We start from the raw sequence: 139,574 nt of genomic DNA on the forward strand, positions 1-139,574 counted from the left end.
AGCGAAGGACCAGCCGCCGAATTGCTGCCGAAGACTGAAACGGTGGCAGTAGAGTTGATCACGATCGTGGCTTTTATTTTTTTTTCCTTCCTGCTTGGGGCGGCGAAAACCCTGGAGCCGTCCCTGTATATTGAAATTGGAAAAGGTTCAGAAAAGGGCAGTAAAAATGATTAGGGGTATGGAACAGCTTCCATAAGAGGAGAGATTAATGAGACTGGGACTTCTCAGCTTGGAAAAGAGACAACTAATAGGGGATATGATAGAGGTCTATGAAATCATGACCGGTGTGGAGAAAGTAAATAGGGAAGTGTTATTTACTCCTTCTCATAACACAAGAACTAGGGGTCACCAACTGAAATTAAGAAGCAGCAGGTTTAAAACGAACAAAAGGAAGTATTTCTTCACACAACACACAGTCAACCTGTGGAACTCTTTGCCAGAGGATGTTGTGAAAGCCAAGAAACTAACAGGGTTCAAAAACGAACTAGATAAGTTCATGGAGAATAGGTCCATCAATGGCTATTAGCCAGGCTGGGCAGGGATGGTGGCCCTACCCTCTGTTTACCAGAAGATGGGAATGGGTGACAGGGGATGGATCACGTGATGATTCCCTGTTCTGTTCATTCCCTCTGGGGCACCTGCCATTGGCCACTGTCGGTAGACAGGATACTGGGCTAGATAGACATTTGGTCTGACCCAGTCTGGCCACTCTTATGTTCTAACCAACTCTGATCTCTCTGCCTGCTATTTATAATCCTTCACAATCGATCTTTCTGATAATAAATCAAGGTTATATTTCACCAAGCACAGTGGGGTTTTGGTTGACTCTGAGCTCAGGTTAACAGGGGCTGATGCCTGTTCACTACCCTTTGTCGAAGCGGTGAACTGATGAATGGGTTTGCACTGTCCAAGGGGCCCTTAAGCAGAGGAAGACGGTGCAGTTCTGGGGAGCTAGGCTGGCGGCTGAGTGAGGGGCTGGTGATTCGTGCGAAGCTCAAGGCGCGTGCGGTGTAGCTGGGTGTGGGGCTCCCCATGCTGGCGGTGACACTGATCACAGGCTGGGGTTGCTGTTTGTCGCTGGCAAGGCTCTGTGAGAGACAGCCAGGCTGGCGAGCTGGGCCAGGGGCTCAGCGGTCAGTCCCGGGCTGTACTGGGGGATCCCATCACACCCTCCACACAGGGCAGGCTGGGGGAGCAATTCAGCCACCACAGCCCCGGCTTAGCCAGCAGCTGCCACTGACCCCCCAGCTCCTGGGGCTGGGACCATCACTTACCCGGCCGCTTGGGGGGTGGAGGTGGGGTCTGAGGCCTGTGGGGAGGAGACACAACAGGAGCCCCATGAGCCTCCCTGCTCCATCCCTACTGTGCCCACATCACCCCCACCCCGCATAGCCCCCCATGACCACATCACCCCACTGCACCACCACCCCAAGTCACCCCCACCCCACATAGCCCCCCATGACATCATCCCACTGCTCCTCCCGTCACCCCACCCCGCATAGCCCCCATGCTGACATCATCCCAATGCCCCCTACATCACCCCCACCCCGCATAGCCCCCATGCCCACATCACCCCTCTGCCCCTCATTACCCCCACCCCGCATAGCCCCCCCATGCCATCACCTCACTGTCCTGACCCCACATCTCCTCCTGCCTGCATAGACCCCCATGCCCCCACAGCCCCACCCATGTGACCCCACCCCCATATAGCCCCCATGCCCACATCACCCCACTGCCCTGCCTCCCCACATCACCCCCACCCCCACATAGGCCCCTGTGCCGTTATTGACATAAACTGTGACCGTATAGATCATTGTTGCAACCACTGTTATGTATTTGCAGCAAATATTGTACAAATGTTGTCGTGTGAGGTGTCTATGGAAAGGTTATGATTTGCTGATTATGATTATGCTGTCTGTATGGGTGTATCATGTTTGTAGTTGACGTTATGAATATTGGCTATGTACTTGTATCTCAATGTGTTTTGATTCTAAGTAGCCTCAGTGAAGCATTTGGTCAGCTTCTTGAGAAAGGACTATTCTCAGAAAGTGCCCAGCAAGAAACACTGAACTGACAATAGACTTTGGGAGACGCCAACCCACATCTGAGCTTTCCTGGGAATGTTCAAACTAACATGTAAACAATGGCGTCAGCCTGTAAAGAACTGAGTCATGCATGGACATGTGACTTCCCATGTGACTCCAAACTCCATCTTGCTGCTGTAATTTCCACAGTAAGAATAAAGGGGTGTCCTTCCACATTTCAGAGGATATAAAAGGCTGCTGCATCTCCTCCATCTTGTCTTCAATCCTGCTTCTTGTCTCTGGAGGAACTTTGCTACAAACTGAAGCTCTGAACAAAGGACTGATTGACCCATCCCAGCTGGGGATGTTCCAGAGACCTGATTTGAACCTGCAGTTTATTCCATCACAGCTACAAGCCTGAACCAAGAACTTTGCCATTACTGTATGGAATTGATTCCATTTAACCAATTCTAGCTCTCATCTATATTTTTTTCCTTTTATGAATAAACTTTTAGATTTTAGATTCTAAGGATTGGCAGCAGTGTGATTTGTGGGTAAGAGCTGATTTGTATATTGACCTGGGTCTGGGGCTTGGTCCTTTGGGATCAAGAGAACTTTTTTTTTTTTTTTTCCTTTTACTGAGGTATTGGTTTTCATAACCATTCATCCCCATGACGAGTGGCACTGGTGGTGATACTGGGGAACTGGAGTGTCTGAGGGAATTGCTTGTGTGACTTGTGGTTAGCCAGTGGGGTAAAAGCGGAGTCCTCTCTGGCTGGCTGGTTTGGTGCCTTGGTGTGCAAAGGACCCCAGCCTGGGGCTGTGACTGCCCTGTGTGACGAACTGGGACTGTTCTTAATGTGGTCTTTGAATGCTGAGTGGGGCGTGTTGGCCTGGGAGGACGGTCTGCATTGGGGGATGGGAGACTGGCCTGGAGGAAGGATACCTGAGCATGTAACGTGAGAACCCAGGAAGGGGTTAGAGGCCAGGTGACACCTCTGCCCAGGAAACTGAACAAAGGCTGGGGGAGGAGACGCTGGGGGAGAAAGGGTTTCAGGAGCTGGCTGGGGTAATGGAGGGATTCCCCAATGGGATTCTGATTCTCCAATGGGGCTGTGGTGCCCCTGGAACCCCAAGATGGACCTAACTGGGGAGGATCCTGTTGTCTGTGCCTGCAAGGCCTGTCTTGGACTGTGTTCCTGTCATCTAAATAAACCTTCTGCTTTACTGGCTGGCTGAGAGTCATGGTGAATTGCAGGAAGCCAGGGGGGGCAGGGCCTTGTGTCCCCCCACACTCTGTGACATCCTGCTCTAAGCAATCTGTCCTGAATTGACACTCAGAAGTGTCCCACTGAGGGCAGCATCGTTACAGCCCTCCATGCCCATATCACCCCACAGTGCCCCCATCATCCCCATCCCCGCACAGCCCCTGAGCCATCATCCCACTGCCCTGCCCCCACATCACCCCCAAATAGCCCCCCCATGCCATCACCACCACCCTGCACAGCCCCCCCTGGCCCACATCACCCCCCCACAGTCCCCCATGCTCACTGCACCCCACAGTTCCCCATCACCCCATGCCCACATCACCCCAGCCCCCACCTAGCCCCCCAAGCCATCACCCCACTGCCTTGCCCCCACATCACCCCTAAATAGCCCCCCCATGCCATCACCACCACCCTGCACAGCCCGCCCGGCCCACATCACCCCCATGCAGCCCCCAGGCCCACATCACCCCCACCCCCACATAGCCCCCTCATGCCATCACCCCCTGCCCGCACATTTTGCCTGCACCCTCCCTGCCTAGGCTGACCAGACAGGAAGTGTGAAAACTCAGGACATTTTCTGGGCGGGGTGTGGGGGGGAGGGGATAGTTGCATGTATAAGACAAAGCCCCTAGTCTGGTCACCAGATCCCAGCCCCCCACGTGCCTGTCCCGCCCCCAGGGACTGATCCCCCAGCAGGGGCAGGGATGGGCCCAGAGGGGGCAAAGGGCTGGTGCTCCCTGGGCTGCCCCTCGCCCGGATCAGCTGGGGCTGCTACTCACGGGCTGCGGCTCCTCCCGAAGATGTTCTGCAAGGAAGCCAGAGTGGGGTCAGGGCAGGAGGGGGGCAGTGGGTAGTCTTTCCCTGAACCAGCCCCCAGCATCCCCCTCTTCCCCCCCATGGCACCCCCACTCCCCATGGCGCCCCCCACCCACTACGGCATCCCTTGCTGGATCTAGGAGCCAGCCCTGTCTCCCTCGCCCCCAAGGTGGAACCGTTCAGCCTGGGGGTGAGGCCGGGGCTGCAGGAGACTCAAGCTGATGTTATCACTATGGGGAAGCGAAAACGTAACAACAGCTGGGAGCTTTCCCAGGAGATCCCCAGGGTTGGGGTATCAGTGGCTGTGGGTCAGGAGTGAGGGGCACTGGCCGAGGTAGGGGGAGCCCAGGGCTGGGGTAGCAGGGGGCTGTGGGTCAGGAGTGGGGGGCACTAGTAGAGCTGTGGGGGGAACCCAGGGCAGGGATCCCGAAGATGCTCACACCCCTAAGCCATCCCTGCATGGAGCTGCCCGCCTGCAGGCCCTGCTCTCTGACCCCCAGATCCCCCAGCGCTCCCTGGACTCACCATTCTGGGAGACACGGACCAGCCCTGCCAGCCCAGCAGCAGCACTGATGCAAATGGCCCAAAGGGCACAAACCCGCATTGTGCTGGGGATTTGCATGAGCAATGGGCGGGGGGAACAAGACAGGGATGGCTCAGTGGTTTGAGCATTGGCCTGTTAAATCCAGGGTGGCGAGCTCAATCCTTGAGGGGGCCATTTGGGGATTTAGTTGGGGTTGGTCCTGCTTTGAGCAGGGGAGGACTTCAATAACTCAGACATAGGCTAAGGGTTTGCTACAGGAGTGGATGGGTGAGATTCTGTGACCTGCTTTGTGCAGGTCAGACTAGATGACCATAATGGTCCCTTCTGACCTTAAAGTCTATGAGATACCTCCTGAGGTCCCTTCCAACCCTGATATTCTATGAGACAGGAAGGAGCAGAATCTGCCCGTCCCTTTCCTCCTGCCCCCTCCCGACCCCCAGGATGTGGGCTGGGGCAATGAGGTGGTGGAGGGGTCCAGGGGACCTTGGGAGGCTGGTTTCTGCTCCCTGACAAGGTCCACAGGGGATCTGATGTCTTGCCAGCAGCCCAGGTGGGGTGGCAGGGCTGAGCCCCCAGGAAGGAACCCGCAAACAATCAGCCGAGCCCCTTCTACTAACCAGAGTTTATTTCACCTTCATGTCACAGGGCAGGGGGAAGATCAGAGACCCCAGCAGCTTCCAGAGCCGGGGGAGGGGCAGAGAGGGGGCACCAGAGGCAGGGGAGGGGCGGGATGCTGGGTGGAGCAGGCACAGCTACAAATGGGTGAGGACAGAAATATCCCTGATGGCAGAGCCTGAGTCTGGGGGCAAATACTCCTGCCCTAGGGGAGGCAGCAAATGGGGGGTGGCAGCTGAGGCCCCCTGTCCAGGTTCAGGCTGGGGGAGCCCCTTTATCCAGCCGCTGGGCTCCAGGCAGCCTGTGAAGGGGCCGAGGTCAGGGGGGCAGGGCCCATCCAGCCCCAGGTGTTTGACGTGCGCTGAGTTGTTGGCACCCGCAGGTGGGTTCCTGGCACAGCTGGGGGCGGGCGCCCCTAGGTCCGGCAGCTGGGCCCCTCACAGGCCTGCAGCTTGATCAGCCGCTGGTTCAAAGCCTCCAGCAGGGTGGGGTCCACGCTCCGGGCCACGTTGTGGAGCTGGTGGGGGTCGGCGGTCAGGTTGTACAGCTCCACGAAGGCCTGCAGGAGCCGCACCAGTCAGTGGGGAGCAGGGCGGGGCCTGGGGAGCCCCCACCCCACCAGCCCCGCTTACAGCACCTGGCAAACCAGGGGGCTCAACGAGCCAACAGCCTCCCTGGGGGCAGGAACCAGGACAGCCTTGGAGCCCCGGATTCCCCGGCAGCCCCAGTACAGGCCCAGCACTGCCCGGCTCCCCCCCTCACCTCAACAGGGAGCAGAACCAGCCCTGCCCAGCTCCTCGTCCCAGGGGACAGGCCCAACCCTGCCCGGCTCCCCATCCAGAGGATTCGGGGGCCTGGGGTCTTCGGCGGCGGGGGGCCCCCACTGCTGAATTGCCACTGAAGACCCGGCACTTCAGCAGCGGGTCCCGGGGCAGAAGAACCCCCAGCCGCCGAATTGCTGCCGAAGACCTGGAGAGGAAGATGCTCCGGGGCCCCCAGAGTGAGTGAAGGACCCCGCTCCAGGGGCCCTGAAAAACCACACTTTAAAAAAATTGCCCCACTTGCCCCCTCTCTGGGCGGCCCTGTTCCCGCCCCGGGGGACAGGCCCAGGCCCCATGCGGCCTAGGGGGCTGTGGCCGGGGGCACAGGGCTGGCTGCAGCGTCGGGTGCCCGGCTCACCTGGCGGTCGGCGAACTCGCAGTACTGCAGGCTGTGGGGGTGCAGGGCTCGGACGCAGGCGTAGGTGTTGTTGAAGGCGTCTTCGCACACGCAGTCGGGAAAGCATTGCTGGGGGCCGGGGGTCAGTCAGTGCGTTACAGCCTATCCTGCCCCCGCTGACCCCTTCACCACAGACCCACCCACCGCCGATATCCCATCCCCCGGCCTTCTGACCACCACTCCACGGTGGGGGGCCCAGCCCCTCCGGGCTGAGCTGTGACAGGCTGTCCTTATGGGGTGCAAGCCCTGCCCCCAGTGCCCTGCAGCCAGCCCAGTCCATGTATTAGGGGCTGGGAGCCAGCTCTGGGCACAAGGGACTGGAGAGCCCTGGGGAAGGAGGGGGGAGGGAAGGTGCCAGAGGAAGCATCCTGGGCGCTGGGGTTCTGTGCAGGGCCTGGCAGGGTGCCTACAGGTGGGGCGGGGTGGGGGGGGTTGTAAATGACATTGTGTGGAAATCAGCTGCTTTGCATGGCACCACAGGCGGGGGGAGGGGAGGCCTGGCCCTGACTGCTCCCCCGCGGGCCCTGGCAGTGACGGGCTCAGCCTGCACGGACTCACCGATACCCCTGGGCCCAGGGCTGGGCAGGCTGGGTCCGCGGTCGGGTACCCCTCTCCTGTGTACTGCACCAGGAAATCCGCCCGCCACGTGCTGGGTTGTGCCGGCGTCACCTGGGGCCAAGCACACAGTGGTTAGACCAGCCCCCCTGCAAGGAGCCCCCCCCAGCCAGCGGCTGCCCCGCTCCCCACAGCGCCCCTGCTGGGAGGCTGGGAGCTCCCAAGCCAGCGGCTGCCCCGCTCCCCACAGCGCCCCCTGCTGGGGTTGCCAGGAGCTCCCCCCCAAGCCAGCAGCTGCCCCGCTCCCGACAGCGCCCCCTGCTGGGGTTGCCGGGAGCTCCCCCCCAAGCCAGCAGCTGCCCCGCTCCCCACAGCACCCCCTGCTGGAGTTGCTGGGAGCTCCCCCCCAAAGCCAGCGGCTGCCCCGCTCCTCACAGCACCCCCTGTTGGGAGAGGCTGGGAGCTCCCCCCCAGCTAGTGCTCCAGCCCCACTCCCCACAGCGCCCCCTGCTGGGGTTGCCGGGAGCTCCCCCAAAGCCAGCGGCTGCCCTGTTCCCCACAGCGCCCCCTGCTGGGAGAGGCTGGGGTCGCCGGGAGCTCCCCCCACAGGTTCGCCCCAGCCCCGCACCCGCCCGGCACCCTGAGCAGCATCACCAGCAGCGGCAGGAAGGACTGCCCATCCATGGCGGTCTGCGAGACGTTGAGGCCGGCGATGTCCAGGAACGTGGGACCCAGGTCAATATTGAGGATCGGCTCCTGGGCAGGAGAGAGGGGCACAAATCACCATGAGTCCTGGGGCTGGTGAGGGAGGGCGGGCCCTGGCCTGGTCCCTGCTCTGGCTCCAGCACGTCCGCCTGCCCAGCTCCCACCCAGCCCAGCTCCGGCTGGCCTTGATGAGCAGGGACTAACCCTGAGCATGGCCGACAGGACCCAGGCGTCCTGGTTCCTGAGGAGGGCAGGGCCGTGGGGACAGGGAGGGGACTCTGCAACTCCCTGGGCACATAAAGGACCCCCGAGAGGCACAGGAACCCGGATTTCCCATGAGCCTCGGTGGCAGCATTGCCCCCTGGGAGGGGGGCACCTACCAGTCGGGTCTGGTTCGCTTTGATGCCCGGCCCCCGCACCAGCAGCGGCACCCGGATGTCGAACTCGTACAGCTGGCGTTTATCGATGGGCAGCGAGAACTGGCCTGTGGGGAGGGCAGTGGTCAGCACCAGCCCCCACCCAGGCAGCCCCCTCCTGCACTGCCTGCAGGGACCCCCTGGGGGGACCCCACCCACCAGGACCAAGGGCTCAGCTGCCCTGGCACTGGTGTGACGCTGGGCTCCGGGGATGGAACCAGCGACCCCTAAAACCGGAACCCCCCCTGCTGAGCCCACAGGCCCAGCTCCAGGGAGCCCAGGTGCTGCCCTGCAGAAGGGTGGCCGGGGGCTCACCTGCATGGTAGCCATTGTCCGAGGTGTAGAAGACATAGGTGCTGGCCAGCAGGTCCAGGGCCTTTAGCCGGCCCACCACTCTCTCCACCAGGTCGTCCACCGAGAGCAGAGTCTGCCACCTGCGGGCACACGGGGGTTATTGGCCCCAGCCCCCAGCCAGGGACCTGTTCCCACATGGGCTGCTGCACCCCAGGCCGGGACCCCTCTCCCTCCAGCCGCCAGCCAGCACTGCCCCCCCGGGGCAAAACCACCACCATGGGTCCCTCAGCCCTTAGAGCCACCAATCTCTGACCAGACCAGATCCGTGTCCCCCCGCCAGATATCCCAGCCCTGCCCATCTCAGCCCCCTAGGCCCCCCCCCCCGGCTGGTACCCCCCCAACCTGTCCCAGATCAGACTAATGCAGTCTCTTCCATACATCCTCAACCCCCCCTCCCCCCTGCCGCCAGCCAGGCAGGGTCACCCATCCCTCCCCATCCCTGGGCAGAAACCTGGGCCATCTCCTGACCCCCACCCAGGCCCTCTATAACCCTCCCAGTCCCCTCCCCCAATGAGTCTCCCCACCCTGCCCCCTCCCAGCCAGCTCAGCTGCCTCTGGCTCTGACCTGTGCTGCACTGGGCTCCCTTTGACCCCCCTGTGGGGTGCAGCCCCCTCACCTCTCCCTGTAGGCCTTGTCCAGGAACTCGATGGACGTGTTGGCCATGGGACTCCTGGCCTGTCTCACCAGCCAGTGCTTGTCCTGCAATCGGAAGGGGGGGTCATGGGGGGAGTATCTCCGACTCCCCAGCCCAGGGCGCAGCCTGGGAATGAGGCTAAGTCCCCGCAGGGCCAGCTCAGCCCTCCCTCCCCCCATGACCTCATCTGCCCCGAGGGGGCATCACAGCACAGAGGACTGCATGGCTGCAGTGCTGGGGACAGGGCTGGAGAAGAGAGCGTGGGCTCCTGGTGCCCAGCCCCATGATCACACCACTAGCCCACGGCCCCCCATGACAGCAGCTATTTGCCTGATGGGGCATCAGCCACGCCAGGGGAGAGACCCCACCCCCACCCCGGCCCAGCATGGGACCGGCAGGGCTGCGGGGTGCTGGCACGGTGCATGGCGGGCACCTCGTCCTCACTCACCTTGCCGTGGACGTTGAAACTGCCATTGCGGGGCGCCTTGGTGGTGCTGTAGGCCGTGGCGTAGCCTGGCGCCGCGGTCCATGGGGAGTGGGCGGCAGGCGGGGCCAACACCATCAGGAAGGGTGGGTGGGACCACTTCTGCAGGAACTCCAGGCTCCGGTTGGTCTGCAGGCAGGAGGGCAGAGACCTCTCTTGGGGGGAGGGAGGACAACACCCTGGGGGCCAGACAGATGGACCCACCCAGGGAGGGGATGGAGGTGGAGAGCTGTGGACTAGTGGGGGCGGGGCGGAGCTGTGGGGGGAGGCTTGTGTCACCCCACAGCACCTGCTCCAGCCAGGGATCAATGGGGTTCTGAGGAGGCCTCCCCCGCCCCTACTGGGCAGCCATGAGAGGCGGGTGGGGTGGGGCAGGGCTGGGAGAGACAATGGGGTGGGGAAGGGGGCTCAGGGCTGCAAGGGGCAGAGGTGGGGAAGGGGGTGGGAGGAGTGCGGGGGACGGGGCGTTCCTAGGAAATGTCAAGTTTCGTCAAAAAGCTGAAATGGGGAATATTGCCCACGGGCGATGCCACTGCGGTACCTCCTGGGAGCTACAGTTGAGGCACCTATCCTCCCCATGGGCTGGGCTCCCCGATCGGACTACATCTCCCATGATGCACCACAGCCTCCTGGACCCTCGCCCGTTTACCCCCATGTGGCCCTGTGCCCGTGCCCCACGCTGGCAGTCTCCCCCGAGGTGTTCACAGCCCCCAGCTCTCCAGATCCCCCTGCTAAGTTTGGCTCCTTACAGCCCTTCTCTGGGATTCACGGTACCGGGATGGGGGTGGGGCGACCAGACCGGGACACTGACTGCAGACAGCCCTAGCTGGCCTCCTGCACGCCGGGATCTCCTGTGCCGTTTTCATGCCCCCTCACCTCGGCGACTCGGTCATCCCCTGGTCGGCCCCACGCCCAGCTGAGGAGCCCCAGTTTGAAGCAGAAATCCTGGGTGGGAATGACAGGCCCCCGACCAGGCCCAGCTCCGAGCCCCTGCCGAGGTCAGTGTGAGAGCTTGGCTGGGCTGCCAAGCGGGTGCCGGGCAGAGACTCACAATGAGATCCGTGAGGTAGTCGTCCTGGTAGCTCTGCCCGTGCTGCTCCTCTCGCCCGTTCGCCGACAGGGTGTAGTTATAATAGCGGGAATTCCCTACCTGCAGGGCAGTCCAAGGGGTCAGCCGCACCCAGCCTACCCGCAGACCCCACTCCTTCGCCCACTCGCGCACGCACCCTGGGGTGGGGAGACTGGCTGTTACACAGAGGGGCTCACCCCGCCCCATGCAACCACAGTGCGGCCACTTCTGGGGTGACGCATGGCAGCTGGTCTGACAGTGAGCACAGGGATGCTGCAGCAGGGCAGGAAGGAGAATCCTGATGGGGGAGGGAGACACCAGAGAGGCACTTGCTCCTCCTCTCCTCACCCTCCGCCCCCCAGCCCCCTGGGTTCCGCCCACATCTTGTCACGCAGGCTGGGAGCTCTTCGGGGCAGAGAACAGATCTGGGCTAAGCCTCCGCAGCCCGTCACCTTGGCTCCTGGCCGGGGCTCAGTCCTGGGTCCCCCCAACCCCGAGGTTACAGACTGGGTTGACTGGGGGCCACCATCCACCTCCCCAGACTCGGAGCAGGAGCCCTGCCCAGGGTCCCCAGCAATTCCCAGGCCTCCCTAGGTCAGAGCAATCCGCTAGCCGCAGCCCGAAGGCTGCCGGGGACAGAGCTGACACTCACCAGGCCATTCCAGTAGGTCCAGCCCAGGGGCACATGCTGGACGCCCCCAGCCGCGGGGTGTCCGTACTGCAAAGGGGGAGAGGCCCTGGTTACACACGCTCACTGCTCAGAGGACAAAGGAAACCAAGCAAGCTCCTGTCTCTGCGGCCCCCGCCCCCGCCCAGCAATGGAGGAGCCCCAGCAGCCAAGCACAGCCCGGGGCCATTGGCCTGCTGGTTCAATGCACAGGGAGTCCACCCAGACACCTCTATGGCCCCATCCACACAGCGTCCCTCAGCCTCCCAAAGGTGGATCCATTTACCCTCATGGCTCAGCTCCTGAGGCAGGGCTGGGTCACTAGCCTCATGTTTCACGGGGGAAACTGAGGCAGAGATGCCTGTGCTATGTGCAATCTCGCACATGCGGTCAGCGGCAGAGCTGGGAGTAGAACCCAGGCGTCCTGACGCCCCCTGCTCTAAACATTAGCCTGGCATGGAACCCAGGAGTCCTGGCTCCCAGCCCCCAGGCTCCTCGCCACTAAAGAGCCCTTAGGAGGCAACCCTGGTCCAGCGCCCAGCCCTGGGCTCATCCCTCTTGCTGCACAGCTCTCTCAATTCGGCCTCCACCCAGCCCCCCAGTCCCGTGAGACAGTCAGCTCAGAAGCCCCTGGCTGGCTCTCGCGGGGGCTGGCTGGGGCCGTATACTGCGCCTGGACGATGGGAGGTGCCGGGGAGCTTCTGGCTGCTCCCTCTGCCCCAAATAGCAATATCCTGTTGGTACCAGGCCAGATCCTGAACACACTGAAATCAGTGGCAAAAATCCCATTGGCTCAGCGGCTGCAAGTCCCAGGGTGTTCAAACCGGAAAGTGGCCCCTGCCTTCCCCTGGAGCTGGGCCCTGGGATCCCCTGCCAGCCGCCCGGGCTGCAGTGGGGAGGTGTTCCCAGGGCATGGCCAGCCACAGCCCCTGCCGAGCCAGCCCCACCCGTAACAGAGGCGGCAGGCGGCAAACTCCCCACACCCCAAGGACTCTCCATCTCAAGCAGGCTCAGTCTAGGGTCTTCCAGCCCCCCTGCTCTAACCATTAGACTCCACTCCCCTCCCAGAGCTGGGGATAGAACCCAGGCATCCTGGCTCCCAGCCTCCCTGCTCTGACCACTAGCCCCACTCCCTGCCCAGGTAGAGCACTCTGGCCCTGGCCTGCCCTATGTCACTCAGCGAGGTCTCTCGGCCCCAGCAGGGGGTGCCCCGTTACCTGGTTGAGGTATTTGCCAGCGTAGAAGGTCTGGTAGCCCTGCCTCTGCAGGTAGCTGGGGAAGGCCAGTGGCTCCTGGCTCTTCTGCCAGGCCGGGCTGCTGCAGTTGCCCTCCAGGGAGTTGTTCCTCACCAGGTGGTTGTGGGGGTAGCGCCCGCTCAGGAGGCTGCTGCGGCTGGGGCAGCACAGGGGCGTGACTGTGAACTGGGCAAGAGACGAACGTTCAGCCCTGGCCCCCAGCGGCATCCCCAACCCCGGGGTCTTCAGGCGCATCTCCCGGCCCAGGAGGGGCAGCCTGTCCCCCGCTCTCCTTCCTGGCATCAGTGCCAGGCAGTGTAGGGCAAAGGCTGCTGTCCCAGACATGTGGCTGAGGGCTGGCAGGGCCCCCCCGGGTGCAGGCAGTGCAGAGGGCTCTGGTCATGCAGCCAGGACACTCCTGGGCCTCTGAAAACGGGGGTGGGGGGTTCCCTCTGGGACATACCAGGCCTTTGGGTCATAAGACCTCGAGTGGGTGCTTGGCTGGGGGCACCCCCAGCCATGCGGCCACAGGGGAAACCCCTCTCAGAGCCCCCCAGTGGCTCTGACCTCCAGTGCCAGGGAGCCCGTCTGCCCCCCTAGCGCTGTCTGGGCTCCCGCTTCCTGTGGTCTCCGCTCCTGGGGCAGCTCTCTGGCTCTGTCCCCATCCCCGGCCAGTCCCCCTGCCCCGAATGGACAGGAGAGCAGAGGAAGAGCCATGCGTGGCCCGGCCGTGGCACATGCAGTGTGGCCCACAAGGGGGCCAGTTTGCCCAGTCTCCGGTGTGCATGTCCCAGGCCAGTCCCCACAGCGCCATGGCACTCACCGCATTGGGGAAGGAGACACCCGCCTGGCCGATCAGGACTTGCGTCTTCTTCATCGGAGTCTGTAAGGAGACACAGAACCCAACGTGGCAGGGACAGAACAAAGCCTGCCCCTTCAGGGAGATAGGGAACATATGGACCAGTCCGTACGGAGGCGAGAGAGGCATATAAAATAGTGGAAAGACTAGAGAAGGGGAATCAGATGCTCCCATCCCCCTCTTCCATAATAGCAGCACAGTTCATGAATCTATGAAATAGCCATAGATAGCCACTAACTGCCAGGGCTCATAGAATCACAGAACTGGAAGGGACCTCAAGAGGTATCTAGTCTGCTCCCTGGCACTTATGGCAGGACTGAGTATTATCTAGACTAGACCATCCCTGACAGGTGTTTGTCCAGCCTGCTCTTAAAAATCACTAATGATGGAGATTCCACAACCTCCCTGGGCAGTTTATTCCAGGGCTTAACCACCCTGACAGTTTGGAAATTTTTCCTAATGTCCAACGTAAACCTCCCTTGCTGCAGTTTAAGCCCATTGCTTCTTGTCCTGTCCTCAGAGGTTAAGAACAATTTTTCTCCCTCCTCCTTGTAACAACCTTTTAGGTACTTGAAAACTGTTATCATGTCCCCTCTCGGTCTTCTTTTCTCCAGACTTAACAAACCCAATTTTGTCAATCTTCCCTCATAAGTCACGTTTTCTAGACTTTTAATAATTTGTGTTGCTCTTCTCTGGACTTTCTCTAATTTGTCCACATCTTTCCTGGAATGTGGCACCCAGAACTGGACACAATGCTCCAGCTGAGGCCTAGTCAGCGTGGAGTAGAGCAGAATTGCTTCTCGTGTCTTGCTTACAACATTCCTGCTAATCCAGCCTAGAATGATATTCGCTTTTTTTGCAGCAGCATTACACTGTTGACTCATATTTAGCTTGTGATCTGCTATGACCTCTAGATCCCTTTCTGCAGGACTCCTTCCTAGGCAGTCATTGCCCATTTTGTGTGTGTGCGCAACTGGTTGTTCCTTCCTAAGCGGAGCACTTCGCATTTGTCCTTATTGAATTTCATCCTAGTTACTTCAGACCATTTCTCCAGTTTGTCCAGATCATTTTGAATTTTTATCCTGTCCCCCAAAGCCCTGGCAACCCCGCCCAGCTTGGTCAGGAAGGAATTTACTCTACAAGTGGCTCCTTGAAGCTAGGCCAGATGGACCCTGGTCTGATTCACTGGAGTGATTCCTCTGGAGCTACCCTTTGCTCTGGAAAGTGTCACTTTGACTGTCAGTTGCTTAGGAACCTGGCATCACCCTCCCCCCACCGCATGGTGCTGTATAAAGAACAACTCACAATAGAACATGGCAATTAGGGTTAGCAATAAATGTGGAATCGTTAAAGGAGAAAGACCTTAAACCTGAGAGCTCTGAGACACCCCTGGGTATTTTGGAATGCTCAGGCTTTCCCTAGGCATCTCTGTCTGTTACACTCTGCCCCAGAGCTGGCTGCATTTCAGAGACGCTTGGTGTATATCATTTGTGCTTTAGGAACCCTCATGATCTGTAGAGTTTAAGGCCAGACTTGGCTGGGCCCCTTGGTCACAGGCCAGACAACCTTGCCCTGAGCCCCAAAACCTCTGTCTGACTAAAGCACATGTGGCTGCCAGGTGAGTGCAACTGGGGCTGTTCTGCCCCAGTTGCAGGAGGATAACAACCTACTACTGCTATCAGCTAATTAGCAGCTAGCTCAAAGGGTAGATGCTTTACCACTGAGGGCCTGGGCTTTGACCTCCACTGAAATCCATGGCACAGGGGGGGCTGACATACCAGAGCAGAGAAAGACACATCTGGAAAAGGGAATCTCCCCATGACAAAGTGGGAATTTTTCATATTTTGCATGGATAGTGTATGTGCCTCAGTTTCCTCATGTGCTGCATGGTTACTAGGTGGTGGGAAAAGGTTGTTTGCAGAGATCCAGGCGTGACTGACCCCTGGCTGGCTGGGGCCTAGGCCCATGGAGAGCCCAAAAGGACAATGATCACTCCAATTCCCTGGACATATGGTACTTAGCAACTAAGGCATGGACCGACCCTCCCTCCCCGTTGCAGGAAGTCAGCTGGGTGGGAGCAGCTGGAGAGCAAAGGGCTGCGGAGGGGCCAGGTGGGGGTGTTAAGTACGGAGCCGCGGGAAGCAGGCGTCTCTCCTGGACTGGCACCAAGGAAGGGGCAGGCAGAGGGCTCTGGGCTGACCCTGCTGGACCAGGCTGTCACTTTCTGCTCCCTCTGCTAACCAAGGACTTTCTACCTTGTGTTCCAGACATCTAATAAACCCGACTGCTTCTGCTGCGCTGGCTGAGCGGGACCGCAGTCTAGGGAAGGAGGGGTGCAGTGCTCCCTTTGGGGGTACAAGTCTCCCTCAGGTTCCAACCCAGGGGATTTGACTCGCTGCAGGGAGCTTGTGCTGTGACCCAGGGGTGCTGACGGCTCCGGGGGTCAGTCCCAGGGTGCGGGGAAGTTGAGGAGCTGGCCCCAGTGAGGTTGTGACCCTGCGGGGGCTGACACATGGAGGGGGTCCTGCAGCGACTGTTCCAGAGTCGTGGAGAGCTCCCCTGTGGAGCCGGGACACCGCCAGAGAGCTCGGGGGGAAGATGAGGGCCGGGGCTGATCTCTTGACCCCTCTGCTCAGCCCAGCGTTTGCACAGTGGGAAGGGCAGGGGTTGCACAAGGCTGGCTCTGGAGGCGCGTGATGAGGGCAATACTAAACAGCAGCTCTGAGGGCAGGGCGGGCTCAGAGCCCAGACTGGGCTACATCCAGAGTCACTTCAGATTGACACTGGGATCCAAATCCGACTCCAAAAAAAAGATCCGACTTCGGCCCAGCCACTGTTCCCTGCCTGGTCCTTGGAGTGCAATTCCCTTCCCCCACTGGCTCTGCTCCATTGATTCCCGGGCTGTCACTTGTGATTCACCCCGAGGGCAGTGCACCAGAATCAGACCCTGGCCCCGGGGCTCGAAGCTGGCCTCATCACGCGCCAACCCAGAGGGGCTGAAGGTGAGAGAGGAGGGGGGTGACTGCTGCTCCCCCAAGGCTGCTCTCCCCTGCTCTAACCCCCAGCCCACACACCTGGCACCTCTGGATCGCACCCGGCGCCCACCCAGCAATCGGATCTCCACTAGCCGACCATGCTCTGGCACCGAGCCCCACGCGGCTGCTCAGTGTAGGATCGGGGCCTCGGAGCAAAGTGCGTAAGGTGCCAAGGTGAGAGAATCGCGTACACGCCCCTACATGACCCAGGCGTCACAGCCCCCTAGGACTAGAGATCAGGGGGCAGAGCCTCAGCTGGTGTCACCCAGCACAGCTGCACCCTGCGGCGCCCGGGGCAGGATCGGTCCCTCCCGCACGTCCCCTTGCGCTCTGGCCTCCAGAGATGTAGGCGGTGTTAAGGGGGTGGAGCAGCCAGGCTGGAGCGGCAGTGAGGGCAGGGCAACGCCCGAAGGGTTAATGTTTGATCGCCCGGCGTAGAGGTGACCTGACACACAGCGCCCCGGATCAGCCACACTCCCTGCAGCTCCCAGACGGGCTCTGGCTCAGCTGGACCCGGGGGAAGGCTCCCGTCCCAGAGGGCAGGACACCGGGTGCTTCCCCTCGGAGTTCAGCTAGCTCGGCCCTGGGAGCCCAGGAGCAGAACCAGAAGTGGAAGGAGGAAGCGGCGCGTGTTGTGCTGCCTGGGTCACGAGTGATGGGTGCCACCAACTGAGGGTGTTTACATCCCCCGAGCATATGGGAGTGGGGTCTAGTGCTTAGAGTAGGGGGTTGGGAGCCAGGATGCCTGGGTTCACAGCTCTTTCACTGACTTACTGTACAAGTCCACAGCCCAGTCCCTCTTTGTGCCTCAGTTTCCCTTCTGTAACATGGGGATAACGATACTGACCCACCTTTGAGAGCCCCAGGTGACAGTGTCCGGGTGAGGGGGCCAATGGCTAGGCACAAAGCCGGGGGGGAATTCCAGGTGTCTTTAACTCAGAGGGGCAATTTCCCGCCCTCCAACGCCGCAGAGCGCGAATTCCAGAAGCCTCTGTCGACGCTCCAGTGAACCTGGGAGTGGCTCTGCACTGCTAGCCCCGAACTGCTCACAGACATTTGCTCATGGATTAGCAACCATCAGCTGCCTGCCAAGGGGAAACTGAGGCACATGACGGGGAAGTGACTTGCCCAGGATTGCTCAGTGGCTGGGCTGGGATCAAACACCAGGTCTCTAGGGGGGCTATGAGGTTAACCATGAGACCCGCCATTCCCACCACGACGGTTGGACAGCCCCCTCACTCCATCATGCCGAAGCTCCCAAGCATGCCACTGACGGTCAGTCATCAACCCCACCCAGCTGCAGGATTTCCGTGCCTTCCTGGGGCAGACGGACCCCACCACACGCCCACACGGAGCACCACGCTTTGGAGAGTAATTCAGACCCTGCTTTTCTTCCAAACAGGGGCGACCCCCTGCCCCCTCCCCCCGGATCAGCAGAGCCGCCAGCTCCGAGTTTGAACCGTCAGCTGCTTCGGGGTTAACCACGCGTTAAATAAACCCTGCGCAGCTGCACAGAACGCGCCAAACACCCCAGCTCCTGTCACACACCAGCGACTTGAAACAACTGTCAGGCTGGGACCGGCGCCCTGACTGGGATTAGGACGGACACAGCCCCCCTCTGGGAGACAGCCCCACCCTGAAGAGCTCACAGTCTGAACAGGTGAGAGGGGAAACCGAGCCGGGGCGATGAAGTAACTTGCCCAAAACCACTGGCAGAGGCGGGATTAGAACCCAGCTCTCCTAGCTCCCTGGCTCCTGTCTAGGGGAAGTTTGGCACTATCTGGGTCAGTCCCACTGCGGCAGGGGAAGTAGGCATGGCTGGGCCAGGCAGTCCCACTGTGGCAGGGGTGGGCGGTGTAGCCAGCCGGTGGGCCAGGCAGTAGCATTGTGTTTACTGTGTCCCCAAGGGCCCGTGACACGCCTAAGCCATGGCGTGGCCATGCAGAGGGGCTGGGCCGGTGCTGGGCCCCGATCAGTGCCCCCTGGGCCTGTGACGTGGGTGGAACATGGCTCTATCTAGCAGCATGGATAGAACCGTGTCAGCTGCACCCCCAGTCTTAGCTCATAAGAGGGGTCCCACCAGCTCTCACAGGGGTCTGGAAGCCACTGATCCTTTGCAAAGGGGGGCAACTATGAGACCATGCCATGGCTGAGTGATCAGTGCAACAGGGGCCGTGAGACGGGGAGCACACGAGTGGCTCCGGCAGCATGGACGGGACCGTGGCATGTGTGACCATGTTACAGGGCCCATGACACGGGGAGCACACGGGTGGCTCTGGCAGCATGGATGGGACCGTGGCATGTGTGACCATGTTACAGGGCCCGTGACATGGGGAGTACACGGGTGACTCTGGCAGCATGGATGGGACCGCGGCATGTGTGACCGTGTTACAGGGCCCGTGACACGGGGAGCACATGGGTGGCTCTGGCAGCATGGACGGGACCGCGGCATGTGTGACCGTGTTACAGGGCCCATGACACGGGGAGCACATGGGTGGCTCTGGCAGCGAGGCCTGGGTAACGGTGCCCGCTCCCTATGGCTGGGGAGGGGCTGGCGGCCCCGGGCACTTACCATGCCACCGATCTCCGTGTCCTGGTCATCGGTCAGGATCAGCACGATGTTGTGAGGGCTCCGCCGGCCCCCTCCTGCTGCGCCCCCCAGCACCAGCTGCCAGGCTGCGCTCAGCACCAGCAGGGCAGCCCAGCTCGCCGGGTGCCCCATGGCTGGGCTGCGCCCCGCTGGCTGCACGGCCCCGAGCCCTCTGCCCCCTGCCCAGCCCTCAGCGCACTTTCAGGAAGCGCAACTTTGCCGGTCATATGAGAGTTGCAATTGCACAAATCACCACATGCCCCGGCCCCGCCCCCTGGCAAGCCCCGCCCCAGGCCCCGCCCCTGACGGGGGGAGGGGCGCAGGGGAAGCAGCGGCCCGGGCTCGCACCTGGCACCCTATATTTGCATACGGGGCGTGGCTTCGCCCGTCCCTGACCCACGTGGGGCGGGGGCTTTTCCGCTTCAAGCTCACGCGGCGCTTCTGAGCTGGGGAAGTTTGGCCGGGGGAGGGGCAGACAGGACCCCGTCCCCTCCCATTGCCCCAGCCCACTCCTCCCCATATAGCCCCCAGCCCCTGCTCCAGCCCCCCATAAACCCCCATGCAATCCCCTTCCCCCAGAGCTCCCCTTATAACCCCCCCAGCCCCATAACCCACCTGTTCCCCACAGCCCCGGCCTGCCTCTGCCCTACTCCCTGACCGTGCTGAGCTTCCGGGGGGCCCTGCTGTGACACTGTCACTGACACCCCCCCTCGTGTCCCCCCAGCTCCCTGCCTGGCCGGCCCGGGGTCCCGCTGGCCATGGCCCTGGTGCCCCTGAAGAGGAGGCGAAGGGCCCCATCCCCATCGAACGGGCCCCCGGGCGCTGGGCGCTTCCCCACCGTGGTGCTGTGCCTGGTGGAGAAGCGGATGGGGGCCAGCCGCCGGGCCTTCCTCACCCAGCTGGCCCGGGCCAAGGGCTTCCGCGTGGACGGGGCCTACAGGTGAGAGGGATCAGCCGCCCCGGGCCGAGGGGGAGATGGGGCAACGCCCATAGACCCCAGGGCTGTTGCCAGCCCCCCACAGCCTCACCTTGTTGACCCCTTGCAGCCCCCCAGCCCTCTGTAGCCCAGGGAGAGCAGCTGGGCAGGACAAGGCACCTGTGACTCCAAGGCCTGGTAAAGCCCATACGGGCCGGGTGGCCCCGGCTGTGCCCCTTGTCCCGCTCACTCATTGGTATCATCCATCATCCCCCTCCCCCAACCCAGGGTTGCTGGGGCCCAGAGCGGAGGGGCACCCTGATGGCACCAGGCTTGGCCGGCGCCACCCCTGGCCTGATCTGCCCCGGGCTGAATGGGGTGACACGGGAGGGGGATGTGGCTTGGTTGGGACACCAGGTCTGGTGTGGCACCTAATGGATCCAACTGAGTCTGGGCAAGGCGCTGATGGGTCCAGGTGGGTTGGATCCCCCTCATCTGGTACTGAGAGGTGTTTGGAAAAACCTACTGGGTCTCTTCCTTCCCCATGAGATCCCAAGGCTGGGACAGCAGGGGCTGCGGGTCGGGAGTGAGGGGCACCGGCAGAGCTGTGGGGAGCCCAGGGCTGGGGTAAGTGGAGCCATGCTCTGTCCTATTCTGAGCCCCCCAGACTCGCATCGCTCCCCCGTTCCCTCCTGGGGTCCCAGCCTGACACCCCCTTTCTCCCCCGCCCGGTGGCGGCTCCCCAGCGCCGCGGTGACCCATGTGGTGTCGGAGCAGAACTCGGGGGACGAGGTGGCCCGGTGGCTGGAGCAGCAGCGGGAGGAGTGCGGTGCCGGGGGGGACCCCGCCCTGCTGGACATCAGCTGGTTCACGGAGAGTATGGGGGCCGGGCGGCCCGTGGAGATCGAGTCCCGGCACCGCCTCAGGGTGAGCTGGGCCGGGGGGAGCCAGGGAATGGGGTGGGGGGATCCCATAGTGAGGGCACAGACAAGAGTAGCCCAGCAGGGGGCACTGTGGGGAGCAGTGCGGGGGCTGGGTATGAGGCGCTCCTGGCCCCTGAGCAGGAAGGGGAGATGGGAAATGCTGGGTGTTGGGCAGGGTGAGGGTCTCCTGGGTTCCTGGCACTGATCCCTCCCCCCCTGGCTCCCCTCCCCAGGTGACCACGCTGGCTCCGCTCGGGCAGCAGATGGCACCGTATGCCTGCCAGCGCCGGACCCCGCTTCTCCACAGCAACCAGCTGCTGACGGTACAGGCTGCCGGCCGGGGAGGGGCTGGGACCCCAGGACTCCTGGGCGGTTGAGGGGGCATGTTCTGGAGGTGGGAGCTGGGGCAGTACAGGCAGGGGAGGCGGGAGTTGAAGCTGGGGGAGGGGATTGGTCCTGGGGGCGCTCAGAGGCACTTGGGGTTCCCCTGACTGCCCAGGGGCTGAGCTCCAGTTCCTGGTGCCCAACGGGACGTGACTCTGCTCTGTCCCAGGAGGCACTGGAGACCCTGGCGGAGGAGGCGGGTTTCAGCGGCAGTGAGGGGCGCAGCCTGGCGTTCACCAGGGCAGCCTCGGTGCTGAAGGCCCTGCCCGGCCGGCTCAGCGCCCTGAAGGAGCTGGGGCCTCTCCCTGGCATTGGGGAGCACTCCCGGCGGGTCATCCAGGTAAACCCCCCCCCACAGACTAGTCCCTGAGGGCCCCCGGGAGCCAGGCCTGGGGGGTGGCCTGATCTGGGGATACTGAACCTGAGAGAGCCAGAGAGACCCTGCCATCCCTGCTCCTCCCAGCTCTGCCAGTGCCCCTCACCCCAACTCATAGCCCCTGCCATCCCAGCTGGCCCCCCAGCTCTGCCAGTGCCCCTCACCCCCGACCCACAGCCCCCTGCCATCCCAGCTGGCCCCCCAGCTCTGCCAGTGCCCCTCACCCCCGACCCACAGCCCCCTGCCATCTTAGACCCTCCCCCCAGCTTTGTCAGTGCCCCTCACCCCCAACCTGCAGCCCCCTGCTGTCTCAGGTCAGAGTTGACACCAGGGTGTCATGTCCTGCAGCGAGGGGCTGGGCTGAGGGCACCGCTCAGGCCCCATGGGAGGGGGCAGGTGCTGGGCTCAGGGCTGTCTCTCTCGGGCAGGATGTGCTGGAAGATGGCGTCTCAGTGGAGGTGGAGAGAGTGAAGCTGTCGGAGAGGTACCGGACTATGAAGGTACCAGAGCCGGGTGGGGCTCGTGGGATGTTGGGCCGGGCGCTGTTGTGGGGTGGCCTGGGGCCCCGGCACGGAGGCCTGGCTGCTGCCCCCTGCTGCTGGGAATGAGTGTCTGACGCCCCACGCTGCTCGCGCTTGGTGGGTGGGGCAGGGAAGGTGGGTTCTGTCCCAGGGGGCTGTGGTGCCAGCCTGCACCGCGGGGCTGGAGCTGGGGACTGGCTCGGACTCTGCAGCCCTCAGAGAGATATTGGAGTCCGACTCTCCCGGCTCCATCACGTTGCTTGCCCCCTGGGAGCCTCCCCCGGCATCTCTATCACTCTCTCTAGGCTCTGTCGCCCTCCCTAGCCCCGAGCCGCCTCATCCGCCTGTGTGGAGCTTCGTTCCACCCCGTTGGCACTGCTCTGCCGGCTCTGCCAACCCCGTCTGCCCGCACGGGCTCCCTCTGAGCTCTCACACCTCTGGCCCCGGGAACTCTGGCTGGTCCAGCGGGGGCTGGGCTAGGCGATCTCTGGAGGCCCCAGCCCGGGGCAGCTGGGGCTCTGGTTCCCCTTTGATCTTGAGCTCCGAGTGCAGGGGGTTGAGCTGGGGGCCGGCGTGGGGCACACACTGGGCTGGGCACACGCTGAGCCTGGCTTCAGATGTGGTGGTCACTGAGATGGGGATTCGGCGGCTGCTCCCCGCTGCCCTCTGGTGGCTGCTTTAACCACCTGCCGGCTCCAGTGGATTTATGGGCCTTGGCCATGGTGTTGAAAAGGCTTAGACGGGCTCCCTCCTGATGGGACTGGGGGTCAGCCATGACTAGACCTCATGGTGTGTCTTTTTCAGCCTCTCGGTGAGGGACTTTCCCGGTACAGGCTGGAGCTATAAGGTGTTTGATTGACAAGTTAATTATATGGTAGAGATGCCAGCTGAGCTGAAGTGGGATCCCCGTTAGCAGTACAGGGCCCAGGACACACACCTGAGCAATTACTAGATACGTGAAATGCTGCTGGGGAGCTGGCACTAGCACCCAGATCTCCCAGCTCCTCTGACTCGGTTTCCTGAGCTAACGGAGCGCTCCCACGGCTGCCACTGGTAGAAGCTGCTTTATCCTGGCTGCGAGTGCAGCCACTAGGGGGTGACATTGCACCGGTTCACACACAGCCAGCACCACCTGGAACCGTCTGGCTCCTGTCTCCTCAGCTGTTCACTAAGATCTTTGGGGTTGGGGTGAGGACGGCCAGCCGGTGGTACCAGGAGGGGCTCCGGACGCTCGGGGACCTGCAGGAGCGAAACACCAAACTGACCAGGCAGCAGCAGGCAGGTAAGGAACTGCAGGAGAAGCACCAGGACGGGCTGTGACGTATCAAACGGGGGCTCTGCCCAGAGGCTGCTGGACACGGACACGGACACATGCTGTGGGTCCCTCAGGCTTGTTCCCGGCCTGCACTGCCTGGCGTTGTCACATGGGCCCTCTGCGCCCTGGCCTGGACTCTGCAGATGTGGGAGGGACGAGTCCCCTGGGGCAGGGAGACATGAGCCGGGCTGGACCTGGGGTGTGGCTAGTTGAGTATTTTGGGCCCCCAGTAGCTTTCCGTGGTGGCCGTTAGCTCCTGACACGAGTCACTGACTCCGGCAGCCTCACAGCCAGAGCTGGAGCGGCCCATGCAGCGGGGCTCAGGGCAGACCGAAGGGAAGAGAAACTTGCAGCCGTCTCCCGGCCGGTGTCTCGTGCCCTGGGATCCTGAGCGACGGCCCCGGCGGTTCTCCTGCAGGGCTGCGGCACTATGAGGACCTCAACACCCCGGTGGAGCGTGGCGAGGCGGAGTCCATCGGCCAGATGGTGCAGCAGGCTGTGCAGCGATTTCTGCCCGGAGCCTCGGTGACGCTGGCTGGCGGGTTCAGACGGTAACGGGCTGGGGGCCTGCTGCCTCCCAAGTGGAAACAGCAAAGAAAGAACCAACGTCAGGTCTCACTGGGAGCATGTGCGTGTGTGCGGCCATGCTCTCGTCAGCGTGCACGGCCTGTGCGAGGGGGGGATCCCAGCCCCAAACCAGACAGGCCCCCGCCTCTTAAACCCCCTGGGCACGGGAGATCCCTGCTGGCCCTGGGACATATGGGGCCCCTGCTGGAGCTGACCTGGCTGCTGCTGGGCTGGGCTCTATGTGCTGCTGAGCGACCTTCCGTTTCTCCCCCGCAGGGGGAAGCCGCACGGCCACGATGTCGACCTGCTCCTCACGCACCCCGAGGCCGGCAGAGAGGCGGGGCTGCTGACCCGCGTCGTCAGCTGGCTGGACAGCCAGGTGGGGGAAGGGCAGGATGTGGGGGTTCAGATGGGGGGGAGCGATCCCAGCTCTGGGAGGGGAGTGGGGGCTGGTGGTTAGAGGAGGGGAGGCTGGGATCCAGGATGCCTGGGTTCTCTCCCGGGCCCTAGGAGGAGAGTGGGGGCTGGTGGTTTGGGGTCAGCACTAGGCGGGTGGTGTGGGCGGCCCTGGAAATACCACGTGTGCCCCACGCAGCTGAGCTGCTGTCTGTCTGTCTCTCTCCCCACCAGGGTTTGATACTCTATCAGCACAGCCAGGAGAACAGCTTCACGCTCCACGAGGGCCCCGAGGCACCCGGGGGCAGGGACGTACTGGACCGATTTGAGAGGTGCTTCTCCATATTCCGCCTGGAGGTGCAGGGGGGCCCGGGTGCTGCCCGAGGCTGGAAGGCCGTCAGGGTGGACCTGGTCGTGGCTCCAGTCAGTCAGTTCCCGTTCGCTCTTCTCGGCTGGACCGGCTCCCAGGTAGGTGACTGCCCAGGGCAGGGGGAGCTGAGAGACGTGGGCGAGGGCTGGACCTCCGGATCCAGGCGTGGCCGGTGCCAGAGATGAGCCAGCTCCTACAGGGGAAGCTTTGGGTTCTAGATCCTAGCTCCGCTCCGGGGTGGTTCTAGATTTGAGCCAGTCCCACCCTGCGGCAGGGTCCTGGGGAGGGGGTTAGATCCCTGCCCTGCCCATGCTGAGCTCTGAATCCGGATCCAAGCAGTCCTTTCCAATGGGCCAAACACCCCCTGAGTCCAGACGCCCCACGTGCAGGGGAGCCGAGATCTGAACCTGGGTCAGCACTTCCCAGCTGGGTCTGAACCAGACACTTGGGGCCCTGAACTCAGGCTCCGAGTCCCTCGGCCTGCCGGAGTGACCGGCGCTAACTCCGTGCTCTGCGCCCTTCTCCCCAGCACTTCGAGCGCGAGCTCCGGCGCTTTGCCGGCCATGAGAGGAGGATGGTCCTGAACAGCCACACCCTGTACGACACCAGGCAGGTAGGACTCTGCACGTGGATGGGGACGTGGGGCTGAATGGACGGGGGTCCGGGGAAGCCTTGTCTGGGGTTTGATCCTGCCCCCTGGTGGTGACGTGCCTGCAGAGACCTGGCCCCCACAGGAGCCCTCCCCAAGGCAGGCGGTTGCACCCTTTGCTCTGCAGGAGGGCTCCCCAGGCCCTTGCTACCCCTCCTGAGGGGCACCAAGGTGCTGGGCCCTACCTACGACCCCTGCATACCCTGGCACTGTCCTCTCCCAGACGTCCGCTCCCTGCTGTGCCTGGCATGAACCAACTCCCCAGGTGCGGGCAGCCCAGCGATTGACAGGTCTGGATGGAGGGTCCCCGATCTCGGGGGGGCAGCGGAACCCAAGGTCCCTCTCGCCCGGCCCAAGGCGGCAGCAGCCCCGGTACGCCCAGGGTAGCCCCAGCGCGGCTGAACTGACAGCGCAGGAAGCACTAGCCCCAGGAAAGCGCGGGGTGCGTGTGGTTTGTGGATCATCTGAAGGTTGGGGACCCCCCAGCATGTGGAGTGGGAGAGTTTTGTGTGGCTGGTGCTGTGTGGCTTACAGCGCGAGGGGGGTGACGGTGGCCATGGCCGGTGCTCGCCGGGACAGACACAGATTCTGGCCCCCCCAGCTGCTCCCTACCCCTGATGTTCCCATTCATTAACTCTATCCCCCTCCTCCGCAGAATGATGCCAGCTGTTCCCCTCCCCCTGCCAAACTACTCCTATAGCTTGCAGAGCTCTGCCTGCCTCCTGTAACCATCCTGATTGGCTGCCCTTCCCCAGAAGGTGGGGCAGTGGGGAAGGCAGCCAATCAGAGTGGCTTTCCCTGCACAGTGCTGAACTCCCCTGGCACAGCCCCAGCGGCAATGAGGCACGGGGAGCGGGCGGCACATGGTGGCTCCGGGGCGGGATGTCGGTGTGGTGGGCTGAGCAGTGCGGTGGCAGGGTCTGCATTAGCCCGGCTCCAGCTGCCGTGTAAGGACCCCCCCGCGTCTGCCCTGTGAGCTGTGATCACCCCGGGGAGCTGCTCTCAGCTCGGGCGCTGGTTTCTTTCCTTCCAGAACCTCTTTTTACCTGCTGCGTCCGAAGAAGAAATCTTCCAGCTCCTGGGCCTGGAGTACGTGCCCCCCGCGCAGAGAAACGCCTGAGTCCGGGGCTTGGGGTACTTGCCCCCTCAGAGACCCCTCACTGCACAGGAATCTCCTCTCCAGCCCTGGAATCCCGCCCTGCTGCCACCCGTGCTGGCTGGCTCGTGTGTTCCCCGAGTGACCCAAGGGCTGATCAATAAACCCCTGGCCCACGTTCCCTGCACTCCTGGCTGGCTGGTTGCTTGGTTCGGCGGAGGGGGGCACCAGCAGCTCTGCAGGTTGCGGTTCCTATCTGCCCCCCACCTACCCCCGCCAGCAGGGCTCTGTCTCCCTCTGCAGCAACAGCAGAAGGATGGGGTCCTGTGGGCATAAGGCCAGGCGGCTGGGTGAGAGGGGAGTCCAGGGGGCGGTCTGGGGGAACGGGGGGGTTGCTGTGTGCTGTGCCCCGGGGGTGCGTACAGCCGGGGCACAGCACACAGCTGGCTCCCATGGTGCAGGACAAGGGCCTGCAGTGGTGCTATGGGGGTGCCCAGTCCCCCTTGCTGAGGAGTTGGACAGGCGGACTGTGCCATGTTGCGTGCCAAGGCCCGGGAAGCTACGCTGGCATCTCGGTCTCTCCTGCCAGGGCCTAGCTGGCTGGGCTCTGTGCCAGGCATCCAGCAGGGCTATGAATATTTCATGGTGGTTCCCGCCATGACCCCACCACAAACGGCCCCCCCATCACACTCAAGCCTTTCCGCTGGGGGCCTGTCTGCCCCCCAGGGTCGCTGCTGGGGACAGCCAGGGTTCAGTGCCTCCTGCCAGCGCCGCTCTGCGGGGGAGGGGGGGTTGGCGGGTCCCTGGGGCCTTCACCCCACTGGAGGTGAGGGTGCAACCGCACGGTCACCACCCATGTCTTCAGGGTGTGAGAAGCTGGGTGGGAGTCAGGACAAGACGGTTACTCACCTCTGCTGCCACTGCCATGCACTTTGTAACACCCGTCGGTCGTGTGAAGTCAGAAGGTAACACGCGAACTGGTAGTAGTCTTTGTTGACTAGAAAGAACGAGGCGCTGTGAGGGGGTAAATTGCGACATGGAAGTAAAGTCCTTCATGTCGAGGGGGACAAACCAATCTCCCGGATCCAGAGAGGATCCTGGGTTCCAGCCCTTGGAAGGGGTATGGGCTGGGCGTGCGGAACGGGGCTTCTGTCCCAACTCTGGGGGGGAGTGGGGTCCAGGGGTGAGATTGCACATCCGTCCACTGCCCTGCACCCCCTTGGGGCCTCTGACAGGCCCATGAGTCACTGGGCCTCGACCCCCAGCTGTGCAGGGGAGTGAGCCAGGTGATCAGCGTGATCTACATGTGCCTTAGTTTCCCTGCCTGACACTGCTGAGGTGGGGGAGGGGCTCAGCCCCATGTAGCTGGGTAAGCAGCTGGCTGCCCCTCCACCCCCCTCTGCGCCAGAAATGGCAGATAACGAAGTGTGAAAAGCATCACTTGTGAGCTGGCCTGGAAGCTGCTCCCCTGCTTGACTGACGAGGTGGGGGGGGGTCCCAGCCAGCTCCTGGTACGTTTCCATTAGCGGGGTACAGGGCCCAGGCAGCAGCAGGAGCTCAGCAGAGAGGCAGTGAGCTGCAGGGGCCAGGCTGGGTGCAATCCGAGGGCAGCTGGCACATAGCGGGGCCTGGGGGTAACTGCAGGGTGGGGGTTGGGCTCGCTGGGGAAGGCTGTAATTCCTGCAGGGGGGTGATCAGCAATGGGCAGGGAGCTGCCTGTCTCACTCCTGTCTGGGCCGGGCCCACCCCGGCTGTGCCAGGCCGGCCTTCCCCACTCAGTCAGGGATCGGCAGAGCAGGGCCACATCTAGGAGTTTCCCAGGTTGGGGAGGGGGCTCAGGAGCCCAGTTCTGGTGGGGGCTGGCACCCCGTACACCCAGCCCCCCCTCCATGGGCAATCTCAGCCCCCTTCCTGCCCCAGATGCTGAATGAATGGAACCCCCCCGGGGGAGGGGGGTCCTGCTGTTTATGGGTGTGGGCCCCAAGTCCTTAGGAAAGGGCTGGCACCTGGGCTGGGCACTTGCAGCCGGACTCAGGCAGTGTTGTGCCTAACCCCTAGAAGTGCTGGCACCCAGGGGACCCCTGAGCTGGGTGCCCAGGCTGCCCCCTTTGCGTGGGGAGAGCTGGCACCTGGGCCAGAAAACCAGCTGCCTCCGCCAGCCAGGAGTGAAATGCGTGGGGGAGGGGGGGTAGGCCCTTCCCCTCAGAGGTTTTTAGTTCTTGCTGGTCTGGGCCTCCAGGCATCGGTCAGGCTGAGGGCGGTGCCCATCTCTCCCCAGAGTTCTCAGCCAGAGCGAGCGACGCGCCATGTTGCAGCCAGGGCATCTGCTGGGATGTCAGCTGGGTTTGCAGCCCCGATCTGGGGCAAGGACTTGATCCCACATGCCCCATGAGTGCCCAGTTCCCGGGCTGTGGGCTCTGTGGGGTGGCGATGCTCTGGAACTGCTCCCCACCAAGCCAGTCAGGACTTTGGGGAACCTCCTTTCCCTTGGAGCAGACTGTCTTCAGGGCAAGAAGCTCACACGGCTTCACCTCCTGGGTCTCTCCTTGAAGCATTCAGTATAAGCCCCTCCATGCACTTCCCACAGCGAGTCCACCCAGGCGGGGTCCTGGGGAAGCCACCGGGTCCTGCACCCCCACTTCACAGTCAGACGTGACTCTTAGCCAGCCAGTAAAACAGAGGTTTATTAGATGACAGGAACACGTCTAAAACAGAGCTTGTAGGTACAGAGAACAGGACCCCTCAGCCAAGTCCATTCTGGGGGGCAATGAGGCAGACACCCAGGTCTGCCCTCACTCCTAGTCCCCAGCCAGCTCCAAACTGAAACCTCCTCCAGCCTCTCCTTTCTGGCCTTTGTCTCTTTCCCGGGCCAGGAGGTCACCTGACCTATTTGTTCTCCCACATCTTTAGCATCCTCTTGTAGGGGGGAAGGGCTGGACCATTAGTTGCCAGGCAACAGAGGGTCGACCAGAAACTCAGGCACCCACACAGTATTCAGAGGAAACATTAAGAACAGTCCCACTTCCTCACAGGGTGCCCGGGCTCCCAGCAGCTCCTTGGCTGTGGAGCAGCCCCAGAACTCAGGCTCCTTTGCACATGCCGGCCAGCGGAGAGGTGGCACCTGGAGGGTCAGGTGCCAGCTGGGCAGGGGGTTGTCAGTGCCAATGGCGGATGCCCCTCGGCACCGTTGTGGGCCTGTCCCTGCCCCCCAGAGGGGCGATGCCACTAGCTGCAGCTTGGCAGGCCTGGGTCACATCCTGCTCCAAACAGGCCCCCGGCGTGGCCCTGGTCTGTTGCCAAGCCCAGCTCCTGTCCCCTCCCGGCATGGCCCCTGCAGGAGGGGCTGTGGGGACACTGGGGATCAGAGGTGCGGGTGGGGGGGCAGACAAACAAGCTTGCACCGCCTTGGCCCTGGGGTCAGTAACCCCTGGAGTGAGGCCCCTGGATGGCTCTGGGGGGATTCAGCCCAAGCTCTCTGCATGACTGAGCGACTGGGAAGCGCTGGTGGTTCTGGCCCTAGAGGGGGTCAAAGAGCCGGCCTGGACCTCCAACGTGCTCCCAGGAGCCAGGAAGCTGAGCCACGAGCAGGCCTGGAGCCTGACATCCCACCCGGGCCGCCTGCTCCCCTGGGGTCTCCTGCAGCTGGGCTGGGCTCCAACTGGCTGCTTCCCAGCTCATGCAAGCAAGAAGGCAGTGCTGGGATGGGGATATGGGACAGAGCTCAGCAGGTGTGGGGCTGTGCATGCTGTCCCCTGCCTGCCTGTGCCCCGGGGGGACTGACAGAGCCCCGCTGCCCCATTCAGCCCTGGATGGCGCCAGGGGGAGTGAAAACATGTCCAATGGCTGCTGGTTTCTGGGGGGCTTCAGGAGCTATGGATGATTCTCCACCCCCTTGTCAGAGCAGCTGCCAACGTGGAGGGGGCCGTGCTCTCGGAGTGTATCCATGCTGGGGGCTGGGGTTCCCTCGCGGCTGCTCCCAGGAAATGGACCCATGGGTGCAGGGCAGCGTGGACGCGTGAGGGGCTGAGAGTGGGCACTGCTGCAGGAGAGCTGGGCCGGAGGCCTGCTTGAGGAGAGCAGCAGGGAAAGGGGCAGAAGGTGGGCTTGGGGGCAGAAGGCTTATGGGTCCAGGGTGGGAGGAGAGCTGAGCTGGCTGGGTGAGCTCCTCGGGGCAGCGCCCAGCCCCCATCTCATTCAGAGCCGCTACTGCAGCAGGCCAAGGGACTGAGCTGGAACTCGGGGGGAGCCCCCCAAATGGGCAGGAGTGGGGGAGGGGAGGCAGCAGACTGCAAAGGGAGGAGGAAAGTGGGCGGGGAATGAAGGGGGAGGGGCACTGCAGAGATTCTCTCAGCCTGACACTAATTTTTGAAGCCTCCCTTAATTATTTAGCACCGGCTGCCCCTGGGGAGGGCGAGGGGGAGGTCAGTGGGTTGTGAACTCTGGGTGAACCTGAGCTACTGAATCTGTGTAATTATGTCACACACACCCATGGGGGGGGGGAAGAGCTGTCACATTTAAAGGGAAAGTGTCCTGCTTTGGTGGACGGGTAGGATGGGCTGGCGGCAGGGGGTGGGGGGTGGTGTTTGGGCCCATTTGCAATGCTCGGGCCAGACTCCATGGGTGGGTGGCCATGTCTAAGGCCCCTGAGGCTCAGGAGAGGGGCCAAGGATGAACTCAGCCCCCTCCCCACCCCACACACTCACCACAGGACAGACCACACCTGGGCTCTGGGGCTGGCACCCTCTGACCCTCGGCCTGGACTTTGCATCCCTGCATTAAAATCTTGTGGTTACAGCACAGAACTGGGAGCCGGGACGCCTGGGTTCCATCCCCAGCACTGGGAGGGGAATGGGGGCTAGTGGTTGGGGGGGAGCTGGGAGCCAGGATGCCTGGGTTCTCTCCCTGGCTCTGGGAGTGGAGTGGGGGCTAGGATGCCTGGGTTCTATGCCCAGCACTGGGAGGGGAGTGGGGGATTGTGGTTGGGGGGGCTGGGAGCCAGGACTTCTGGGCCCCAGCTCTGACTTGCTGTGTGCTTTGGAGTAAGCAGCTATTCCTGCTGGCGAGGGGGCCCATGTGGGGCTCTGTGTGTGGCAAGGGCGGGGCTGGGCACGGACCATGCCAGGCGAGGGTACCCTGGGCTGGGAAAAGAGGGCACTCCAGGGGTGGGGCTGGGGCAGTACCCCCCCCTCCTCCACGGCTCCCCATGCAGCATGGGGGGCGGGGCCAGGGCGGTCCAGGGGCGGGGCCAGGGCGGTTCGGGGGCGGGGCCGGCAGGTTACAAAGACGCTGGCCCCGGCTCCCCAGAGCAGCGTGGACTCCCGGGCTGCAGGAGCCGTCCCGCGGACGGGACGGGGGGTCCCAGCGGCGGGTCCCTCCCAAGGGTCTGCTCGGCGGTGTCGCTTCGCGCCCGGACCAGCCCGTGAGTTGCAGCCCCCGGCCGGATCCCGCCCCCACCCCGGTCCAGTTCCAAGCTGCTGCTTCCCCTGGGCTGGGATCCAGCTCAGACGGAGTGAGAGACACCCAGGGCAGTTGGGGAAACTGAGGCAGGGTCAGCTGGAAGCGAGGGCGCCGCAGTGTGGGCGGCCCGAACACGTGTTCGCAGGTGGCGGGTCCCCAGGGCAGCGCCGGGACATCCCGGGGGGAGCCCCCGTGTGAAAACCCGCTCGGGAACTGGGTGGGCCCTGGGGCGGGGAGGGACGGATATGGGGAAGGGGTGACTCGGGGGGCGGGGGCTGTAACCCATTTGCATTCGCTCCGGGGGGTCTGGCTCAGGCTGCCCGGGGCAGGCGGTGTTAGGTCACCTGCCCCCGCCCCGCCCTCTCCCTGTGGCCGGGACCGCCCCGGGCCTGGGCGGGTGCTTTTAACCCTCGCCTCGCCGGGCGGGCTCAGAGGACGGGGGGTCCCGGGAGTGCGGGGGCTGGTGCTGCTGGGGGCCGATCGCCGCGTCTCTTTAAACCAACGAGGGGCCTAGACCCATAGACCCGACCCCGCTCCCAGCACAAGCCGGGGCCGTGTCGCTCCCCCAGCGCCATGGGGGATTTCTCCTCCTGGCTCCCAGCCCGGCCGGGAACTCCGCCCGCCCCCCCAGGTGAGAGACCTGCCGGCTCCCTGGCTGGCACCTCGCCCCCTGCTCACCCCCCACGGGGGGGCACCTTCCCCGGGAAAGCGGCGCCAGGCTGGGGGGCCCGGAGCAGGAGCGAGGGGGAGGACAGGCTCCGGTCCAGGTGCCATCCTGGAGGAGGGAGCGCAGATGGGGGCCGGGTCCTTGGTACGGGGCTGGCTCCCTGGTATGACGCCAGCCGGGGTCATTGGCACTGGGTGCCCCCCAGGAAAGATGCGCTGGGGCTCGAGCCGGTCCCGGCGTACCCGGGCTAGGAACTGCTGGGCTCAGGGGTGCCAGGCTCTGCCCAGACACGCCAGGGCACAAATTCAGCCCTGGTGCCCCTTCCTTGGCGGACAGTTAAGAGCTGGGCCCGTGGCTGGGTCCCTGGGGCGCTACAGCCACGTGGGGCCCCGCGGGCTGGGGCTCAATCTCCCCCATCCCTATAGTGAGGCGTTTGTCCCTTTAAACGCCCTCCCCGACCGCGGTGACTGTCTGCGCTGCGCTGCCCCCCCTTCCCCACTAATTAGCATCCGCCAGGAAGTGGGGATCGTCCCGCGGGGCCGCCTCATTAGAGCAAGACACGTCACCGAGCCAAACAGCCTCCCCCCGAGAGACGGGCAGGCCCAGACCCCAGCCCCCCAGCGGCGTCACTAGCCCCAGGGGGAGCTGAGAGGGGGAGACCCAGCCAAGACCGCGCAGTTCCTTAACTGTAGAGCTAGGGAGAGAACCCAGGAGTCCTGGCTCCCAGACCCACCCCCCCAACCACCACTCCCATCCCTGAGCCGGGGATAGAACCCAGGAGTCCTGGCTCCCAGCCCCCCCCACCCAGAGCCGGCGCGATCACAGTGGCTCGGTCTGTGCCCGCGGCCGATGCCGGGTCTGTCTGGGCCCGGGCCGTTCCCACCAGGGTTCCCGGCGCCATACCCGCTGCCCCCACTGCCCAGCCAGGCTCCCCGAGCCGGGAACGCGCCCCCCTCCCGGGCGGCAGCTGGAACCCTCCCCCGCAGCACAGGGTGCTGGGAGCGGCACCGCCCGCCTCGGTTTCCCCTCGGCCTGGGGAGCGGAGTTTGCTGGGGCTCAGCAGCCCCCACCTCCCCGCGCGGTGTCCATGGCGACACACCTGCCCCCCGGGGGGGCTGGGACACGGGGCTCGACGCTCGGTGACGCCAGCCAGGCTCCCGGGGGCTCGGTTAGGGCGTCAGGCGGGCGGGGGAAGTGCGTCGCCTGGGGTCCCTCGTGGCCCGGAGCAGCAGCTCCTGTGGGGCGGGGCTGGCTGGGCACGTGGGGGTGTTTGTGTCGGGGGGGAGGGCAGGCTGATTGCTGCTAGCGGGGTGAGAAGAACCCCGCCCCCCACAGATTGGCATGGGGAGTCACTGCCTGTTTAAACTGGTGTAAATGGGAGTCTGGAACGTGGAGTCTTTAAATGCAGCTTGGAGGAGCTGCGTGACCCCGCCGGAGGGGTGCAGGGGGGGGGCTGGGCCTGTGCGGGGTAACATGGCTGAGGCGGTGGGGCTGGGGCACATGTGCGCTGCGAGGCCCTAGGAGATGCCTGCCCCGGGGGCTATTTCATGCTGGTGGGTGCTGCTCCGGCTGGGGATCAGGGGGGAGCCGTTAGCCTGAATCCACCAGAACACCAAGATGTCCGGTGACACTTTAACGATGAACCGATTTCTTTGGGCATCAGCTTTTGTGGGCTAAAACCCCCTTCTTCAGCTGCATGGAGTAAAAATTACAGATATGTCTGTACCAGTATCTGTAATTTTTACTCCATGCAGCTGAAGAAGGGGGTTTTAGCCTCCAAAAGCTGATACCGATTTCTTTGGGCTAGTTGTTCAGCTGTGACCAGACTCCTGTGCTGTTGTTTTTATGCTGGGGGTGGGCGCTGGGACACATTTTCCAAAGCTCCTGGGGGAGATCCCAGTGGGGTCCCGGCCCAGGGAAGATTTTCCATGGGGCCAAGGCTCTCCCCTTGCTCAGCCAGCAGGCTGGTGCCCTCCTGCACCGGGACAGCAGTGCTGCAGCTCAAAGCTCTGCCCCCACTGCCCTGAGATTAGTCCCGCTGCTGGGGTGGGGAAAAGAGAGGCAGAGAGGGAACGGGACCTGCCTGGGGTTGCAGTGTGAGTTAGTGGCAGAGGTGAGAACAGAACCCAGGTCCCTCAAGGCCCATGCCACCTAATCTCCTAGCTCTGGGCTCAGCTTGTCCAGAACCTGGGGGGATTAGTCTGTACTGGCCCCTTCCCAGGGCTGCTCCCCAGGCCAGGAAGAGACGGTTACTCACTGTAGTAACTGTTGTTCTTCGAGATGTGTTGCTCCTATCCATTCCAGTCAGGTGTGCGCGCCGCGCGTGCACGGCTCTTCAGAACACTTTTACCCTAGCAACTCCGGCGGGCCGGCTGGCGCCCCCTGGAGTGGCGCCGCTATGGCGCCTGTTATATACCTCAGGCGGCCCGTCCGCTCCTCAGTTCCTTCTTGCTGGCTACTCCGACAGTGGGGAAGGAGGGCGGGTCTGGAATGGATAGGAGCAACACATCTCGAAGAACAACAGTTACTACGGTGAGTAACCGTCTCTTCTTCTTCGAGTGATTGCTCCTATGCATTCCAGTCAGGTGATTCCCAAGCCTTACCTAGGCGGCGGGGTCAGAGTGAGACGTGGCGGAGTGTAATACCGCGGAGCCGAAGGCTGCGTCGTCTCGAGACTGCTACACCAACGCGTAGTGGGAAGCGAAGGTGTGTACAGAAGACCAGGTGGCCGCTCTACAGATGTCCTGGATGGGGACATGGGCCAGGAAGGTGGCCGACGAGGCTTGCGCTCTCGTGGAGTGGAGTGGAGTGAGCGGTGAGGCGGCATGGTGGCACGCAAGCAAGCTCGTAGCAGGTCCGGATACATGCTGTGACCCAGGAGGAAATCCGTTGGGAGGAGATCGGCTCGCCTTTCATGCGGTCAGCAACCGCTACGAACAGCTGGGGCGAACGCCGGAAGGGCTTCGTCCGCTCGATGTAAAAAGCGAGCACCCTGCGGACGTCGAGGGTGTGAAGCTGTTGCTCCCGAGGCGAGGCATGCGGCTTCGGGAAGAAGACCGGGAGGAAGATCTCCCGGTTGAGGTGGAAGGCCGACACCACCTTAGGGAGGAAGGCCGGATGTGGTCGAAGCTGTACCTTGTCCCCGTGGAAGACTGTGTATGGTGGACCCACCGTTAGAGCACGGAGCTCAGAGACTCGTCTCACTGATGTAATGGCAACGAGGAAGGCTGTCTTCCAGGAGAGGTAGAGCAGGGAGCATGTGGCCAAGGGCTCGAAGGGGGGACCCATCAGCTTGGCCAGCACGAGGTTCAAATCCCAGGTCGGAGCCGGACGCCGCACCGGCGGGTACAAGCGGTCCAGGCCTTTAAGGAAGCGGGAAACCATCTGGTTGGAGAAGATGGACCGACCTTCCACAGATGGACGAAAGGCGGACACTGCTGCCAGGTGAACTCTCAAGGAGGAGACCGCAAGACCTTGCTCCTTAAGGTACCAGAGGTAGTCAGGATGGTAGGGACAGGGACTACAAAGGGATTGAGGCCTCGTTGGTCACACCAGAGCGCGAACTGCTTCCATTTCGCCAGATAGGTGGAGCGAGTGGAAGGCTTTCTGCTCTCTAGCAGGACGTGCTGAACTGCCGCTGAACAGTCCCTCTCTGTGCGGGTCAACCACGCAGGTACCAAGCTGTAAGATGGAAGGACTGCAGGTTCGGATGGCGGAGTCTGCCAAAGTCCTGTGTGATGAGGTCCGGCCACAACGGAAGGGGGACGGGATCCCGAACGGAGAGCTCTAGCAGCAGGGTGTACCAATGCTGCCTCGGCCAGGCCGGAGCTACGAGTATGACATGGGCTCTGTCCCTCCACAGCTTCTGTAGCACTCAGTGTACGAGCGGGAACGGAGGGAAGGCGTAGAGGAGGTGATCCTTCCAGGAGTAAAGGAAGGCGTCCGATAGGGAGCCCGGCGAGTGACCCCGGAACGAGCAAAACAGGTGGTACTTCCTGTTCTCTTTGGACGCGAATAGGTCTACTTGGGGAAACCCCCACCTCTGGAAGATTGTGTGCACGACATCGGGACGGAGAGACCACTCGTGGGAGAGGAACGACCTGCTGAGATGGTCGGCCAGCGTGTTCTGCACTCCCGGAAGAAAGGACGCTTCCAGGTGAATGGAGGGGGTCACGCAGAAGTCCCACAGGAGCAGCGCTTCCTTGCAGAGGAGGGAGGAGCGGGCTCTGCCCTGCTTGTTCACGTAGAACATTGCCGTGGTGTTGTCCGTGAACACTGTCACACAGTGGCCTTGCAGACGGGTGCGGAAGGTGTGACACGCCAAACGGATCGCTCGCAGCTCGTGGATATTGATGTGCAGAGCGAGCTCTTGGGGCAACCAAAGGCCTTGGGTGTGAAGGTCGCCCAGGTGAGCTCCCCAACCGAGCGCTGAGGCATCCGTGGTCAGAGTGGCGGATGGACGAGGAGGGTGGAACGGGACTCCCGCACACACGACCTCTGGGTCGAGCCACCAGCGGAGGGACTCGAGGGTAGTCTTGGTGATCGTGACCACCATGTCGATGGGATCTCGATGTGGCCGGTACACCGACACGAGCCAAGACTGGGACGGGCGGAGGTGGAGCCACGCGTACGCGATGACATACGTACACGATGCATGTGGCCCAGGAGGCAGAGGCAGGATCGCACCGTCGTGGTTGGGAAGGTGACGAGGTCCCGGATGATGGAGACCATCGTCTGGTGCCGAGATTGTGGTAGGCAGGTGCGGGCCAACGAGGAGTCGAGGACCGCTCCAATGAACTCCACCCGCTGCGACGGAATCAAGGTGGACTTCTCGGCATTGATGAGAAGACCGAGTCGCTGAAAGAGGGACAGGATTTCTGTCATCTGGTCCATTACCAGGCGCTGAGACGTTCCGCGAACCAGCCAATCGTCGAGATACGGGTAGACGTGTATCTGACGACGGCGGAGGGCTGCGGCAACCACTGCCATGCACTTGGTAAACACCCTCGGTGCGGTGGATAGGCCGAATGGCAACACTGCGAACTGGTAGTGTGCATTGTTCACCACGAAACGCAGGTAGCGTCGATGGGGAGGGTAGATCGCGACATGGAAGTAGGCGTCCTTCATGTCGAGGGCGGCAAACCAGTCTCCCGGATCCAGAGAGGGAATGATAGTCCCCAGGGTGACCATGAGAAACTTGGGCTTGAGCAGATATTTGTTCAGCTCGCGAAGGTCCAGGATAGGACGTAGCCCTCCTTTTGCTTTGGGGATGAGAAAATAACGGGAATAGAATCCCCTGCCCCGCCTGTCTTGAGGCACTGCCTCTATGGCACCCACGCTCAACAGAGTCTGGACCTCTTGTAAGAGGAATTGCTCGTGAGAGGGGTCCCTGAAGAGGGACAGGGAGGGTGGGTGGGAAGGGGGGGGGCGATACAAACTGAAGGCGGTATCCCGACTGGATTGTTTGGAGCACCCAGTTGTCCGTAGTTATATGGGACCACGCCGAAAAGAAATGGGAGAGGCGGTTGCGAAACAAAAGGGTAGGATCCGGTGGAGAGACTGATGGGCCGTCCTCGGGCGTCCCATCAAAAGGCCTGCTTGGAACCTTGCGGGGCCTTGGAAGGGGCCTGGCCCTGGTTGCACTTGTTGCCGGATGGACGACGGCGATTCTGGCCTGGTCGCCTGCTGTTGTACGGGCGGTACCGCTGTTGAGGGAAAGACCGGGAGGGTTGTTGCCGGAAGTACCTGCGCTGCGCAGCCGGTGTGTGCATCCCGAGGGTGCGGATGGCGATGCGACCGTCCTTCAGGGTCTGGATCCGGGAATCAGTTTTCTCGGAGAAAAGACCCTGGGTGTCAAAGGGCAGGTCCTGTAATGTATACTGCACCTCCGGTGGCAGGGTGGAGGACTGCAGCCAGGATATGCGCCACATCGTCACCCCTGAGGCCAAAGTCCGAGCTCCCGAGTCCGCAGAGTCAAGGGCGGCCTGGATGGAGGACCTGGACGATTTCTTCCCCTCCTCCAACAATGCGGAGAACTCCTGGCGGGAGGCTGTTGGTAGGAGCTCTGTAAATTTCGCCAGGGACGCCATGATGTCATACACGTACCTGGCGAGGGGGACCATCTGGTTGGCGATGCGAAGTTGCAGGCCGCCAGCCGAGTAGACCTTGCGGCCTAACAGGTCCATTCGCCGCGCGTCCTTTGACTTTGGCGCAGGGGCAGGTTGACCATGCCTCTCCCTGTTGTTGACCGACTGAACGACCAACGAGTCCGGGGTCGGGTGAGTATGCAGATACTCGTAGCCCGTGGGGGGGGACTGAGTACTTGCGCTCAACCCCACGGACCGTAGGAGGGATGGACGCAGGCGTCTGCCAGAGTGTGGTGGCGTTCTTTTGTATCGTCCGAACGAACGGTAAAGCCACGCGCACTGGAGCCTCCACTCCAATGACATTTGTTATGGGGTCCTCGTCCTCCTGGACCTCCGCCACGGGGAGAGCCATGGCCGTCGCCACGCGGCGAAGCAGGTCTTGGTGCGCCCTTAGGTCTATCGGCGGAGGATCCTTAGCAGATGCTCCGGCCACCGCCTTGTCAGGTGAGGACGACGAGGACAAGCCCTGGACGGCAGCCTCCGTCAATGGACCTGCTGACTGCTCGTCGGCTGGGTCGGGTTGCGTGTGCCTCTGGGGGTCAGGTGGTATGGAAACCGCGCCCGGTGGCGAAGGTGCCGGTCGGCTGACGGTCGCCTCTGGTACCCTGCGCTCGGAGGCAGGGGCTCTTGGAGGGAACGGCACCCCCCGAGTCTCATACTGGGCCCAGGGAACCCAGAAGCCCCACTGCTGTGCCCCCTGAGGTTGGCCTTGTGGGGTAGGTGGCAGGTGCCCGTTACTGTCTGCCCCGGAAGCAACTGACGCGGGGCGGGATGGCCATGGAGGTGCCGAGGCGCTGTCGGATTGCGCCGTCGAATGAGGCAGTCTGTCCCCGGACGGTGCCGAGGATCGGTGCCGGTCTGCATGGTACCGGGATGGTGACCGAGACCAACGTCCGCTGCGGTGCGGGGAGCTCGACCAGGATCTGGACCTGGAGCGACGCCGGGAGTGCGACCGGTACCGTGATGTCGAACGGTACCGGGACTGCGACCGGCATCGGAACGGCAACCGGTACCGCGATGGCGAGCGGTGCCGAGATCTCGAGCGACGGGACGGTGACCTGCAGCGGGACCGGGAACGTGACCGGGACCGGGAGCGTCGTCTGTGCAGTCTGTCCGGAGAGGGCGGCCGTATCATCATTGCCGGCTTTCCCGCCGAAACGATAGCCCGCACCGGCGGGGCCGGAGGCTCGATGCCTCTGTGAGCTCTATGAGCTCACGCGCTGTGGAAAAAGTCTCTGGCGTCGATGGCAGCCGGAGCTCAACCGCGGTCGGTGCCGGGGAGCATGGCGGTGCCGGACTCGACGGCCCTTGCGGCGCCGGAGTCAATGGCCCGGTGCACGTCCTGTGCACAGCCACAGCGGGGACCGCAGGTGGCGCAATTGTCTTGGCTACTGGGCCCTCAGCGTGGGACTTGGCCCCCACTTTCGCCGGCTTGCGCTTCCTTGATGGCGACAGGGAGCGGTGCCAGGCCTGCGGTGCCGGTGGCTGAGGCCGCGGAGTCTCGGTGCCGGAACGGCCCGGGGCCGGCGGTGCGCTCCGTACCGATGAAGCCTTCGGCGCCGGCGCGGACGGTGCCGGGGGCTGGAGCGAAGCCTCCATGAGGAGCTGCTTTAATCTTATGTCCCGCTCCTTACGCGTCCGGGGTTTGAAAGAGGAACAGATAGGGCACTTATCTGTCCTGTGACTCTCACCGAGGCAACGGAGGCAGGCGTCGTGCGGATCCCCTACTGGCATAGGCCGCTGGCAAGATGCACAGGGCTTAAAGCACGGTGCCTTGGGCATGAGCCCGCACCGGGGGAGGAAAGGGAGGGGAAACCCCCCTTAACCTTATCCTAAAAACTATCTATACTAATCACTAAACGAACTATATACACGAAAAAGTAGCGAGAGCTAGGGTTGTGGAGGACAGAGAGCACTCCACAGTTCCAACTGGCCGTCACGGGCGGTAAGAAGGAACTGAGGAGCGGACGGGCCGGCTGAGGTATATAACAGGCGCCATAGCAGCGCCACTCCAGGGGGCGCCAGCCAGCCCGCCGGAGTTGCTAGGGTAAAAGTGTTCCGAAGAGCTGTGCACGCGCGGCACGCACACCTGACTGGAATGCATAGGAGCAATCACTCGAAGAAGAACAGGAGGGCACAATTCTTCATGCCCACACATCTGTGTCCGTGTCTACCCACCCCTGCCTCTGCTCAGCCAGTGCAGCCCAGGCCCCCTGGTGCAGTCACAGCTTGTGACATCTCCTACCTGCCCTGCCTGTGGACAAGGGCCTGAGGCCTATGCCTTCCAGCCAGGGATGGGGAACAACCTGGGGGTGGGGGCTGCCGCATCCCGGAGAGCCTGGGAACCCGTCTGCACAGCAGCAACTTTCCAGGGCTGGAGTGAAAGTCCCCTGAACTCGGGAGTGGGGCCCTTCCTTCACGGCTCCCTGCAATACATGAATGGTTGGCATTGAGTGGCCACTAGAGGGCAGGCATTGGCTTGCAGTGTCCTTCATGGGGCAGGAAGCAGCTGGGTTGGGGGCTCTGGCCTGGGCCCCAGGCCAGCCCAGCTGATCATGAGGGGCTGGGGAGCAGGGCCTAGTAGAACAGAAATCCACCCCCGCCCCCATCTCAGCTCCTTCTCACGCCCCTGCCCAGGATGGGCACCTGGGGCCCATAAGAGAGGGAGCCCGCCCCATCACACTGGCCCCACTGGTCTGAGCTGCTCCAGCTGATTCCCCGTTTCTCCCCTTCCTCCCGCAGGTGGCCACCAGCCCCGGGCTGCACCAGGCATTGAGGAGCCGGATACTCAAACAAGGGGCCCAGGAGCAGAGCTGCGGCAGGAAGCCGACCGGGGCCGTAGTGCTCCGCTGCCCCTCTGAGTGGAGATAGTGCCAGGGAAGGGGCTCTGCCAGCCCGGAGCAGGGTGGGACCCCACTGGGGGCAAGGGAGGGGAGCCCCTGGAGTTAACCCTGGTCATGGAAGGGGGTTGGGTGTGAGCTGAGCAGCCTCTAGTCTACGCAGCAGACCCTCAGCTCCTACCAAGAGCCCAGTCTACTTGTGCCCATCTATCCTGGACAAGGGCAGCCATGGCCTGCTGGTGGGCCGGCTGGCTGCTCCTGCTGGTGGAGGCTTGGGGGGCCCACCTGGCACAGGGGACACTGGAGCCCTGGGCCCAGGTGGCTCCGTGGCTGGGAAACACATCCACGTTCCAGGCCAGCAGCCTGCAGCGCCACCTGCCCCAGGGAATTATCATCGGGGTGCGGAAGGGGGGGACGCGGGCCCTGTTGGAGATGCTGGCGCTGCACCCCCAGGTGGCCGCTGCCCGTGCCGAGGTGCACTTCTTCAACCGGGAGGAGAACTACCAGCGGGGGCTGGGCTGGTACCGCCAACAGATGCCCCTGTCAGGCCCCAGCCAGCTCACCGTGGAGAAGACCCCAGGCTACTTCTCCTCCCTAGAGGCCCCTGAGCGCATCCGCGCAATGGACCCTGCCATGCGGCTGCTGCTCATTGTGCGGGACCCGGTGGAGCGGCTGGTGTCAGACTACACCCAGATCCTGTACAACCGCCAGGCACGGTACAAGCCCTACCCGCCCCTGGAGCGGCTCCTGCTGCGGGGGGACCGGGGCCTCAACACCCGCTACAAGGCCATCCAACGCAGCCTCTATGCCCTGCACCTGGCCCGCTGGCTGGCTGCTTTCCCCCTGGCCCACATCCATGTGGTGGATGGGGGTGGCCTGATCCGCGAGCCCCTGCCTGAGCTGCGCCGCGTGGAGCAGTTCCTGGGCCTAGCACCCAGCCTGGGCCCTGATAACTTCTACTTCAACCAGACCAAGGGCTTCTACTGCCTGCGGGTCGGGGCCCACCAGCACTGCCTGGACAAGTCAAAGGGGCGGCCCCACCCACCCATCACTGAGCAGCTGCTGGAGCAGCTCTGCACCTACTTCAGCGCCCACAATGAGCACTTCTTCAGGCTGGTGGGGCGCACATTCAACTGGTGCTGAGCTGGGCGGGGCTTGTGGGGACAGACACCCCCCCCATGTGATGAGCCCTGCAGGGACAGATCCCTCCCGCCCCAGGGCAGAGGCTGTGAAATGGGGGGGTATGGAAATTGGCACCACAACAGGCTGGGCAGCTCTTCCCACCCTCCCAGCTCAAAGGACTTAGGTGCTCAGAGCAGGCTGTGAGGGGGCTCCTGCTGGGGCTGTATCCCCTGTACATGGGACAGAAAGGGGGTGGGAGAAACCAATCAGGGCAGGAGTGGGGGGCTCCCCCTACCCCACAGAGACAAGGCAGAGGCCCACAGCTGCCCCAGAAGCACACTCCTAAATGGGTCCAGAAAGAAACCTTTGCCCCGCAGAGCTGTGGGGCAAGGCAGGTGGGATGAAGGGACAGGGGGCTTCTACAATTCAGGGCATCTGCCCCCTCAGGCTGCCAACTCCCCATCCATCACCTCCTGGGGGGGGGGTAGGAGACCCACCTCTCCCAACAGAGGCTGCCTGTTTTCCTGCCCACTCAATTCCCCAGGCAGCCTACAGTGCCTTCTCTGCAGGCTATATGCAGCATTACAGGCCCAGCTCTTCCTAAGCAAACCCCAGCTTAAGGCAAAAACCCAACAGAGCTCACATTAAACCCCTCCCTTGGTTTAGGGGTTTGTCTTTTGCAGCCCAGGGGTGTCAGGCTCACTCTGGCTGGGGCAGGCTGGCAGCTGAAGCCAGGTGCCCACTTATCCTGGCTTTTGGCTGACTCCTGCCTGGAGGAGAGCACAGTGTGTTGTGTCAGTGCAAGCCATTCAGGCTGCAGCCCACAAGACTTCCTGCTCCCCCCACCCCACTGGGTTGGAAGCCCAGGCCACACCAAGCCCAGCTGCTCCATCTCCGCTGCCCCCTGGTCACCTATGGCCATTGCAGGTTGGTGCCTGTGGAGCAGCTGGCCCATTTCCCGCCCCCCCAGGCAGCCAGCTGCCAGGCCAGCTCCTCCCTCAGGGAGAGCACTCAGGCCTTGCACCTTTGCCTGCAGAGATGTAACAGCAGCTTAGTGCAAGGTGGTTATTGCCCTCTCGTGTCTGGCTCTGGGAACTACAGGTACCTGTTACCACTGTAACCCAGTTGCATCATTAAAAATGGCAGTGGGGTGTGGTTTTGGTGCTGGAGTCACTCAGAGCCCATGGGTGGACACATTTCACACCCCTTCCCCCCCCCCCCTTGTTACATAAACTCAGAACACAGCCTCATAACTCTAGTACTGAAGTATGCTCTGCCAGCAGGCCTAGCACGAGTGTTAACAGTGCCAGTTCTGTCCTGCATGGGGTTTGAACCATCAAAGCCCCAACTGCCTTGGCCTGGCAGCCAAGGAAATAGGGATGAACTCCCTCAGCTATAGCACTAGGTAGAAGCACACAGAGAAGCCCCAGAACAGCCCATGGGGGTCACATGGCTATGCACACAACCTCACACCCAGCCTGTACCTTAGTTCAGCTCCTGGGGTCCCCTCCCACAGGGTAACAAAGGTGACTGTCTTTTCATTCCTGTATCCCACTGAATGTCAGTGCTCTAACTCTTTGACAAAACCTTTGCGATGGGTCTGCAGCACATGTCAGGGAGACCCAGCTGAGCGGAGGCAGTGGCAGTTAGTGCTGGCACTGAGGATGGCTGCTGCCAGCTGAACATGGATTAAGTTCAATGAGATTTTTTTTTTAATTGGGTACAACCACCACTAGGGAAATGGTGTCTACATTGTTGGGGTGGTTTGTTCCCCCAACCAGTTCACGGTAATGAGGCACAGAATTGAGTCCTGAGCAAAAGTCCCAGGGTCAAATTCCAATTTAGGTCTTTGCTCTGTAATAGAAAAGAGGAAAGTTCTTCCCATCCATCCAAAGCTTTGAAATAAGAAAACTTTCCCTCTAAAAAAAAAAATATAGATTTTTGAATGGAAAATGTAGTTAAAATTCTTCCACTGATGGGGTTAGATCCAATACATGCCACTGGCAGGAGTGTGAGGATTTGCCACCCTGCCTGCTGCCCCAAACATCCTGTTACGTTAACTGCCAGACCAGACATGAGACTGGAGATGGTTATTCCCAGACTGACCATTTCCAATGTCAATTTCCAGGTCTGACCTGAATGGCCATTACCATGCCGAGTACCTTCCCCGGGAACCTGTAAGAGCTCCTCGCACTGAGGGCTAAGAGGATAGGCCACTTGGAGGCAGCCATAAAGAGCCCTCTATCAAGTCTCCCTTTCCTATGTATGTATTTTAGATTATGTTCAAGTCACTCCTTAACCCTCTCTTTGAAGAGTTATATATCTCAGTCTCCTGGAGTCCCTCACTATAAGGCATGTTTTCCAACACTTTAATGGTTGTCATGTCTCTCTTCTCAACCCTCTAATTTTTCAGCACCTTTTGTTAACTGTGGACACCGGAGCTGAACACAGTATTCTAGAAGCAACCCCAGTGCCAAATAATTTCACAGTTTAGCTGTTTGATGCAAGAGCCTCATTTTCACTGTTCTGATCTCAGCAGCACTGTTTCAGAGATTTAGAAAGCCAAACCATATAGATAGTTCCCTCCCCTCCTCTAAGTCCTGGTATGTAGCATTTTCTGTTTATATAAGCATGGCAGACATAGGACCTTTAGAGTTCTTCAGATTCAAAGCTTTGAAAAAAGGCCAATTCTAGAGCAGGCTGAAAATAGTTAAACCAGTCTGATCAGCATTACAAGATACGCTAGTCTGCACATTTCACCACACCAAGCTATTTTGCCACAGTCCTTGCTGCTTTCATATTCAAACACAAAAAAGTCTCTCCTCAGATCTGACAGTGCTTGGTGCAGTGATAGTTCTCATAAGTGAAACTCATTCTCATGGGGAATGACTGGTAGATAAGTTGGTGGGTAAAAAAAATAAAACCTCTTTCTGAATTGAGAACTTATTTATGAATGCACAGATCCGTAATATTTTTGCTGTTGTTACAAAAAGTGATGGACTCAGAATTGTGCCAACATTAACAACATCCACCAGGTTGGACTTGTGCTATTAAAAAAAAATCTGAAAGACAGAATCAGATGCTTTCAAGTAGCCATAAGGGGATGGAAATCAGAAGCTAGTTAAATGACAGTTTACACTGTCAAAAAAATTTGCTCATTTAATCTCTGAAGTAGTAGGCAGAAGCAACAGATTTCAGCCCCATTTTCACCTCAGCATTTGCTCAGAAAGGCTTTTGAGGCAAGATCGTACTTGCTGTTAAAACGGTCTCCCTAACCAGAAGCTTTTGTTAACAGCAAGCACCTCCTGAACTACAGTACTCTTACCAGAACTAATGATTGCAGGTGAAGTGTCTTAAATGATGCTCAGAAGACCTAGCTTGAAACAAGTTAAGCACCAAGAGTTGAGCACTTGAACTATGTCACTTATTTCAAAGGTGCTGAGCACATCTCACTCCCATTGCCTTGCATGAGAACTGCAGGTGATCAACACCTTTGGGGGGGGGGGGGAAATCTGGCTACATTCTCTCCCACTCCTCACCCCTTCTGAATAGGGTCTGATCAACCTGCACTTTTGGCTAAAGAAAATGGGAGCTCTAGATAACACCTGTGAAAATCAAGGCATTGTGTTTCAATATCTAATCTACATTTGTTTAACTTTGGGTACCCAAATTCCAGACTGAAGATTTTACTCGGGAACGGCCTTGAGGCTTAGAAGGGAAGTGATGCAAACACCCATTTGATTATCCACTGCACACTGGAAAGTAACTTGCAATGCTGCCAACTCTACTCTTTCTATTCTGACAGCTGAAATCACTTGTGGGTCAGGGAAGAATCCCCACTACACGATAAGCTGTTCTTCGTGGCTAAGAAAATAACTACGTTTTTGCAAAAGAAATATGAAGAGTTATCACAGGTCTCTAGGGCAGTGTGTTAATCCAGACACATACTGCACATTTTAAATGAATAGAAAACGTATCTGTGATCCTTACTAGTGACAACTTAGTGACATTTAACAACGGAAAATGCATTCTAACTGATGTAGTCAGCCCCTCCATTTACCTGTCAGCAGCAGTGATAGCAGAGCTGCTATCAGAAACACAAGTCAAATAGTTTCTTTCTGTAGATACTTGTGGTGTCCTCAGCTCTTGCAATGCAACCGGAACCCTGAATTCAGATCTTGGCACGTAAGAGAATGATTTTTCAGCAACATTTAGTAAGTTAAAATTTAAGTAGCAAATCAATTTTGTCACTACTTTAACAGTGATAGCATTTATCTTTAAACAGATTCCTATACTATAGGCCAATTCCTTTTTTTTGCACCATTAAAAGTTTACTCATTTGCTACCAAGATTGCCCATGCCATTCAATAGGTTATATTACAAACAATCCAAGTGAAGTAGTCATGGACGCGGCTGATCTAAAGAGGGAAAGAGCTTTTGCCTGTATACCTAGTCCAGTGGAGTCTGAGGGAGCCAGCTTCACAGAGATGATGTGAAGTCTCTACCACATGATTTTTGCACCTGAACACCACATGAGAGCAAATTTTGTAAAAAATGGTTTATCAGTTCCATTTTTGTATAAAACACACGGGAGAAACCTAGCCAATCAACACACGAATTGCTGCCACATGACAAGATACTTTTTGTCAAACTTTGAATCTAAAGAACATACAAATGTTTTCTCATGTCTACAGTCAATTGTCTATGCTCTTCCATTTAACTATTTCTTAAAAAATTCCACATATCCCCATATTTCTTCTGTCCCAGTTACAGTACAATGACAGGGAGGAAGAGGGTTGGTTAAAACTCCTCTCTATGCAGTTTTCTGCTGTCCCTTCTTTCCAATCAGAGACTTATGGATGTGAGGAATTACACCTGCAAAGAGAACAATGGATTAGAATAGTGGTGCACAAGACATTTTTCAACAGAGTAAGTTCTGTTAGTTCAAAGGTTTGTTCATTGCCTGAATAGCTAGAAAGCTTTCAGTGTTCTGTTCTCTAAGTTTTCACCTTTTCTTGTTCAACTATCCTAGAACTCCCCGATAATAATGTATGTTCTCCAGTTGTAATTTCATCCCACCCCAATGGATCCCACCTTATCATTTCAATCATACGTTTGTTGATCCAACAGCCCATTTCTAAGCTGTAAAGCTAAAATGGAAGTTGTAAGGGTGCATAAAACAGACATAATTAAGTTGCCCTATACTTACTCCTAAGGTTGATTACGGCGATGTCTGCAGGTAGAGCAGGGTGTAGACCACAGACACTGCACACTCAGCTAGCACAGGCATAATGGCAGTGTAGATAGGGAGGCACTGCTTAGGCAAGTGGAGTACAGATATGCCAGAACCTAAGAGTATGTACCCAACACGGCTCTCTACGTGCCCAAGTAGTGCCTCCCACATCTACACTGCTATTTTTCTGCAGCATACTGTCCTGCTGCCAGAGCCTTTCCCCATCGCAGTGAAAAGTTCAGGTAGCAAGGAAAGGTTCTGGCAGCTCCCCAAGCAGAGCCTTTTACTGCTGTGGGTAGTTACAAGGGGCAGAGTGGACGCAGCCTGCTTTTCACTGCAGCACGTAGCTACATGTACCCTGCATGCCACCTGGCATATCCCAATATTCCACTTATCTCAACGGAACATCCACAAAGGAAAGCACAAAGGCATGGATGCAGCAATAGAAGAGTTAAGTAGAACCATTCGAGTCTCTCAAATTACTGCAGGCTATTTTGTACAGTATAGAATTACAATGAACAAAACATTGTTATTACACAATATATGAAGAGCACGTCTGTGAAGCTTAGTCCTCTTCCTATCTAAACTACCTCATACAGCCCAGTTCTATCTGTAAGGAAAGTTCCAGTAAAGTAAGGGTTATAAAGAGGGAGGGTGGACAGAGAAGCTGCAATCCTAGGATCTTTAATAAAAGTGAAACAAATCCAGATTTCCCTCAATTTACAATTACTTTAAATTTAATGCTCATGGAAGGTGCTGAGTGGATTATCCACAGAGTATGCATTACAAGGAGAAGAGTAATTCAGTGGCCCATCCAGTCCTCTTTCTCTGAGGCTGCCAAATTTCAATTGCTATGATGTTTTAGATGGAAACAGATACAAATCTGGCCAGAACGTCTGCCATTATTGAGCTATGTGAAGTAGTGTGACAGAAGAAATTAAAGTAACGTTAACTTATTGTCTGTTACAAAAGTGTATGGCCAGCTGCAAGGAAGGTATCAACCCAGTCAGTTATGAAGCCCAGCTATACATACCTCCACCAGCAATGGTAGCTTTAATAAGGGAATCCAACTCTTCATCCCCACGAATAGCAAGCTGCAAGTGACGAGGAGTGATACGCTTTACTTTGAGATCCTTTGAGGCATTACCTGCCAACTCCAGCACCTGACAAATTAGGAGGCTATTTTAGTAAGAGTTAGACCTGTTAAAGTTTACAGAAAGGAAAATGTGGTGTCAGCTGGAACATGAAATCATGAACAACTCTCAGTTAGGTACCTACATGATGCGCATTACTGCAGTATGCAAGTGCCTCAATATCTAATGTATTTATCTTCATAACACCCCTGTGCAGTAGGGCAGTGTTACTATCCTCATTTTACAGACGGGAAAGTGAGGCACAGAGACACTAACCAATTTGACCACGGTCACAAAGGGAGTTTGTGGTAGAGCAGGGAATCGAATCCAGGTCTCCCAAGTCCTAAGCTAGCACTGTAGCCACTGGACCTTCCTTCCTCTAACCATTCATTGGTCCCTTTTGGCCTTGGAATCAATGTGATTACTTAAAATTTTACACCTTATTTCCAGTCTGAATTTGTCTAGCTTCAACTTCCAGCCATTGGCCTGTGTTGTCTGCTAGACTGAGGAGCCCATTATGAAATATTGTTTCTCATGTAGGTACTTACAGGCTGCAATCAATTCAACCCTTAACCTTCTTTGTTAAACTAAATAGTTTGAGCTCAAGTGTCACTATAAAGCATGTTTTCTAATCCTTTAATCATTCTCATAGGTCTTATCTGAACCCTCCCTTAGGCCTGGTCTACACTAAGGGGGGGGGGGGGGTGTCGAACTAAGGTACACGACTTCAGCTATGCGAATAGCGTAGCTGAAGTCGTAGTACCTTAGTTCGGGCTACTCACCCGTCCAGACGCCGCGGGAACGAAGTCCGCGGCTCCCCCGTCGACTCCGCCACTGCCGTTCGCGGTGGTGGAGTTCCGGAGTCGACGGGAGTGCGTCCGGAGTTCGAACTATCACGTCTAGATTAGACACGATAGTTCGAACTCCGAGAAGTCGAACGCCGCCCGTCGACCCAGCAGGTAAGTGTAGACCTACCCTTATTTATCAACATATTCCTGGACACAGTATTCCAGCTGCAGTAGCACCAGTGCCAAGTGCAGAGGTAAAAGAATCTCTATTCCTACTTGAGATTCCCTCGTTTATGGATTGCTTTAGCCCTTTTGGCCACAGCGTTACACTGGAAGCTCATATTCAAGTCCACCGTGACCCCCAAATCTTTTTCCAGTGTCACTGCTTCCCAGGATAGAGTCCCCCATCTTGCAAATATGGCCTACATTCTTTGTTCATGGCACCCACTCACTATTAAGTTACAATCAAAAGCCTATTCTGGACAAAAGGTATACCTAGGATGGCTTGCCTTTAATATAAGTGGCCTTCATCCATTAGTTATAGATTTAAAGGTCCACTTGTCTTTTACCCAGTTATCCAGTATATTTTTTGCAGCTGATATAGCTTATGGAGAATCAGATTGATCTGCTTAGTCAGTTTCACTTTTGAGCTCTTGTACAGCATCACAAAGCTGCACAAACAGGGGGATGCAAGTTCAAAAAATCACAGTGTTGAAATGAAGTTGATTAGGTTTTTACAAAATAAGAAGCTGAAGTTTGTGGGCCTAAACAGATTTTCCAATAGTTTCATCAACTCTTTGCATCTACAGAGTAATGCATTAGCTATCACCCAGCATAACCAACTGGAGGGAAAAAAAAAACCAACTATTGTCATTTAGATTTTAATATTGCCATGCTGCTTGGTTTCTACCACATACATTTGGAAGAATATTTTAGAGAGAAACTATTTGCTGCAATTTGTTTAATTTATTAGGATAAATCAAGTTAAAACTTTAACAAAGAGGAAAACTGAACGCAATGAAGGTCTAAACCAGGGGTCTCAAACTCAAATGACCACAAGGCCACATGAGGGCTAGTTCATTGGCCCAACGGCCACACCACTCCACCCCTTCCATGAGGCCCTGCCTCTTCCCACCCCTACTCTGCCCCCTCCCTGCCTCCAGAGGGTGCATGAGGGGTGTGGCGGGGGCTCAGGGCAGGGAGCTGAGGTGCAGCAGGGGGGTGGGGTGCAGCAGGGGGCATCAGGGAACAGGGTTGGGGTGCAGCAGGGGGCTCAGAGCAGGGAGTTGGGGTGCAGGACGGTTTCGGGCTCCAGGGTGGCAGCGGCACACACCGGGGCCAGGGCCGCTCCAGGAAGTAGCTGGAGCCATGTCCCTGCAGCCCCTGGGGGAGGGGGACGCAAGGCTCTGCACACTGCTTGCCGTGCCTCCAGGTACCTCCCCCGAAGCTCCCATTGGCCGTGGTTCCCCGTTCCTGGCCAATGGGAGCTGCGGGGGGGACGAGGGTGGGGGACAGTGCCTGGAAGCCAGGGCAACATATGGACAGAGCCCTCTGCTTCCCCCACCCCGGCCGCAGGGACGTGATGCCAGATGCTTCAGGGAGCGGCGCGGGGCTCAAGGGGGGCAATCCTGCAGCTGTAGTTTGCCCACCCCGGCCTGGAGGTAGGCTGGGCGGGGGAGAGGTGCGGGCCGCAGGAAATAGCCCCGCGGGCCGTGTGTTTGAGACCCCTGGTCTAAATGCTATGTGCTCTGCAAAACAAAAGCTGGGTTAATCATTCCTATCACATTTACAACAAACAGAATTACAAATATCTTTCTTTTGGTATCCAAACAATGCTGCAGTTCGGTGTCAGCCGCTTCCAATACTTACATCCCACTTGTCTTCAACATATTTATTTGGGTAGCTATTCAGAGCTACCAAGAATATATTTAGTTTCTTGTAATATCGGGCAAATTTAATTGCAGACACTTCTCCAATCTTTCTGCCCATCTGACTGGACGTTTGTTCTCCATAGGTTTGGAAACATGAGCATGCAAAATAAGGACTATAGACATACAGAAATATATCCACCTACCTATCTCTCTATTCTGTTATGTACAATGTGGTTTTGACAGTGGTTACTTCAAAACCTACCTCAGCAGTGAGATACTCAAGAATTGCAGCACTGTACACTGCAGCAGTAGCACCAACTCGCCCATGACTCGTAGTGCGAGTCTTCAAGTGTCTGTGGATACGACCCACTGGGAACTGAAGTAGAAACATTTGTTAGGCACTTGAGATCAAAGTCTATGCTAAAGAACTAAATTCTTGCCTAATGTTGATTAATGTCTATAATAATCTGGTGTAAGAAATGTAAATGGAGTAAAAACTTACTGAAGTAGAATACTGGATTAACCCCCACAGTGAATACAAATAAATGGCGAGCTTATTTTCAATGGGGCTGGCGAGTTTTACATCTCTAAATTTTCCTCAACAGGGACACCTCTGAAAAGTATGTTAGTTTAAAGTCAGGATTAAGTTACACGGCCTTTACATACTAGTCAGTCAAGTGTCAAATCACATACAGGGTTTGTGTTGTAAGAAGCCAAAACTTTTTAAGAAGCATAACTGTAGTACTAAAGAGATTACACTGTGTACTGTCAAATCAGCAGAATAATTTACATAAACCATGCGACAGAAGAGTGTTCATTGACTACTGCCAGAACTGCCTGAATTCACTCTACAACCAAGGAAGTTCCAATACAGAAAGTTACATTTTACAACTAAGTTTTTGGTCACATGGTGGGAGTGAACTTTAAATGGTCCTATGCAGGCATAGGAACTTATTGAATGGGCACAGACGACTGTTTGGACTTATATTTAGTGCTGTGTTTCCAAAGCACTCTGGAAGAATCCAAGTTAATCCCCACAACCCTGAAAGGCTGGTAAGTAACAACAAACATTAATATGATAGCCAAGAATTGACACAAGTACTATTTGGGGGCAAATAACACATTCAAGGCTTTTAAAGAAGTCCAATCAATCATTGCATTTAGTTACAAATTGTGATAAATACCAAAAAAATTCGAAGTAATAGGAATTGAAAAATTTAACTCATGTTAGAGGGTCAGAGTAGCAGGAAAAAGCATGTCTGTAGGAGCCAGAAGAAACCTTAGCATTTGATTTTGTAGTTATAAGTAGTCATGCAAAATTTCACAATAAAGCTAGAAGTGCATTTCCATTTTCCTTCCACCTCCCCTCCCCCAAACCTGCTCCACAAAAGTGAAAGTTTTACTTAACAAGATTAAATTATTGCATTCAAATTGTAAACACTAAAGCAATACACGATTTAGCACCACTTTACCTGCAGTCCTGCTCTTTGTGAGCGAGAAACTGCCTTCGCCTTGGCCTTTCCACTGTCCTTTCCAGCCTTGCCACCAGCCTGAATAAGAGAGCAATATTAAGAATTAAGAAAGCAAGCCCATGCACAGAGAAGAAAAATCTGCACTGCTTCACCTTACCTCCACCACCACACTTAAGAATCCAGAAGTCTTACTTCTTCTGCTCAAACTTGGAAAATTTATCCCAAAAAAGAATAAGGAACATCTCTCAGTGGTTTAAGCATTGGCCTGCTAAACCCAGGGTTGTGAGTTCAATCCCTGAGGGGGCCATTTAGGGATCTGAGACAAAAAAAAAAAATCTGTCTAGGGATTGGTCCTGCTTTGAGCAGGGGGTTGGACTAGATGACCTCCCGAGGTCCCTTCCAACCCTGATATTCTAGGATTCTTTAAAACAAGTCACTTTTGTATACAACAGTTGGATATACAATGTCTCGAGAGAAACTCCCAAATATACTTCACTGCAAACTTTCCTCAAGCATCAAGAGTTCTCTATATTAAAATACATGAGCATGAAAGCTTGACTACTTAGTTGCACCTAACTTTTCAGGTCTGCAGCTGCTTAAAAATGTTTACATAAGAAGCTGTAACCAAACCCACCAAATACATATATTCCTTTCACGCCAGTTTTCTTAAGATCTCATGACTGCTTCATGCTAGAGCCAGAAAAAAATTGAGAACACAGCCATGCTTTTCAAAAGTCAGTACTTGTGCTGATATAACAGTTTGTTAGCAGACCAGAATCTTAAGCAATTCTATTTCAATTCTATTCTATTCCAGTTGTAATTTTCCACAATTAATTTTCATGAATTAGCTGATCTCCTAATGGATATTCTTACCTGAACTATTTTATTCGTCTGAATAGGTGAATTTATCTGACAATCCCAAGAAATCTAGACACTAACCCCACCCCCGCCGGTTTTTGTTACACCAAACTGCAAGGCTCACCATGCAATTATGTTGATAAATTACCTAAAGCGCAGAAGCTGGGGAGAGGGTGAAAATTCATAGATTCCAAGGCCACAAGGGACCACTGTGATCATTTAGTCTGAGCTCCTATTAACAGGTTGTAGAACTTCCTCAAAAATTCCTAGAGCATAGACACTCTCCATGGGTTATGCAAACCCGACTTATGGAAATCCAGACTTACGGAAAAAGTTCCGTAAGTTTTGTAAGCTCCCCCCCGGCACGTAACTGTCGGAGATGCGTTCCCGACTTATGCAAAATTCGACTTACGCAAGGCATTCCAAAACGGATTGCTTGCATAAGTCGGGGAGCTTCTGCATCTTAATTTAAAAATAGTTTGTGATGGACAATCCATCACAACCCTTGGTAAGTTGTTCCAATGATTAATTGCGCTCAGTTAAAAATTTACGCCTTATTTCCAATCTGTATTTGTCTAGCTTCAACTTCCAGCCATTGGATCATGTTAGACCTTTCTCTGCTACACTGAAGAGCCTGTTATCAAATATTTGTTTCCCATGTAGGTACTTACAGACTAATCAAGTCACACCTTAACCTTCTCTTTGTAAACTAAGAAGATTGAGCTCCTTGAGTCTATCACTATGAAGCATGTTTTCTAATCCTTTAATCATTCTCATGGCTCTTCTCTGACCGCTCTCCAATTTATCTCCTTGAATTGTGCACATCAAAGCTGAATAAAGTATACCATCAGTATAACCTCTCTACTCCTACTTGAGATTCCCCGGATTAGCCTTTTTGGTCACAGCATAGGACTGGAAGTGGATTATCCACCACAAATCCTAAATCTTTTTCACAGATACTACTTCCTATGGTAGAGTCCCCCTACTTAAAAGTATGGCCTATATCTTTTGTTCCCAGATGTATACATTTAGATATTAAAACACCCATTGTTTGCTTGTGCCCATCTTACAGAATTGTCTGGATCACTTGGTATCTTCATTGTTTACCACTCTCCCAAACTGTGTCATCTGAAAGCTTTATCAGGGATGATGATTTTTTGTTTTCTTCCATGTCATTAATAAAAAACGTTAATAGCATAGGGCCAAGAACTGATACCTGCAGGATCCTACTAGAACAGTGATTCTCAAACTTTTGTACTGGTGACCCCTTTCACATAGAAAGTCTCTGAGTGCGACCCCCCCTTATAAATTAAGAACACCTTTAAATATATTTAACACCATTATAAATGCTGGAGGCAAAGCGGGGTTTGGGATGGAGGATGACAGCTCGCGACCCCCCACATAATAACCTCACGACCCCGAGGGGTCCTGACCCCCCCCAGTTTGAGAACCCCTGCACTAGAAACACACCCATTCAGTGATGAATACCCATTTGAGAGAAGGTGCATCTCCCACCCCTGCACACACATGTGGCCAGATGTTAACCTTTGGCCCTGTCAACACTGGTTCTCCACTTGTGAGGTAACTCCCTTCTCTTCATGTGTCACTACATAATGCCTGCATCTGTAATTTTCACTCCATGCATCTGAAGAAGTGAAGTTTTTTACCCACAAAAGTTTATGCCCAAATAAATCTGGTAGTCTTTAAGATGCCACCGGACTCCTTGTTCTTTTTAGCAGAGTCATCCAACCCCATTAAAATAATGCTTTCTTCTGCCAATGCTGTGAACTAGATTCACTTGTAGTGAGGATGCAGTGCGGCCTACTGGATAGAGAACTGGACTGGGACTCCAGACAGGAGACAAGGTTCTATTTCTGCTCTGCCACTGGCCTAGTGGGTGACTATGGGCAAGTAACTTCACCTCTGTGCCTGAGTTTTGCCATCTGTAAAATGGAGATGATCTTTACCTCTTTTATAAAGTGCTTTGAGATCGACTGATAAAGATAATGTATTATTGTGCTGAAAGAGTAGTTTTGATATTTCTGGATCTTTTGGAAAAGAATGAACATGCAGCTTTCAATTCACCTACTATTTCCCTACTCCTCAATTAAGCCAGTTTTCAAAACGGGAACATTGTTTCCACTTAAAGAAAAATATCTACCTCCACACTAAGGAAACCCCCTACCTAACCATCTTTAGCTTTCAACAGCAGCTAAGATAAATGAAGGCATTAAACAATGTATATCCTCAAATTTAGTGTAATCCTCTCAAAAACAGACTTGCCTATTAGTGTAAAGTGTCATCCTATCAACTTGCACATGCCTGGCAGACTGCCTGATAACTGTCTAAAATTTCAGCCACTTCTTTTGCTCCCAACACTGAATTACAAAATACAATAGTACTTATTACCTGCCAGGGAAAACTACTGTCTTGACATAGTCCCACCTCTCTCAGACCCAATTATGAGGTATGGGGTGCAACATTTCCTTCCCTTTAATATATTTGGGCAGTTTAGCAATTTATTTCAATGAGACATCACTAACCCGAAATCTAAGCAAGCTGTAAGTATCTGAACCCTATATCTGCCCCCAACTTTCCTTGCCAATTTACATTAAAAAAAAAATAAAAATCATTTCCCCTACTGTTCACAGTCTTCACAAAATGTTGTCAAATGCATACAAGTAAATAGATGGAAAAAGGATCTCTTTCCCTTGTGTGTCCTCACCCACCCCGTTTTTCAGCTACAATCTCCAATACTACTTGTAACATTAGTAGGTAAAAAGATTTCAAACAGAAGTATGATTTTTAAGTTGTGTCCCTTTAAGACTAGTCCACCTACTTTTATTTCCTTATAAAATGCTTGATACATTTTTATTTCCTGTTGCCACCCAACAGTTCCATTATTTTTCAGAAGGTGGAAACGTTTAAAAAATGCAGGGCAGGGTTTGTGCATAATAAACTACTTGCACAGCTGCAGTTTAGAAGACTATATCAGCTTTATCTACTCAAAGGGGGAAAAAGTGGGGGAAGGGGGAAAAAAAGAATCACACAGGTGACTTTGTATGCTGATGTATTAATCCTCAAGTCCCAATTGCTACTATCAGAAAAATGAGTAACAGAACAGAAAGTTCTTTCAGAGAGTTTTATAGGAAAGGTACAAGTGAATTTGCTATTTGGGACTACTGATTGCAAGGATTACCCTTCGCCACCCTAACATAGTAAAGTTAGGGTTAGGGAAACTGGGGAACCCCCCTAAACCAGGCTTTTAATAGAAACATCCCTGAAACTTTACCATGCAATGAATACCACTGCCCCATAATTAGTGTAATTTCCCTTTGATCTCATCTCTTCATATACATACACATTACATTTGTCATTACATATATGAAAAAGAAAACTAAATTAAGACTTCCACACACATGGACTCAAGTAGCAATGTAAGTAATTGTGGAGTCAGTTAATAACTGAAGATAGGACTGGAGAGAATGTTTCCTGACTAGGAATTGCTAAGGACCAACCAGCCAAAAACAAAGCCATTCAGAAATATTAAGTTCCGCTAAAACTGGGAAGATTGCAGCTGGCCCAGAGTTTCCATTGGCACTGTACCATATTACCACAGAGGGGAAACAGCTTCACAATGAATTAAAGAAGAGAACAGGGACATTATGAAACATATTATTGTACTGGGGGTAATAGTAGCTATCTGAAAGTGGCACTCAAGTCAGAGCACCTTCCACTTCACAGTACGGCTTGAAGGTTCTGATTAGGCTACTTCTCAAAGAGGATTAAGGAATACAGATGGAGTTAAAAAACTGGATGACATTTTCCATTCAACACTCCACATCCACAGAGGGAAAGAGAGCTCCCTGACCAAGATAGAGCTTAAAGTTTAAAAAGCTAATGTCTATATTAAAGGGTCATTACCAACTTGAAATCTAGCCTATTTAAGAAATTGTTAGAAGTCCCCCCACACACTAATTTTTGATACTTAAAAATATTTTTCTCACACACAGTAACAGGAAAGACAAAAAACCCTACATAAACAAGGGAAAAGGAAACAAAGGAAAATAGTAAAAGTGACTAGAGCACAAAACTCAGACAAATGTGGTGGTGGTGGGGTTTTTTTTTTTTAACTGATGTTATCTGGGTACTTATATGGCCCAATTATCTCTGTAAGCCTCACAACTGTTAATGTATTTATGAGGTAGCGAAGTACTATTCTCCCCATTTTACAGATTGGGAATAATGGCACAGAGAGACTAAGTGACTGTCAGAGGTCACACAGGAAGCCTCTGGTAGAGCTGGGAACTGAACCATGGTCTCCAGAGACCTAAACTAGTGTCCTAACTAGTGGGCTAATCCGTCTCTACCCTTAAAGAATTGTATCCTGCTCAAGCAGAGATCTCTTGGAGACAAAACATAATCAACACAACAATGGCTTACATTAAACATGCATACTATTTTAGTGATTAACATGTGAAAAGCACCACTGTTTAAGCAAGTGCAAAGTCTTCACACCTGTGTATAGTAATTTGGTAGTTTAACATTTAAATACTGTACCTGCTCCAGCTGTTACAGTGTTACTCCAGTTAAGCTAGTTCAAAGACTGAAACGGTTAAGAAGAGAAGCTGTTTTTGGAAACTCATATTTGAGCCACTGTTGCCACACACACGCATTGTATGTTAGGCCAGGTCTATGCTACCAGCGCTTTGGTGATATAGCTATACCACCAAAGCACTCCTAACATGTATGCTGCTTAAGAACATAAGAATGACTATTCTTGGTCAGACCAATGGTCCATCAAGCCCGGTATCCAGTCTTCCGAGGACAATTATCGAGTAATCCATCCTGTCATCCACTCCCAGCTTCTGGCCATCACTGGTTTAGAGACACACGGAGCATGGGGTTGCGTCCTATCTTAGCTAATAGTCACTGATGGACCTACCCTCCTTGAACTTATTGAATTCTTTTTTGAACCCAAGTTATATTTCGGTCTTCAAAACATCCTCTGGCAAAGAGTTCCACAAATTGTGCATTGTGAGAAGGACTTCCTTATGTTTGTTGTAAACCTGTTGCCTATTAATTTCATTGGATGACACCTGGTTCTTGTGTTATGTGAGGGGGTAAATAACACTTCCTTATTCACTTTCTCCACACCATTCATGATTTTATAGACTTCTATTGTATCCCTTCCCCCCTTAGTTGTTTCTTTTCTAAGCTGAACAGTCCCAGTTTTCCTTAACTCTCCTTGTATGGATGCTGTTCCATACCCCTAATTATTTTTGTTGACCTTCTCTGTACCTTTTCCAATTCTAATACAACTTTTTTGAGATGAGGGCCCAGATATGCATACAGTATTCAAGTATGAATGGACCATGGATTTATTTGGTGGCATTATGATATTTCTCTATCCCTTTCCTAATGGTTGCTAATATTGTTAGCTTTTTTGACTGCCACTGCACACTGAGCAGGTGTTTTCAGAGGACTATCCACGATGAGTCCAAGATCTCTTTCTTGAATGGTAACAGCTAATTTAGACCCCATCACTTTGTATGTACAGTCGGGATGTTTTCCAATGTACATCATTTTGCATTTATCAACATAAAAACGTCATTGCCATTTTGTTTCCTAGTCACCCAGTTTTGTGAGATCCTTTTGTAAGTCTCTGCAGTCAGCTTTGGACATAACTATCTTGAGTTATTTTGTATCATCTGCAAGCTTTTCCAACCCCTTTTTTCAGATAATGTATGAATAAGCACAACAGCATTTGTCCCAGTACAGATCTTGGGGAGACCCTGCTATTTACCTCTCCACTGTGAAAACAGACCATTTATTCCTATCCTTTGTTTTAACCAGATCCATGAGAGGACCTTCCCTCTTAGCCCATGACTGCTTACTTTGTTTAAGAGCCTTTGGTGAGAGACCTTGTCAAAGGCTTTCTGAAAGTCCAAGTACACTATATCTGCTGGATCACTCACATCCACATACTTGCTGACAGCCTCAAACAATTGTAATCGATTAGTGAGGTATGATTTCCCTTGACAAAAGCCATGTTGACTCTTCCCCAACATACCATGTTCATCTATGTGTCTGATCATTCCATTCTTTAATACAGTTCAGCCAATTTGCCTGGTACTGAAGTTAGGCTTACCGGCCTGTAACTGTCAGGACCACCTCTGGAGCCTCTTTAAAAAAGAAAAATCAGCATTACAGTAGCTATCCTCCAGTCTCCTGGTACAGAGGCTGATTTAAGCCATAAGTTACACAACACAAGTAGTAGTCCTGCAATTTTATATCGAAGTCTTTCAGAACTCTTAGGGTGAATATCATCTAATCCTGGTGACATATTATTGTTTATCTATTTCTTCCAAAACTACTTCTGACAATTCAGTCTGGGACATTTCCTCAGAACTGTCACCTAAAAAGAATGGCTCAGATGTGGGAAACTCCCAAACATCCTCTGTTGTGAAGACCGGTGCAAAGAATTTATTTAGCTTCTCCACAACGGCCTTGTCTTCCTTGAGTGCTCCTTCAGCTTATACTGGAAAGACTGCTTTTGCCTGTACAACTTATTCCAGGCCCCACCCACAAGAACAAAATAAATTATTTCAGCAAAGGTGTAATTTTGCCAGCACACTATGTCGGCGAGAGATCACAACCCTTCATACCCCTGACCAACATAGCTGTGCCAACAAGTGTCTAGTATAGTCCTGACCTATTTTACTATAGAAGAGGACAAATGTATATAAAAAAAAATCAGTAAGGTTTTCAGAGGGTCACTGCTCTCTAATCCTGACCACTAGTCATTCTTCTGGCAAAGAATGATTAAATGAGGCTGTGTTCCAAAACAGTCAGTTCCATCCCTTAAAGAAAAAGGCCACTGATTATAAATTGTCTAAGTTAGCTATCCAAATGACAACATTTTCAAAACAGTTTACCTGTCACAGATTTAGCATTTACATGCCTGTGAAGGGGGCTGTTTTTGGTTCAATATCAAGTAGTACTGAGTCAGCTTTACCATTAGAAATCAAAATTTCAAAGTTTGTTGTAAGACTTCTTAGTTAATCTTTTGAAACCAATTTCTGCTGCTTTCTAGTAGAAAAGCTCAACCTCTAACCTAGTATTCATAAAATTGTCAAGATGGCAGGTTCTTGTCTGCTCATTAGTGTGACCTTATAGCGGAGCAGTTACCCCGCTCCAGAGAGAAAAGGCTAGGTTGACTGGGGAAGCAGCCGCCACAGCTGGGCCCACACCCCAAACAGGCCGCTCCTGGCCCTGTTATAAGGGCTCAGAGATAAGCTGGGTCAGTCTCTCTAGCTGTGGAGAGGAAAGGGTACCTGCAGTGGAGCAGGGCTGGGGAAAGGCCAGAGGAGCTGGGGCGCTCCAGCCTGGCAACTCCCTGGGCTGAGGCCTTGGTAAAGGCCTATGCAGGTATTTGGACTGGGAGGTGCAACCCAGAGATAGGCAGAGGGTCCAACTTCCTTGCCAATGATGAGTGGCCATGACAGACTGCAGTTTGCCCCAGTGAGTGGGGGGGCTAGGTGATGACTGGTAGTAGCCACTGAGGGAAGGTGGGTGAGAGGGTTGAGGGTTCCCCTGGGAGGGGAGACCTAGAGTGTGGTGGGGTACTGCTGAGGCAGAACCCCAAGGTAAAGGGCACAGGGGTCCAGGAGGGGCACGGAGGGCCAGTGGCAGGCGAGACACTAGCCAGTAGGAGGTGCTCTGTATGCTGGAGAGCTAATTCTCAAGATAGCCAGCAGGAGGTGCTGCACCCATGAGTCTCACTTTGCTACAGTACTATATTTGATGGGTGAAGCCAACTTGTCAAAAAATCCACTAGGTCATTCTGAATACATCCCCTGCCATCTGACATTGCTTAGGGCAATGGTCTCCAAACTTTTTGATCGTGCACCCCATCAGTAAAAAAAAATTTGAGCATGCACCCCCTGCTGTGCCGCAGGGCCGGCTCTACCATTGCCATCCCAAGTGAGCAAAAAAAAGCGCTCGGACTCCCGCCCGAACTGCTGAGCACACAAAAAAAACTTGCCCAAACTGTCATGCACCGCAAAGGATCCTCTTGTGCACCCCACTTCAGAGACCACTGGTTTAGGGCACAAATAAGACTCTACCACCCATCTATCTTGGGCTACACTTTGCATGACCACTATGTTAAGTTCCATAAGTCTTCCCTCTCTGGTAGCATCCAGAGGGATCATTTCAGTCAGCTCCTTTAGCTACAAGATTTATCCTACTCACCATAGGTGCTCAAATGGCATACTCAATTTGGAATGGACATGAGAGGGTTGAAACTTTGCAGAAGTTAGAGACATACAATAGCTTTGAGGAATAAGACTAAGATATAATACTTCTACTCAGGTCTTGCAGTTTCTGAGCAGAACAATAATTTGTCTAAAAAGTCTCTTGCTTCATCAGTGAAGCTGCATTTAAGGAGCCCAACCAAGGGGCAAGCAAACTGTCTCTGCTCTGCTAGGTCTCCGAGTGCCAAGGCACAGCAGGGATTCAAGAGCATAGCTGACAGTTCCATCTCTATATTTAGTGGCAGAGAGTATGTAATAACTATAGAGCTGTTCTATCAGGATGAGTACATCACCTGGTTGCTGAGGTTGTTCATGAGGATTTGAATCTTAGGCAGTTAAGTCACACCTCCATCACTCAAGGTTGCCTGCAGAATCAAGGTAACTACAACATTGGTCCAAGTTTTCTTCACGATCATAGTGAGACTTTAGATTTCAAAAAAAGTAATTTCTACAGAAGCATCATTTCTCTCAAAGGAAATCTCACTATATACCACAGATAAGCAAATGCTTGAGCAGGACTTGGCCTACCTTAGTAATTTACACTTTATAATTAAAACAGTTCTTTATACTGGCATTTTCCTTTAGTACAGGTTGCAAGCCAAGCTTGCTGTTACCATACCCACAGCCCAGGAGCAATGACTTGGAAAGTAACCTGGGTACTAAGCATAAGTGACTATTACTACCATTAGGCTAATTTAAAGTACTTAGATGGTGGAATTCAAGAGGACTAATGGTATTTTCCTATTCAGGAGAGCGAAAAGACTTTCGGATTTAGAAATTTACATTTTTCTTGCAATCTTAATAGTAGTTTAATTTAAACAATAAAACATATTACATCTCCTGTGCAGGTTCACTGTTCAGCACAACTCTGGAAATGTTTGCTGACTGAAGCTGATGTTCCAGCAGAGACAGAACAGTGTGGTGTTGTGTCCCCTCTCTTTCTTCCCCCTCCCTACCCCTTTCAGCTCAAGAAAGTTTGGTTTAAAAGAATTTTCAACTATTACGTGTTGTCTTAGTAGATTCCACATTTTACCTGCACAGCAATATTCTAGCATTTAAGGAGGGGGGGGGGGGGGAAGAGGAAAAAAAAGCAATCAAACTTTAGCCCTAATCTTATGACAATTATTTTAAGTCTCAGAGTGAGTCATTTGAGTGTTTTATTTCTGCTTTTATACATTTTGAAGAAGTGGAAGAGTCTCAGTACTGTTGTTTTCTTAGGCAAAAAAATCTAGATGTTCAGTCTTTTCTAACCACCATTCTAAACTTCCTTTTGTTATTTAGGCACTGCCATGGGTGAAGTTTGATGTGCAATAAATATTTCTGTCTTGTGACACGATGGGGCTCTCTTACCCTATTGATTATATGGATTAAGTCCAAGATAAAGGACTAGGCAAATAAATATCAGAACTTCTGGAAAGATTCACTGGTTCCCAGAGATCAATGGCCACCCCAAGGAAAGAAGCATTTAAGTCAGGTAAATCCCTATATTCTATTTATCATCACGATTATGCTACTAGAAGATATTCCGAGAATATGCCGCTACATTTAACTTGATGTTGTGTTTATAATATTGCTTGTTTATGATATAGTAGCAGTGCTTCACTTAATTTGAGACAGCATTTAATAATACAATTTTGTTAATCATTTGCCAAGAACTAGGAGATGAGCTTATCATAGACAGTTGTTCAAGGATAATTTCTTAAATCTTGCAAAGCACTGCTACTTTAACCCTTACAATTACATCCCTTTGTTTTGGGTCAGAAAAGGCCATATGCACAAAAGGGAAAATGCCCATAAAATACAGCCTGTAAAGAGCTCCTTGTGACTATTTTGATTGATGATTAAATCTGCAATGAATTAAAAAATGAATTTTCAGTTCTCAAGACAGAAGCAAATATGGCTATGTGCATTTTTTTTATTTAAATAAGTCTATACAAGCTAGGTGCAGTTCTCGAGCTTCTGCAAGTTTCCAATGTGATCTTGTTCAAAATTTGGGTATTCCTGCCATAAGTGTGCAAAACCCTGTATAAGAATTAATGTTAATACTCCCATGAGGCTGGAAATACTATCCCCATTTTATGGATATAGTTTCTGTGAGTTTGAAATTCAAGGTCACAAGTTCTCAACAGAATAGCCTTCCCTCACCATCCTGTACTCATTCCTCCAGATTCTGTACTACTCAATGGGGTTACAGCTGTCTTTAAGAGCCCTCACTGAACTGTAATTTGACAGTGAGAAGAGCCTCAGTGGAGTACAGAGTAGATCTTAACTCATGTCTAGAGATTAAACTTGAATACTGTGGTCTAATAACTTTAAGCAATGACATCCTGCTTGCGCTATCCATTAAGTGGAAACACGGTCCCTGACCCATGGGTTTTACAACCTTAGACAAAAATAACTGGACTTTTGTAGCATTACCTACTCCTGTAAAGGGAGACAATTCTTAACTGCAGAAGACACCTCCAAGAACCTCAACCCAGAAAAAGTTTCAGAGAAGTTACCTTAAGACTATTTCCAACCAAACTATTTACTACCCCAGCCACCTGTGGTAAAAAGCAAACTTTTTTGAAAAACCATAACATGTATATGAGACTCAACTAAACTTTTTTAATGCAGTCACCCTCTTGAGTTGACTCTGTTCTCTGATCAGGCTTCCAGATGTGCAATTATTCATTCGCCTTTACATACACTGTGCAGCCCCAGCTTTCAAAGGGAGCAGATATCGCTACTCTCTCAGGGGAGAGGATGATACAAAAATAAGCTTGGCCGAAGGTTCTTGTCTACCTTGAACTCCCTGCGTCTCACCTGCAGTTTTGAAAATCTTCAGATTACTTCCTACAGCCCCCTTACAGCAGGGAGGGGGCAGCTACCACTTTACCAGCCGGGAAACCGCGCGGTCACAGCGGGTCACTGGCGAGCTTAGGCCCGGCCCCCGCTGAAGCGGCGGGAACGCGAGTGCCGGCTGCAGGGCTCGAGGGGAGCCAGGGGCACCGAGGGTGACGCAGCCCGGCGCGCGGTCTGACAGCCGAGGGCAGAGCCGCTGCCTGGGGAGTCCCGGGCCGGCGCCAGGAGCGCGCTCGCCCCCCGCCGGCCGGACTCTCACCAGCCCGCCGCAGGCAGCGCCCGGCCCAGCTGCTTTGGAGACGCTTCCGCGGGACGCGGGCCCCACTCGCCCGCTTAGGAGTCCCGGGGCGATCGCGGCCCGAGGCAGCCGGGGTGGCTCGGCTGCCCCGCTCCCCACTGCGGGCAGGGGCCCCGCCACGGGAACTAGGGCCGGGGCGCCCCCCGCCTGAGGGACCCGGGGCGCCAGGTGCCCGCTCTCAGCGCTGCCGCTTGGGCAGAGGGCGCAGGCACCCGGCGCTTCCCGCCAACAGGAGCCCGGCCGGGTCGACCGCCGGCCCCGTCCCTCCCGCCCCTCACCATGGTTCCGCCGCTGCCGTGCGAGGTCCGGTCCCGATTCCGCCGCGCTAGAGCCGCCTCAGGAGCCGCGAGACAATAAACCGCCTGAGCGCGAGGAGGGAGCCTGGCCTGCCGCGGCCGCTCCAAGCCAATCAGGCCGCCCCATGCTAGTTTGAACCTCCCGCCCCGACCAATCCCGCCATCGCTTCTTGCCTCCTCGGCTGGCTGGCCCCGCCCCGCAGCCCGTTTAACGGCTGTTTTTCCTTTGCACACGGCACGCAGGGGCGAGGGAAGTGCGGCCGAGGAGGCTCGGCGTGGGAGGGAGGAATGGGAGAGTGACGTGGCCAGTGGCCAATAGTAGCATCAAAACCGTCCTCGGAAGGCGGGGCTACACGAATGATTGCTCTCACCGCCAATGGAAAGAACAGAAAGTTTCCCGCCCATTCTCTCCCCTTCCCCCCCACTGGTTTGTTTGCGCTCAGAACAAATGGAGACGGGGGTTCCGGGCCGAGTCGCTTCTGCGGCTGCTCACGTAGGGGAGCACCAGTGTACCCCCATATACACCCCTGCTTCCCGCAACGGGGACCGAACCCCCATCTCCTTCCTCCGCTGCCACGTGTTGGGGCAACCCCCGAGGCCCCCATCTACACCCCTCCCCCATTCAGTGGGGCATGCACCCATCCCCCATATACACCCGCAGCTCCCCCACAGTCTACATGGTGGGGAACTTGCAGCCTCAGTGGGTGTGACCTTCCTCCCCCATACAGAGGCCCCACTCCCCGGATATATGCCCTACCCACCTCCATGCAGAGGCCCCACGTGTATGCGGCAGTCCCCAAGTTACCTTCCCATCTTCACAGGTGGGTGTCCCACCCCAACACAGTTATTACATACTTGCATTACCTGAGCACTCAGAGGCCTCTCTCAGGTGCAGAGCCCACAGTGCTGGGCACTGTACGCGTCTGAAGAAGACACACCTAGTCCATGCCCTCACCCCTCCTTCCCACAGTGGGGACCGAACCCCCATCTCTGCTGCCATGGGATGGGGCACCCCCCATCTTCCCCGCCTCTCTCAGATGCTGGGCCCACAGTGCTGGGTACTGTACGTGTCTGAAGAAGACACACCTAGTCTATGCCCTCTCACTGAGCTTCTCGGGAAAGACAAGTGCCATATGAAGGGTGGGGGCAGAGCAATACAATGACATTTGCACATTTATGTTTACTATTATTATTTACATTATGGTAACACCATCTAGAGGCCTCAGCTGGAATCAGGCCCCCACTATGCCAGGTGCTGTACAAACATGGTAAGAGACAGTTTCTGACCTAGGGAGCTGACAATAAATAAATAAGACTGGGTGGGAGGAGAGGGGACTTGTCCAAGGTCAATTCGGGAGTAGAACACGGATCTCCTAGTATCTAGTTTGTTGCTCTGCTCACTGGATCACACTGTTGCCAAGTTTCTTTTTATTAGATGTGCCACCCTCACCCAGAAGGGGGCTCCCATCTTCTAGTATGTATCCTCTCCCCTAATATGACCCACTCTTGATGGAGGGTGCACAAACTCACACAAAGGTAGGTCTGCCCAATATGTGTTCCTCCATCACACACATAAATGGAATAGGATTGCCAACTTTCTAATTGCACAAAACCGAACACCTTAGGTCTGCCCCTTCCTCGAGGCCATGCCCCCTGCCCCATCCTTTCCCCGAGGCCCTGCCATCTGCTCACTTTTCCCCCACCCTCACTCACTTTCACTGGGCTGGGGCAGGGGGTTGGGGTTGGGATGCAGGAGCAGGTGAGGGCTCTAACTGGGGGTGTGGGCTCTGGGTGGGGCTAGAAATTAGGGGTTCAGGGTGTGGGAGGGGGCTCTGGGCTGGGGCAGCGGGTTGGGGTGCAGGAGGGGGTGAGGGCTACGGCTGGGGGTGTGGGCTCAGTAGGGCTGGGGATGAGCGGTTTGGGGTGCAGGAGGGGGCTCAGGGTTTTGGCACAGACTTACCTCTGGTGGCTCCCAGTCAACGGCGCAGCAGGGCTAAGGCAGGCTCCCTGCCTGTCCTGGCTCCGCACTGCACCCTGGAAGCGGACAGCAGGTCCGGCTCCTAGGTGGGGCGGCCACAGCCAATGGGAGTGTGGAGCCAGTGTTTGGGGCAGGGGCAGCACGTGGAGCCCCATGACCCCCACCTAGGAGCTGGACTAGTCTGCCTTAGCTCCTCACCACCGCCGACCAGATGTTTAGCTGTCTGGTCGGTGGTGCTGCCCGGAGCTGCCAGGGTTCCTTTTCGACCGGGTGTTCTGGTTGAAAATCGGACACCTGGTCACCTTAAATTGGAAGGCTTACTATTATGTGCCTCTTCCCTGAACCCCACTGTGACGGGGGTCCCCGGGGTGAAACCTGGACTGTGGGACTGCTGTGCCCTCCAAATCCACCAGCCTGGGCTGTCCCTCACACTGTGATGCTGATGTCAAGCTACAACCTCTGATAGGCACTGCACTTACCATCCACAGGCAGGGCCACACCCAACTGAGTTACATGAATGGTCTCCCAGCCACTCACAAACCATCAATAAAGAGGCTTCAGCCTCATGCAGTGTTTTTTACCCCGACCAACAAAAGTGCTAGTGTAGACAAACCTCTGCAAAGAGATTATAGGTCCAAGTGTGCAATGTTCCAATTTCCCTGACCCATAGGGGTCTGTTACGAAGTCCCACCTAACTTGGATACGCAAGTGCAACCCACAAAGGCTAAAGTCCTACTGCAAAGTGATCTGCCCTGGAAGATGTAGTCTACATAGTCTAGTCCTTGGCAAGCTTGTCTGAGCGGTGTGTAACACCTGGAGCTGTTAATTCCAAGGGTGACGCTTGTGAGAACAGGTGATGGGACTTTCTCAGCAAATGGCCCAACTTCTCTATTACAAGAAATCAGCATGACTGCAAATCTCACCCCTTTCAGAACAAAATGTAAGGCAGGGTTTTCCCCACAATAATAAATTCCTCTCTGCACTGTGCACCCTCTCCTCCGATCTGGGGAAGATAGAACCAAAGGTCATGTAGTAAATTCACTTCTGCCATGATGCCCACAATGTACCCAGCGGACAACAGCTAGAGGTGTTGAGCCACCATGACTGTTTCGCTGTGCTGAGGTAAGGTTGTGGTACCATTACTTTGCCCATCAAGCTCTCCCCACCACTTTGTTTTCTTTGTCCACCTGCTATATTCTATTGCAACCTAGCTTGTAAGCTCGCTGGGGCAGGGAATAAGTATCTGTACAATGACTAGCTCAATGGAACATTGGTCACTGACTGGGATCTTTAGGCATTAACTATTATTAGTGTTAAGATGATAACTGCATGTAATTCTATGTGGCTCTTGGGTATAATGGAGGTAGACGTGGTATATGGCAAATGCTAAAACTCCATGAGCCAAACCACACTGATCATAAGGAGTGCTGCATGTTGGGGCTCGTAGCACTAGGGCCACGCCTTCGGTACTAGCAATGAGGGTGGCTGACGGCACGTAGGTGTGGTTCTGGTTCCGGTTCCCCCACCTCTGTCCTGCAGGCTCTAGGAAAGTTGCCAATGCAGCACCTTGGCTGGGCAAAGTTTAGAATTGCACTTGTGCTAACAGGCCACGCCTAATTTATATCGACTGGAGCGAATTACAGCCACCCCCTTTGTAACTGGGGCTTGGCGGAGGGAAGAATTTGTTTTTAACTTCGGTTGATGAGAACCTTTTATAGGAGAACGCCTTTCCAGATGGCACCTCAGTAAGTAAGGGTTCAAGTGTGTACTTTCCCCACCTTTGTGGATGTTGGCCAGGATTCCCATGTGGTATCAGATCAGTCCAGACACTGAAATACACTACAATGTGTGGAAAGATAGTTTTGTTTTGTTTTTAAAAAGCTCTCGTCAGTTGCAAACAAAAACCCCACACAACTGACCCCAGGGCCTAACTTCCCATTTTGCCTCTCTTACAGGGCGTTTTTGTGTGGAAGAGTGGCATTCTCAGGCTCTCAGGCCTGTCACAAAAGTGTCAGGTTTTTTTGGCAGCACTGCAGTCTTAAAAGTGACATAAAGTGGGTCAGGAATGGAGAGGTAGATTCGATCCAGACAAATTGCAAATAATCATGGACGTTAGGACTGGGAAAGGTCTATTAAATCATCTAGTCCGTCACCCTGCAAATGCAGCATCGGTCCCAATACTTTTAGTGTTTTATCCATGCTTGTTTTAGAACTGGCAGGCAATTGGATTTCCACCACATCCCTAAGGAGCAATTATTCCACAGCCAATGATAGGAAAGTTTCCTGATAGTTTCCTGATAGTTCAGTCTAAGGTTTATGTTTCTTGACTGCATCACACTAAAGAACTCTACTCCTTCCTGGATATTTGCACCTGGCAAATTATTGCAACCTCCTCTGCCCATGAATACATTCAGGTTGGAAATGAGAAGAAGGTTTCTAACCAGCAGAGGAGGGAAGTTCAGATACAGCCTCCCAATAAAAGTAATGGAGGCCCGCAACCTAACTAATTTGAAGAGGGAGCTTGATAAATGTATGAATGGGATTATATGACAGGGTTGCCTCCCTCACTCTTTGTTGTCATTACTCATTAAGTTATATCTTCTCCATTCTGCTGTTTGTTAAGTCCCATCCCCAATAATGTACGGTCTAATTATAACCTATCATTAGTTTGTGTGTGTAAAGTCAAACATTCCAAAATTAGGAAGTGCCAAAGCTAAGGTTGCCTGTGCAACCTTCATTTGCCCCCCCCATGTACCCTGCATTCTGATAGTCTTTAATTATATGATCAAACACTTGTTCTTTCACAGACCCTCGCTTTATTCAGTGCACAGGACAGACGGTGCTCACTGAATGAGCAGCTAGATCATATTTTGTTTTGTTCAATATGTTTCCATTGGCCTTATTTGCTGCAGACAATTCACGCCCTGCTCTGAACACAGAATTATTAATTTCCTCCTGGGCATTTCTGCGGTGCTTGTCACTATACTATCTGAGGGCTTTACAAACATTAATTCATTCATTTGTACAATGCCCCGTGAGGTGAGGGGTGGTATTATCACCATTTTACACAGGGAGAATGAGGCAGAGAGTGATAGAGGTCACAAGTATCCACTAATTTAGGGTGCCCAATCTTAGATGCCGGAGTTTTCAGACTATGTAGCTTTTTATAGCACTTGATATGCTCAGAGGACAGCTCCCAGAGACTCCAGTTGTAGTGTGAATGCTCAACACTTCTGCTAATCAGACCCCAGGGTCTCAATTTGAGTGCCTAGAAATTAGGTATACAATTAGGCACCATATGTGAAAAGTCTGGTTTATATGACTTGCCCAGCATCACGTAGGAATGCTGTGGCAGACGCAGGGATAGAAGCCAGTTCTCTAGGGTGGCATGAGACCATCCTTTCTCTTCTTGCAACCCCCTGCCTCATTTACTACACACTTCCCACCTCAATGTCCTCTTCCAGTTGCCTTATTTTTACCCTATGACCCTCACTGCCATCCCTGTGTTTTCATTTGTTGTCCCCTGCAATTACTTCTCTGGGGTCCATTGGCCCCTTCCCCTCAGTGAGCTTAGTTCCCACCACCTCCCAGGCTCATATATAGGTACACAATTTCCACCTCCTGCAACAAACAAAGCAGGGGGTCCTAGAGATAACAGCCTCTTCACTACACAGCCTTGATTCATTGCTGGAACACAATCCATCCTGTGCAGAGTACGAGGCAGGGGTCCTCTGGAAAAAGTAGTGGGTGGTCAGATGATTAAAGACACCCTTAATGCATATACATAAGGGGTCTGAATGAAGTTGCACTGGCACCTTAATTCTGGCATCTCTTAGTTTTTGAATGCTTGAGTTTGTAACCTTAATGGCCTTTTATCCCAGTTTTTAGTAGCTAAGTCCCTATGTTGCTGCAAATACCAGCACAAAAACCAAACTGAGACCCCCATGGATCATCAGCAGGGTTGGAGCCTTTAGATCCACAGCACAGACCTCTGCCATTTGAAACAAGGGAATAACTGACAGCTGTAATGTGAGTTGTCTTCCCCTCTGTGGAGGAGCCACTGATTAGAGGGAGCGAGACACACACCTTGCCTGTGAGTTTCCCAGGTATTTGCTAACAGCAGAGGAATGTTCAGACTCAGGGGTTCTACAAGGGAGTTTCTCCAGGGGCCACACACCTTTTTGGGGGAGGGATAGCTCAGTGGTTTGAGCCTTGGCCTGCTAAACCCAGGGTTGTGAGTTCAATCTTTGAGCAGGGCATTTAGGGATCTGGGGCAAAACTCTGTCTGGGGCTTGGTCCTGCTTTGAGCAGGCAGTTGGACTAGATACCTCCTGAGATCCCTTCCAACCCTGACATTCTGTTCCTTCCCCCATGCCTGACCTCTTTTGCACCTGCCCTATGTCAGTTGCTGTAGGTCTCAAAGCCAGGCCTGGAGGTTGTTGCATAAGAACCTTAACCACTATGCCACCATACAGCAAGGCCAGATCAGGAAACTGCAGTGAGATTATTGGACTAGCAACAGACTCTTGACTGGCCAGCTCAGCATAAAGCTTCCTGTTCCTACCACACCCTTTGTCTGAGCACCTAGTTGCTAGCCCTGCTGTGCTGACCAGACCCCAGAGAGCAAGTTCCTGCCACCTGGCCTGGTTCCTGGTCCTGTTTCCACACCTTGTTCTTGGTTCCTGCTTTCTCATCCCAGACCCCTTCCTCACCCAGGCCCTCTTGTCCTCTGTCCATCCAATCTCAGTCTTCACCCATTCCAGGCTCCCAGTCCTAGTTTCCTTGCCCAGTTAGTCTCAGTCCCTGCTCCACACCAGCGCCAGTCTCTTCCCACCCCCGCAAGGCTTATTGTCCCAATCTGTTCCCTCTCTTGCCCTCTTCCAGTTTGGTTCTTGTCCCGAGGCTGCTGCTCTTTCTTTTGGCTGCCTGGATACCAATAGGAGGGGCGTGGAGAGCATAGGATAGACAGTCTCCCTGCTCTAAGTTTTGGTTCCTAGCGCTACAATGGCCCACAGTTGCTGGGAGGAGCAGTTGCAGGGAAGGTCCTGAATTCCTGCAGCCCTAGGCTGGAGCACACCCAGTACAGACAAAATATTCAGAGAATTCAGGTTTGTTTGTTTTTTTCTTCCCCCAGCCTAGCAGGCGGGACCATTGGACCCAGGAACCAAATGAAGACAGGGGACAACTAATGAAAAACAGGGTCAGGAGTGAAGGTCACAGGTTCAAAACTAGGGATCCAGAGGGGGACACCAAGCAGAGAACCCCAGACAGCACCCACTGTTCCTCAAAGCTGTTTAGGGAGCCAGCGGCCATTGTGCAGAGGAACGCCGCCCAGAGGCGTGAGACCAGGGAGGACCGGAAACAGGCCCCACACTTGCAGAGCACTCCAGCATCCTCCTCCTGGTATTATAGATGGTGATTTGGGCCAGGGCCAGGAGGAAGTCTTGCAACTTTGTGGGGTTGCTAGATTCTAAAACATCTTTACTGAGCCTGTGTGAACTGAGATTTTTTTAGAGGCTTATAACTTGGCCAAATTTGGACGTTTTTTGTTGGTTTATTTTATAGGAACAGCAAAAGACACACCTTGACACCAAGGTGCCCTCTGTGCCAAATTTCAAAGTCCTTGCTACAAAACATGAAGGTGCTGGAGCTTCTCAACAAAACCAGCTGTAAGATTTTTTTTTTAATGTGGACAGAACAATGTATTCTTCTTTAATCTTGTTCTCTGAAATGGCTGAACAGTTTATTGAAATGTTTCAAAAATTTCAGATTGAGGCTGTTGGCAGCTGGTATCAAGGGGAGTGCCCCAGGGGTTGGTCCTGGGGCCAGTTTTGTTCAACATCTTCATTGATGATCTGGATGATGGGATGGATTGCACTCTCAGCAAGTTCACGGATGACACTAAGCTGGGGGGAGAGGTAGATATGCAGGAGCGTAAGAATAGGGTCTAGAGTGACCTAGACAAATTGGAGGATTGAGCCAAAAGAAATCTTATGAGGTTCAACAAGGACAAGTGCAGAGTCCTGCACTTAGAACAGAGGAATCCCATGCACTGCTACAGGCTGGGGACTGACTGGCTAAGTGGCAGTTCTGCAGAAAAGTGGACGAGAAGCTGGATATGAGTCAGCAGTGTGCCCTTGTTGCCAAGAAGGCTAACGGCATAGTGGGCTGTATTAGTAGGAGCATTGCCAGCAGATCGAGGGACGTGATCATTCCCCTCTATTTGGCTCTGGTGAGGCCACACCTGGAGTATTGCATCCAGTTTTGGGCCCCACACTACAAGAAGGATGTGGACAAATTGGAGAGAGTCCAGCGGAGGGCAACAAAAATGATCAGAGGACTGGAGCGCATGACTTATGAGGAGAGGCTGAAGGAACTGGGATTGTTTAGTCTGCAGAAGAGAAGAGTGAGGGGGGATTTGATAGCTGCTTTCAACTACCTGAAGGGGGGTTCCAAAGAGGATGGAGCTTGGTTGTTCTCAGTGGTACCAGATGACAGAACAAGGAGCAATGGTCTCAAGTTGCAGTGGGGGAGGTCTAGGTTGGATATTAGGAAACACTATTTCACTAGGAGGGTGGTGAAGCACTGGAATGGGTTACCTAGGGAGGCGGAGGAATCTCCTTCTTTAGAGGTTTTTAAGGTCAGGCTTGACAAAGCCCTGGCTAGGATGATTTAGTTGGGGTTGGTCCTGCTTTGAGCAGGGGGTTGGACTAGATGACCTCCTGAGGTCCCTTCAACCCTGATATTCTATGATTCTATGATCACCCGGCATGGGAAATTTCAGCCTGAACAATTAAAGTTTTGTAAAGTTTATAAGCAGAGCTCTGCCTATATTGGTAGCTGTAGTGATGCCCCGTCCAACTCATCATTTAGCCATGCTGGACACATTTAGTGCTTAAGAATTTCCTTATAGCTCATTCCCATGACCTATTTTTTTTGCTCTTCTCCGAGCCTTCTCCAGTTGTCAGTGTCATCCTGGTATTGAGTTACCCTGAGGAACACTCTATTTCAGCTGCAGTCTCACCTATTGCTGTCTTGCTTTGCAATGTGATGTCTCTTCCTATGCAGCCTATAGTCACTCAGGCCTTTTCCCCATGGCATAGCACACACTGTAGGCATTGCCAGACTGGATCAGACCTGTGGTCCAGCTATTCCAGTATCCTCTCTCTGACAATGGCCAGCACTGGATGCTTTACAGAAGGTTCAAGAAGTTGGTGCACTGTGATGAGCTGGTGGCTGTTCATAGCAGGAAAGGAACTGGGGCTACCTAGTTTAGGTCAAATGCTGAAGCAGAATGGAGTGTCGTCTGTCCAATTCGGTCATGTCCAGGCTTCCATCAGCTTAAAAGTAAGGGGTCTCTCAGACAATGGGTCTCAAGCCTTCACTTTCCTTTCTTCTGGGGTCTGTCTGACTGCTGGTTCACCTCTCCCCTGTGAGCGTCACAAAGATGGTGCCAGTTGGGCTCCTTCACATTCCCCTTGAGGAACTCCTGCAATCCAGGCAGGTTGACAGCCAGAGAACAGGCATCTGAGGCTTGTGTGGCTGTCCCCCTTGGCAATCTCTGCAAGTGGCTGCCTGACTGTGGGGTTGAAGCCCCGGGGGCACAAGGCATGGGGGAGGGTCATCTGCCCCATCACAGAAGTATACAGGAGAAGGACAGACACTGACTGAATGAATTTGACCCCTAGTCCTAGGTGCAGTCTTGGGTCTGATGACCATCCAGTTACACTGGTTTTGACTCATCTTGTACAATTTAGATTGGCTTAATCCCAATCAAGGACATCATATTTTAGGGAAGGTTTCATTCAATCTACTTACACTTTGTCTCATTTGTCGGGATGGTTCTTTCCATTTTCGCTGATTAGCAGAGCCACTTGTGTTCCAAAAAGGCCTCTGCGTTACCGGCTCTCATCTTCTTCCATTTCTCCCTACCTGGCTGTCCCCAGGCGGAATGTCTGACATCCCTTGTTTCCTGGGCAATGACACAGAATAAAATATTTGACATTTCATGAGCATATTGGCTCCCAAAGACGTGACATGTGCTACATACATACAGCCCCACTGAAATGCTGCCACTTCTGGGGAGGAAAGCAGCAGCCAGCACATGGCATGCTGCACAGTAGCAAATGGAAGTGAATTTTCTGCCAAATCCTGACATTTAAGAATTGTTCCATGGGATCTTTAGACCACACAGAGCAGAGTGGATCACATGATATATGTCTCAGCCCCCTGCAGCCGTGTCTAGATTTCCTTCATTAATACTTCTTTCCTTTCTATACATATTCACAGACCTGAAGTGGGCCAAGTTTGGGAGGTTTGCTTGCCTAGAGGTTTTTAAGGCCAGGCTTGACAAAGCCCTGGCTGGGGTGATTTAGTTGGGGATTGGTCCTGCTTTGAGCAGGGGGTTGGACTAGATACCTCCTGAGGGCCCTTCCAACCCTGAGATTCTATGATTCTATGAGGATCAAGTCTATATTTCCACAATCTAAGTGTCTCATTAACTCTGTCCTTCTTGTTCAGTTTCCTTTCTCTGGTTCCTTCTGATCTAGCAATAATCCTTTGCACCTCTACAGCGCTTTTACCCTGCTGGGAGGCCATGCCATCTAGTGGACAAGCCAAAAGCCTGGGAGGCTGATCCAGTAAAAAATATTACCTCACCCGCTTTCTCTCTCTAAAAGTCTGGGAGTCAGGAGTTCTATTTCTGGCTCTGCCTCTGAGTCACTGTGTGACCTGGAGCAACCACAGTTTCAGGTCTTGTCTTCCCCATTTCTCCTGGAAGATTCTATGGAGAACTAGAGAACCGGTGAGATACTGGCATCATAACGACCAAGAAGGTGAAACCTGATTAACTGAGAGTGGAAGAAATTTTATTCTCACCATTTAAAACTCTTGTTAACGTAAAGCCTAACATAAAGTTGGCAGAAGAGCTCTCTCTGGTAAAGTGTCAACACGGGAACCCCTTCAATTAAAGGTTAAGAAAGCTCCCAGCCACATCTCTGGGTCCTCTAAGGAGATCTCCAGCAAAAAACAGAAGACAAGACTTGATATCCCGATGGTAAAAACATAGACACACTCTGCTCTTTAACCATCATAAAGGGCACAAACTCGCTGAGCTAGGCAGGTAGCAATACTGCTGCTTGTATAACCTGTTTGCTTTACCATTCTCTCTCCTCCACCTGTTGAGTCTCTCATAGTCTGAACTGTGAGCTCACTGAGGCTGGGCCTGCCTGTCTTATCTGTGCGCCAGACTCTTGATTGATATTCCTGGCGCCACCACAGCAATAGAAATGATAACGACTTCCCACTTTGCAGCGTCGCCTCCAACATCCCTGTGGTCCCACCACCCCTCTGTAAAATGGGGGCTAATTATAGTTCCGCCACAGAACCAGGATGAAGTTTGGCAAGACGCTTTGAGATCCTTGATGAAAGGTGCTAGGAAATGTCTGCAGTCTTCTCCACTTCGCTGTGCAGCTGTACTGGACAGCTGTACTGGATGTGGACGCTAGAGGGCGTGTCTCACTAGCACCTGGCCGAACACTGTCGCTGGGATGGGTGCATGCACGCAGCCCCAGGGAGATGGGGAGAGGGAGAAAATCTGATGTGCTGGACTCTTTAGTGTCTTCGTTTCAGTTGTATCTTAGTCCCTAAGGGATGAACAGCACCTAGAGAGTTATCGATGGGTCGATACTGGCTGCTGGAGGCACTTGCAGTTCAGCCAGAGCATCCCACCTGTCAGCCTACGGCTGTGGGTCCTGTGTAGGGCAAAGAGCCTGTCTTGACAACATGGTGCAGAAACCCCAAATGATTACAGCAGCCAGGCAGCTCAGCTGCGTCCAGCCACAGCCATTCCCCCTCCATGGAAAGCAGGGCTGTCAAACTCTGCATTCCATGTTTAATCATGGCCCATGGGCTGGGATGTAAATTGAGATCTTCATTCTCCCTTCAGTAGACAGGGGAGGCTTGGTGGGAGGCTTAAGGCGAGCTCAAAGGGAGGATACGGACGCGTTATTCAATAACTAAACTCTTTGTTCAGGACCAGGTTGCCACATCATTCAGTGAGAAAGTCTCTTGCCCTTTGTTCCTCTTCCTTCCCCAGCCTCCTTTCTCCATCTCTCTCCTTTTTCTGTGACTCTCCTCTGTTCTTTCTTCTGCATTTTCTGCCCTGCAGAGTTTCCACCTCCTTTTCCTGTCCTGTCTGCGAAGAACAATCAGCCATGGGCTAGTTAACGTGACACTGATGTGCTACAAGCAGATCCATACGGGATGGGGAGTTCATCCCTCTGAGCCATTGTTTCAGGCTGGCTGCAGACTCAGGCGCAGTCGCTGCATTTGCTTACACTTGGTTCATGTTCGGCAAGTTCTCTCTGTGGCAGCCAGGGCTAGCAACGTATATTTTCTTTTGAAGGGAAGCTGAGATTCTGCAGGATGGTTTGTGGGCCAGATCCAGACTGTGGGCTGTCAATTTGACGCCTCTGACGTATTACTCTGCAGCTGGGAGAGGATTCTGCCCCTATATGTCTAGCTGTTTTGTATCCTGCATGTCTGGAAGTGACAGCAGCCTCCGAGCTCCAAGATATCCTAGCATGATTACGCTGAAAATGGAGTTTTGTCCCAGACAGCCTCCAGCCTGGTGATTAGAGCCACAATATGGCAGACAGGATTTCTGGGGTCTGACTCTGCCACTGACTCAGTGAGTGACCTTGAGCATGTCACTGACCCTCTGTGCCTCAGTTTCCCCACCTGCTTTGTAAAGCTCTGTGAGATGCCCTGATGCAGATGGCTGTGTCAGTGGCTGCTACTATTATTGCTAATCAGACTGTGGCAGAGGATGCTGTGAGATGAGTTATCTGATGACGGCAGTGCCCATCCATCACGCTAATCAGGCAGTGGCATTTCCAGAAGAGCCAAGGCCGGCTGTGTTCAGGGCTCATGGAGAATCATTAATGGACTGGAAACTGCTGCTTCCTCAGTCATTAGTGCTGAAATCACAGCAATGACTGATCGAGTTGTCTCTTTAGAGCAGCACTGGGAATCCTCCTGTGTCTCAGATTGACAGAACCTGTATGACAGAAAACAGACTGCATCGGAGAACAGACACTCTTAACCCCTTCACTGCTGCGGTGCACATGGGGCAGGACATGCTTTCCATGGATCCCTGTTGCTTCAGATCCCCAGTACATTAGGCAGCAATCCTAGAATCGTAGGGCTGGAACGGGACCTCGAGAGGTATCGAGTCCAGTCCCCTGCACTCAAGGCAGGACTATGTATTATCTAGACCATCCCTGACAGGTGTTTGTCTAACCTGCTCTTAAAAATCTCCAGTGATGGAGATTCCACAACCTCCCTGGGCAACTTATTCCAGTGTTTAACCACCCTGACAGAAGTTTTTCCTCATGTCCAACCTAAACCTCCCTTGCTGCAATTGAAGCCCGTTGCTTCTTGTCCTGTCCTCAGAGGTTAAGAATAATTTTCTCCGTCCTCCTTGTAACGACCTTTCCAATGCTACAGTTCAGTTAGGATGCTCAGAGTTTGTCAACATGCCGGGAGCTTAAGGGCCACATCTCACTGGCGCTGACTGCAGCTGCCCACATCCTTAATACACAGCAAGGGTGCGGCTTGCAAACCTGTGTCCCAGGATGCAACACTCCACTTTTAGCTAAAGTGGAAGCTACTCAAATCAACCTGCAGCATGGCATGCTGGGACTTGTATCCACCTGCTACCCCCCCCATATTAAAGATAAGGGTGAGTATGGGCCACACAGTAGGATACCATGGGGCAGTTGTGGCTGCTGCTCTGTCTGCTTTGACGGCCTCCTAACACCCAGCTGCGTCCTGCTGACTTGCCTGTGACGTGTTGCCCCTCTCCCCAGTGTGGAGTGTCCCATCAGTGAGGCTGTGAGCCAGGATGTAGGACTCTCAAAGGTTGTCATTCCTCTTGCCCCTCCCCCTTCCACCTGGAAGGGGCATCTCTGCTCAGTGACACCAGATACCGTAGTGAGGGGCAGAGTATAAGAACCCCCGACAGACCCCAGACAGAAAGGAGGCCTCCCCCCTGCCCTTCCAGCCAGAGCATTCGCAGCTGGATACACATGCACCAGCCCTTTGGCTGGGAGGCCAGAGGTAGAACCATCTCCAGAGGGTCACCCCTCCTCATCCACTGGGGGTAGGGAGTGACACCTCTTCTGGGCAGATAGCCAGAGGGAGCCAGCTCTTCCCTCACCTCCCACAGGGGGATGTCATGGACGAGGCTTCCCAGAGCTTAGCACATCTGCACGATTCCCCGTTGTGAGGCTGCTGAGCATTGGTTTGCCCTGCACTGGCATCGCAAGACCCTGAAGCACGTGAGGGATGGAACCGTACACGCGATAGGCATTAGAGCCCTGGAATCAATACATTAGAAGCAAGAGGAAGACCAAAGACAGGGTAGGCCCACTGCTCAGTGAGGAGGGAGAAACAGTAACAGGAAACTTGGAAATGGCAGAGATGCTTAATGACTTCTTTGTTTTGGTCTTCACCGAGAAGTCTGAAGGAATGGCTAACATAGTGAATGCTAATGGGAAGGGGGTAGGTTTAGAAGAGAAAAAAAAAGAAAAAGTTAAAAATCTCTTAGAAAAGTTAGATGCCTGCAAGTCATCAGGGCCTGATGAAATGCATCCTAGAATACTCAAGGAGCTAACAGAGGAGGTATCTGAGCCTTTAGCTATTATCTTTGGAAAATCATGGGAGATGGGAGAGATTCCAGAAGACTGGAAAAGGGCAAACATAGTGCCCATCTACAAAAAGGGAAATAAAAACAACCCAGAAAACTACAGACCAGTTAGTTTAACTTCTGAGCCAGGGAAGATAATGGAGCAAGTAATTAAGGAAATCATCTGCAAACACTTGGAAGGTGGTAAGGTGATAGGGAATAGCCAGCATGGATTTGTAAAGAACAAATCATGTCAAACCAATCTGATAGCTTTCTTTGATAGGATAATGAGCCTTGTGGATAAGGGAGAAGCGGTGGATGTGGTATACCTAGACTTTAGTAAGGCATTTGATACGGTCTCGCATGATATTCTTATCGATAAACTAGGCAAATACAACTTAGATGGGGCTACTATAAGGTGGGTGCATAACTGGCTGGATAACCGTACTCAGAGAGTGGTTATTAATGGTTCCCAATCCTGCTGGAAAGACATAACGAGTGGGGTTCTGCAAGGGTCTGTTTTGGGACCGGCTCTGTTCAATATCTTCATCAACGACTTAGATATTGGCATAGAAAGTACACTTATTAAGTTTGCAGATGATATCAAACTGGGAGGGATTGCAACTGCTTTGGAGGATAGGGTCAAAATTCAAAATGATCTGGACAAATTGGAGAAATGGTCTGAGGTAAACAGGATGAAGTTTAACAAAGACAAATGCAAAGTGCTCCACTTAGGAAGGAAAAATCAGTTTCACACATACAAAATGGGAAGAGACTGTCTAGGAAGGAGTACAGCAGAAAGGGATCTAGGGGTTATAGTGGACCAACAGCTAAATATGAGTCAACAGTGTGATGCTGTTGCAAAAAAAGCAAATGTGATTCTGGGATGCATTAACAGGTGTGTTGTGAGCAAGACATGCAAAGTCATTCTTCCGCTCTACTCTGTGCTGGTCAGGCCTCAGCTGAAGTATTGTGTCCAGTTCTGGGCACCGCATTCAAGAAAGATGTGGAGAAATTGGAGAGGGTCCAGAGAAGAGCAACAAGAATGATTAAAGATCTAGAGAACATGACCTACGAAGGAAGGCTGAAAGAATTGGGTTTGTTTAGTTTGGAAAAGAGAAGACTGAGAGGGGACGTGATAGCAGTTTTCAGGTATCTAAAAGGGTGCCATAAGGAGGAGGGAGAAAACTTGTTCACCTTAGCCTCTAAGGATAGAACAAGAAGCAATGGGCTTAAACTGCAGCAAGGGAGGTTTAGGTAGGACATTAGGAAAAAGTTCCTAACTGTCAGGGTGGTTAAACACTGGAATAAACTGCCTAGGGGGGTTGTGGAATCTCCATCTCTGGAGATATTTAAGAGTAGGTTAGATAAATGTCTATCAGGGATGGTCTAGACAGTATTCGGTCCTGCCATGAGGGCAGGGGACTGGACTCGATGACCTCTTGAGGTCCCTTCCAGTCCTAGAGTCTATGAATCTATGAATCCCAGGGAGTTCCCGTGCTCCAGGGATTGGCAGGAAAGGAGGAACTCGTGTTCTCACAAAGGGGTGGAAGGAACCATCACGAACGCCAATCCAGCAGCTGCTGACATTTGGTCATAGGCAACAAGCCTGACCTGGACCCTCCGAGTGAGGCCATGGGCTGACCATCCGCAGGCAGTTCAGCCTTTCAAGCAAGTCAGCTGAGCCTGCTGTCTTCTTTCACGGTGGTGGAGTTGAGCCCTTTCTCTTCCCCTGCACGGCATCCGGGGTGGGTCAGATTTCTCCCCCAGCTGCAGGAATCTCTGCAAACTCCACCACACACACTTCCTGCACCCATCGCTTCTCAGCTGCAGGGGGAGGGATTCCTGTATGGGGAGCTGCTGCTCCATCCGCCCAACCCCCGTGAATCCAGACCCCTTCATACCCAGACCCTCCCACCAACCGTCACCCACACACACTCAGAAACACTCCCCCAATGAGCCTCACTCCCCCTGCACCTGGACCACCCTAATGAGCCACCCATACCTGGATCCCCACCCCACCAAGCTCAAACCAGCTGAACCTGGATCCCCACCCCACTGAGCCCCACTCCCCCAGCATCCGGACCCCCCACTGAGCCCCCCACACCCAGACCCTCTGCCGAGCTCTATCCCTCCCACACCCAGACCGTCCCCCCCCCCCCGCTGAGCCCCAACCACCTTCACCTGGACCCCCCTGCAGAGTCCCATTACTGTTGCATCCAGAACCCCCAACAAGCCACTGTGCAGCCACAACTGGATCCCCCAGTGAGCCGCCCGCATCCAGATTGCCCCACACAGAACCCTCTGAACTCACACCTGGATCTCCCCACACTGAGCCCCTCCACCGTTGGCTCTTGCCTTGCTGACCTGCCTGCCCACACCTGGCACGGAGGGGCAGGGCCCTGGGGTGTTTCTGGGGCAGGCCCGGTCTTTGCGCTGTGTCAGGGTTGGGTGCAGCCTCACCGCTGAGTCTGTGTCCCGGGGGGAAAGCTGCACAGCGATCTCCCATCTCTGTGCAACCAGTGGCCTGTGCTCCCCACTGCCATGCTGGGGCCTCCACATTTAATTGACAAATAAAATTTGCAGAATTTTAAAATATTGTGCTCAGAATTTTTATGTTTTTGGCACAGAATTCCCCCAGGAGTAGTAATAAGAGCTGGGCTCAAGCGATGAGAAATTAGGCAGCTGCATGAGGACCAGCCACTAGAGGGAGCTGTGCTCACACCCACTGCCGCATTCAGGGAGTAGAGCTCACCTTACAGGAGAGTTGTCCCATGCTCCGGTCAGGGACACGGCTATAGCCCTGCTGACATTGCTTGCATGGTGCAATGCAGCCCTGGGGCAGGCCGGGTTTCGGTGCCCCAGACAAGCTGGGCTTGGCAGTCAGCACTGCACACAGGTCCCGGTGGGGCCAGGATCCCTGCAGCCTGGTGAGCAGGAGGAGCAGTGCCGGGGACGTTCCCCCTTCCCTTCCCCTCCCCTGCCTCTCGGATTCTCCTGCAGCTGGCACCGGGCTTGTCTGCATAACTCCCGGCTCTTTCCATGTGTGCGTTCTCCCGCACATGCCAGTGCGTGTACAATAGGCTGCATTCATGAGTTGGGGCCGCACCTGCCCCTTCGGGAGAGTGGCCAGCAGCTGCAGGGCAGCATCTGGGAATCTGCTGAGCTGGCAGCCGCTAGAGACACCCCCCCCAGCCCCGTCCCGGGTAGGAGAGAGGAGACCACATACACTGGGGGCGTCTCCAGCACCTGCCAGAATGGCTCAGCTTTGGGGCTATTTTCTCCTCTGGTTTCTGAAGGGTGTAAAATTGTTTGAGCCGTGAAGGAAAAACAAGTACAAGAGACTGACTGGGGGACTGGAGTGAGGCCTTTGGCAGGAGAAAGCAGCTGTTTCCAGACAGATGCCGTTGCCCCCGCTCAAGGCTCAATCCTGCCTTCTGATCACCATCCAGGCACGCTGTGGGATGTCAGGAGGCGCCAGTCCCACCACTGGCACCCGGTGACCCGCTGGGAGCCCAGCAGCAATCGCTCTGGTGTCCCCGTGCCTGGAAGAAATGGGACAGGTCCGTTTTCCAGCACAGCGCAAGGCTCCACGCCAGGCCCCGGGTTGTGTGACATGCTCAGGGGAGGTGGCGTGGTCTGCAGAGGACAGTTATTGCGGTTAGTCGTGTCTGGAGAAGAGCAGGAGGCACGTCAGAGGGACCTAAAGGCAGGTGAATGGGCAGCACGGCAGTGGAAGGATGGGGTCGTTTGTGTCTCCGGTTATTCTCTCCCGCCCTGATGCCAGAGTGACGGGCACGTTAGGCCTGGAAGACAACCCAGCCCCCTTGGAGCTGTGAGGATGAGAATCAATGTGGATTGCCAAGAGTTCGGCCCATCCTGGATCCCAGTGCAATCGCTTAAACCTCAAAACCTACCTTCCCTGGAGCCTCCGTTTCTAACCTCAGCAAGCCTGATCCAGCTTGTCACCACCGATAAGCCGAGTTCCCCAGATCACCGTGTGTGGGTCTTTCAGCTGACCACCTTAACTGCAGAGGTCCCGTCTGGTCTACAGGGACCTTAACCAGCCTGGAATCTGCCCTTGGGACCTCGTCCAAAATTTCCAGCACCAGTGTGCGATGTGCTGATGGTCACGCTCTACCCCAGAGGTGGCTGCATGTCAGTAGCCCAGTGTTGGGGAAGAAAGGGGCTGTTTATGAGCAGGTGCCCCAAGTGAGAGCTTGGAACCAAGCTGCCCCCTCCATTTGCCCCCCACCTTCACAGAGTGGGGAGTGGGGTTTCTCATGCTAGTTTGAAGGAGCAGGAGCCTACTCCTGGCACCAGCTGAGAGCCAGGGGTCAGTGTGGCCAACTGTCCCTCCAACCGCAGAGCCCCACGCAGCTGGGCCCTCAGCCATTAGCAGAGCTGCCGAGACGCAGGCCAGAGGGCTGGCAGCACGTGGGTGACATGGCCCAGCCACACTGAACGTGGCCGGCCCCGTTTCCCAGCACCGAGCTGTGGTCAGCGCCTGGTTGGAGAGCAGCTGCTGGGGCCGAACCAGGCAGGACCAAGGCCAGGCCGATGGGAAGAGGCCACAGCATTCAGGAGACCTTGTGTCCAACATCCCGCACTCCCAGTGCACCCACCCGGAGACGGGCGGGTCAGTCCACCCCGCCGGGGTCCTGTCAGGCTCAGCAGAGCTCCCTGGTGCCAGCGAACGCTCGTTTACACAGGCTGCCCCGTTCCATGGCCTGCAGGCTCCGTTTCTGCAGCAGTCCATGGGGACTGGAGCCTCCTGGCCCGAGAGGGGTCCAGCGGGTACAGAATGCAGCATCCCCTCTGCTCAGCACACCGCCCGCATCGCCCGTGTCCCGCTCTGCCACTCCGAGTCCTCCTCGCTCCACCCAGGAGATCCCCCTCCACAGCCACCTGCCACCAGAGCCCTACTCAGCCAGCACGAGGACCCCACGCAAGTGGGAGACAGACCTTTCCCGGAGCAGGGCCTAGACTGTGGGACTCACCGCCACAGGAGAGGAGAGTTCCCCGCGCCAAACTAGTCCCGGTGCAAAATGTGCTTCTCCCTCCGGGAATACTTCACACGCCCACTGCACGGCCTCCCCCCCCCCCCCAAACAAGCAGCAGGGACTCGCCCAGCTTGGCTTCAGGCCCAGGGGCTGCCTCAGTTTACCTTCCATTTCACCCCAAACCAACCACTGCATCTGGGGACTTCACAGCACTGCTCTCTCCTTCCTGGAGGCTGGGCCTGGGGTCCAGCTGAATGCTCCCATCACACAACCCCCGGGGTCAGTGCCTGAGCCCCCAGCTTCCATTAACAGTCCAGCGCACCAGTGTGCACAGAAGGTTTTGTGATCTTGGGGCAGAATCTGAAACTGAGCCCCTCCCCCCCTTCTGACAAATTATCACCGAGAGAGGCCTGCGAGGGGGGTGGGGGGATCCAGAGTGAGTCTGCCCCCTCCCCCCCACTATCACACAGCAGCGGCTCCTGTCCCATGGGACTAGGCCCACTCCACACTCTGGCATTGCCACCTGGTGCATGGGGTCACAGCCCGCTCAGCGCTCTCGTGACAGAGGGGCAGCCGAGCCACATCCGAGCAATGCTGCGACCCTGCGTGCCAGGGCCCATCCCCACGCAGTTTGGGGCCTTCTCAAATGGGGGCCTGGGGCAAACTGTCCTTTTTGCACCCCCTCCCCCCTTCTCTGGGCAGCCCTGAGCTCTGCCTGCGAGAACCCAGTGAGCAAATGGAGCTATTTCTCCTCCCTGCTGGGAAGAGAGCTAGGCAGAGTGTCTCTGTGTTTAAATACCTGGGTGCTCAGTTACTTGGGGAGGGGGACATTTAAATTATCCCCATGTCTCTGAGCTGCACAGCCAGACAGATCATTTCATCTCCAGCATCTGCAACAGTATCTGCTGCGGGTCCTCCCTGCCAGCGCGCCCTGCCTGGCCCCTCACTGCCGGCTTCAGGACAGCTGAAGCAACAGACGTGCTGTAAAGGCTCCCCGTCCCTTGCAGCCCATCTGAGCTTTCCTATGACATGGGGTTCAGCCATGAACGCTGAGGGGGTGAGCCCGGGCAATGCCTTGTCCTTGGCAGTCGCTGCGGCTGATGTCACAGCACAGGAGAAAACGGGCCTGGGCAGTACAGTGCCAGGAGGAAATGCCATTTCGCAGCTTGCTGACAAGGTGCGGTGAAGATTGCTGGGCTCCACATTCAACCTACCGCGTCTGCCTTATATCCACCCGCTGAGTCGTCAGATGCTATCTCAAAACAAGGGGTTTCTTCTGCCAGCAGCCTGGCACTAAGGAACAACCCTACAATAACAAACTGCAAGTGCAACATGAAGTGACCCTACAATACGAAGCCAGAGCAGCCCCCCACAAACTAGTAAAAAGAACAGGAGTACTTGTGGCACTTTAGAGACTAACAAATTTATTTCAGCATGAGCTTTCGTGAGCTACAGCTCACTTCTTCGGATGCATAGAGTGGAACACACAGACAGGAGATATTTATACATACAGAGAACATGAAAAGGTGGAAGTACCCATACCAACTGTAAGAGTCCAATCAATTGAGATGAGCTATCTGCAGCAGGAGAAAAAAAACCTTTGAAGTGATAATCGAGATGACCCATAGAAGGTGTGAAGTGTTCTCCACTTCAACTTCTCTAACCACTCAGTGACAGACTTGAAGGTGGCAATTTTGCAACAAAAAAACTTCAAAAACAGACTCCAAAGAGAGACTGCTGAACTCGAATTAATATGCAAATTAGATACAATTAACTTAGGTTTGAACAGAGACTGGGAATGGCTCGGTCATTACACTAATTGAATCTATTTCCCCATGTTAAGTTCTCACACCTCTATGGGTCATCTCCATTATCACTTCAAAAGTTTTTTTTCCTCCTGCTGATGATAGCTCATCTCAATTGATTGGCCTCTTACAGTTGGTATGGCTACTTCCACCTTTTCATGTTCTCTGTATGTATAAATATCTCCTGGCTGTGTGTTCCACTCTATGCATCCGATGAAGTTGGGCTGTAGCCCACGAAAGCTTATGCTCAAATAAATTTGTTAGTCTCTAAGGTGCCTGTTCTTTTTGCTGATACAGAGTAACGCGGCTGCTACTCTGAAACACAAGCTAGTGCCAGCCAATAAGTAAGAGACTGAAGGAGCTGACTGAAGCTGTTCAGCTCATCGGAAAGAAAATTGAGAGGCGATTTGATTACAGTGTATCAGCAGAGTCCCTGGGAGAAAATACCAGGTACTAACGGGCTCTTCAAACTAGCCGGGAAAGGCAGAACAAACACATGTCTGGAAGCTACAGCCAGACAAATTCAAGCCGGAAATAAGCCACAAATATCCAATCCTGAGGATGATTAACCAGTGGGACACCAAGAGAAGTGGTGAATTCGCCACCTCTTGATGTCCTCAACTTTCCGAAGGGTGCTTTAGCCAAACACGCTCTGGGGCTCAGTGCCAGAGTAATCCTCAGGCAGTCACTCAGTGAGACCAGAGTCCTGTGCTGAGTGGGCTGCCTGCTTTTCCTGGAGCACTCCGGGGCCCACTCCAGAAGGTGCACTGGAAGCTTTCTCAGCCCTTCATTGGGGAGCAGGGTGCTGAGCCCCCACAAAGAGAAATCTTCTGCCAGAATATAAGTAGAGAGGGACTAAGAACAATGAACAGCTGCCCCCCCGCCCCACACACCCAAGAGCTTTCACTGTGTCCATTGTAATGAATCCAGGGTCTCTCCCTTGGTACCTGGGATGTCACAATCTCACTAGTGATCCAGTCAGCCATAGAGTCTGCTAGCAGAGACAGGGATTGTACTGGTACAACACCCGCTAGGGTGGGTGTCGGTGTCAAGCGTGCTCAGACCAGTCTGGCTGTTCCCAATGGGAAGGGCAATAGAAAACACCTTTCTACTGGCATGTCTGTGTCCACACAATGGGCTGCGCCAGTATCACCATATTGGTAAAAATTCCTCACATCATCAACATATTTATACTGGCCAGCACATCCCCCCATTGCCAGGCACATGGCATTGCACCAGCCTTGCCTCAGTTTCCCCCACTAGTCAGCTGCTTGTGCTGGAACAGTCAGCCTGTTCTCATGAGTCCAGCCCTGCCGGGGCAGTGACCCTGTACCAGGGCATCAGCCCAGCTCTTTAATCCTTGCCCCCCTCTTCCTCAGGATCGCTTTCCTACCCTGCTTTCTGGGGATGGTAGGGGAGCCCAGGGTGCCCTCTCCTCTGGCTTCCAGCCCAGAGGCCCAGCTCCCATCTGCTCCTTACTGCTGCTTGCTGTCCCCAGGCTCCCTTCCCAGGACAGCTCCTCCCAGGGAGCCTGACTCCTTGGGCACCTTCTAGCCTGTCTCTTTTTGGCAGGTCCCAGCCTTCGGGGGCAGTCCCTGGTATGAACTCCTGTCTACAGCTCCCCCTCCCAGTGCTCCCCCAGGGCCCTGCAGACCCAGCCCCAGCCCTAGCTGGGTCTAATCTGGGCTAATTACCTGTCTGCCCTCCAGGCATCAGAAGGGGCTAACTGGTCTCTCCAGCTGCCCTTAGCTCTGCAGCTGCCAGTATGGGCCTCAGCCCCGCCACGCCCGGTACCAAATCTGTGTGGAGACCAGGCCTTCCCGAATGGTTTCCAGAGCGACTTGTCATTCCACCTACGATCTTCCCCCAGAGGAGTTCTGCCTCGCTGGCTGGGAGAGTCGCCAAGTCTCTACCCACGGCTCATCTGGTGCCAGGGCTAATTGTGCTCCACAGGAGGGTCTGGAGAAGAACCTTCTGTGAAATAATAATAATGAAGAATTATTAATGCTGCGCCACTTTTTGTCTCACAGTGCTTTATGAAGGAGGTAAGCACCATTCTCCCATCTCCAAGCAAATGCCTTCTCCCTCATGTGGCAAATTCCACTGCAGACTTGACAACATTATGTCTGAGCTTTGCAAACATTAAAGTGAAACAGTTTCTTTACACCCTCATGCTCCAGGGCATGAGCCAACCCCTGACTGTCAGGGGTCAGGAAGGAACATCCAGTGGGGGAAAGTTATTCTAGATTTGTTCAGTGGTGGGTTCCTACATCTTCCTTTGAAGCTGCTGGGTCTGGCCCCTGGTGGAGATGAGACACTGGGCTAGATGAGCAGTTGGTTTGATCCAGGAGGGCAGGTCCTATGTTCATTGCTCCTATTTCAGGCAGTTTTAGTCTTGCTTCTTAAAAGGCTGCTGGAGATTTCGTACAAGAGGCAGTGATTGCTCTGGAGCTGCTGTGTGAAGCGAGAAAAGCTGGCTGTGGCATGGCCCAGTGGCACTGGAATATTGAAGGCTGGATTAGGACTAAAGAGTGGAAGGAATCATAGAAAGTCAGGGTGGGAAGGGCCCTCAGGAGGTATCTAGTCCAACCCCCTGCTCAAAGCAGGACCAATCCCCAATTTTTGCCCCAGATCCCTAAATGGCCCTCTCAAGGATTGAACAGTGGGACATGCAGTGAACCCCTGGTTTGGATTTTATTCCTCTGGGGAGTTGTACTGGATTAACTGGCAGTGGGGGGTGGGGAGTAGAAGAGTACACGCCCCCATTTGGGAAGAATATGGTATTATTTTAATGATGTAAATATCTTCCACATACCATATTAACCTCTTGGACTCGCCGCCGGGGGCCCCCTTTCCCCAGGCGTGGCTCACAGGGGCAGCATTTCTAGAGAGCCGAAAACATGATCTCTGGACCCATGGTGGCTTCTGAGTTCAGAAGGGGCTGGGCTGGGTGGGTCTCACGGCCCCACTGTACAGGGCAGCGATGACTTTAGCCATGCAAGGCCAGGCCCTGGGGTGCAGTTACACCAGCTTGGGCTAGGAGTGGACCCAGTCAGCTCACAGGTAAGCAGGGTCAGGTGGGGTCAGTCCTTGGATGTGGAACCCCTGTGGATTACCAAGGCACTGCAGGATGGGGGGTGATTAATAGGGGGCACTCTCCCCTGGGAGTCAGTGCTTGCCCCAATGCTCAGGGGCGCTGTGCTGCAGGGAGGGAGCTCTCCCCTTGGAGTCAGGGCTGACCCCCATGCCCGAGGGAACGCTGTGCTGTGGAGGTGCCATTTTCAGAAGAGATACCTGAGGACCCCAGTCCCTTGCACTATTAAAAGTCCCATGCCATTTTCTTTAACAGGAGGCAGGGCGTGAAATGTCGTGTCTTGGCTCAATTCCAGCTCTGCCTCCCTAAAGAGGAGCTGCTGTCCTCGCTCCTTGCCCGGAACCATTGCGCAGTGTTACTGTGTGCTGCTGAACGGCTGCCATGTCTCTGCCCAGAGCTGGCTGCAATTCAGTGTGGGGGGGGGGTGGAGCAACCCCTGCAGACAGAGATGGTGAAAACTGTTTTGGGCTGAATGACACCGTAGGAATTTAAGTGATCACAGGCAAATACTGATTAACCAGCCTCCGATGAACTGGATGTCCAGGGCTGATCAAAGTTTTGCCGGGTATAGGAGGAGGCAGGTAGGAGCAAAGCATGGTAAAGGGGATTTTTCAGTTCGCTGTTTCAGTTTTGAGCAATTTTAAATGTTCTCTGATTTTTAAAAGAACTCCCAAGGAAATGTCGACATGACGTCATTTTGAGTAGAAACATCCAAATAGTTCCAGGCTTTGGATGTTTTTGACTGAAACAATTCAGCGAAACCAGCCTGAGATCGTGGACGGTTCGGTTTTGCCTCAAAAGTTCCAGCTGTTCTGCAGGAAGAGGAGAAGTCTCCACACCCCCATCTCTGTGTGCTCTGACCCCCACTCCCCCACATCACATGCAGCAGCATCTGCCACTCCTGCCTCAGCTCCAGGGGCTTCTCTCTTCCTCCAGTCTGCCTCTTCCTCACTGTTCCCAGCCAGAGTCACTGTTCCTGGGCTGAGCTGCCAGTACTGGGTTCACCATGGCACCAGGCCCACACTCCCGGGGGGCCCCGCCAGGCTCACTCTTCTCTGCCCTCCGCTCTCTCCTGCGGGGGGCAGATGCTTGGTGCTGCTGGCGCTGAGGCTCCCGCTGCAGCAGGGCATCCAAGCTCCCCTTCCTCACCTCTTCTCACAGCGCTGCTCCTGCTCTCCCCGTCCCTGCCGCCGATCAGCTGTTTGCCAGCAGGAGGGAGGGGGGAAGAGTGGAGCCACAGCCTGTAAGTTAGCAAAGCTCTGTAGACTCAAACGCCAGCTGAAGAATTGGCCTATAAACTTTGTGTTCCTGTGGATTTACTGGCAGAAATAGACTATCACATCCACCAGTTCCTTGTCTGTGGGTTTGCTGAGCAGTGAAATCAGCTCAGAGAGATGAGCTACAGAGTTCAGTTTTGTTCCTTACCTTTGGAGGAGGCAGAGAAGAGGAGGGGCGGGGCCTTGGGGAACGGGGTGGAATCAGAGCATACCCCCTCCAGCCCCCTGCCATGAGCACCCCCACCACCCCAGTCCTCTGCCCACCCTGACTCCTGCACCCCCTCCTATCGCCCCAGCCCCCTGCACTCCCTTGCACACCCCCTGCCCTGACTCCTGCACCCCACACATCCCCACCTGCACACCCCTGCCCTGACTCCTGCACCCCCACACATACCCACCCCACACCCCTGCCCTGACTCCTGCACCCCCACATCCCCACCCCACCCCTCGCACCAAATGGGAGCTGTCCCAGGTAAGCGCTCCACATCCCAACCTCCTGCCCCAGCCCTGAGCCCCCTCCCACACACGAGCTCCTGGCCAGACCCTGCACCCCAACCCCCAGCCTGCTCCTGCACCCTAACTCCCTCACAGCCCCTGCACCCCCAGCCCCGTGCTCAGTGCACCCCCACCCTCAGCTCAGTGCTGAGAGACGAAGAGAAGGGGCTAGAACCAGGGAGAAGGTAGGTACCCGCTCTATGTGGGCAGGGGTGGCGGGGATCCTGTTTACCCCCTTCCCAGCCCTGCTGCACTTGCAGTTTACCCCTGGTCCCTCCCTTGCTCTAGGGACTAACCCTAGCTCCCGCCCCGCTGTGGTTTTGCCCCCAGCCCCTGCCTCGCTCCAGTCAGCAGGGACTAATCCTCCCCCCTTGCCCTGCTGTGCTCATCTTGCCCCTGCCTCGCTCCAGCTGGGCACCAGTCCTTCCCCTGCCCCATGCCCTGCTGTGCTCATCTTGCCCCTGGTCCCTGCCTCGCTCCAGCTGGGCACCAGTCCTTCCCCTGCCCCATGCCCTGCTGTGCTCATCTTGCCCCTGGTCCCTGCCTCGCTCCAGCTGGGCACCAATCCTTCCCCTCCACCATGCCCCGCTGTCAGGGTGGATAAAAATCAATGTTTAAAAAAAAATCAGATTTTTTTAATTGAAATTGGATTTTTGAGGAAAAAACCTATCTAAAGATCGTTTTAATTAAGATACATTATATCGCATCATGGAATAGGGATTATAAATTCTAATTCTATTGTATGAGATAATGTATTCATGTAATGTTTAAGAAAAGTTTTGTAAATGAGTTCCAATAGTTCATGGATTAGGGACCCAAATTTATGGAGTTCCAGGGGCTTCTGTATAGATTATTTAGGTTAATCTTTCTATCTACCCAATGGGACTCAGTGCTCAGTCTAGAAGATACCATCAGAGATGCTTAGTTTTGCAGTTCTCAAACTGTGGATTTGTGTCTCCAGAGGTAACATGCTTGTTAACAACAAAAATGTTTTAAAATAAATAAATATGTAGAGGTGAGAAATAACAGACCTCAGCTCTATTGTCCCTCTGCAAATTTGTGTGTACAGAGTCAATCCCTTACCTCTCTCTAAAAGTGCAAAGTTTCAAAAAGGTCAATGAATAGAAGATTGTTGGGGGCGGAATAGATCTGGACAAGGAGAAGACGTCTGGAGATAAATGTGAGAAGCAAGGGACGTATGCTTTTTTGTTAAAATATTATGTTTGCTGTTGAAGAAAAAAATCCAGAATACTTAACATTGTTGTTTTAGTTAAATAAAACAGTTTAAATGTCTGTCTGGTGATGTTCTCCTCCTAATACAGCCGGGCAAGAAAACCCTCCAAATATTAATGATTAACCTGTTGAACTGGAGATAGTTCACCTCCCAATGACTTCATAAATATCTGCTTCAATTAGCCTTGGTAACTGAAATAACCAAACAATCATTCATTTTCTGATATAGCTGTAAAACTCATCTGAAAAGTTTTCAAAATAAATCACTGCTTAAAAATGTATAGCGTGTACCTTCTAAAAATGAACCCTACATCTATCTCTGAGTTGGGAAGAATATGTATTAAGGTTATAACAACCAACAAGAATGCACGTTTATGTAGAAACCCATGATTAAATCAAGTCTTCCTGACTAGTGATTTAAATCATGATTTAAATCAAATCCACCCTGCCTGCTGTGCTCTTGCCCCTGGCCTCTTCATTCCCTGGGGCGCCCACAAATATGTTTGGTGCCGGGCCCACAAAAAGTTAAACTGGCCCTGGGAGCTACTTCTCTGCCCCATCATCCCTGGGCACCTTGTGAGCTTTAGCTGATTTACCATCACACAGCCCAGGGATCCCTGTGGTACAGAGGGGAACAAGCCCAGGATCATGCTGGGAGCCTATGGGTGATGGGGGGAATTGAACCTAGATCCCTCAAATCCCAGGCTACAGTCCCGATGGCTGGGCCCTCCTCACCCGGCCTCTTTGGCCCTGTCACACACACATCCAAAATGCCACTGCTAAAGTCACTGTCTGTCCCGCCACATCACTCCTGCTCCTCGCAGCCCCAGGATGGCCTGTCTCTGACCTTCACACGCCAGCTGCTCTCAGATGCCGGCCCCTCCTCTGCCCAGTCTCCAGCTCCAGTCTCCCCTTCTTCTCTTGGCCTTCCCGTCCGGAGTCCATGCCCGCCAGTTGCTGGATTTCCCGGGTAGGTTCTGACAAAGTCCGTCACCTTTCCCAGTGTTCTTAACAACCTGCAGAGAAGCTCCATTTTCCTTGTATTCTGGCTGGGCGTTGCAAAGAAAAGCTTGTCACTCCGACGCATCTATTTCCCATCTCCCTGCCCTCTTTCCCTGGTACAGGGTTTACAGTCCAGCAGACGAGTCGTCGTTGTCTGGACCCAGCGCGTTTTGCACAGCCCAGCCTTTCGTTGGTTAGAAATGGATTCACTGTTGGATTCACAGTGGCCTCTTGAAATTCTGAACAGAGCCACTTCACTCTCCTCTCCAGGCCTTGGATTATCTCTGTGTGTTCACGTGGGGGCTGGGTGTACTTCCTGGAGTTTCTTCCTCCTTCCTTCCATGTGCCCACATGCTTCCCAGTCCTTTCCGAGCTCAGGTCGAGGCCTGAAATTCCAGTTTGCTGAAGGGCATCTGCAGGTCAACGTGTCTATGCTAAAGAGCATTGTTTTACCTCTTTGTCCGCCAAGCCGTCGCCGGGATCCGCGCTGGTACCGTGGCCACAGCCAGTGCAGCGGATCAGCAATTTTCCAGTTTCACAGTCACACCTGCCATTGCAGAGCACCGCGAATAAGGAACCAGACAGGACGGCCGTGGCATCAGGCCCCACATCCAAGGCCCAGGTTAGTGCCGGCAGTGTCCCAGGAGCTCAGCCGGAAACAGGGCCGGCTCCAGCTTTTTTGCTGCCCCGAGCGATTGGCAGCACTTCGGCGGCAGCTCTACTGCGCCGCTTCATTCTTTGGCGGCAATTCAGCGGCCAGTCCTTCGCTCCGAGAGGGAGTGAGGGACCCGCCGCCGAATTGCCGCCCAAGACCAGGACCCTTTCCACTGGCCGCCCCAAGCACCTGCTTCCTGGGCTGGTGCCTGGAACCGGCCCTGGCCGGAAAGATGGAGAAAAGGTGGCTCATCTTGTGGCTGTCTGGGGCCCGAAGGCGGGCACATGGAAAGCTGCTCCCACTCTACCCATTCTTCCTCTAGGGTGTTCCCTACATCGTGTGCATTTATCAGCCCTCTCCGTTTGTTTATTGGATTGGATAATTCCAGCTCTCTTGGGGGGATGGTTGTCCAGTGACAGGATATTTTCCCATGGCTGTAGGTTTGGGCCTCTTTTAAGCCTCTCTTTTCATTGAGATTCTTCACCCTACTTACACCGGGAATTGTGCGGTTTTGTCCGGCGCGGTCCCCACTGAACGCCCACACTCAGAACAGATTAGCTCAGTGTTACTGTCGTCCCTGCTACATAGTACTGGGGCCCAAAAGGCTACGTCTGGGACAGGGATGACCAACCTGGGGCTCCGGAGCCACATGCAGGTCTTCAGAAGTTACTATGCGGCTCCTTGTCTAGGCACCGACTCCGGGGCTGGAGCATCCACGGGGAAAAATTAGTGGGTGCTCTGCACCCACCGGCAGCCAAGCCAAGTCTGCGATCTGCCGGGCACACAGAGGTGGAGTCACAGACACTGACTTTTATCTTTCCTGGTGGATGCTCCACCCCTGCTCTGCCCAAGGCCCTGTCCCACCCCTCCCCTTCCCCGAGGCCCCCCCGCCCCTTCCCCAAGGCCCTGCCCCCACTCTGCCCCTTCCCCCAAGGCCTTGTCCCACATGCCACTCGCCGCTCTCCCCCCTCCCCTGAGTACATCCCACCAGCCGCTGATCAGTGGTCCCGCTGAACAGCTGTGGCTGGTGGGTGCTGAGCACCCGCTATTGTTTTCACCCGCGGTGGCGGCACCTCTGGGCGTAGCAGTGAAGGCGCCACATTGGCTCTGCAAGGCCTGTGCTCGGAGCTAGTCTCGTTTTCGCCCCTTTGTTTTCAGTGCTGACCTAAAGGCCTGGCAGCCACGCTCAGTAGAGGGTCTCAGGCAGGCTCTCAAATCCAATTTACCATAGGGCCAGGGCCAGGCCTCCAGGCGTCGCAGCGGGCCGACGATGGCACTGAAGATGGTGGTCAGAGAAGAAAACGTTTATATTGTGGTTTTTATTTCGAACAACTTTATCCAATTCTGCGCCTGCCAGAGTTGTTAGGGTTGGCCGGACACCTGGCAACGCTTCCGTTCTGTCAGTTTGTTGCTGTTTGGGCTCCGTGACTGAGCAGTTGAAACCTTCAGGATTGCAGCCAGGTGAGCACCAGAGAGTTGTGTTCGGGATTGTGACGTGTTTATATTCATTGTGGAAAAAAGTGATGCTGCTTCCAGGGCTGACTCTACCCGGCAACTAGTGATGGTATCTCTGTCCCTCTCCCCCAGCCAATGGGAGCTGCGGGGGCAGCGCCTGCAGCAGACATGGGTAGCGTGTCTGCCTGCGTCTCTCCTCCGCGGGCTGCAGGGGGATGTTCTTGGGCCGGGACTTTGAGAGCCCTGGTCTGAGGGCTCTGCACACCAGTATCACTGTTTTCTGCTCCACTGCCCAGGAACACCGAGAGATCCTTTTAAGGAAGTGAATTCTTCCGGTGTCCTGATCTCTAGCATTTCCCATATGGTCCCTGCAGGGGAGCCTGTGATCAAATATCTCACCGAAGAGTTTGTACTTTGTCACTCCCCTTCTTTACGGGTCGGAGAGACACGTCATTCTACCTCTTTTCAACCTTCCGTGCTGGGCAGATCACCGTGCTCGGTTTTGCCAGTGGAGAACTGAGGCCCCACCTGATCCTGGTCGTGTGCTCCTCCGAGGAGCACGGCGGATTCTTCGGTGGCACTTGCAGGGTTTCTGCTGGGGGACCACGCGGCACAGTTGTTAGCAAACCCTATTCCTGCACATGTCTCCTTTGCAAGGGCATTTATCGTGATGTTCAAAGGGCTGGACTCATGGCACTGCCGGGGGCAGTGGGATACACAGTGCACTGGTGGAAATCCCCTTATCCAGCCATACATGCTCCCTGCAGTGCCCCTGGTTGCCACTTCATACATCAGCCCCGCTCTCCATAACACATTGTAGCTTTTCCCGCATCCAGGACAGTAACGGTCACTTTGCTTCTCGAGTTTTCGGTGCTTCTGTCCCTACGCGTGCAGTGGGGTCAGTTTCCCTCATGCTGGTTCCATCTGGGCACCGCTGCTGGCTTTCTGAGCGTGTTGCTCCTCCTTCCAGCGCCAGTTTTGACTAAACACGCGGTGAGGGTGATTGGTGTGTGCGCCTCAAGCCCAGAGCATCTTACCTGCTGTCCTCCCTGGCACAGTAACCACATGGTCCCTGCCCCTGGGCATTCCCACAGGCTTTCCCCTCCAAGCGCTTCGGGGTTGCTTTCCCTTTGCTCCTTAGCATCCCTTTTTGGAGTTCCTCACGCTGACGTTTCCATTGACAGGAATGAAGAGCCACGTCCGCCTCCTGCCTCGTCACCATCCCCTAATGATCACTAAGGAACGGTCGTTTCCCATTCCTCGGTTCTGACCCGGAGCCTCGGCCTTACGCACCCTCTGAAACATGGAGGCCAGAAGAGCCGCTTTGTGGGAGTGTTTGACACCGTCGCATCCTGCTGCAAGGCTGGGCACTGGGGGGCTCATCATTGCCCGACGCTGCGAGGTCCGACTCTGACGGGCCGGGGTCGTTATCCACATTCACGCAGGATTCCCTCCGGCTTTCTCCTTTTGCCCTTTTCACAGCCCTCTGGGCACCTGCCGTACTTACTCTTATTACGACCTCACCGGTTTTGCTTTCTGATGGGCAAGTTCCTTTTGGTAATTACCTTGTCCCATCCCAGCACACACTCCCTAGCTTTAATTCGGGCTCCTAGGAATAGTGAGGCTGGCTGGCTTTCGCGTTCCCTTCATAATCTTATTCCAGAATTCCTTGGTCGCCGCACTTACACGCTGCTCACCCCCCCCCCCCCCAGCTCACTCTGGCAGCTAAAGAGATTCCAGTTTGCTTTTTCTCGCTTCCAAGTGGGGGCGTTGTCCTCGTCTTTGGTCCTCCTGTTGCCTTTCTCTGTACTTAACGGGAAATGGTCACTACCCAGTCCCTCCTCTTGGTAGAGTGCCCAGCTGCGTTTGCTGGCTGTGTTACTACACGCTATTCCCATGTCTAGGCAACAGCTGTTTCCGTCCACTGCATTGAACCTGGTAGGTGCGTCACCACTGAATATTACTCAACTCTTATCGTCAAGTAATTGCTCTAGACATTTTCCATTTGTGACATTCTGTACCTTGGGGGAGCGTCCTGGAACCCCCATAGTCCTCATTTTCATATAATCGTGATCTCACATAGAAAGCAGGCCTTGTAAGGTATCAGAGGAAGGTTATGATCTGGTGAAAGTCACTGTTCTATCTAAATATGTGTATCATTGATGCATATGAAGTTATGAGATTGTGTTGTATGGTTGTCACTAAAACATGCTGTGGGTTTGGGAGGTGCCCAGATGCTGGCTCTCCAGAGACAATGACAAGGGAGGTACCAACACCCGGGTGGGTGCTGAACAAACATCACCAGCCATTGTCCAGCAAGGGAGCTACAATGCAATGACTCACCTGCATGAGGCCCCACTAGGGGAATTGCTCAACCTTGCCTGGGGACTCAGCAATGGCTCCCAGACATGCCTGGCCTTGTGTTCTCCAAACACATGGACTGAGGGTATAAAACAGACAGCGTGGCCATAGGCTGGGCCTTTCTCCTGCCCCCACCTACGCAGCAAGCAACAAAGGCATTCGGCGAAGAAGTCTGAAGACTCCAACGGGGGAGATTGGCCCAGGTTTAAGGAACAAACCTGTATGCTAAGGACGGCAATATCCAGTGGGGTGAGAAAAACTGCTTAGTCTAGATGTTGCCCAGTCTAATAGGGTTGAGAGTTTAGACTGCCTGCTTAGATTTTACTTCTTTTCGTAACTAACTCTGACTTTTTGCCTATCACTTAATATCACTTACAATCTACCTGTTACAGTCAAGACATTTGTTTAATTGTTTATCTTTACCAATGAGTTTGTATGATGTGTGGGGCAAATCTGCTCAGGTTTGACAAAGGCTGGTGTATAACCACTTTCCATTGCTGAAGTGGTGAACCAGTTAATAAATCTGCACTGTTGTCTCGAGCAGGGCAAGATGGTATATTCCTGGGGTACAGTGCTGGGAGCTGGGGGGATTTGGCTGGTACCTTTCTCTGGGTGATTCATGAGTGGCTCTGGGAGCATTCATGCAATCGAGCTGGGTGTGGGATCTCCACATGGGGCTGTGCTGAGTGATCACAGTGCCTGGAGGGATTTGCTGCTGGTCACTAGCCAGGCACTGTGAGAGACGGTCCAGGCTGGGGAGAGTTCAGGGGGCATAGTGGTCCCACAGTCCCAGGCTGCACCCCGGGGATCCCATCACACCGTTTTTAACATCTGTCCTTCTTCCCGACGATCTGTTGTGACTGGTCCGAACACTGCAGAGAACGCACAGGCAGTGAACAGCCACAGGTAATTCAGTTCTGGAGCCCCGAGTTTCCTGCGTGACTGAGTTCTGAACATGGTCTCGTCTGAGGGACGCAGAGTTGTTTTGCGTTGATTTCTCCAAAGCATTATACTCGATATTTAGCTTTTTAACCTCTATTTCAGGGCTGTGTGAGATTCTCCCTAAAGAAGTACACAGCCATCTCCACCCTTTCGTATTTCTCGATCCCGTCGATACACACCCCACACACTGGGATGCTACAGGCTGGGTTTTCGATTAGCCAAGTCTCTTCAGGCTTTGTTTATACATCAATACAGCGCACCCTCGCAATAATGCCCTTCATAACAATGACCCTTTGGATATAATGAACCGGGTCCCTGGATCCCACCTCCAGCCCCACGTCTGCGGCAGGGGCTGACAGCTCCCCTCCCCCACACCCCGTGTTGCTTGTTAACCCAGATCAGGTTTTCTTTTTTTCCTCCTTCTTTTTCTTTTAGGTATTTTCTAGCAGCGTCTGTGTACGAGTCTGGTTTTATGGCTTTCTCTCCCTTGCTTTACCGCAGTGCATCCTCCATACGCTGAGCTGTGTTTTCCGCCACGGTTACAGCATTTTCATTCTGTCCCTGCCTCACAATGATTGTCTGACGGGTCAGCACCACCCTGCTGAACCTCAGCCCCTCTGCAGTCATTTGCTATGTGACCAAACCTTGGACACCGGGAGCACCTCCGTGGAGGGGGTGTACACGGCTTAGTCCCCAACATCGGACAACGGAAGTGACTCTGGCTGGAAGTGCCCGTCCCTTAAATGTCACCAGTCCATCTGGTGAGTGCTTGCTATCACGTCTTCTGCTAATTAGCCTCCTAGTCTACAGCGCCTCGCCGTCACCGATCCACGCTTTATTTCCTTGTCGGACTTTCGTGTGGCATGGGCACTCCCACCCTCGGGAGTTAGGAGCCTGGGTAGCTGAGCGGGGAAGACTCTACTCTCCCAGGTTCTGCCTATGTTCCGGCTAGGAGTCATACCTCCCGTCACACTGGGGCTTAGTTCAGTTGATCGTTATAGTTCAGTGTTTTGTGCTGAGCCCCGGGGGGTGCAGTGTTGCCCAGATTTCAAACCCTGCCCGTTGGGTTAAGTCTCTCCTCCATAGTGACCCCCCCCCACTCGCTGCTTCTGCACCAAAGCAAGTGCAGCGTCTGTGAAAGAAAGAGCCTAGATTTCCAGAGAGCTACGCAGCTGAGGGACCAGGCTAGGAGAGCCCTCATCCAGCTTTGGTGTTTGACTGGAATTTGTCCATAAGTTCTCTCTCCTGGCCTCAGGGCTCTGGTGGTAATGACTGGTAGCACTCAGGCTGCATCTGTTAACAGCTTCTAAGCTAGTTTCTTGTTTTTCAAGTTTAGCAAGTTGCTCCTAGTTTTGCTGCCCCACCAGCTCAGATGTTTGACTAGCTCTGTGTAGGGCAAAGTCTGTTTTTAATTGGAGTTACTGTGAAGGATTATCTGTGAACCCAGTAGCCAGCCGGTCTCGGATATGTTTGTGGTTTGCATTCCCCAGAATCACAATTTTCAGCCAGGTACACAGAGCTCTTGTAAAACAGTCAACATTTTCCCCTGGCTCTTGAATTCTCTGGTGGAAAACTGCTTCACAAACCCCATTTATCTGAAATACAGAGTATGCATCAGCCACAGCCCAAACCATTTCTTAGGCGTCTTTGTGACTGTCTATAGCAGGGGTAGGCAATCTATGGCACACGTGCTGAACACGGCATGTGAGCTGATTTTCAGTGGCATTCACACAGCCCGGGTCCTGGTCACCGGTCCAGGGGACTCTGCATTTTAATTTAATTTTAAATGAAGCTTCTTAAACATTTTAAAAACCTTATTTACTTTACATACAACAACAGTTTAGTTCTATATTATAGACATATAGAAAGAGACCTTCTAAAAATGTTAAAATGTGTTACTGGCACGCGAAACCTTACATTAGAGTGAATAAATGAAGACTCAGCCCACCACTTCTGACAGGTTGCCGACCCCTTTAAAGATAGGCTCTGCCTGCTTCCCCATAATATAAATTAAAGAAGATCCCTGGGTAGCTTCAGTTTCCTGATGGAGTTTTGTAGCAACTTGAAATCTTGCAAAATGCTGCTTCCGGTCTGTCCATCGTGAAGGCAGGTCAGGCTACAGAGCTTCCTTCCCAGAGAGAGTCACGCTAGATGTGTTCATGGTAAGCTCCTTTAATGCTCTGCCAGGTCTGGCTGAGGTTAGCAGAAATAAGGTATCTACGCACAGCTCCACCCATTGGCTGACTGGTATAACCTAGTGTAACGATGCTGCCTCTGGCAGGACACTACTGAGAGTATCAATTCAGGACAAATTCCTTAGAGCAAGGCAGCCCCAGGCTGGGTCCTTTGCACACCAAGGCACCAAACCAGCCAGCCAGAGAGGACTTCGGTCTCACCCCACCGGCTAACCACAAGTCACACAAGCAATTCCCTCAGACACTCCAGTTTCCCAGTATCACCACCAGTGCCACTCGTTATGGGGATGACTGGTTATGAAAACCAACACCCCAGTAAAAGGAAGAAGGTTCTCCTCATTCCAAAGGACCAAGCCTAGACCCAGGTCAATATACAAATCAGATCTTATCCACAAATCACGCTGTTGCCAATCCTTTAGAATCTAAAATCTAAAGGTTTATTCATAAAAGGAAAAAGATAGAGATGAGAGCTAGAATTGGTTAAATGGAATCAATGACATACAGTAATGGCCAAGTTCTTGCATCAGGCTTGTAGCAGTGATAGAATAAACTGCAGGTTCAAGTCAAGTCTCTGGAACATCCCCAGCTGGGATGGGTCATTCAGTCCTTTGTTCAGAGCTTCAGTTTGTAGCAAAGACCCTCCAGAGGTAAGAAGCAGGATTGAAGACAAAATTGAGATGAGGCAGCTGCCTTTTATAGTCTCTTCCCATGTGGCTTGTGCTTAGTGTGTCTCAAACACAAGCTACGGAGCTCATGGTAAGAAAAAACCTTAGAGTTCCGTCTATAGGCAGGTCCCTGCATACCTTGCTGAGTCACGTGGTGTATCTGCCTTCTCTCAATGGGTCGGTTGTAGCTGATGGTCCTTAATGGGCCATCAAGCAGGCCAGGCAGTGCTGACGCCACATTGTCTGGGGTGTCTCCCAGAAGCACAGCACAAATTTGAAATACAGACAGTCTAGAGCCAATACTTATAACGCTAAACACAAAAATGATACATGCATCCAGACAGCATAATCATAACCTCCTCATAGACACCTCACTTGACCTCCCCTGTACAAGATGTGGTACCACTATATGACCTTGGTTACAACAATGATTTGTACGGTCCCAGTTTGTGTCAATAACGTCACACCTCGTGTCACATCCTATTGCAAACCCCAACAGCTAAACATATGGACAAGCGACTCCACGTCCCATGGCAGGGATTTGAGTGGTTTTACTCTCACCCTGTGGCAAACTCCTGAGTCATCCTGGCCACTAATCAGAGATCCCGGTAGGGGAGATTTACGTCAACTCCAAAGGAAGAAGAACCAAAATGACTGGACCCATTGAGAGGAAAGATTGATCTCCGTGCCTGGCTCTGCAGGAAGAGCGAACCACCAGCTCTATTAGCAAAACCTGATTTCCTCAGCTGGGGGCAGTATCTAAACTCTCCGATAAACCGCCGAGCGGCACAGGAGAGAAGCTCCAGGCAAGGCCAGCTCCAGGCACCAGCTAAGGAAGCAGGTGCTTGGGGTGGCCAATAGCAAGGGGCGGCACGTCCGGTTGCTACTGGGGGCTGCACATCCGGGTCTTCGGCGGCAATTCGGCGGTGGGTCCCTCAGTCCCTGTCAGAACAAAGGACCAGCCGCCAAATTACCACTGAAGAGTGGAGCAGCGCGATCACACTGCTGCGGCTTTTTTTTTTTTTTTTTTTTTTTGACGCTTGGGGCGGCAGAAAACCTGGAGCCGGTCCTGGCTCCAGGGTCGGCTGGTTGCAAAGGCCTCACTCCAAGCCGCTGTCGATGGCGTCTGTGATCACATGGAGCAGGGCGTCTTGGCTCTCTCGTTTGGGGAGAGCCCGAGATGGTCAGCAAGCCGCTGAGACTCTTTGATGGGCGGCCGTTGTTCTCTGACAATACGGACCAGGTGTTGCTCTGAATGATTCTTGAGCTGCCCTCTGCTCCCTGGGAGTCTCTGCTCCAGCCCCCAGGAGACGCTGGGAAAACCCTCCGCAGCAATATCGTCATCAGTGCCAGAGCCAGAGCCAGCCCTGCAGGCCGCCGAGGCAATGGGTATCTCACCACAGAGACGGGAGTTTCAGAAGAAGATGTCACCTGACTCCAGTTTGAGCCAATCGTCTCGTCTCAATCAGCTTTTGACTTCCCCTCTGCAGAGAGCGGCCTAGCAGCAGCTGTGGTCCCCGGCTTCCTATCACCTCGTCAGTGCTTGGGGGACAGCGACCTTGGACAAGTGGGTCCCAAGTGCCGTGGGTCTGGGCTATTCAGTCCAGCAGCTGTTCTCTACCCCTCCCACACTCGTCCCGTTTCAGGGACCCCTCTCTTGAGTCCAGACTCCTTCAAGACGTTTGGACCCTGCTCACTCAGGGGCTGTGATGGAAGCTCCCTGGATTTCAGGGCAGGGTTTCTACTCCCGCAATTTCCTGATCCCCACGTCCAAGAGGGTCTGAAACCTACATCGGCCCTTTGGGCTCTCGACTAGTTCCCTGAGCCAGTGCGATTCCATGCGGTTACCTGGCATCGGCCCTTCCCTCCCCGGGTCACAGTGATTGGTTCGCTGCCCACGATCGCTGGGCTGTGTGTGTCGCCCGCTCACAGGGAATTCCTCCGGTTTGCACGCAGGGTGGGAGGGTGGGGGGCATTATCAGCACATGGCCCTTTGACCTGCCATCAACGGCCTGGCAGCGCTGGCCTTAAAATGCAGCGGGACCCACGTCTTCCCCACCTGCGTCGCTTGGCTGGTTCGAGGGCCCAGGACCAGATCCAGTCGTCTGGGGCTCACCCTGAACATGGACACATCAGCCCTCACCCCACGCACACACCGGGGGTCACTGACTCAACGAGTTTGGAGATTTCAAACGGGTCCTGAGGGACACCTGCTCCTGAGCTCCCACCTCGGCTCGGACTCGTCTGACGTAACCAAGCGCATGAGGCTGCATCATCGCACTCGTCAGGCCTGGCTGAGCGTCTCCCGTCTGAGCCAGCACCGCGAGGCCGAGTCCCGCCCCCCCGCAGCATGTTCCACAGAGTGGAGGAAGACCTGGGACTAGGTGTGTGGGCGATGGGCGTCCCCCCGACGGGCTGGGGAGCTCACCAGCAAGGGTCGCGGCTCCAGTGCTCTGGACGGAGCAGGTGGAGAAACTTCCTCAAGCTCCAGGCATCTCACGGAGCTTTCCTCTCGCATCCAGGCTTGTCCTCGGTGCAAACGCCTGGCGCTAATAGGCTGCCGGGTGCTGCCTGAAGGAGCAGAGAGGCCCCGAGAGGCTGTTACTCCTGCTGCTGCACAAAGAACCAGCCGGCTGACATCCCCAGCAGAGAGGCTCCCATCACCAAGAGGGGTCCCTGAGACCCAATCTCCTGCGCTCCATCTCCCGGGCCTGGGGGCCCCTCAGGCCCCCTGCTTCCCGCAAAAGACAACAAGCGTCCCCAGCTTTGCTCTCGGGTGGGCCACACTCCGGGCTTGGCTGGAGCCCGGTGTTAGTGCCCCAGCCTCATCCCCCAGGGCATGCACAGATTGAAACACGGCGGCACCAGGTGACGCCCCTAGCCCCGGCCTGGCCGTGAGGCTGGTTCCTGGCCCGTCACATCCTCTGCCGTGCCGCCCAGGCCTCCTGTCAAACGCTGCATCCAGCTCCTCCCCGTACGGCCTGGCCTGGCCCAGGAGAGGGGGCGCTCCAGGGCAGTGCAAGAGAAGTTACTCGATAGTGGGGAGCAATCGACAAGGTCGACTCAGGGGAAGGGATTTTCTGCTTGGCCTGCAAATCGTGGGCTGCAGCCTGTGGAGGTGAGAGGCCAGGATATCCTAGAGCATCGTCCGCATCGCAAATCCCAGGCTGTTCTCTGGGGGCACCTGCAGCAATCTCTGCTCCTCCCCGTCCTGTGCAAGGACACAGGCCTCTCCAGCCCGGTGGGTCTGTCCCCACCTGTTAAGGCCACGGGGCCGCCCTGGGACCGCAGCACTGGGCTAGCACATGGGGTAGGCAGTCCTCCTCCTCTGCACAGGATGGGCCCAGTCGCTTCCTGAACAACGACCCCAGTGGGGTTTGTGGGGTCACCTGGTTCTCAGACTGTACGTTCACTCCTTATGCCACGATCCCAACTCGTGGGAGCTGGTGAGAGCTGGCTGAGGGGCTGAGTGCTCGGGTGCCTCCCGCGTGGAGAACACGTCTGCTGCCTCTCAGCCGGCTCCTGGCCTGCTCTGAGCTGCGGGACGCGTGTGCGTGACCTGCCCCTCGCCGCTGGAGAGCCAGGCTGTGCTGCCGGGGCCCCCACACGGAGCGCAGGGCGGCTGCCCCGATGGGTGCTGCTGTGGGGCAGCGTCTCTGGCTCCAGCGTGTGGGGCGCGAACATGCCAGCGTGGCCTGCACAGCCGCACCCACGTCTCGAAGGACGACTCCCTGAGCCGTCAGGGGCTGTTCCCCTCAGCGCATTGCTAAGTGCCAAAGGTACCCGCCCCCGCCCCCGCCCCCACTAGGCTCAGGACAGCAAAGCACCTCACAGTAACTGACCCAGCTGTCCAACAGCTCCCAGGGGGTAAGGAGCCCCTCATTTCATAGATGGGGAAACTGAGGCACAGAAAGGTGGAAGGGGCTGCCCAGGTTTGCACAGTGAGTCTGGGAAGAGCTGGGAATAGAACCTAGGTCTCCTTTCTACACACACTCTGCTGCACTGCCTCCCTCCTTCCCGCAGGGAGCCCAGGGCTGGGCTAGCAGGAGTTGCGGGTCGGGAGTGAGGGGCACCGGTGATGCTGTGGGGAGCCCAGGGCTGGGCTGGCAGGGGGCTGCAGGTTGGGAGTGAGGGGCACTGGCAGAGCTGGGGGCAGCCCAGGGCTGGAGTGAGGGATATCACACAGGCTGAGGCAGTGTGGTCTTGTCCAGACCTGGGAGAGCTGGGTTCTAGGCCTGGCTCTGCCAGGACCCTGCTAGGTGACCTCGGGCAGGTCCCTGCCCCTCCCTGGCTGCTCCCACCTGCTGCCCCTGTTGGGTCGTTACGTGTGAGCTGTGGGGTTCCATGCCCGGGATGGGGGGAGCTGCGTAAGGGGGCCCCCAGCCAGCACCCTCAGGGAGCCAGCACCAGGCACCGCGCGCTCTCAGTGGCCCGGCAGGCACCTCAGCCCCTGCATTCAGCCTGGTGGGGGGGTGGGGAGGATCCTTGGAGAGCCTCTGAAATCCTGTTGCAGCAGCAGCGTGAAGCCCTTGGCTGGGCCAAGCTCCAGGCGAGAAGGAGGAGAGGCAGCCAAAGGAGCAGGCAGGGACCAGAAAGCGCCACTGAGTCTACGTGACCTAGTTTGCCTGAGCGAAGATGGCAACGGGAGGGGGCTCGGCTCCCACACCGTGTCCTCAGATGAGCCCAGTTCCCCCCGGATGCGCAGGGCTATATATAGCAGCCAGGCTGCAGCTCGGCTGCGTCAGCTGGGCCCGTGCGCGGCTCCGCAGCTTTTCCTCCCTCGGGAATCGTTCAGGCACTGAGCAGTTTGGTGAACGCCAGCTGGGGGCTGGGCACGATCCCTGGGGGCATCTGCTGGGGGGAGGGGCCGAGGGGAAGCAGCGCCCCCCCGGGAACAGTGCAGAGAGGTGCCATTCCCACAGGCACCTGCTTGCAAACACCCCCCCCCCCCCCGCACAAACACACACGCACCAGCCCCCAGCTGCAGCCCCAGCTTGGGCTGCACAAACAAAGGAATCTCGGGTAGGAGCAGAGAGGTTATTTCACCTCTGTGTTTGGTGCTGATGCGAGTGCTGCTGGGATCCGGTGCCCAGTTCTGGGGCCCACAATTCAAGCAGGATGTTGATAAATTGGAGGGGGGGCAGAGATGAGCCACAAGCCTGAGGAAAGCCTGGGGTGTTCCCCAGGTGGGGAGGGGGCAAGCAGGGGGACAGGCAGGGCGAACAAGCCCCTCCAGACTAGGCCCCTCCAAAAGCCTGAAATGTCCCTGTGCCGCCTTGGTGAAAGGGCTGGAAAACTGGCCCTACGGTGACCGAGCCCCTTGAGTCCAACTCTTTGGTGTAACACAGAGATGGTTAAAGGTTGACTTGTATCTACAGGGGGAACAAAGATTTCATACCGGGCTCTGCAGCCTGGCAGAGGAAGGTCTCCCATGATCCAAGGGCTGGAAGCTGAAGCTCGACAAACAGACTGGAACCAAGGCGCACGTTTGTGACAGTAATTACCCGGGGGGGCCGTGGTGGATTAACATGAGTGGCTGTTTTCGAATGGATTATCGTGGGCGGGTCTCTGGTCTGTGCTCTGCAGGGGTCAGACGAGATGATCACGATGGTCACACACACACACACACACACACACACACACACACACACACACACACACACACACACACACACACACACACCTGCAGATGCGCCCCCCCTCCCCTCCCCTCCTCCCAGCTGAATTCAGCAGCGATTTGTTCACTGCGCAGGCGCCTTGCGACAAGCTGGCTCTCACCTCGAATGAACCCGGCGGCTGCTCTGCAGCTGAGCGAGAGCTGGAGCCTTGTCAGGGCCGGGGCTGGGCTGGACTAACCCCCAGAGCACAGCCGGGGGGAAGGAGCCCCAGGGTGCGTCTGCAGCCCCACAGCAGAGCCCAGCTGCCCCCAGCCCCTCCCTGCCGCGCTGTGCCAGCAGACCAGTCAGGCCGGCCCCGAGCAGGCGACGGCTGCCGAAAAACCCATTTGAAACTCAGGAAAAATGCACCGTTCTCAGTGCTGCTTTCGCCCCACCAGGGCCCAGAAACAATCCCAGGGGCCGATGCATCCAATCCGAACCGACCGACACCGCGTGACCCCGGACAGGCCCAGCCAAGCCACTCGGGGGAAGACCCCACCCCACCCCGCCCAGCCCAGGCCAGTCGCCGGGTCACACAAGCAGCAATTAGCATACGGGGAAAAGGGGAAATTCACCCACTCATGGATTGGCAGAGCCTGACGGAGGCTTGTAAGTGTCACTAGCCCCTTCTGCTGCTGGGCTTGGACCACAGGCGGCTGCCCAGAGCAGGCGGAGAACAGCTGGGACCCCTCAGCAACGGGCCCCTCAGATCAGCTGTGGCAAGTTAGTCTTGGTGATTTCGTTTTCCTGCTCTACCATTATGTTGTTGGTGGGGGGTGGGGGAGCTGCGGGTCAGGATGAGGGGGCATCAGTAGAGCTGGAGGGGAGTCTGGGGCTGGGCTAGCAGGGGCTGCGGGTCAGGAGTGAGGGGCACCGGCCGAGCTGGGGGGTGGGGAAGCCGGCCCCATGCAGCAGAGAGCCACAGGGCAGGCAGGTGCCGGGTGCATTGCCATGGCCCGGGGAAGGGGCCGTTCGTCTCTCCTGGTTACGAGCACTGAAGTAATTCACTCTGCACATAACACAAATCAATATGTTCCTGCAGCTCCAGCTGCAGTCCTGGCGCAGTCGGAGCTCTGCACACGGAGCCGTGCCCCAGCCCTGCCCCCACCCTGCTCCCAGAGCCGGAGCCGCTCCAGGAGGCCTGGGCCTTGAGCCTGGAGCCTTCACCTGGCCAAAGTGGGGGGAGAGGCAGGAGAGCCAGCAGGCACAAGCCGGCAGGGCAGGTGCTGGGGCCTCAGGACACCTGGGTTCTCTACCATGGAGCTGCTGGGTGCCCCTGCCCAACCCCTGCCCCTTCGCCTTGGGGTAGGTCACATCCCACTCCACGCAGGGCCCAGATCATGGCTGAGACCTTCAGGTGCCAGCAGAACACAAACGACAATTCATTGCTATTAGCTGCCAGTGATGTTCTGAGAGTGTTTGAAGGACTCCTCACGGGAGAGCCTGCCCCTCTCCAACAGGCTGAGTGGAGGGAACTTGGGCAGAATCGGGGCCTCTGGGAGGCCAGAATATTGTCAGAGCAATGGCCCAGCATCTGCATCAGAGGAGGGGGCTTGGCCAGAGATGGAAACCCGCACGCCACCTGGCCAGCACAGCTGTGCCTTCTGCGCTCCATCTTCCCTGCTGCCTGTGGAACTCCCTGCCACTGGATAGCATCAGAGCCAAGGGCAGCAGGATCCCCACGAGGTGCAGCCAGTTAAATGGATGATGAAAACAGCCGTGGGGCCCAGCTCCGGCCTAAACTGTCCTGATCAGACTGTGCCCAGGGGCAGGGTTACTCCATTCTTGTCCCCTGGGAGGGTTCTTTCACCTCAGTACCAGCCCGTCGCTAGCAGGAGACTGGCCAGAACAGAGCCCTGGGCTGAGCCACAGGCCAGCTTCGGTCCAGCATTTCGACAGCTCTATCCTAGGGTGTCTCGCATGAGCTCCCACAGCAGATGGCAGGGAGGGGCTGTGCGATCCTGAGCCAGCTCTGTTCCCATCATGGGGTGGGACTGCTGACAATCGGGGCCTAGTGCAGGATGACTGGTTGGCTGGTGAGTCCAGTGGAATGGGGGCAAACCACACACGCTAACCAGCCAGCAAGTCTGAGCCCCAGGAGGCCAGAGGAAACGGGGGATCTGCCATAACACGGACCTTCAAAGGGAACCAATTCCCGGGCAGTATTTTCCTGACAGACTAGGTTGGAAAGGTCAATAGCTCTTACTTCCATTGGTGAGAGAGACGAGAGATTTTATGAGAAGAGATTAAGAAGACTGGGACTCTTCAGCTTGGCAAAGAGACGACTAAGGGGGGATATGATAGAGGTCCATAAAATCATGACTGGTGTGGAGAAAGTGAATAAGGAAGTGTTATTTACTCCTCTTCATAACACAAGAACTAGGGATCACCCAATTAAATTAACAGGCAGCAGGTTTAAAACAAACAAAAGGAAGTATTTCTTCACACAGCGCACAGTCAACCTGTGGAACTCCTTGCCAGAGGATGTTGTGAAGGCCAAGACTATAACAGGGTTCAAAAAAGAACTAGATAAGTTCATGGAGGATAGGTCCAGCAATGGCTATTAGGCAGGATGGTGTTCCTAGCTTCTGTTTGCCAGAAGCTGGGAATGGGCAACAGGGGGTGGATCACTTGATGATTCCCTGTTCTGTTCATTCCCTCTGGGGCACCTGGCATTGGCCACTGTTGGAAGCCAGGACACTGGGGTAGATGGACCTTTGGTCTGACCTAGTCTGGCCACTCTTATGAGTGTTCGAGCTACAGAGCTCTTCTATGGACACCCAAAAGCTTGTCTCCCTCACTCAGACCAGCTCTCACCTCACCCACCGCATCTCTCGCCACGCCTGGGACCAGAACAGTACCGTGCTGCAGGCCGATTGTCCTCTTAATCCACTGGGGCAGGGCCCCTCGCTGGGCTCTCCTGCTTATAAGACTGAAACCAAACTGCTGCAGCCCCCAGTGACCTGCCTTTCTCCACCAGCGGACAGAGAGGACACCCCTGCCCCCCATGCTGTAGCCACAGAGCGAGGTTGTGTATCGCTCTGGCTCATTCCAACACAGGATTTACTGAGTTGGGCTGCATTAAAAAGCATCACAGTGAGCCCAGAACCCCGCTGGCAAGGGGCGGCAGGTGGGGGTCCTGGGGATCCCCTGAGTCTGGTAAGTTCATTCCAGTTCCCACGAGGGTCAGGTGAGGTCTATTAAAAGCCTGTCTCTGGCCGTGGATCTCAGTGAAACGCAGGTACCCAGAGTACTCTGGCACAATGGCCAGCGCCTGACAACCATGTTCCTACTGTCTGCAGCCAGGGGAAAGGTTTTCCTCCAGGCCAGAAACGTTGATCTGTCTGTGTCTGTGGCAATGAAGTGTTGTCTGCTTCCCAGCGGACTCCAGCTCCCCATCTGAACTGTGCTAAGGAAGGAAGGGGAGGTGGTCACCTAGAAAAGGAACAGGACGAGGTGAACAGTGCAAGGGGGGGGGGGCTATGTGGAGGTGCACAGCCCAGGCTTGTTTGGTACCTGTGGGGGCCCAAGAACCCCCCAGCACCACTCCTTGAGGCTGCGAACGGGCAGCAAGTCGCTTCCTGAACAGGGCTCTCAGCCAGCCTGAAAAGGCTGGAGAACGTGGGGTGCAATCAGCTTCATTAGCCAGGCCGAGCCCCTGGCAGTGACGCTCCAGCTATGGCCCGGGGGGCAGGGTGTTGTGCTTGGAGCCCTCTGTTCCTAAGAGCCGAACTCCCCTGACGCTGGCCTCTGCTAACAGACGTGTTCCTGTTTCCTCAGAACCCAGCGCTGGGTTGAGGCCTGGGGAGAGCATTGCCAGGCAGTGGAGTTGCTGGGAGTGGAGTCCGTCACCCCGTGGGAGGGGATGGGGGCACCCTCCATACTGCTGGGTCAGTCATGTGAGCTTGTCTGGGGGTGGCCAGGATTGAATCGGGGAGCTGAGGGGCTAAGCACAGGGATTCATATGCCCCAAGGCCAGAAGGGACCAGTGTGATCATATAGGCTGACAGCCCTCCCAGCCCAGCGACCTGCCTCTGCATTCCTAGAGAAAGCTGTGAGGAAAACAGCCCAGCTGGGTTTAAAGATGTCCAGGAATGGAGAATGCGCCACGGCCTCAGTAATTTGTTCCAATGGTTAATTACCCTCACTGTAAAAATTTACATCTGACTTTGTCTAGCTCCAACTGCCAGCCCCTGGGGCGTGTTAGACTCTGCCACACTGAAGAGCCCATTGATAACTATTCGTTCCCCATGTAGATATTTAGGCTCTAATCAAGTCACCCTGTAACCGTCTCCTTGGTAAGCGAAATAGCCAGAGCTCCGTGAGTATCTCACGCTCAGGCAGGTTCTAATCCTTGAATCATCTCATGGCTCTTCTCTGCCCCCTCTCCAAGGTACCCAGGTCCTGCTTCCATTGGGGGCACAGGATCCCAGCAGCCATTGCCCCAGTGCCAACCACAGCAGCATGAGCAGCTCGTGTGAGTTCCAGATCGAGGGCTGCCAGACTCAGCGCCTCTGTGGCTGAACGTGGAGGGGGGCCCTGCAGCACACGCTCCTGCCATGTACAACACTGGGGCTGATGGGGGCTCGGCTGCGGAACAGACTGGGAAGGGGAACAGCTGTGACATGTCCCGGTTGCCAGTCACGCCCAGCATGGGCCTAGGGGCCACTTGGCTGCTCTGGTAGACGTTTTGGCTCCTGTCCTGCGGCGGGGGGCGGGTTAGGCTACAGGCTGCTCCACTGGCCGCCTTGGTCCCTGGGGAACAAGCCGTCTCCTTGTCCTGGACAGTGGAGCAGGAATTCCCTGAGCTCTGGCATCCCTCCAAGCTGTGGCCATGAATCAACCCAACGTGGCACCTGCCAAGCCCTGAGCACAGCACATGCCGCATCCCTGCTGGGCAGCCGCAAGGCCCAGCCGTGCTCACGCTCTTCTCGGGGGACTCGGGGACACTGGCCGTGGCTGGGGGGAGGGGGTATCTCCATGAGGCACCTTCTGCTAGACGAGCCAGGCATGCACCCACGCCCCCCTTTGGAACGAGTCATCCACCCAATCTCTCCGGAAGCCACGCGGCGCCAAGCACGCTCGCCTTGGGGGCCAAAGCAGGCCCCGCCCCGCAACAAAAGCCTCTTCCAGCTGGTGACACAAACATACTAGCTTCCTGCCCCCCTGAACTGAAGCATGTTCCCAGGGACGTGTAGAAGTGGCTCGAACTAGGGCTGAGAGTTACAGGAGACCCAGCTGCTGGAGGCCGCCTGATGGCACAGGAGCCTTTTGCTCCAGAGCCCTGCCCAGAAGTTGAGTTTTGTTTTACGGAGCTTGGGGCCGGGGAGCATAAAACTTGCCTCTGGCTGGTGCAGCCCTGAACCGGGAGAGCCATTGGCATTCCTAGCGGGGGTGTTTCATATCTTGCATGGCCGTAGGATGCTCCCATCCCTCTGACAGCTGCCCAAGGATGGGATGGGCAGCCAGGCTTTCAAAGGATCCCCCTCCGCAAACCCTGGCACCATGCCTAGGACCTGGGTGGGCAAAGCTACAAGAGAGGGTAGCCACGTTTTCACTAATTGGAGGAAGCTTCCCTAGGGAGCTTGGCAAGCTGTCGAATCAGTGGAAAGTCACAACCCCCTGAAGCTCCCAGTCAGTGCTGAGGACTAACAGATTGTGACAGAGCACGTGCTCCGTACGCTTTCTTCTCCTCCCCTCCCACAATTGTGGAAGTACGGACCACGGCGAAGCTCTGGGTAGAAGCCCAAAGCAGCACCTGGCCAATATTTGTGTATTAAGGTTGGAGAGAGACGTCTGGTCAGAAATGTCTCTGTTTAACATCATCACCGGGCACAGCCCTGCGCCCAGATCTCGCTCTGCAATATGGGTACTGCTGGGGATTACATGACTGGGTTCGGCTGAACAAAACTCACTGTTGTAATGGGTCGTCTTGTCCCTGCTAGGGTCTGAACACCCATCAACACGTCCTAAAGAAATCAAGGGAACCAAGTGCAGGTGCTATTGCAGAGCACAGCACCTATAAGCCTAGGCCAGTGGTTCTCACTGGGCCACATGCACACACTACCTGGACTGTCTCTGTGACGGAGGATGCCACATGGGCCACAGCGGTGCACTGTCTGGGCTGCTGTTAAGAGCCACTGGCCTAGTGGTTGGTTGAGTCCAAGCCCGTGGGCTCCCCAGTGTGGCATTGTGGCCAAGGCAATGTCTGGAAGAACGCAGCGAGGAGCCACAGCATTCTTCAAGAGCTGGAGAAAACGCCTGGCCATGAGTTTACCAAGCTCAAAAGGGGACTTGAGCACAGCTTATAAGGGGAGAAGATGCAGAGAAAGGGGCTAGAAGTTACAGCCAGACAAATTCAAAGTAGAATTCAGACACAAGTTTTGATTTGCTCAATGAGGGTGATTAACCATTGGAACAAGCTCCCAATTCTCCAACTCAATGTCCTTAGGGCTGGAGGGTGCTTTAGCCAAGCCAGCTATTGGGCTCAGGGCAGGGGTGACACTCCCAGGCCTGCGATATACAGGTCAGACAAGAGGTCTCATCTCGTTAAAATCTCTGGATTTTCATAAGCTCCAAATTCCCACCATTTCCCTTAAGGTCACTGGCAATGTCCACCTTTCAACCCAACCACCTCAGACAGACGGACACAAACCAGGTGCTCTTTAAAATGATGCAGATGACAGCATGTCAGGTTCATTCACTTTTCCGCATACTTTATTTGTTACAAACATACAATTTTTTAAATATAGACTGTAAAACTCCATTTGCAAAAATCTGCTACTGTACGGAGTGCTCACTAGCATGAGGCTTTCTTAGCATGGTTTGATTTCATCAATCGCTTCGCTAGTTCGCTAGTGGTAAATCCAGGACCTGCCGTCATTTTGTCAACAGCCTGTCGCTCGGCTGCGTTCACATTGCTCTTGGAAAGCAGCCCTGCTAGCCTCAAAAAGGGGAATCAGAATCTGAGCTTCAATCAACAGGCAGCAAGACAAAACCGGGCAGCTTGGACTCAGGTGTTTGAATAGTTTTCAGCGTTTTGCTTGACAAGTGAGAAAGGAATTTTTCTGATCGGTTTGCTGCACTTTCACATGTTTCCATCGGTTTGAACTGCACCTTGCAGCCATGTGTTTTGCCAGTTAAAGTGCATTTTTTTATTAAAAAAATAAACGAGGAATAAACTTTATTCTTTAATCAAGGTACTTAAAAGTGAACTTTTTGGTCTCTCAGCAGATATTCCTGACACCAGTCCTATTTCCTACAAATTCATTTCGAGCATTTATAGGGGAGCTTTAGAGAAGTAGATCTACGTTTGCAGTTACTATGAGCAGAGAACAGGTTTGATAAATACATACACATGTACACAAACGTCTCTATGTATACAATGTACAGGCATGTGTATATTTACATATGGGTCAATTACATCCAAGTATGATCAACGTTATGTCACTTGCACAATCAATCATGAATTTTGTACCAAATTAAACGATGTGCCCACCTCCTAAAAGCATACATTCCACCCAGCAAAGCGTCTCCCTCGATCGCCGGCCAGGCTCACAGTACTGCACTGCTCTGGCTGTCATCTAAATGCACAAATACCGGTCAACAGAGGTTGAGACACTTGCGAGCAAAGGACAAAGGAAGCTGTGTGCTACACCTAGCATAGGGAGACACTGCCTGGCAATGAGTTACATTAATACCAGTGGTAGGAGGTAGCAGAGATGCATCTTGGGGGCATAAAAATGAAGCTGATCTTTTTGCCTCCTTAACTTTCCAGCCAGCACTATTCTAACCAGCCAAGCCATGAGAGCCACTAATCAAATCATGCCAAACACGTTCGGAGGACGGACAGCGCATGAGCGTTGCCGGTACAGCACATTTTCAGGAGCGGATTCCCTATCTCCCCACAATAAAAGGTCCCTGCCCATTCTGATCTGGGACCACATTGACACTGGTGCAACTGTTGGCTTCAGTGGCCCAGCCCAGAAGGACAGCAGCGTAACAGACCAGAATAGGCACTAGCACCCATTCTATTTCTAACATACCAGGAGGGAGGGCTGAAGTGTTACATGTTAGTGTCGTTAACTAATGAGCACTTCTCCCACCCAGCCGCCACACAAAAAGAGCTGGTATGGCACCCACAGAATCCCAGACAGAGCCGCTTCGACTCCTCTATATATTTATGCTAAAACAGTGTTACCACTGCTTGAATCCAGCTGTTCCAATTATGGAGGGGGGTGGGGGGGAAGGAGCAGGAAGAACTGAAACAGACTAAGCTCTATTCTTCTTGGGAATCCCACATACAATCAAAGGCAGGATTTTCGAGCCAGATGGGCCTTTCACCACAGCACAGAGCAGGAAATTAAACATTTGGCCTTGGAAATTCTCCGAGGTTAATATGAGGCGGGATAGCCGCTGTTGGAAATTAAGCTCTTTGCAAATTTCAACTCCCTCTCTCTATCTTGCCATACACAGAGCAGCAGTAATTGAGAAAACAGCCTCTGTGCAACCTGCAGGAGCTTTGAAAAGGCAGAGCACCTTACTGCTTACCTGTGGGCTGCTTTCCTCTGTAGATACAGTACGTAAGAGATTAAGGCTAGATAGCAGCATATTACAAGTCGCCTGTGACAAATGCACGTCGCTTTTATGTTCCTTCTGTGGAACTTCCGATGCGATCGCCAGGTGAGTTTCAGTTTTTAAAAGAAGAAACTTGAGCTCACTCACTGCACAGGTTAAAAAGGAGAGGGGAAGGCAGTGAGAATGACTAAAAAAAATACAACTCAAAAAATAAAATCCTCCTGGAATTACAAGGAAGCCTTGCAAAAGACCACTTGAAAGCATGAGTTTCTTCATCAGCGTAAGGTCACTGTGCCTCTGGTACCAAGTCTTCCCTGGGACTCTGCCAGGCTGTAAAAAGCAACAGATTCTTTAAGAGTGGGGGAGTTCGTGTACTTTTAAAGGGTCAGGAACCACTAAGATCCCATCAGCCTGCGGTGCATTAGCTCCTTTTAACTCACTGAGGCTGCTGCAAAATCCACCACTTCAGACAGGTTGAAGAATTTGGGCGCATTCATAGTAACATACGGGGGAGAGTCTCTCTCGCAGTTTAAAGAGACGGAGAGAAATTTTGGCAAGGGGATTAGACCAAAATTTGTCATGAGTTTGGGGGGGGGGGGGATCTAGGCACTGTTCCATGTTACAATTTAAATAGGACTACATGGTATTAAGCCATTCACAATATACAGGCAAGAAAAACCAAAGCTAAGTGCCAGTGGCAAAATAATTGCTACCACATGGGTAAGAGGCAGTAATTAGTGACCATGCTCAGAGGTCCCGATTCCTGCCTCTGATCCCAAACCTCTTTGGAGTGGAAACCACGTGCAAGAGGGCTGAGGTTTCAGTACAAGGCTGTCTGACCAGTCAGAACACCACACACAAAGCAAAGCAGCATTTGTCACAGTACTTTTTTGGTATTTTCTTGTGTGGGCTGAAACCAGAAAGTGCAGGAGGTGTGAGATTTGTCACAACCTGACCAGAGGAATGGGGCTTCTGTTCTTTTACCAGAGTCATGTCTTCCCCATTCTCATAATCCAGTACAAAAAAAATTGTTCTTTCAGCAGTATGCAGTTTTAAAAGACAAATAAAATGGGTCTCGGGTAATTTTCAAAACCCAGCTTTAGGTACAGTATTCTTGCCAACACCAAGTTCTCCCAGGCATCCTAAATAAGATTAGAAGACCTGGAATCAGATTAGAGCATTCGCTGGGAAAGGGAGCAGGGGAAGGGTTCAGGGTGTTTACCTGGCAAACGTCCTACTGAAGACACCGAACGAGCAACACTACCTCTCGGACTGGTATACACACAATGCAGAAACTGCCACAGCTTTTTGACATTCACCTGCCTAAAGATATGAGCATCTGACTCCACGAGGAAGAGGAAACTGAGTGCAACAGGTTGAGGATCTGCTGTCTACAACTAAAATTACGTACACGGCAAGTTTATAGCAGTATTCTTAAATGGATCTGTACTTTTAAAAACACATTTACCAGGGGGTCTTCTCATCAATTCAAACAGTTAAACCTAACATCAGATCAGTTATTTTCATTATACTAATGTGTTTGTAGCAAAGAGCATATGGCAAGACACTAAGATTGTTCACCTGCTTAAGAAGAGGCATATCAGGATAACGTTTACTACTAAGAACTCACAACAATTTGCAGCCAAAAAAGTGCCATTTTTATATAGGGAAACCTCTAGATTTTCCTCTCCCCTCCCCCACAAGTTAGACTCAAGGCCACACTGTTTTTCAATGAATATCTGCTGAGAGATTAATTGTGCATCAGATAAAGTACCATAATAATTCTGTTACACTTGTAAGAGAAGACGTCTGTGCATATACTATGCACTGAACAGTTTTCCACCAAAATTTAAACAAAAAATAATCAAGAAACTGCCACTCTCAAGAGCAAAGTAGTTTGTGAGTTGTCAGTCACTTTATAATCCTTTGTGTAGATCAGATTCTACACCCTTGTTTCAGATGGGAAAAGATCACATTTTAGCAAGTCCTCCTCAGCTATTACAATATCGAAAGTGTGCAGTCGTCGATGGGCCACTCAATATGAGGGGATTTATTGTAACCAGCCTCTTGTGCCCCTTACCCTGAACGTTTGAAAATCAGACAGGATAATTACGTGTTTTTTGGGAGGGAAACTGAAGCAGAAGCTTGAATCTCTTCCTTGACAAGGCCTGTGATTTATTACAAAAGAATTCCTGGATAAGTGACAGTGCTGCCTGCTTTTTAAAGGCAGCTCCTGCCGCTGCAGCAGGAATTCTTTTGCAGCAAACACCTATGGAACAGAACACCAACCCGTAACGCTACGGGGATTTATACCTGTACGCCTCAAGTATTTACATTGGAGGGTTTAGTGCTATACAAGATTTACATTTTGTTTTGTACAGCAGATGCTTTGACATAGTTGCATTCTGGAACTGTCATTCCAGGGGCAACAGAAATCTGGAAGTTCCATAAATTCAGGAAATCTCCTCTCCAGAGGTGTTTTGCCATTTTTCTACAGAATCCAAATTTATGAGGATTTTTTTTTTTTTAAAGTGTCCAACCCTTCTTGTTGCAGGGGTCACCTTCTCGATCCAAGCAGTAACACCAAGAATGGAGCAAATTTCCTCCCCCTTTTAACTATACGGGACTTGCTTAAGGATCAAGGTGAACTGTTTGATTATCCCACAAACAATCCAGTTAACATGCTTGCCTGGAGTAAATGGATATACTGGTCACATCGAGATATCCCAATCTTGTGATGCCAGATTCTATAGAAATAGGACTGGTCTAAATATCCAAATAACTAACATGTTACAAATTAGTGTCAGAATGATGCACTGTAAAATATACAGTGTAATTTTTAAGAGGCTGTGGATTGTGGGGACCTTCTGGAGCCCCAGCAGAATCAATCCACCTAATTTATAACCCAATACGTATTTCTGAATGATCCTCTTTGCATCTCACAAGAAATATTCAGAGTGGGCCCAAGTACAATAGAAAATTAAAAATCTCTGCAGAAATTCTGCAGTTCTGGGGCAAACTCCCTCCTTTCGGCCGCACCTACCCTGTCTCCAGATTCCAGTTGCCTCACCCCCAACAACAGGGAATGATTTCCTCAGTCAGTGAACCACTGTACTCAACATGGCCTTGTGCCACTAGAATTGGGCTCCATCTTCCCGCAGAGGGAAGACTGGCCATGAACCCGCTGTAAGAAGAGATAATCCTCAACAGCAGTTAAGACTTATCAACCCACCTTTCAAGATAGCTTAGTTGGATACAGGCAGGTTAACAGTTTTGAATATAAAATTTCTTCTGGAAACACACTGCATTCTGACCACACCTGATGTTTGCTGGAAGGCCAAACTGAGCTGTAAAGGAGTTTTGTACATCGATACATCACTTATCTGGTCTAATGACTACAGAAGAAATGCTTCTGGTTGCCAAAGCTGGTGCCATATATGGCCGTGTTCTTGGCATACATGATATATGCTTCTGTCCACTTCCACATACTTCCTAGACAGCTAATGATAGCTTATGTAGCCACTGGCAAGGGACTATCAAGACCCTGTCGCTACCACATGAGTAGAAAGGTAAGGCTAGTTACTGCAATTCAGCCAAAAAATAGAATCCTCTTGAAAAGGAGAGGTACTGCATCTTCGCAAAAAGTGAATTGGCTCACTGCAGCTGAGCAACGAAAAAGGTCAATCACCATTGAAGCAACAAAACAAGTTGTTGGTCTATACATAAATTGTACATAGTTTTAAAATGAATGGAAAAATTACACCACTATACACCCAATGTCTGCAGCCTTCAATTCTCATTGCTGCCTGCAATCTGTAATTAGTTACGCAGAGTTTTCTACACCCCTAAGTGCTGTGATGTCACAGCCCTTCTGTCTGCTGAAACGGTGGCAATTTGTTCTCCGCAGCAAAGAACTGAACACATGTGAACGAAATACATAGGTAAATACAGCAGGACATTATTGAAAACAGCTGCCTTAGAGTACAAAATACAGTACAAGTATACGGATGTAATTAAAACATCAAGAAAAACTATTGCTCCCGTACAGTTTAGGAAACCCGGTTCTTTGCAACGGAGAAGAATTAAAAAAAAAATTCTCTCTAAAAATTGGTGTTAAAAAGACCTACCATGGACACCAGGAGGAAATAATTAGTTTTTAAAAGGGCAACAATACAGGTCTGTGGCTGAAACAAACTCGTGGTTAATGTTCTGATAACTGATTTTTATCACTATCTCAAAAGCTATATTTTTAAAATCCTACCCAATCTCCCCCCCAGCCACAACTGCATTAAAAAAAAAAAGCCTTTTGTATGTTCCTTATTTTCCAATAAATACAAAATAAAGATAGTATAGGTAGAGTAATAACAACATAAGGTAATAAGGGTATGCAATAAATTAAAAAGGCAGCTCAAATAAAGGACAGGCATGCACAGTTTAAAAAAAATATGAAAGATTCTATGATGTCACCCAAGTAATACCTGGAACTTTGGAATGAATAGCACACTCTCCATTCAGTTCAAAGTTACTAGTATATGACTAGGTGTCTAGAAATACCTTTCTGGAGGGGTAGGGTTGACTCGATTAGCTAAAAAAATCATTTTAGAGTGAAAATCCATTTAAAATACAGAAGTGGCGCTCCCTGGAAAGAGCCCCAACTGAATTCTGGAGTGACAGCTGGACGAATTGGCAGTAGCCAGTCTATGGTGAAATTTCAAGGTGGTAAAAAATGCTGTTAGGGTGTATTTATAGTCACAGAGCTTATTCATTTTGTTTCTGCTCCTTTTCAGCGATGGATCTGAAGCTCCCACAGGTTGTGTGCTGCTCTGTACAATCCATCCGTGCATTTTTGCCAACTCTGCTGTTAACACAATGTGAGGTACTGAGGAAACAGATTGAGTTCTCTTCTCTTTTTAAAAACTTGTAAAAGAACAAGTGATGGACTTCTGGACCTGAGGTTCTTGGTGTTTAGATTCATAGTCGAACATGTCCACTGAAGATGAATGATGCTCATGTCTCACTTTGTGCCAGTCATTCTTTCACAGACTAGACTTGTAGCCACATGTTGCTGTTCTCAACCAAGTTATGGTTTAAAGATTTAAAAACCCAGCTCACAGGCTGGATTCCACTTATTGGCTGGGTCAACCCACTGGAGCCAAGAGAGAGTTGGCTCTTGCTTCTCCCTACTGCTAACGCCGTTTCTTTTCCAAGACCACCTTACTTGGAGAGAAGGGGAAGAACTTCAGTGAGCAGCAACCAATCCACTCAGCTTTCCTTGTGCTTTATGCCTGTTTTTCCTTGAACCTACCTCTTCGCAACCCCCATGTTTAAAAACAAAAAAATCAAAACAAGAAAGTGTCTCAATCTTCAGCACGCTGCCAGCGGGAACTCGCTCGCTGACCGGTTCCGGCAGCGCCCGGAGCGGAGCAGTTTGCATCCCAGAAAACAAGTCTGCAAAGGAAAGGACAGAATGGTCGTTGGTCCGGAAACAGGCTCGTCCCAACACTAGGCCCGAAGCTGCCGGGATTCCCCTCCCGCCCCGGCTAGGCCCGATCTCCTTCCCCATCGCGACCTGCACCCTCGGATCTGGATAGCTGCGGCGGCCTCTCCCTTCTCTTCAAGCGCTCGGCGGCGGCGCGGCCGCCGGGATACTGGTTTCCATGGCGGGGGACACGATCTCGAAAGGGGCCGGGGTGGGATCCGGGCAGCGGGGGCCGGGCCTGGGGGCGGTCGGTGTCTGCGGTGAAGCTGGATTCTCTCTCCGCCGGGGCCGGGGCTGGGGGTGGCGGCGGCGGCTCCCCGGCCGGGGGCGCCGCTCAGTCGTCGTCCACGTCGTCCCCGTCGGAGTCGTCGCCGGCCCCGCTGCCGCTGCCCGGCCCGGCCGGCCCGGCGCGGCGCTCGTAGAGCTTGTCCCGCTGGCGCTCCTGGATGTCGCGCATCTCGTCGGCGTAGCGGCAGAAGGCGCCGCCGAACTGGGCCCAGGCCTTGCAGGGCACGGTGATGGCGTTGCGGTAGGACGGCTTCACCTCGCTGACGCGCAGGAACACGCCGTACTTGTTGCAGCCCACGTCGAAGAAGAAGCGCTTGGAGTCCACGGTGATGGAGGTGCCCTCGGGCAGCTCCCCGCCCAGCCCCGCGCCGCCGCCCGGCCCGCCCAGCTCCTCCTCGTCGCCGCCGTAGTCGTCGATGAGCTTGGCCAGCGCGTCGCGGAACTCGATGAGGCCCTGGGCCGGCAGCGCGATGGTCTGGCCGCTCTGCAGGCCGGGCGGGCCGGGGAAGCCCGGGCCCGGGCCGCGGTTGATGGTCTGGCGGATGCGCAGGAAGCGGCCGCGCTGGTTCTCCTTCAGGTCCAGGTAATACTTGCGGTTCTCGCGCACCAGGAACTCGCTCTTCAGCGCGCGGCGCGGCCCGGCCTCCTCGCCCGGCCCGGCCGCCGCCAGCTGCTCGGGGCTGCTGGGGCCCAGCTGCGCGTAGTGCTCGATGAAGTCGCCCAGGTAGTCGCGGAACTCGGCGGCCACGGCCATGGAGAGCGTGAGGCGGCTCTTGGAGCCGCCCGCGCCCACCTCGGCGATCTTGAGGAAGCGGCCCTTGGCGTTCTGCTTCACGTCCAGGTAGAAGCGCTTGTTCTGGATGTCCAGGCGCTTGGAGGCCAGTTCCTGCGTCTCCTGCTCGGGGCCCGGCCCGCGCGGGCCGCCGAACCCGCCGCCGCGCTCGCTGCCGCTGTCCCCGTCCGCCATCTTCTCGCCCCCGCCCGAGCCGCGCCGCGCCGCCCCGCGCCGCGCGCCCCCCCCGACCCGCTTCCGGCGCCGGCCTACGCGCGCGCCGGAAGCGGGCGACGTGCGTTGGGGCGCGCGCTCTGCGCCCCGCCCCGCTGCGACAAGGGTGACGTCACTGCAGCACCGCGACGTCACCGCGCGGCGTCATCGTATTAGAGCCGCGTTCCTCCTCCCCACGCCAGGCCCTGGCCCCGCCCTTACAGCCCCACCTCACAGGCCCCAGCCCCGCCCCCACCTCGCTACAGAGCTGCCTGGCCGCTTCCTGGCCCATACAGAGCAGATCCCCAAACTCCCCGCCTCCTCAACCCCCACGAGCCGCCAGCCCCCACGAGCCGCCAGCCCTTCCCCCAAGGCCCCCACCAGCCCCCTGCTGGCCCAGGGCCCAGCCCCTGGAGTGGAAGAGGCAATAGCAGCTCCCCACCTTCCCCTGCACTCGCCAGCCCTACGATTTGCTCTTTGGGGGCAGCTAAGGGGAGCTACCGGCCCCAGCCCGGCCAAGCCCTGCAGTGCCAAGACAGCCCCACCCCGGTCAGCGGGCAAGGTGGCCACAGGCCAGCGAGTCCCCAGAGCAGCTCCCTGGGGCGAGGCCTTCCAGGGCAGGTGGGTAACTTGGGGGCTAGAATGAGGGGCATCTCGCCCCCTCGCAGAGATTGGTGCCTAAATCTGGGCGCAGGGAGGCGGCGAGCCCTGCTTGCCATCCACAAAGCAGAGCAAGCTGGGCATTTGGCCACCAGAGTCACAGGTGGGGCCTGAAACAAATTCAAATGCCATGCTGGCAATCCCAAATGCATGGGCTGCCCTCACCACTCCACGCTGGATGAATTCGGCTGCAGACTTTGCCTGTCACACCACTGAGCAGATTTGTCAGCAGCAGGGCTCTTCCCGCACGAGCTGAGTACGTGGGACGAAGACAAGGAAGAAGAGGCAGACACTGAGCAGCTGATAATACCAGCCTGGTTCCTGGAGCACCCTTTCTGGGCTTGGGACACCAGCGAGGGTTGAGGGGAAATGATTGCTCTGCAGACCTGGGATGAGAATTTCAGGATGGGGAAGGTGGCCATTTTGGAGAATGTGCTGAATTAACTCTGGACTGCAGCGTCAGTGTGCTAACATGCGGTGCCCCATACATGTGGACAAGGGGGTCGCTGTTGGCACCTGGAAACTGTCCCCCCAAATGCAACTGGTTTGGCCTGGGAAAATTGTGTGTTGGGGCTGTTGTCATGCGGGTGTGTGAGGATTTCATCTGATTTCTAACTAATTCTCCAATTTGTCAAGGTCATTTTGAAATCTAATCCTGTCCTCCAAAGTGCTGGCAACCCCTCCCAGCTTGGTGTCATCTGCAGACTTTATAAGCTTACTCTTCACTCCACTATCCAGGTCATTAATGAAAACACCGAATAGTACTGGACCGAGGACAGGCCCTGCGGGACCCTGCCCACCCAGTTTGACAGTGACCCATTGATAACTACTCTTTACGTACGATCTTTCAGCCAGTTGTGCACCCACCTTCTTGTAATTTCATCTCACCTGCATTTGCCTAGTTGAACTGTTGTTTCAGTAGCTGCAGGATAGGACTGGAGCGTGCATTTGGCCATTTGAAAGGAAGGTGGCGCTGTTTGTGGAACAGGTTGGAAGCAGCAGAAAAGAACATCCCAAAGATGATACCTGTAGGTTGTTTTGCGCTGTATTTGTAAGGTGCAGAGCTGCGCTCAGCGGTTTGGGCAGCCCCTGCAAAATGACACCGCTTGTTGCTCTTATTTTGAGTCTCAGGCTTGAAACTGTGCAGCCGGAGCTCTAGCTGTTAGTCTATGGAGAGGGATGGGGGTGTGGATGGGATGGGAGCGGGTCGGTGTTGCTTATGGGCAGGGGAAGCGCAACGCTGTGGCGATCCTTATTTGGCAGCGTGTCTTTGCCTATGTGCTTTTGTAAAACCGTACAGATTATAGGACACGGAATGAATTTCTGTGTTTAAAGCACTGTTGACTCCACAGGAATTTGTTCAATAACAAACACTGAAAATCCATTATATAATAAGCAAAAATAAACCTTTAAATGAAACTATAATGCAACAAAATTGTTTCATAATGAAGCAATCTGGTGTCTAACAGCTACAAAGAAACCTTCAGTTAAAACAACAGCCAAACAAAACATCCAAGTGCAGCAAGGCAGGACCCGGGGCGGGGGGTTGGAAGTCACAGGCGTCTGCCTCTCCTTTCTCATGGGCCTTCTGGGGTCGAGTGCCAAGGCAGCTGAGGGCTCAGACTGGGCTCCCAGGTGCAGTTGTTCTCAGTATCGTGAGCTTAGGTCTGCAAAGGGCCTGGCCCGGGATCGCTTCGGCAGGGGCACAGGGAAGGGGAGGTGCTGGTGTGCCCAGGCCAGTAGCCTGGGTTGGCCAAGGGCTGCGAAGCTGGGCTGGGGCCCTGGTGACAGCACCGCGGTGGTGCCTGCTGCCCGAACAGCAATATTTGCTGCAGCTGCCTGTTTTGGCTCTGTTTTGCCTCCGGGCGTTCTCTCTCAGCACGGCTGCAGGCGGCTGTTTGAGGCATGTCGGAGGGCTTCTGGGGTAACCACACCTCTTGTGCTATGCTCGATTCCAGGGCAGAGGGGCAAAATCTGTCCCCCCGCAACGTGAGCCCAGAGCAGAGGAAGGCACCCAGGTAACCAGGCACAAAGCAGTGTGGGATAGCCATTGGAGGACTGCCAAAGCAGCATCGGATGCACACGAAACACACTGAACTATCTCGACTCCCAGCAAAGTCAGTTCACTTTGAAATAGAACGGCAGGGTTGACACTCAGTGCAGAATTAACGCACTCTCATGGACGGCGTCGTGTGTACACAAGTGTTTTCAAACCAGATTGACTCGACTTCATCCAGGTTACCCCCCCGCCCAGTGTAGACAAGCCCTAAGGCCAGTTTCACAAAGAGACTTAGGCGTTACTATGATCTACAAAACCATTGCTCAGCTGCCACCCAATCCCATAGGCTTCGGTTTGGCAGAACGTTGGCTGTTTCCTACACACCTATGTTTCTGCCTCTGGGCCTGCGCAGGTCAGCCACGTGAAGTCAGGCAGTGGCAGAGAGCCAGGAATGGATCCCAGGATGCAGATAGGGCTGCTGGGAGTTTTCAGCTGCGTTAACAGGTTAAGTTAAAGGCTAACTCATGAAAAATGCCAACTGCCTTGTCTTGATTGGGCTGTTTGCTGGAGTTAAGAACCCCCCATTCCTAGCGATGGCAGCCTGGGAGCCTCTTGCTCTGCCTAGGACACGGTATCACCGGGAGCCAAACTCTCCCCTCCAAAGCCGTGATGGGGGTGTCGAGCCGTCCAGCTGTGAATGGCTGTGACTAGCTGCAGGGAGATGGGTGGTACAAGAGCCTTGTCGTGTTCGCACACACACGACTCAGCGTCAGGAGATTCCAGCCAGTGATTGTACCACAGACAGCTCTGGAAGCCCGTGTGTACATGGCATCGACCAGCCCAGCCAAACCGCCCAGGTTTGATGGAACTGCACATCAGGCAGGTTTCTCTTGGTTCCCACAACTCGTTCCTGCCTTCTCCTGGCTGCACTCTCAGCCGACCGGTTCTGACAGCCTCCTAGCCTTGTCCCCTCCCAGTGCAACCTCCGCCCTCCACCTGCCCAATCCAGACTGTTCCTCCCAACACCTGCTTCAAGCTCCCGCAGTCCAGCTGCCCCAGAACCTCCTGTTCTCACACCCTGCCTCAGCCCCAAGCCCGCGCTGGCCCCACGAACAGCCGAGAGGAAGAGGTGAACCTGTATGTGTCACCCCATTATCCCACCATGCACAGCGTGTGAACGCTGGTGAGCCCTAGCTCTTAGCTGGCTTTTTTCACCCATTGAGCTCAAAGCGCTTTACAAAGGGGGTCTGTAGAATTGCCCCCTGTTTACAGATGGGGAAACTGTGGCACGTATGGGGCAGTGACTTGTCCAAGCAGGCCAGTGGCAGGGCTGAGAATGGAACCAAGGTCTCCTGACTGCCAGCCCTGTGCTTGGCTGGTTCTCCCTGCTAACCAAGGGGCAGAGGTCCTGGGATGCTGAGGGGCGCTCATGTTAATTCAGCCCTGGGGAAATCCTTGCCCCAGCATGCTCTGCCTGTGGCTATTTGCTGGTGCCGCTGGGTTAGCTGCGAGGAGCCCTGGAGTCTGGTCCCAGTGTTCCCACTTGCTTGCCTCCAACTGAGTTATTTCCCCTGGCTGGGAATTAGGGGCAAATGGAGTTACTGTTCCAGGTGAGGCTGGAGATTGGTGGCGGTACCTCTGCTAGCACAAAGGCCGAGGACTCTTGGCGTGTCAGGTCCAGGCCTTGCTGTCTCCCGGGAGTCACCATGACTGGGAACATAACACCTGGCTGGTGACAGCCTGCGAATCCCAGCAATGCTTGAATTTGGTGAGTTTCCGGACAGACTGAGCGCTCGGCCATGCTGGGGCCGTTTCCAGCAACTCCCACTGCCTCAGAGACGCTCTGGGGTGCGTGTGACGCACAGACGGGCAATCCTGGGATCTTCTCATACATGGCTATTAAGTGCATTCTTTACAGGAGCTCCTAGAAGCCCCCAAATCTGAGGCCTCCTTGTGCGAGGTGCTGCCCGGACCCACAGCGAGAGAGAGGCCCTGCCCCTGAAGAGCGCACGCTCTAAATGAACTGCCCCCAGACCCTGTCAGCAGAGTTACGGGTGCCCAGTGCTGCCTCGCATCCTTCCAGAGGGTGGCAGGGGCTAAATGACCTGAAACCCGGACAGCACAAAGTGAGGGGGGCGGCCACTCCCAGCACATGGGTGTCGCTCAGGTCAAGGGCCCTGGCCTGGCAGTTCTGCTGACACCTGCACACCAGCCCCAGCTCTGCTGACGTGCACATTTCACTCCTCGCTTTGCCAGTTTGGGTTGCCCCCTTGCCTTGCCCCCGGGCACCCTCCAGAAGGCCTGACCCCACGTTTCCCAAAGCAGCCGTGGGGACCGGGCACTTGCTGAGACGAGTCACGGGGAGCAGGGGGCTCAGTTTGGCGTTTGAGCCCCAGGTGTGTGTGAATTAAACATTCGATGCAGCAGAGGATTTTGTTATCACAGGCTTTTTAGGGGGCTCTGTCTGGGGAACCCTCCCGCGACTGATCCCAAATGTGGGCCACTCGCCCAACCAAGGGCTGCCATGGGGCACTGCATGGAGCGAGGCGATCTGGGCGTGCGTGTGGATTTTACAGCACTTGTTTTAAACAGAGAACGAGTCTCACCCTTCCCTGCTGTGATAGTTATGGCAGAGAGTGGGAGGGGAAAGAGGGTCCCAGAGAGCAAATGACTTGTCCTGGGCCACACAGCAAGGGAGGGGCAGGGCAGGGAGGCCTCAGGTCCTGGCACACAGAGACACACTCAGTCCCTCCCAGCCGCCCTGAGCCCAGCCGAAGTGATCTCTGCTAATAGTGTTGCTCTGCATGCGGGTGGCTCAGCGGCTGCGGGCAGGGAGCTAGGAGGGCAGCGCTGGGCCTGTCCAGCCCTGGGAGGGGGTTTGAGGGCCAGCTAGATCCTGCTGTTTCTCTGTGGAGGGGAAAGCGAGTCACACCTGGTCCTAGTGGCCCTTCGCTCCCAAGTGGGTGAGGGCTTGTGGGTAATGCAGAGAGGAGACGTGACCAGCGCGGCTGCAACTGTCACTGAGCCGGCAGGTCCCTGTGCGCGAATGCTGCACGCTCGGCTGGTTGCTGATTTATCCCCCTGCCACTTGATTGATTAATCAGCCCCTGTTGCCATCGGGTTTGCTGGCCAGAGTCAGTGCTGGGGCTGGGTTGAGGTTCCCGTGCAGAGGGTTGATGGGACTGGCGGGATGCTAGGCCAGGCCAGGATCGATCCGATGCTAAGGATGCTCCGGGCCGGAGCATGTCCCAGTGTGGTTTAGTCTGGATGCTGCAATGGCAGGCAGTGTCCAGTGAGACGCTGCGATTGCCTGGTGGATATTGGACCTGTTTTCTGCCTTGCGAAGGGCCAGGTTGCAGCAGGGGTGTGGTGGGTGGGGGGGCTCTTCCCTTGAGGCCCTGGCTGTTCAGAGCCAGGCTGGGCCCATTTCTAGCTGGGATTGGGTCTAAGCCCGGGTGACAGCAGGGGACCAATGCTGATAACACAAGTAACTTCCCCACACTGTACCTCCAGCCCCACTGAAATGCAGCCACCTCTGGGGTAGAGGACAGCAGGCAGCACACAGTGGCCATAACAATGGTGAAAGGAGGGAACATTGTCTGCAGACACCTGAGCAATCCCCCAGCCCTTAGGAGAAGCCCCCAGGGATCTTAACTGTCCAGGCACAGCCAACGAGGTCGGGTTTAAAGTCTCACGTGGCAATAAACAGCCTGCTGCCCACAGAACCCATCTGCCAGTGGAGCCGGTAGCACCAAGCGCCGGGTTCAGTAGCTAGTGGTTTCTCCGAACCATACGAAACAGAACCGAGCCCCGAGCCGGTCAGCTGGGAAAACAGAGGCACCACTTCCCCCCTCACCAGCAATGGGTCTGGGTGAGCTGAGAGGGGGAACCCGGCAGTAAGTCGGGAATGCTGAACTCATAGCTGTTGCCGGCCCAAAAGGCCTGAGGCAGCAAACAGTGGTTCGTTGCCCGGTGTGCGTCGCACTAATTATCACACCAGGGTGGAGAATGCAGAAAAAGTTTATTTGAGCCCAAGTAAGGTGCCAGGGAGATATTACAATCTCAAATCCTGCACACACATACAAGCTGTGTGTGTCTCTTCTTATACATGACTTCAATAAGGCATCCTCATTACCCCCCACTAGTCTCCTCCCCACTCCTATATAGTACATATAGTGTATAGTTAACAATTACATCAAACAGGTTAAATCATCCTTGACAGCAAACAATTTATCTCGTAACTTTTCAAGGCTGTTACCTTGGTTTACTTCTGAATTTATTACCTTGTCTCCCCTCCCCTCTTTCTAAACTAAACACAAGTAATAAAAAGGGGCCCTATCTTCTGGTGTCTTACACTGATAAGAAGCTGTTACACATTCCATTCTCAATACTAGCCTGGGAGTTCAATCAGAGTTTAATATGGAAGCACTTTGGACAAGCATAAAATAACTTTGGTCCATTCAGGCCTGGTACAGAAAAGCTTCATTAATGGTTTTTCTACCCTCCTGAGTTATCTAGGGATATGCCTAATGGCACCAACATAGCTAGCCAAGGCGGGCGCTTGGTAACACAGAAGTCAGTGGATTGTATCTGTCCACACCTGGAACTGAGCCACACACAGAAACTTCTCCACGACGGCCCATTCCCAGGCCCAGAACTGCAGCTGGTGAAGGGGCCAGCGAGTCTCGGCCGGCACAGGCCCCAGGTTTCCATTTGCCTTCCAGGTCCTGGTACAGGACGGCTCCCAAGCCCTGCACGGGATCCGGAGGATACACGGCTTGTGTGGGTCAGCAAAGACCAGGCCTGGGGCAGGAGTTAGCTCTGAATGATTCCCCCCAAAGCCCTTTCAGATCTCTCGTCCCACAGTTTCCAATGTGCCGGGGGGTGCTCAACCCCCGGCTCTGCCCCAGGCCCTGCCCCCACTCCACCCCTTCCCCCAAGGCTCCACCTCTTCCTGCACAGTTACGCCCCCTCCCCCGAGCGCGCTGCATCCTCACTCCTCCCCCCAGAACCTCCTGCGCACTGCGAAATAGTTGATTGTGGGGGGAGGAAGGGGGAGGTGCTGATCCGTGGGGCCCGCTGGTGGGCAGGAGGTGCGGGGAAGGTGGGGGAGGTGCTGATCTGTGTGGCTGGCTGGCGGGCGGGAGGTGCGGGTAGGGAGGGGGAGGTGCTGATCCTTGGGGCCCGCTGGTGGGCGGGAGGCACTGGGGGTGGGGGGAGCTGATGGGTTATTCAGTGGCTTTATGATGGTAACATAATTCTTGACAAACCTGCGATAGTAGCCGCTAAATCCTAGAAAGGTCTCGAGCTCTGTAACTACACGGCCATGTTGTGATAAATGAAGGGGCGGGGGACGGACAGCTCCCTTTTATGGACCCAGCCAGCTAGGAGCTATAAAAGCCTTCCTAGTAGCTGTTCTCTAATTGCTTTACCTCTAAAGGGTTAAAAAGTCTCACTGCTCTGCATTGGTAAAAGGAAGAGCCAATAGGAAGGTGAGAACTTTTAAAAATTGAAACAAGACTCCCCTTTGGTCTGTCTGTTGTTGTTTTCCCAGGGAGAGGTGGCCAGGGCAGAGCCATGCTGTAAGAAACTTGGGCCAGGTATGAAAAAATAATCAGTCTCGTAACTAGAAACTACTCATTTAAACCCCCAAATATGTAAGTAGATCAGGAAATGTCTCGGAAGACGCAATTAGGTTTATTACTTTTATTTTGTTATGGTGCGTGGATTCCTCTGTGCTAACCCAGGTGCCTTTGTTTTGCTTGTAACCTTTAAGCTGGACCTCCAGAGAGCTATTCTTGGTGCTTAATCCTTGTAGTTGCTCTTTTAAAATCTAGCAATCGCCTGAGTTCCCAGATGTATTTTCTTTCTTTTTTTAATTAATAAAATTTACTTTTTTTTAGACCAGAATTGGATTTTTGTGGCTAAAGAGGTTTGTGCACATGTGGTTTAATTAGCTGGTGGCAACAGCTGATTTCCTTTTGTTTCTTTCTCAGCTCTTCCCCGAAAGGGCTTGAGGGGACCCCACAGGAAGGAATTCCCAAGTGCTCCTTCCTGGGCTCTCAAAGGGGTTCTGCACTTGGGTGCTGGCAGCATCTACCAACCCAAGTTCAGAGAAGAGCTGTAACTTGGGAGTTTAATACAAGGCTGGAGTGGCCAGTATTAATTTTTAGAATCCTTGCGGGCCCCCACTTCCTGCACTCAGAGTGACAGAGTGGGGGATCAGCCTTGAAATGCCCAGCCACGGACCCTTCCCCCAGCCTGCCTGGCCATGCACCCTTCTCCCGTTCCCATCACGCCACGGACCCTTCCCCTGGCCTGCCCCCTCACAGACCCTTCCTCCATCCTGCCTGGCCACGGACCCTTCCCCCAGCCTGCCCCCTCACAGACCCTTCCCCCATCCTGCCACGCAATGGACTCTTCTCCTGGCCTGCCCCCTCATGGACCCTTCCCCCATCCCGCCATGCCACGGACTCTTCTTCCATCCCGCCATGCCACGAACCCCTCCCCTAGCCTGCCCCCTCACAGACCCTTCCCACATCCTGCCACACAATGGACCCTTCCCACGGCCTGCCCCCCCACAGACCCTTCCCCCTGCCTGCCTGACCACAGATCCTTCCCCGGCCTGCCCCTCATGGACCCATCCCCTCCCACCATGCCACGGACCCTTCCCCCGGCCTGCCCCACCACAGACCCTTCCCCCACCCTGTCATGCCACGGACCCTTCCCCCATCCCGCCACGCCACGAACCCTTCCCCCGGCCTGCCCCGCCACAGATCCTTCTCCCGGCCCGCCACTCACCCTTCCTTACGCCCGCCCTGCCACGGGCCCTTCTGTGACAAAGTCGGGGGTTTTCTTGTTTTTTCCAAGGGTTTGCGTGCAGAGAGAGTGTCCCCGGGTGTTACTGGTTTAACGAGGTGAGGGAAGAGGGATGGCAGAGGACCAGCAACGGAACTTGTGACCCCAGCCAATGGCCTGGAGGATGGAGACCCCAGTGACTGGTGATCTGGTGACGGGGAAGCCCAGCTCAGGAGTCACAGCCGGTTCGGGCCAGTGGGAGGACAATGGGCTGTAAAGAGAGGACCCCGGTGACCTGACCAGTCGGTTCCAGCCAGAGGGAGCCAGAGGACAGAAGAGAAGAGAGGAGGCCCAGGCGACCGGGTTTACCTGGATAGGGGATAATGGACAGAGGCGGGGCTTGGGGCCAGTGATCTCAGATGCCCGGCTGGGAAGCAGCGGGGCTCTGGGCTGGAGAGGGGGAGCAGGCAGAGCCCACCTGGATGCAGGGGAGACTGGGATGTGCTGTGCTGAGGGAGGCCAGGCCTGAGGCCCTGAGAGTTTCCTATGCTGTGTTCAGACGCTCAATAAACCCTCCTGTGTTACGCTGGCTAAGAGTCACTCCGGTCTAGAGAGCAGGGTTGCATTATTCCCTCTGGGAGTGGAGGCCCTGAGGGGGCCCACGGTGAGAGACAGATGTGCTAAGGCTCAGAGAGGTGCGGCTCCAGGTGGTGGAGGGGCTTGACCCCGAGAGTGGAGCCCCGAGAAGGGCTGTCGCACTGAAAGGGGCACCCCCCACGGACTGCACGGGGCCACGAGTGGGCACGACCTGCGAGTCCGTGACACATTCTTTCCACCTTCCCCTGTCCCGGCCCACCACGGACCCTTCCCTCTGCCTCCCCCCTGCCCTTCAGGAATCGCCCCAAGTCGGCTGCAGGTCAGCACCAAGGATGGGTCCTGGCAGCTCTTGGCCCTGTACCCACAGCTGCCGGACGGGGTTGTGCCACCCAGAGCGGGTAGCTGGGTGGGGAGCGGGGCAGATGGGGGAAATCTTGCTGTACGACCAGCGTGGGCCATTTGATTGCAGCTCCTCTCTCAGGCATGAAGCCACCGCTCCACACGGGTCGGGCCAGCCCCGGTTGGCAGCCGCAGCAGGGCTGTAACATGCCACCGAGATGGAGCACCTGTCTCGTCCCTGGAGCCCAGAGCCAGAGCCCATTGCCACCGACAAACAGCCATTTCCTGGCCTCTTAGGAGGCCCGGTATTGCCAGCCCATCAGGCCCCCAAGCCCGAAGAGGTTTCAAACCGGTTGCTGTTGGGTTTGGTTCTTCGCTGTCTCCTCTCGTCCCCCCGTCACAGCCAAAATTTGCCTTCGTCCCAGGACTCCAGGAGCTGGAGCTTCACAAATGCACCAGGGCCCATGAGACTCCGATGAAATGAGGCGAGCACCCGACGCCTCCTGGGGCACAAACGGGGAGAGAGAACTAAAACCACAGCCGGACTTGGGGTCAGGACACCTGGGTTCTAGTCCCAGCTCCGTCACTGACCTCGGGCCAGTAACTTCCCTACTTGGTGCCTCAGTTTCCCCATCAATAAAGTGACTCCAGGGGGAGCAGAGATCTGACTCCGGGCCCCTGCTCATGCACATCTGGGCAGCGATGCCGCCGCTGGCCACCAGGTGCCGCTGTTGAACCACTTTTCACCCTCAGCGGACTCTGGGGGGACACCTGTTCCCAGCCCATCACCCCGGGCTATACCAATACCACCCAGATCTGCGGTGCCCCTCACTCTCGACCCGCAGCCCCCTGATAGGCCAGCCCTGAGCTCCCCCCAGCTCTGCCGGTGCCCCTCACTCCTGAGCCGCAGCCCCCTGATAGCCCAGCCCTGGGATCCTCTTGAACTCACAGCTCCATGCGTCCCTTCAAGTGGGTGGGTCTGTGACCCTGACTGACCCTAGATCATCCCATGTTTCACCAGAGACCCGGGACTGAGCGAGCCCTGGGCAACGAATTCTCCTCTCCCCCGAAGGAGTGGGTGTCTCCCTCCAGCGCCAGCCTGAGCTCCCTCGGCACCTGCCCTGCTTCAGACCCCAAGGGGTGGAAGATCTGGTCACACACAGGGAGCCAGCGACTGGGGCCCAGGGGTTGTACAGAGACTTTGGCCATAACCCCCAGGGATGGAGCAGGGAGAAGCCAGAGCCAGGGGGCCTGTCTTGGCTGCTGGCTGGCAGTACAGGGTTGTGTTGCTACCACACACTTGCGGCTAGAGGACACCCCAAACACACAGGTTCACAGCTGATCCATGGGCTGGAGTCACGGCAGGACCCTCCCCCCCACCCCATTAGCTAAGCGGATGGGGCCACTCTAGTTGCCACGAGGTGGCCTCATGCTTAGAACAGGACTCTGGGACTCAGGATCCCTGGGTCTTATTCAATCACTGGGGCACGGTGGGCAAGTCCCTGCCTTTGTCCATGTCTCAGTTTCCCCCTCTGGATATAATGGTACTGACCCACCTTTGTAAAGTGCTCTGAGACCCTCCAGTGAGAGCTGGCAGAGGGGCAGGGCCCCAGGGGGCTCTGGGATCCTGGCTCCATGGCCTTCCATCTCCAGACTGGCCCATCAAAGGGGTTAGGGGTGGGGGCAGGGGGTGAAGATGAAGGAGGGGGGATCCCAAAGACCACACCTGGGGTGCAGGGATGCTGGGGAGTGGGTGAGAGGAGAGGCCTTTATTTTTAAAATGAAGATTGGCTGTTTGTCTAAAATAGCTGCTCTGGCCTGGGGCAGGTCTCCGGCCCGGAGGATGCAGGTCAGACTAGACATCACAACAGCACCAGCATCCCCAGCATCCCACTGATCAGCATCCACTCCCATCGTGTAGCTCTCGGCCAGGTTGTTCTCTGTGCAGCACCCAGCCAGGGCTGGGGCCACCACAAAACACAATTCCCCAGCAGGAAGGGCAGCGAGATGGGGGTCAGCTCCCAGTTTCTAGCAACCCAGAGAGAAGCTGTCAAGCTGGGAATGGCTCTGAGCACTACAGCTAAAGGTGAGGCTGGTCCTGTGACATCACCTCAGAGGTACCACTGCTTGACCCAGCTCCAGGGGATCACAGCAAGGACCTGGCAGTCAGGGCAGCCTCTGTAGTCATTGTCCCCCCATACAGACTGAAGCTGAGCAGATCTAGGGGCTCAACCATAGAAATCATCTTCAGGAGCCAGCAGACAACCAGAAACAGACTCTCAATTGAGTCCTATCAGCTGATTGAGCACCAGCTAGGTCCCTATAACAATAACCAACCACAAGGCAGCCTAACCCTACTACTGGCCTTTGGCATCCCTCCCCCATGCTTGGCAAGTGAGGTTCAGGTGAAGGTGAGCCGCTCAATCTGGGCCAGCTAAGCACAGTTCTTCCCCCTTTACCGGTACAACCAGGACAACACCATGCCATTGCCCCTGCAGTCAAACGCTGGTGTGATCTGTACCCTGCACCAGCCCACAGTGATCATTGGGCAAAGCTGCACCACCAGCTGCGCACCTAGGCAGAGTGGGTGTGTCTATGCAAACGCAGTCCACTCCTGAGGGCTTGTCCCCAGCTCATCACCAGGTGTCAGGGGAGAGCCTGTTCCCCCTGGCGTAAGCAGTGAATGCTTTGCAAGAAACCATTTAGGTTGAAGTGGGCAGTTAGCAGCTCTGCAGTCATGGGACAGTGACAGCTAGCGGGTTACAGATTGTTGGAATGAGACAGAAACCCAGTGTCCTGTTCTCATGGTTTCTAGTGTCTAGCAAAGTTAGGAATTTACGGTCCCAGGCTTGTCTTTTGAAGGTGTTGTGCAGGTTTCCTTTGAAGACAAGGACTGACAGGTGGGATGCAGGCTGATCGCTTTGTGAAGAGTGTTCACCCACAGGTGATGGGGTGGTTTTGTCTTTTACCATGTTCCTGGGTGAGTTCATTGGAGAGCGCAGTGACTGTCTGGTTTCACCCACACAGTTTTTGGGGCATTTACTGCATTGGCAGAGGTACCCACATGCTGTGACAGGCCTGCGTAGGACCCATAGATTTTGACAGGTGTGTTGTAGGGGGTGTTGATCATTGTAGCAGTGGAGATGTGTCTACATGTTTTGCAGCTCTTGTTCTGACAGGCTCTGGTGCTGCTTTGAGTTGGTGGGTGCTGGTCTGTGGAGAGCTTGCTTGTGATTGTAAGCAGGATCTGAATGAACTCTCCCCTGACAGCTAGCTGGGAGGGGGAGAGACTTCAGGAGCAAACTGTATTTACATGAATGCCCCTACTCTGCTTCCAGCAGATATAGCGGTGTCACTCAAAATAATCAGCTTTGGCTGGTGTTGGGTTACAAATCAGTTTAGTACTGAATGCTGGGGTAGTGAAAGGCTGTCACCAATGTTGTTGTCTTTACTGTATGAATACAGGGCAGCAGGACTGTGCTTAACCTGTCCCAAGTGAGGGGGTCACCCTCAACTGAAAGCACCTCACTAAGCCAGGGGCTCGAATGCCAGAGCCCTGGGAAAATAAGAGGTGTGGCAAGAGATATCCCAGCTAAGGGTAGGTCCATACTTACCCGCCGGGTTGATGGGTGGCTTTTGACTTCTTGGAGTTTGAACTATCGCGTCTAATCTAGACGCGATAGTTCAAACTCCGGATGCGCTCCCGTTGACTCTGGAACTCCACCACCGCAAACGGCGGTGGCAGAGTCGACGGGGGAGCCGCGGACTTTGATCCCGCGGTGTCAGGCCGGGTAAGTCAGTTGAACTAAGGTAGTTCGACTTCAGCTACGCTATTCACGTAGCTGAAGTCGCGTACCTTAGTTCAACCCCCCGCCCCCCCCCTCCCCAGTGTAGACCAGGCCTAAGAGGTATTTCATTTCTTGAGATCTCTCTGAATTTTAGCTCTATCCTCCAAAGTGTTGACAACTCTCCTTTGCTTTGTGTCACCTGCACACTTGATCACCATGTTCTCTAGTCCTAAATCCAGGGCATTAATAAAGATGTTAAACAGCCCCAGGTCCAGAACAGATCCCTGTGGAACCCCATTTGAGACCTTCCTCCAATCTGACACCATCCTATTCATAGTGACTCTTTGTTTGCAGTTGTTTAACCAGTTATGTATCTACTTAATGGTACTTCCGCCAAGCCCGCATTTCTCCAGCCTATGTATCAGAATGTCACATGGGACTGTGTCAGAAGCCTTGCTGAAGTCCAGGTATATTATGTCCACCGCATGCCCCCCAAGGAAATCAAGCTGGCTTGGCATGATTTGTTCTTGGTAAACCCAGGCTGGCTGCTCGTGATCACCCCCCTCACCCTCCAAGTGTTCGCAGCTGGAATGTTTTATCCATTGCTCTGGTAGCTTCCCAGGTATGGAGGTCAGGCTGACTGGTCTACAGATCCCCAGCTCCTCCCTTCCCCCCTTTTAAAGGTGGGCACCATGTTAGCCCTTCTCTAGTCTTCCAGGACCTCTCCTGTCATCCATGAGCTTGTAAATATTATTGCCAGTGGCTCCGAGATTTCTTCAGCTAATTCCTTCAGCACCCTGGGGTGAACAGCATCTGGCCCCACTGATTTGAAGTCATTCCGATTGGTCGGAAGATCTCTGACGTGTTCTTTACGTATCCCGATCGGCTTCCTTCCCCTTTACTGTCTGTGGTAACTTGGCTAGTCGTCTGGTCATAGTGAGAAGACTGAAGCAAAGTCAGCATTGAGCAGCTCTGCCTTCCTCTCACTTTCTGTTCCCAGCTCACTTTCTCCATTGAGCAGCGGCCCCACGCCATCCTTGGGCTTTCTTTGTGTCTGACAGATTTGTAGACCCCCTTCTTGTCGTCTCTAACACTCCTTGCCAGCTGTAACTCATTCTTTGCCTTGGCTGTCCTGATTTTGTCCTTGCACACTTGTGCTATTCCCATGTACACCCCCTTGGTGACGGCCCCCCCTCCCATTCCCTGTATGGAGCCCTTTAGGGTTTCAGACAGCTACAAAGCTCCTTGTGCAGCCACATGGGCACCTGTGACGACTCTTCTCTTTCCTCTGCATCAGAACAGCTTGATGTCGAGCCTCCAGGATTACAGCTGCCTGCCCCCTTTTCTTCCCAACTGGTCTTTCCATGGGACCTTGTCCACTATTTCTCCGAGTCAGTTGAAATCTGCCCTTCTGAAGTCCAGTGTCCTTGTGTGACGAAGGGGGGATGTTCTTGTTTTTTCTGTGTTTTTCCAAGGCTTTGCATGCAGAGGGGGTGGGACTCAGTGTCCCCAGGTGTTACTGGTTTAACGAGGTGAGGGAAGAGGGATGGCGGAGGACCAGCAACGGAACTTGGGACCCCAGCCAATGGCCTGGAGGATGGAGACCCCAGGGAC

General features: G+C 54.8%; 5 protein-coding genes across 11 annotated transcripts; 2 read left to right on the forward strand and 3 right to left on the reverse strand.

The window, feature by feature from the left end:
• Positions 1-5,263: 5,263 nt before the first annotated feature.
• On the reverse strand, positions 5,264-19,320 carry LOC120396633 (N-acetylglucosamine-6-sulfatase-like). The gene is made up of 13 exons (XM_039521658.1): positions 19,072-19,320; positions 13,429-13,488; positions 12,588-12,791; positions 11,356-11,421; positions 10,686-10,784; positions 9,599-9,763; positions 9,133-9,215; positions 8,477-8,595; positions 8,126-8,229; positions 7,695-7,796; positions 7,044-7,154; positions 6,447-6,554; positions 5,264-5,826 (listed from the first exon to the last, which is right to left on the reverse strand). The coding sequence occupies exons 1-13, from the start codon at positions 19,219-19,221 to the stop codon at positions 5,683-5,685; spliced, it is 1,515 nt and encodes a 504-aa protein (XP_039377592.1). The 5' UTR covers positions 19,222-19,320; the 3' UTR covers positions 5,264-5,682.
• Positions 19,321-19,580: 260 nt separating this feature from the next.
• On the forward strand, positions 19,581-26,907 carry POLM (DNA polymerase mu). 4 transcript variants are annotated; one of them, XM_039525171.1, is made up of 11 exons: positions 19,581-20,029; positions 20,752-20,932; positions 21,162-21,251; positions 21,482-21,652; positions 22,117-22,188; positions 23,371-23,491; positions 23,943-24,075; positions 24,368-24,470; positions 24,722-24,955; positions 25,387-25,466; positions 26,540-26,907. In XM_039525171.1, exons 1-11 carry the CDS (start codon positions 19,848-19,850, stop codon positions 26,745-26,747), a joined length of 1,575 nt encoding a protein of 524 aa, XP_039381105.1. In that variant the 5' UTR covers positions 19,581-19,847; the 3' UTR covers positions 26,748-26,907. The 4 variants fall into 4 exon arrangements, with proteins under 4 accessions (XP_039381105.1, XP_039381107.1, XP_039381108.1 ...); XM_039525173.1 differs by having other exon boundaries at positions 24,722-24,819; positions 25,387-25,470; positions 26,540-26,674; XM_039525174.1 differs by having other exon boundaries at positions 24,722-24,819; positions 26,540-26,672.
• Positions 26,908-31,916: 5,009 nt separating this feature from the next.
• LOC120397726 (heparan sulfate glucosamine 3-O-sulfotransferase 1-like) lies at positions 31,917-45,997 on the forward strand. The gene is made up of 2 exons (XM_039524086.1): positions 31,917-32,021; positions 41,615-45,997. Exon 2 carries the CDS (start codon positions 41,941-41,943, stop codon positions 42,853-42,855), a length of 915 nt encoding a protein of 304 aa, XP_039380020.1. The 5' UTR covers positions 31,917-32,021; positions 41,615-41,940; the 3' UTR covers positions 42,856-45,997.
• Positions 45,998-47,377: 1,380 nt separating this feature from the next.
• Positions 47,378-66,216, reverse strand: LOC120397727 (histone H2A.V). 4 transcript variants are annotated; one of them, XM_039524090.1, is made up of 5 exons: positions 65,928-66,216; positions 53,332-53,409; positions 52,122-52,235; positions 49,101-49,230; positions 47,378-47,709 (listed from the first exon to the last, which is right to left on the reverse strand). In XM_039524090.1, the coding sequence occupies exons 1-5, from the start codon at positions 65,928-65,930 to the stop codon at positions 47,648-47,650; spliced, it is 387 nt and encodes a 128-aa protein (XP_039380024.1). In that variant the 5' UTR covers positions 65,931-66,216; the 3' UTR covers positions 47,378-47,647. The 4 variants fall into 4 exon arrangements, with proteins under 4 accessions (XP_039380024.1, XP_039380022.1, XP_039380023.1 ...); XM_039524088.1 differs by lacking the exon at positions 65,928-66,216 and adding an exon at positions 62,801-62,836; XM_039524089.1 differs by lacking the exon at positions 65,928-66,216 and adding an exon at positions 60,263-60,345.
• Positions 66,217-122,692: 56,476 nt separating this feature from the next.
• Positions 122,693-123,775, reverse strand: PURB (purine rich element binding protein B). The gene has a single exon (XM_039524727.1). It carries the CDS (start codon positions 123,759-123,761, stop codon positions 122,841-122,843), a length of 921 nt encoding a protein of 306 aa, XP_039380661.1. The 5' UTR covers positions 123,762-123,775; the 3' UTR covers positions 122,693-122,840.
• Between the last annotated feature and the right edge of the window lie 15,799 nt (positions 123,776-139,574).

Source organism: Mauremys reevesii, linkage group 2, assembly GCF_016161935.1.
Source record: "Mauremys reevesii isolate NIE-2019 linkage group 2, ASM1616193v1, whole genome shotgun sequence".
In the NCBI taxonomy this organism is placed as follows: domain Eukaryota; kingdom Metazoa; phylum Chordata; order Testudines; family Geoemydidae; genus Mauremys; species Mauremys reevesii.

Bases quoted from the DNA above. Each gene is read 5' to 3' on its own strand.
- LOC120396633 (XM_039521658.1), bottom strand. From the start codon at position 19,221: ATGGGGCACCCGGCGAGCTGGGCTGCCCTGCTGGTGCTGAGCGCAGCC. The intron at 11,422-12,587 runs GTAACGGGGCAC...CCCCCTTTGCAG, and splicing joins CTGGCAAATACCTCAACCAG to TACGGACACCCCGCGGCTGG. The intron at 5,827-6,446 runs GTGAGCCGGGCA...CGGCTCCTGCAG, and splicing joins GCGAGTTCGCCGACCGCCAG to GCCTTCGTGGAGCTGTACAA.
- LOC120397727 (XM_039524088.1), bottom strand. From the start codon at position 62,821: ATGAACAACCTCAGCAACCAG. The intron at 52,236-53,331 runs GTAAAGTGGTGC...TTTCTACTTCAG, and splicing joins CACAAAGAGCAGGACTGCAG to TTCCCAGTGGGTCGTATCCA. The intron at 49,231-52,121 runs GTAGGTTTTGAA...CTAATTTGTCAG, and splicing joins TTGAGTATCTCACTGCTGAG to GTGCTGGAGTTGGCAGGTAA.
- PURB (XM_039524727.1), bottom strand. From the start codon at position 123,761: ATGGCGGACGGGGACAGCGGCAGCGAGCGCGGCGGCGGGTTCGGCGGC.
- POLM (XM_039525171.1), top strand. From the start codon at position 19,848: ATGGCCCTGGTGCCCCTGAAGAGGAGGCGAAGGGCCCCATCCCCATCG. The intron at 22,189-23,370 runs GTACCAGAGCCG...CTGTCTCCTCAG, and splicing joins AGAGGTACCGGACTATGAAG to CTGTTCACTAAGATCTTTGG. The intron at 24,471-24,721 runs GTGGGGGAAGGG...TCTCCCCACCAG, and splicing joins TCAGCTGGCTGGACAGCCAG to GGTTTGATACTCTATCAGCA.
- LOC120397726 (XM_039524086.1), top strand. From the start codon at position 41,941: ATGGCCTGCTGGTGGGCCGGCTGGCTGCTCCTGCTGGTGGAGGCTTGG.